This window comes from Chiloscyllium punctatum, chromosome 27 (genome assembly GCF_047496795.1).
Source record: "Chiloscyllium punctatum isolate Juve2018m chromosome 27, sChiPun1.3, whole genome shotgun sequence".
In the NCBI taxonomy this organism is placed as follows: domain Eukaryota; kingdom Metazoa; phylum Chordata; class Chondrichthyes; order Orectolobiformes; family Hemiscylliidae; genus Chiloscyllium; species Chiloscyllium punctatum.
In genome coordinates this window covers 15,556,717-15,660,885 of record NC_092765.1, presented here as the reverse complement: position 1 = coordinate 15,660,885, position 104,169 = coordinate 15,556,717, and the positions used below count along the sequence as shown (strand labels likewise).

General features: G+C 40.2%; 3 protein-coding genes across 13 annotated transcripts in view; 2 read left to right on the top strand and 1 right to left on the bottom strand.

The window, feature by feature from the left end:
* The first annotated feature begins 4,869 nt into the window (after positions 1-4,869).
* Positions 4,870-20,341, top strand: ppie (peptidylprolyl isomerase E (cyclophilin E)). 2 transcript variants are annotated; one of them, XM_072548157.1, is made up of 10 exons: positions 4,870-4,956; positions 9,196-9,294; positions 9,627-9,670; positions 10,773-10,799; positions 11,025-11,106; positions 13,418-13,521; positions 15,066-15,189; positions 16,334-16,519; positions 18,073-18,215; positions 20,128-20,341. In XM_072548157.1, exons 1-10 carry the CDS (start codon positions 4,926-4,928, stop codon positions 20,194-20,196), a joined length of 909 nt encoding a protein of 302 aa, XP_072404258.1. In that variant the 5' UTR covers positions 4,870-4,925; the 3' UTR covers positions 20,197-20,341. The 2 variants fall into 2 exon arrangements, with proteins under 2 accessions (XP_072404258.1, XP_072404259.1); XM_072548158.1 differs by lacking the exons at positions 4,870-4,956; positions 9,627-9,670.
* Positions 20,342-20,906: 565 nt separating this feature from the next.
* On the bottom strand, positions 20,907-82,646 carry LOC140453456 (homeobox-containing protein 1-like). 9 transcript variants are annotated; one of them, XM_072548150.1, is made up of 11 exons: positions 82,523-82,646; positions 65,661-65,741; positions 63,594-64,050; positions 63,121-63,206; positions 59,843-59,953; positions 54,943-55,090; positions 50,095-50,177; positions 48,049-48,144; positions 46,118-46,212; positions 38,189-38,331; positions 20,907-23,000 (listed from the first exon to the last, which is right to left on the bottom strand). In XM_072548150.1, the coding sequence occupies exons 3-10, from the start codon at positions 64,040-64,042 to the stop codon at positions 38,191-38,193; spliced, it is 1,209 nt and encodes a 402-aa protein (XP_072404251.1). In that variant the 5' UTR covers positions 64,043-64,050; positions 65,661-65,741; positions 82,523-82,646; the 3' UTR covers positions 20,907-23,000; positions 38,189-38,190. The 9 variants fall into 9 exon arrangements, with proteins under 9 accessions (XP_072404251.1, XP_072404250.1, XP_072404249.1 ...); XM_072548149.1 differs by having other exon boundaries at positions 20,907-38,331; positions 65,661-65,744; XM_072548148.1 differs by having other exon boundaries at positions 20,907-38,331.
* A 9,628-nt stretch (positions 82,647-92,274) lies between these two features.
* LOC140453455 (zinc finger protein 706) overlaps positions 92,275-104,169 on the top strand; it is an 18,150-nt gene continuing 6,255 nt past the window's right edge. The window contains exons 1-3 of one of the 2 annotated variants that reach the window (XM_072548146.1): positions 92,275-92,403; positions 100,985-101,133; positions 102,124-102,243. In XM_072548146.1, coding sequence (XP_072404247.1) covers positions 101,002-101,133; positions 102,124-102,219 — 228 coding nt within the window. In that variant the 5' untranslated portion in view covers positions 92,275-92,403; positions 100,985-101,001 and the 3' untranslated portion in view covers positions 102,220-102,243. Of the gene's footprint in view, positions 92,404-93,069; positions 93,093-100,984; positions 101,134-102,123; positions 102,244-104,169 lie in introns of those variants that run through there. The other variant, XM_072548145.1, reaches the window with a different exon arrangement.

Sequence of the window (104,169 nt, the reverse complement as noted above, 5' to 3'; positions counted from 1 at the left end):
CATCAATCATACAGATCAGCCCATTCCTTTGACATTAGAATTTAAACATTTTTACAGTATGAATAATTGTGCCAAACAAATGACTGGAAACATACATAATTTGCTCGTTCTAGCTTAAAACGTCCATTTTTCTGTAGTAGTCAAATCAACAATCCTATCTTCTAAGCCTTTACAGATAGCTAGTAAAATAAGGTTAAATTTCAAGGCAATTTTTTGCATTGTGGAGCAAATTTCCCTTGGTGACATAGAAGACAGTTTTCAGAGCAAATTGCTCAAGAAATTCTAAAGTGATAAAACTCAATCAATAAAAGCTTGTCTTGAAAATGTATCATTTTAGGCTTAACAAAATGCTTCTTGACTTAAGGAACACAAAGTTAATTCTGTCTTCTCTGGATGTCTCACTGTTCCAATATCAGGATGCAACCTGGTTTCATGATCCATGAGTGTAAAAAGTGCATTTCATGTGGTGGTGTCAGGCGTTTTTTTAATGCAATTTAGGTACTATAACCAAGGATTGATTTTATTTTCTGATTACGTGCCATAACCTGCAAAGTTAACATAGGATTACAGGCCTTGTGTATAAATGACATGGGGAAATTGTGAAATGGGGAAATAAATAATGGAGTCCGGATGGGTCAGAACTGTGACCTACTGAACAAATCTGGAAATTCAAAGTGTGTGAGAAGATTTGTAGCTCGGGTGCTCATTGTTGTGGTTCTGTTTGCCGATCTGGGAATTTGTGTTGACGTTTCGTCCCCCGTCTAGGTGACATCCTCAGTGCTTGGGAGTCTCCTGGGAAGTGCTTCTGTGATGTTTCCTCTGGCATTTATAGTGGTTTGAATCTGCCGCTTCCGGTTGTCAGTTCCAGCTGTCCGTTGCAGAGGTCGGTATATTGGGTCCAGGTCGATGTGCTTATTGATTGAATCTGTGGATGAGTGCCAGGCCTCTAGGAATTCCCTGGCTGTTCTGTTTGGTTTGTCCTATAATAGTAGTGTCCCAGTCGAATTCATGTTGCTTGTCATCTGCGTGTGTGGCTACTAAGGATAGCTGGTCGTGTCGTTTCGTGGCTAGTTGGTGTTAATGGATGCGGATCGTTAGCTGTCTTCCTGTTTGTCCTATGTAGTGTTTTGTGCAGTCCTTGCATGGGATTTTGTACACTACATTGGTTTTGCTCATGCTGGGTATTAGTCCTTCATTCTGGTGAGTTGTTGTCTGAGAGTGGCTGTTGGTTTGTGTGCTGTTATGAGTCCTAGTGGTCACAGTAGTCTGGCTGTCAGTTTGGAAATGCTCTTGATGTATGGTAGTGTGGCTAGTCCTTTGGGTTGCGGCATGTCCTCGTTCTATTGTCTTTCCCTTAGGCATCTGTTGATGAAATTGCGGGGTATCCATTTTTGGCTAACACATCGTATAGGTGTTCTTCCTCTTTTTGCGGTTCTGGTGTACTGCAGTGTGTTGTGGGCCTTTTGAATAGTGTCTTGATGGAACTTCTTTTGTGTGTGTTGGGGTGGTTGCCTTCGTAGTTCAGGACTTGGTCTGAGTGTGTGGCTTTCCTGTATACCTTTGTGGTGAATTATCTGTTCGGTGTTCTCTGTACCATCACGTCTAGGAATGGGAGTTGGTTGTCCTTTTCTTCCTCTCTAGTGAATCGGATTCCTGTGAGTGTGGCGTTGATGATCCGGTGTGTGTTCTCTATTTCTGTGTTTTTAATGATTACAAAGTGTCATCCACATATCTGACCGAGTTTGGGTTGAATTTGCGTTAAGACTGCTTGTTCTAATCTTTGCATTACCGCTTCTGTTATGAGTCCAGAGATGGGTGAGCCTATGGGTGTGCCTATGTTGATTAGCACCTAAAGTGCACAAACCAGACATCCCACTCAGACCCATAGTATCACTACCAGGGACACCATCACACAAACTGGCTAAAGAACTACAGCAGAAACTGAAACACCTGATCAGCGAATCCAGACACACTATACAATCAACACAGGAATTCTTGGACATCATCAGAAATATACATATAGACAAGGAAGAAACCATGGTCTCATTTGATGTAACGGCACTGTTCACCTCTATCGACAAAACCCTAGCCAGAGAAACAATAGCCAACCTGCTGGACATACAGAACAGACAACAGGACGTTGAACCTATCACCAAAGATGGCATACTCAAACTTCTGGACCTGTGCCTCACAACACACTTCACATTCAACAACAAATCAACAGCACACCCATGGGCTCACCCATCTCTGTGGACTCATAGCAGAAGCGGTAATGCAAAGATTAGAACAAGCAGTCTTACTGCAAATTCAACCCAAACTCTGGGTCAGATATGTGGGTGACACCTTTGTAATAATTAAAAACACAGAAATAGAGAACACACACCGGATCATCAACGCCACACTCACAGGAATCCGATTCACTAGAGCGGAAGAAAAGGACAACCAACTCCCATTCCTAGACGTGATGGTACAGAGAACACCGAACAGATAATTCACCACAAAGGTATACAGGAAATGGATAATTCCAGTATATGAAACTGAATTTGTTTTTCATTTAATAAACTGTTATATATAGCCCACATCTATAAATAGAAGAGTTTCCAGCATTGGGGAAATGCTGGGAGAATATATTAATCAAATCATAAAGATTGATCACAAATCCATTCAAACAAATTTAGGTTTGAGATCCATAAGAATAAATTTGATATTTCTTCCTACTTTTTAATCCCATTCCTGAAGAGGTTCTCTTTGGAATATTGTTTCAAAGCAATTGGATGCCAACGGGTGTTTTGTCCAAGTGTCTCTATTGAGCATTCAATATATTAGCTATTCAACATCATATGGAGGCCCAGTGCTGTCCATGCCCACTTTCATGTATGCACACTTTGCAGATGTCACTGGGTACCTCTCCCTTCTCTGACTGAAAGTTTGTGATCCTGATTATAGTTCCTAATACAATCCACTCAGTGTAGGTTAGCGATTGAACCTGAGACCCTCATTGTCTATTTGGTTCAACCTTAACTTCCGAATGATGTTGATAATTTTTTTTGAGTAATATGAATATAGAAGGTAATGCACATTGGGAATTGGGGAATAAAAGTAGGCCATTCAACATTTTCAGCTTGTTTTGCTTTTCAATTAGATTTGCGGATGGTAACAAACTGATTGGGGCAATTGAAGGAAGTAGCCAGAGGATACAACTGCTGTAATTGCAATCTCTATAAATATGTTGATAATTGCAAGATTCCACATATTGAAAGGAAACTGGAACACCATGCCTCCCCTATGAAAGGTGTAAAAATAGCTAAAGGTTGAGGAAATTGAAAATAAACTTGAGCTAATTACCAATTTACAGTGAAGCAAAATTAAATATATTGCTGTATTTTATTGCAAAATCAAATTATAAATCCAAGGCTGTCACTAATGTCCTGCATTAAGTTTGGTTCATGTACAAGTTCCAATCATGGAACACTGCAGAAAAGAGGTCAGAAGCTTGATTTTCAGTGTCGAAGGTTTTATGGAATACCCAGTTGAGAAAGGAACTGAATGAGAAGGAACCTGATAAAAGATATTTTATAGTGAAACCAGTACACAACGCTGACAGAAACAGATATAAGGTAAAGTAACCATAGTTCTATTGTCTCATTCAAAAATGATGTGGAGGTGCTGGTGTTGGACTGGTGAGTACAAAGTTAACAATCACACAACACCAGGTTATAGTCCAACAGGTTTATTTGGTTGTCACCTGATGAAGAGGCAGTGCCTTGAAAGTTAGTGCTTCCAAATAAACCTGTTGGACTATAACCTGGTGTTGTGTGATTTTTAACCTCATCAGAGAAAGAAGACTGGTGATGGTTTAACCTTAGGGTCATCACACCTCAGGTGAGGGCAGAAATTGAACACAAACTGTTAGCCTAAGGCTGCATTGCAAACTAGCCATCCAGCCAACTCGCTAGCCTTCCCTCGCAAGTAATTTTAGTATAAAGTTTGAAAGTGTAGAATTGTTACGATGCAGAAATAAAACTCATTAAAGATTTAATTGAATAATGCTTGGGGAAATTTATAAAATCTTGAATGGATTAACTCCGGTGACTGGAGTACAACTTTGTGGAAGAATCTAGAACTACGGCTCAGATTTTAAAAATAGGAGGGTGCCAATTTAAGCTGAAAATGTGTTGCTGGAAAAGCGCAGCAGGTCAGGCAGCATCCAAGGAGCAGGAGAATTGACTTTTCGGGCATGAGCCCTTCTTCTGATGCCAATTTAAGACAGAGATGAGGAAAATAAATCCTTCAGACGATTGTAAGTCTTTGGAATTCCCTTCCTCAAAAGGCAATGGATGCAGGATCTATTTTAAAACAGGTAGATAGATGGATATGCAGGAATGTAGAGTTGAGGTTGAACTCAGATCAGCTATGATATTGAATAATGGAGCAGGCTACTCTTCTTCCTTGATTGCCTGTAACTCTTACCGACTTAGTTAGTGAGAAATTTATTAAGTCCCATTTATTTTGAGGCTCTTTGTGAGACTGAAGTCTGAATTGGAGTCAACAGCAATTTTCCTTTATATCCCGTAGAGAGAGGACTGTGGAATATTACAGAACATAAAGAGCTTATTTTCAAGCCGCACCTCCCCCAGGCATGTTTTGGTTAGAAGTGTCTGTAGGGGGCCATATGATTAATGTCTGGCTCTGCTCTTGATGTTTCAGCATCTACTTCATCCCACTCTGACTATTGCTTCAAAATGGTTTTCATTTCCCTGTCTAGTTCACTTTAGAAAGTTGTTATTTTTTTTTCTCTATTCATTGACACGGTTATTTTCAAGTTCGTATAATTCATGTTTGAAAAGCAACTGGTTAAAGAAACCAAGCATTGAGCAAGTGTCTGGGTCAAAGGTTGGAGTTGAGAGGGTAAAGTTCAAGAGAAGATGGCGTCGACCAAGCGGGTGCTGTACGTGGGTGAGTAAGGAAGGGCCACGGCTGCTGTTTTATCACCTTTTAGAGTCCTTTCGCAGTGAAATAACATTCTCCATGGGGTATTTGTTATGTTTAATAGTCTGGTGGGCAAGTTCCAAAGCCCTGAACAATGAACAAAGCTCATCTTTGTGAGCAAGATCGTCTGAATGTGACTTCTCGTTTGTTTCTTTTAAACATTACTATCTTCTAAACAATTTTTCAGTTTATAATTTATCATTTCTCAGTCTGAGAATGTATTCATTTAACAATCAGGTAGAATTGCACAAAACAACGAGCCGTTTTAATTAATGCGGTCCTTTTAAGATATTGATAAAGCCAAAATGTAATTCGGCCAGAATTATACATAATTTGCTGTTATTATTACAATGGAAGAACATAGCAAGCCAGGCAGCATCAGGAGGTGGAGAGGTTATACCCGAAACATTGACTTCGCCTCCTGATGCTGCCTGGCTTGCTGTGTTCTTCCAGCCTCCTGCCTGTCCCTCCTGATGCTGCCTGACTCACTGTGTTCTTCCAGCCTCCTGCCTGTCCCTCCTGATGCTGCCTGTCTTGCTGTGTTCCTCCAACCTCCTGCCTGTCCCTCCTGATGCTGCCTGGCTTGCTGTGTCCTTCCAAGCCTCCTGCTTGTCTACTCTGGATTACAACATCAGTTTTATCCCCCTCTAACCAAGTTACTATTATAATGCCTATTTAACAAACGATTGTCCAGCCAATGAGAATATTTTTAACCTGAGATAAATTCCCGCTACAGAGTTTACTCCTTGGGTCAGTGGTTTCAAAATTCTTTTCCACTGTGACTATTTTGAGGTTTGAAATTTGTCACCATTCTTCGGTGAGACCTTTTGAGAGTTGGTGGGGAGGAGTTAAGTGCCTGAAGTGTTGTCACTTGTTAGATCTGGAGCACAGTTGCTTGGGACTTCACAGCAGCAATTAAAGCTTTGGAACTCTCAACTCACGTGTAGACTAACCTCCTTTGGGAAGTCTGCCTTTACGTGGTGGTCTTTTGACAGATAAAATTACTATTTATACTGCACTGTCATGTACTGACTTGATAAACCCACTGTAAAATCAAGTAACTCAAACTGATTATCATTTGGAGGCAGTTGGATGTTGTTTGATTTGTGGGTAGATTCCTTAGTTCTTAGTGTAATAAATGTCAGTAAAAACACACTTGGAAATAAAATCTAAAATGGATTGTGTTTTTAAAAAAAACCTCTCAGATCTTTAAATGGTTATATCTCCCAATAGCTCAGCCCATGTGTGTTAACACATTTTGTTACAGAATGGTGGAATGCAGGTTTGTGCCTCAAGTTGAATATTTAATCTCGGCTGTGTCATGTGAGAAGAAGTGTAATGGAAAAATAAGGTATTTCCATGAAGAGAGGAACAATTGGAAACTGACTTTCCTTAATGGTCATTCATCATTGCAGCTTAGATAGATATTTCACAGTTAGCGAATGGAGCAGAAACGGGAAATATTTGAATATCAAAGGATTAAATAATAAATGTGCAGAATAGTTTAAGGGCAACAGATGTAAAGAGAATGTGACAAAGAACTTTACTTTTGTAGTGATTGATTTGCCATTAATTTACTGCCTAGGATGGTGGTTAAACTGAGATGATCAATGGTTTTGAAAGGAAGTTGATCAACTGGAAGGAAATGAACTTGCAGGGCTGCCAGGGAGTGTGGTTGAATGTTTTGCTCCAAGGAGAGCTGGCAAAAACTTGAAGGACAGGATAGCTGCCTTCTATGTCAAAAATGACTGTGGCTTTGGGGCGTGTCTAGATGTAAGACATTCTGCAACTACATCTGGACAAGAGCTAATGAGGTCTCCATTCATGAGTGTTAGAATAGTACGCAGCTTACTTTAAACTAAAGCTGTGGTGTACCCTAATACAGAGGAACCTCGATTATCCGAATATCAATTATCTGAATATCGGATTATCTGAAGGGGATCTCAAGGTCCCAATAGAAACATTACGTCAAAGAGCTGCTTCAACCCTGATCGTGTCTTTTGTTTACAGGTACAATGATTAAAAACGAACTTGGCTTACTGAAATGCTGCCGAAAACGGTCCTGGACAGGCCAGACACTGTCTCTAAATGACTGACCTCCTGTCCTCTCTCTCTCCCCACACACTTTCCCTGGAGTTCTACACGGGTGAACCCTAAACCCCCCTTTCCCAGATAATCTCTCCAACATTGTTCTGTACAGGGCAGAGGTGGTATCTGTCAAAAACTTGTGTGCGCTACTTGGAGACTTGCCCCACAAAGACAGCAGCCGTCTTACTGTTGGTGTACAGTCTGCCCCCCCCCCCCAGCCATGGGGTTGGGGAGAGTGGTGGGGTGGGAGCAGATGTGGTTGAGGGGACAGGGCTTGTGCGTGGTGTGCTGCTGCCTAGTCTCCTCAACGGGGAGTAGACTTCACAGAAAACTCCGAGCTCCAGAGGAAATCAGTTAACCGAATAATCAATTTTCCAAATGAAAATGTGCCCGCCTATCTCGTTCAGATAATCAAGGTTCCTCTGTATGTCTAATCTTACCTTGGTGTTCCCTGGCATATTTTGTAGATGAAATATTTTCTTCCAAAAAGTTGGGTAGTGAATTGCACTTAGTCTCTTCAAACCTGATCTCTAAAATCGCTGCAAATTTGAAGTAAGATTTATTTATAAAATGGTACTACAATAAACCTTCTTTATATTTCAATATGAAGGGAACTCCATATGCAGCTTATTTCTTAAACAGTTTGTTAAACAGTTGCTGAGCTCTTTGATAGACAAGTAGATGTGCTTTGGAAGATGTGCAATTATTCAGAGTGTGCTATGTGCCATGCACCTTTTCCAATTGCATTGCTTGTTGTTCAGTTTTGTTTTTCCACATGAAGTGATTCATTTTGAGGAATTGAATGTAACAGGCACCATATTGTTTTAAAGCTTAACAGAATTCAGTTCTTTATCAATTACAATGAAACTGAAAATTTAAAAAAGCGAAATTATCCTTTGACCACATTGTTTAAAGAATATAGCATTTAAAGTTCTCGTTGACTGAATGTTGAGCACTCAAATTCATTTGAAAGCACCATCATAAGACATATTTGTATTATTGTTACAATATGTGATAAGGTATCAAGCAATCACTCACTTCTGTACCAGTGGAGAGTTTGATACTGTTTCCTGTGTCAGGCAAGATTATTGAAAATAGACAATTGTGTGTTTCCAAGAAACACAGGAAATAGCTGGGCATCTCCATTTTTTTGGATGCTGTATGCTGCAATTAGGTAAAATTTTCTTAATACTGGATAACATATTTCACATACTGTATATATAGTTTCACTTTATTAGTCTTGCCCTACTCAAGATCAAGTACTTTCTGTTCTAAAATTAATAAAATATTGGGGAATAAAGCTGAGTTCTATAAAAAGGAATTTCTGTGGAAAGAGTGATTGAGAGAAATCACAGGCAGTCAGAGAAGCATTGATAAGGTGAGTTTGGATAGAGATTAAAGTTACTGAGAATGAAGAATCACTCAATGCAAATAGACAATAGACAATAGATGCAGGAGTAGGCCATTCTGCCCTTCGAGCCTGCACCGCCATTCAATATGATCATGGCTGATCATTCCTAATCAGTATCCTAATCAGTATCCGTATCCTAAATAAAAGAAATGCAAAGACTGAGGGTAAAAGGGAAGTGAGTTTGATCGAGAGAGTGTGGGTCCTATTATATTCTGCAGTCAAAGTAATCTTAGTTCAAGGAAAACATCTACAAAACCAGAAGATGTTTGTCATCAATTGAATGCTGCCAGACTTAGTGATTGAAGTGAATAGGTTTTCCATTGCTTGAGTTGTTTTAATTCTATCGTGCCATCTGATGTTGTTGCCAAGGCCAGCATTTATTACCCATCCCTAATTGCCGTTCTGAATATTGTGGTGAGTTACCGTCTTGAGTTGCTGCTGCCCATGGGGTGTAAGTACACCCACAGTATCTAGGAGAAAGTGAGGATTGCAGATGCTGAAGATCAGATGAAGGGCTCTTGCCCGAAACATCGATTCTCCTGCTCCTCGGATACTGTCTGACCTGCTGTGCTTTTCCAGTGAACCACTCTCCACCCACAGTATCTGTTAAGAAGGGAGTTACAAATTTTTGACTCTTAATCAAAGTGGTGATGTTTTCCCAGAAAATCCTGTTATATTTAATGTACGTTTTGTGTTATCACCTGTAGGAGGTCTTGCTGAAGAGGTAGATGAGAAAGTGCTTCATGCAGCTTTCATTCCATTTGGAGATATCATGGACATTCAAATTCCACTGGATTATGAAACCGGTAAATACTTCACTTAATATTCCTCCAACTGATTGAACAGATTCAGAATACATGCAAACTGAGTAAATACTGAGTTTTTTACGAAATAAAAATCTCTTTCTTAAAATTCTTATACTGAAAATTGTCTGTAAATATGTTTTATTGAAAAGGAAAGGTTTAAATTTAACACTTGTTAAGAGCTGGTAACAAACCAGTCAGTGTGACGTTCCGAATACAGTGAGAGCTACTTCCATGTGATGACTATTGAGGCTTAATGCTTTTGTGTGAGTAACACCACAGTGGTGATTATGAAATAGCTAAAAATATAAATTCTTTATTGTATCTTTAAACAGAAAAACACAGAGGTTTTGCATTCATTGAATTTGAAAATGCTGAGGTGAGCTGATTGTTTTTTTCCAAAGCTGAGAAGAAAACCAGCCTTTTGTTCACAGTGGGAGTGTAATGAAATACCACTTGGGCATTAGAAAGAGTTCATAAAGGGCTGGGGCCAGGAGGATATACCAGGGCCCAATAACTGGTTGTAGAGGGTCTATTGTGTTCAGGTTGGAAGGCAGGGACCACTAGGTTCTGTCATTTTTGTCCCTGCCCCTGGGTACAGGGCCCCAATTAAATAATGTTTTAATCAGAGGTGATTGAATGAAAATATTAAGATATATCCTGTGGTTGAAAGATCTGTCAGCTGACAAATATTGTATTGCTCTTTGACGAAGTGACGGCATTCATTAGCCTGTCTTAATCTATATTCACTGTTCATGTAAAATGTGTAGAAAGGCCAGCATGGTATTCAGTTATCCTAATTCTTTTTACCAATCATTCTGTTGAATACTTTGGACTATTTATATGAAATGGAATCTTGAATAACAATGAGCCAACAATATGTTTTTAGTTTCACATTCTGAGGAGCAGAGACATTAGTCAGGGCCTCTGCTGGTAATTGTTGTTCAGGGACAACATTTGGAAGGTGTGGATTTTGAATGAGGCACGCACCTCACAAATGAACACACATTGTCTCTCTCCACAGGAAGCAAAAAGCTTTATTTTTTAATATATAAAAGCTGTATACAGCACTATGGAGATTTGTTTTAGTGGTGGTATCTAAGATAGCTATTGTATCCCCAGGGTAAAAACAATGACTGCAGATGCTGAAAACCAAATACTGGATTAGTGGGTGCTGGAAGAGCACAGCAGTTCAGGCAGCATCCAACGAGCAGCGAAATCGACGTTTCGGGCAAAAGCCCTTCAGGAATAAAAGCTTTTATTCCTGATGAAGGGCTTTTGCCCGAAACGTCGATTTCGCTGCTCGTTGGATGCTGCCTGAACTGCTGTGCTCTTCCAGCACCACTAATCCAGTATTGTATCCCCAGTATGATTCTCAGATATTTCCTTTAGATGTATGAAGGTGTCTGGATGATAATGGAGTAAAATGTATTCTGCTGCTTATTGACAATTTATAGCCTTTTTAATTTTTTTTCTTTCAGGATGCTGCAGCTGCCATTGATAACATGGTAGGTGGCAAATGATCGAAAACAAATAGGCAACCTGGCAGCTCTGAACCTTTTTATAATAAAAACTGGCAGACTTCTGTAACAAATAAATAGTTGCTTTCTTGAAAACACATTTAAAATGTCATAAATACAAAATAGTCTGGATTGTCATTGCCAAGAACCATTGTATAAAATGTGTGTGTTCTATGAAGAATAATGGCTGATCTCTTTTTTTCCATTTATTAGAATGAATCTGAACTTTTTGGAAGGACAATCCGAGTAAATCTGGCAAAACCCATGCGGATTAAAGAGGGATCCTCAAGAGCAGGTGAGAAATAAAAGGAGTTGGGTTTTGGCGCATCGGCTCAGGGAGGCTTAAGTTGTATGTAACTCAGCTAGATCAGGAAGCTCCCAGAACCGATCTTCGGCCTTAATGTGGAGAATAGGTGAGGAACAGACTACGTAGAACTGACGTCCTAACAGCTGAATAGAAATCAATAATGTGATGGACGTGTGCAAATAATGGCCACTTGAGTCGTGTGCTGACTGAGTAAATGCTTGGCAGCGTTTAAGGAATTGCATGAGGAATTACTCCCTTCAGGAGGGAAGGACAAGTTTGATCAGGAGCATAAAGACAAAACTGATGTGATTAAACAAAGAAGAATTGGGCATTGTCTTCTTACTGTTTACTTGAACTGATTGTGAATAAAAGTGGATCTGAATTAAAGCTAAAAATTTTAATAGATGTTGAATATTTTGGGAAGTAAGCTGTTGCTGATTTACAGGCTCCCGTTCTTTACAGGGTACCACAGAATAAAGGCAATTAACTTCTCACATCATGTTGATACACTGAGTGATTATTCCTTTAATCAGTGTTTGTGTTACCAAGGACCAAGTTTGCAGAGACAGGTCCATTCCTACATAACAATTACTTCTGCTCAGAGGATATGGACATGAATCCCACCACAGCAGCTAGTCAGGATTTAAATTGGGTTCATAAATTTGGAGTGTAAAGCTAGAATCCACAACAGCTATCATTTGATTGTTGTAAAAATTTATCTGGTTCACTAATGTCCTTTAGGGAAGCAAATCTACTGTCCTTACCCAGTCTGGCCTACATATGACCCCAGACCCACAGCAATGGATTGAATTTTAATTGCCCTCTTTACAGACCTTGCAATTTGAGGGCATTTAGGGAGGGCCAACAAATTTTTGCCTTGGTGAACGATGCACACATCTCACGAAAGAATAAAGACTCTTTTGCGGCTTTAGCAGAATTCATTTCTGAAAAATTATTGGCTAGTTACAGAGGCAAACCTTCACAAGATTGCCTTTGCTACTGTACTGAGGTAAAAGGTCAAGTTGTCATCGTCCCAGAGGAACGTAGGGTTGCTCTCTTATTAGAGAGAGACTGTTGATGATGGTTTAACCTGAGAGCTGCTTTATCGCAAGTGAGGAGAGAGAGGTCTACAAGGTAGGATCTTCCTGGTATCTGTGTGGGAACTGAACCCACGCTGTTGGTGACAAACCAGCCATCTGAGCTAACCAACCCCAACCAATGTGCTGGGAATTAATGTTTCATAATGGTTTACAAGCAAAAACAGCTAGCATTTACATAGAACCCTTTATGTAGGAAAACAAAGTGCTTCAAGGTTATAAATAAAAGTGTTTGTCAGGGAAGGAGAGTCATGTTTGCCAATAGTGGGCTGAAAGGAGAGGACACAAAAGGATTTGTTGAAAAAACAGCAAAAGGTTCAGGCATTTGAAAATGATGATGGCAGTTTTATATCTGAGGTGCAAAATGGATGTCAGACATACTATCTAAAGTGGAGACAGTGGCAGTCATTATGTGGGATTATCATGGAAGCTGACTGTTTCCTCATTGAAATTTGGATGGGAACTGAGGATTTACAGGGGGTGGTATGATTAATGGAGGGAAGCCATTGCTAGAGATGCTGTGGCTATGATTGGATATGTCAGAGTGGGACCAAGCAAGAGCAGTCCCACTCAGTTAGAAAATGGAAGAGCTACGTCTTGAGAAGAATGCTGGGGCTGAATGTGTCCTGATGAAGGGCTTATGCCCGAAACATCGATTCTCCTGCTCCTTGGATGCTGCCTGACCTGCTGCGCTTTTCCAGCAACACATTTTTCAGCTCTGAATGTGTCCCGGGCTGCACAGAGATCTGGAATAGATAATGCATTGCAGCCACCGAAAACCTTGTTTGGGTCATCTTGATGTTGTGGGTAGTCCTATAAACTGGTGGGAGAATCAAGCATGGAGTTGTGAATGAGATGGGGATAAATTTCCGCGTTGACAGTTCAGAATTCTTTCCAAAGAAAGGAAAGACAAAGGTGACCTGTTTGTTTGTAAAAGTAGAGGACCTGTCTGTATTTTATTCTTGGCTGAAAGCAGAAGTTTTGCTGGTGAGCAGCCTGCTACAGTGCCATCAACAGGTGCAGCTGGTGTTGTGGATAAATGAGAACAAACATGTAAAATGCAATTCCCTGTTGAGAAAAGGAGATTTATTTCAGTGCGCTTTAAAACAGAATATTGTGACCGACCTAGTAATTTTAGTATGTAATATGTATCTCAAATGTTCCGTTTGAGTGAAACATAAATAGTGTCCCTCTTTTTCTAGTGTGGTCAGATGACGACTGGTTGAAAAAGTTTGCTGGTAAAACTCTAGAAGAGAATGAAAATGAAGAGCAGGGAGGAAATGATGGAAGTACACAAACACAGGAGGTAAGATTTTGTCACCATGTGCTCTGTTTAACCCCTTGGAGAATTCCTTGTTTTGAGGTTCCATATGAATCTAACCTGTTGTTGAGAAATTGAACAGAATTCTATTGAGCTATAGAGCTTATTTTGATGCCTGAATGTCCCAGTTTAATATGTAGTGAATTACTAGGAAAGAAAACAAAAGGGATCTGGTCGTCATGGACGGTTTGGACTGAAGGGTCTGTTTCCATGCTGTACGTCTCTATGACTGAACATAGGTTCAGATGCCAATTAGTTCTGGACAGTCATAGATTCACAGTATTGAACTGCACATGTTTGGTTATCTTGGATAGAGATGTGTAGGAGATTAAAACGCTAACCTGGTGGAGGATTGTTTTGAAGGTTAGAGCTGGGAACACTGCTATTAGAGAAAACAGGGGAAGCTTGGTCTGATGTCTGCCCATGCAATGGTGTTCATACCTTATGCCTGAAGTTAAAAGTGCATACTTTCTCCACAGTAGTTGTTCACTTTGATAGGAAAATATTTGTAAAAGCAGTTAAGAGTATTAAACTGATCAATGGTTTGGAATGCTGAGGAAATTTTTATTAGTTAAAGGTTTATAAAAAATCTATTATGATAAGCTGGAATCAGAGGAAAAGTACATTTTTAAAAAAACGTTCTCATGGATGTAGGCATTGTGCTGGCTTTGTTACCAATCTCTAATGGCCCTTGAGAAGAAGGTGTTGAGCTGTTTGTTGTGCCACTGCAGTCCATCAGATGCAGATACAAACACAGTGCTGTTAGAAAGGGAGTCCAGGATTTTAATTCCATCAACAGTGAAGAAACAGTGATAAAGTTCCACGTCAGGGTGGTGTGTGGCATGGAGGAGAATTTGCAGGTGATAGTGTTCCCAGTACTTCTGTCCTTTTGCTTTTAGTTGGTTGAGGTCACAGGTTTGGAAAATGCTAATGAAGGAGGCTTGGCAAGTTACTGTAGTGTGTCATGTAAACACTTTTTCTTTTGGATTTTAGAAAAGTTTCCTTTTACTCACAAGGATGTTGTTAAACTAGAAAGGGTGTAGGAAAGATTTACAAAGATGTTACTTGGACTGAAGGGTTTGGGTTATAAGGAGAGGCTGGATAGGCTGGGACATTTATTTCCTGGTGTGTCCGAGGCTGAGGAGTGACTTTATAGAAGTTTACAAAATTATGAGAGATATAGATGAGGTGAATAGCCTGAATCTTTTCCCCCGGATAGGGGAGTCCAAGACTAGAGGGCTTAGGTTTAAGGTGAGAGGGCATATATTTAAAAAGGACCTGAGAGGCAACATTTTCCACATAGAGGGTGCATGTATGGAATGAGATGCCAGAAGAAGTGGTAGGTGCAGGTACAGTTACAACGTCTAGATACATGAAGAGGAAAGGTTTAGAGCAATATGTACCAAACACAGGCAAATGGGGTGGTTAAGCTTGGGATACCAGGTCTGCATGAACAAGTTGGGCTAATGGGTCTGTTTCTGTGCTGTATGATTCTATGACTCTACTAAAAGAGATTTATTTCTTTTTAGGGTGAACCACCAGCCAAAAAAGCAAGAACCAATCCTCAAGTTTACATGGATATTAAAATTGGCAACAAACCTGTTGGCAGGTTACGCTTTTTATTACGAGTTGATATCGTTCCAATGACTGCAGGTAAAGATTAACTTTGTATATACAGCTGTGACCTTTCTAGCATCAAGACCAAAGACATAGAACTTGTATTAATGACTAGTATTTTGCCCCTTTATTTACACTGTCTTCTTTATAAAGTGTCTCTCTGCATCTTACATCTGAGTATACCATCTGTTGCTTACGTTTGGGTAGGCATACTGAGGTGCATCAGTTATTTGTGGTAACTCATATGTGCACTTATTTTCCTATTTGCTGATTCGTCCCTTCTGAATTTTTGAGTCTGGAGATTTACAACTTCACTGGAAAAACAATCCTAAGTCAAAACACAAAGATGTGTGGGTTTGCGTGGCTTGAGATGTAGTAAACATAAACTTCAACTGAAAATGTGGTTTATTGTGGTAAGCACCAAGCTGGCCTGCAGAGATGGAAGGCTTGGACATTCTTAAACAAGGGCAGAAATTTCACTCTCTTCCAAACATTCTTCCCTTTTCCTGTGACTTGATCAGAAAGATCATGTTTTAAAAAACCAATTGGAACGACTTTAATAAAAAGGTACTATTTCACCTGGAGGCCCTCTGAAGATGTTACCGAGTAGGGTGACGAAACATCTGGAAATAAACCTTCCAGCTCAGTGAGCAAACCTACATCCAAAAAATTTAGATAGGGAAAAGGGGCAAGGCCGCATTTATAGCCCATTCATGATTACTCTCGAATACACAGTGAGTCGCCACCTTGAATCCAATTGAGTAGCTTGCTAAACCACTTCAGAAAGTAGGCACATTGCAATAGATCTGGAGTTACCTGTAGGCCAGGTAAGGACAGCGGATTTCTTGCCCGAAAGGATATTGTGAACCAGATGTGTTTTTAATGACAAGCCCCTGTATTTCCAACATTTTCTGTGACAAAGATCTGGATGTGAGTTAAAATGCTACAACTCTCCCCATGAAGCCACATGTGAATCAGTGATTTCCATAATAACTGAAGCAGTCATAGTCAACTCAAAACTCTGGCTCCCTCTCCACAAAAGCTGCAAGGATTGCTGAATGCATATGTTTTCATTTCAGATCTCTGGTGTTTTGCTTTTATTTCTTCATTAGCTGATAGAGTTTGCTAAGATTCTGCAAATCGTTTTTTTTTGTGTGGATATTGAAAATATTTCTTTCAGAGAACTTCCGTTGCCTCTGTACACACGAGAAAGGATTTGGCTTCAAAGGCAGTAGTTTCCATCGCATCATCCCACAGTTCATGTGTCAGGGTGGTGACTTCACCAACCATAATGGAACCGGAGGGAAATCCATCTACAGCAGAAAGTTTGATGATGAAAACTTTATCCTAAAACACTCAGCACCAGGTACAGTATTTCCAAATTTTTGATATACATTGATATGTAAACTTGGTGTATAAATGCAGCTTCCCATCTTTCAGCTATCCGCTGTTATACTATTGAAGTATGTGGTGCTGATCTTGATTGGGCCAGTGTTCCCATGCAACAACTGAAGGTTTTGGTGTAAGCTGAGCACAAATGAGGGTCTTCAAATTTTGCGCAAAAATCTTTAAAGAACCTGCTTATTAAAAGAATAGACTGCATCTACAATAAGACAGAAAGGATTGGTCCTTCCCCTAGCTACAAAGTCCTCTGTCGTGCCATCGGTCGGTTTACTTGCAAAATGAGAGGCCTGTGTATTCGCAACTTAATAATAAAGGAAATGTTTTATATATTTATAGATAAAAGTTAAGTTTGCTATACATTTTTAAGTTTTTGTCCTATAAAAATAATCTTTGTGTGTATAAACAGCTGGAGTAAATAGGTAAAATAGCTGAGAATTTTATTGCAGTAGTTCCTCAGTTGCTATTTTCTCCAGTTTTCTTTCCTCTCATTGAACTGCAGCAGTCTTTTACTGATGCTGGAAGTCCTTCAATGCTGTTTCCACATGCCTTGTACTCTTGGTAATCCTAGGTGGTCACCATTAGCAGGCTGTTTCATTGTGGCGGGTATCATGTTTCCCAGGGTCTTTTCAAATTTGATCAGGAGCAGGAACCTTGTTTTACCTCTTCCAAAGCCCAGTAGGTCACTGCAGGCATAGGGAGTACTGTCCCCACTGCCCCAGCTGAGATTAGTGAACTCCAACACAGCCCAGAAATTGAACCAGTGAACCTTTTGGATAATTTGGCTGAAATTTACCAGTTGAAATGTTGGAGAAACTAAAAAGTTAGTGCTTTTCGTTTATTTTTAAAGTCCTTTCCATGTAGTTTGTTTCACTTCAGTTTGTAAAGTGATTGTTTTCTTCAATTCTTGATATATTCTTAGAACTTGGAATGTAATAATTCCAGCTGCTGATATCTTCCGATTGAAACTTTACAAACTAAGGAGCTAATCATAAAAAGAGCATGGGTGGAGCTTTGCTCACTGAGCTGTAAGGTTTGTTTTCAGATGTTTTGTCACTATACCAAGTAAGATCTTCAATGAGCCTCTGAATGAAGCACTGGTGGTGTAGCCTGCTTTCTATTTATATGTTTGAGTCCCCTGAGAAAAAGAACAGGAAATGACATCACCATAAGAAACAATGTCACCACAGGGAAATGACATCATTTCCTACAGTGATGTTATTTGCTGTTCTTTTTCTCCAGGAACCCAAGGGAAACTAAACATATAAATAGAAAGCGGGCTACACCACAAGTGCTTCATTCGGAGGCTCACTGAAGATGTTACCTAGTACAGTGACGAAACGTCTGAAAACAAACCAAGCTCAGCGAGCAAACCTACATCCAGAACCTCAACCTTAGCTACAAATCTTCTCCAAACTCGCTAATAAAAAGAGCATATTTTGACATGGGAAATTATGCATTGAATTTTGGACTCATTAACATTGAACAGTGTCATTGACTTTTTTTTGTTTTGCTTAGGTTTACTATCGATGGCAAACTCTGGAACAAACACAAATGGATCTCAGTTTTTCATTACCCTTGACAAAACAGACTGGTTGGATGGAAAACATGTAGTATTTGGGGAAGTAGTGGAGGGAATGGATGTAGTCAAACAGATCGAAGTGAGTATAAAACTTGAGTCTAAGAAGTTATTTAATTTTTCTGCTTTTCACATGATTCCTTACAGTGTAGGATGGTGGGGTAAGCAATGTTAATGGTGGTCTCCTCTAAATATAAATTTACTTGGTGATTTAGGCAGCATATCCAGGTGGAGGAGATGTATCAGTGATCTTTAATACTTTTGCGTATTGGAACTTGGGCTGAAAACTGATGGGTGTTGGTTGTCAACAGAATTCCAAATCAGTGACCAAATAAATGCAAAATGATAGTCTTTCATTTGCGAAGGGAAATTCCTGTGGCTTTCTTTTCTTTAATAGTGAGGTGTTTCTTTATATAATGTACTTTTCTTTGATCTGCTGCATTCTTCATGGTGAGTCAGGATGAGTTATTTTTAAAATTATAAATGTTATACTGTGTAACAGTATTACATTGTAGTATTGAATAATGGTTACAGAAATATTTATATTTAAAATAAAACATTATAATATTTTTCATTGTGAAGTACTTCTAGAATCATAGAATTATACATTTCAGAAACAGACCCTTTAGTCCAATCTAGACTCAGTTGCCAGCATTTGGTCCATATCCTTCGAAACCCCTCCTATTATGTACTCATCTGGATGCCTTTTAAATGTTGTAATTGAACCAGCCTCCACCACTTCCTGTGGCAGCTCATTCCATACACATACCACCCTCTGTGTGAAAATGTTGCCCCTCAGGTCCCTTTTAAATCTTGCCCCCCTCACCTTAAACCAATGCCCTCTCAACTTGGATTCCCCTACCCTGGGAAAAAGAGCCTGGCTATGGACCCTACCCATATCCCTCATGATTTTATAGTCCTCTCTAAAATCACCCTTCAGCCTCCAAAGCTCCAGAGAAAACAGCTCCAGTCTATTCAGCCTCTCCCTATAGCTCAAACCTGGCAACATCCTTGTAAATCTTTTCTGAACCTGATATTAATATGTAATTGAACCTGTTGGGTATTTTCTAAAATCCTTTTCGAAGTCGTTACGTAGTGCAACAGACAGGATAAACAAGTGTAGAAGTTGAGGAGGAAAAGGGTGGCACTTAGAAGCAGCACTGGGTCAGCAAAGGTACTTGGATGAGGTAACCAATGTACACTCCTAACAGTGTGGAACACTCTGCAGAAATTATAAAGATACAGCAGGCATCAAGAGGAGGGAAGGATAGCGAACTTTGTTGTGATATGTTAAAGGATGTGACCCAGGACCCAGCTGAAGGATGGAAGTTTGGAAATTAAACAGAAGCTAAACACATAGTCTGAAAATGGGAAATCCTTTGTGTGTGACGTGTTTATTATTTCTTGAAATGTAAATACTGCTGGCAGCAGACTTCCTTCCCTAACATACATTCTTGAATCAAATGGTTTTGAAAAGGTGATCATATCATGGTATACCTGTTGTTAGCTTTCAATTCTCGATGTATTATTAATTGAACTTAACTTCCACCAGCTACCATCATGGGATTTGAACCCATGTTAACAGACATTTAGTCTGGATTACTAATCCAGTGGTATTCCTACGCCACTGTCTTCTTCTGTATTGGAGCAATTCTGGAATGTGAGGTTATAGGAACATGCCAACAGTCAAAATAGGTTGAGTTTCTAATACAACTTAGGTGCGTTGAAAACCAAAACAGTCAATTTTTTTTTAGAAAATAACGCTACAATTGTTTTATTCTTTAAGAAAATTATATTTTGTTTTGGATAGTTATTTCAGTGATTATGGTTAGCATTCTTTGTTTTAGAGAGTAGTAAATGCCTTTAATTTTTCAGTTTCTGGCTTACAAATGATCAAGACCAAAACAAATCATCAAAAATTGCATTTTTAGTCTCTGTTTAATTGAGGTTAATTTTTCTCTAACTATACATAACCATTTTAAAAAATATTTCAGGCTCAAGGTTCTAAAGATGGAAAACCAAAGCAGAAAGTGATCATCTCAGACTGTGGAGAATACGTGTGATTCCAGTCCCTGCAAAGCATGGTTTTGGGAGATTCCAATCTTTTTATTATATTCAGTGTTATCTGTCAAGATTTGTAACTGATGTGAACACTTGTAAATACCTTGTAAACAACGTAAAATAAAATATTTGTTTTCTAAAATGAAAGTTAGCCACTTTTTCTCTTACAGATTAATACACTTATAAACAAATTTTAATTACAAGTTTGCTGTGTAAAAGCTAATAAAATATCTAGACCAATTTTCATAATAATTCGGCACTTAAAATATAATTTTGCACAACAGAAAGGCAGTCTAGTGAATAAACGTGGAAACACAGGCAATATGTATCACAGAAGGATGTACTTTAGCCCCCACTGTACCTGTACTTAAGAACTTAGGCTCTTGCATTCATATTCAGAATATTCTCAATTAAGTTTCTAGAGATCCCAGTAACATGGCTCTATAATCTATGATACTCCATCAGACTCAAATATTCTAAAGATATTTCTGCTTCTATTTGTTTTAAAGGAATGTCACAATTGATTCTGAAGTCTGCAGTCTGCAGAGCATGTTATTTCGACTGACCACATGATTTACAATCTAACCCAAAACGTAATTTAACCACATTTTTGATTTGAGGGAGTTTTATAAGAAGTTAGGAAGAACAACTTTACAGAGATAAAATCATTTCTGTTATGTCTATTCAACAACAATGAAAACCAACAAGCCCATTTGAGTATGTTTATTGCTTTATTGGGGTAAATAAAATTTGAACTAACCAAAAAATTCAATTAATGAAAATATACAAAAACTATAAATTGGGTTCTATAACAGTCTACTGTCAAAAGGCACTAATCCAGACCATTAACTACAAATTATATACATATGGAAGCATATGTATGGACATGGAACAAAGGACAGTATACACAAGCACAGAACACAAATAAACCAAATTCTTACAATTCTCATTTCCTTTTATTTCCAGTCTTTTTCTGGGACAGAGTATATGAAAGAGCTTTTTCCCCCGCACTAATGTGTTATCATGCATTGCATGATAAACCAGATCCCCATCCCCATAATGTAGTGTCTGAGATGCTTGGTTTACAATGCTGTGGTTTTGAGCACAAGTCCTAGATCTGGTATGTATGTCCAACATTTTCTGTTTATACTCCAGTGTTTGGTTTGATGCTCAAATTAACCAACCAAGCTCCTGATGAACTCTATCAGTTCTTGCCTCAATCACTGGATTCGCTATTATGCAGTCAGGTTTTGCAGAGAAAAACTGATACAGACCATCATTCTTCACCCAATCATGTCCCCACCCCAAACCCCCAAAAGGTCCTTGTCCTTACAAAGTGCACCTGTTGGCTTGAACACAGTGACATATAGGCATCAGTTACTGAACCCAGGGCTGGTTCACCTACACTTTTTCAATTAAAGGAGGTGAAAGGCCTTGTGGAGGGAAAGTATAATTTAAAAAGATATTGATAAATTGATGATGGCTAATATAAATTCCACAACATTATAGACACATCAATAGTTGATAGTTCAGTAGATCAATTTTCTCTTGCATATTTTGTACATATTGAGATACAGTTAACCTCTGGAGATAGACACTAAACCAGTGTCCTTAAGTGGAAAATAACCCAAACATGAACTATAATGGCAGTAGATTTGTCAACAAATTAGTGAATACACATTCATAGTTGCCTTGCTGAATTTTAGTACAAGCTTAACTGAAAACTGTTTTCAAGCATATGTTGCTACAATAGTTTAACAGACACTGTTCAATCTATAATTAGACTTTTTGTACAATCTGAGTTTGTTAAACAGATAGATGTTCTGTATATCCTTGGAACTAAATAAAAGTACATGTTAGAAGTTACTTAAATACAGTGCATAAAAAATTAAGAGTAATTTTAATAACAGTGACAATTTTACAGTGTATAGTATTTCAATAGTTACTTTAAAAAAAAATCACAGCAAAATTACATAAATGCTTGTAATTTGTACAGAAAAAAAAAACCAGATGCTCCCCTTACACACCATATTCAAAACTACATTTCTTTTTATTCTGAAAGCTACAAATGGAAGCTGGTCTAATCCAGTCAATGAAGAGGTCAAAATGGGCACTGCTGATACCGTTGTTCTGTGGGCAGTGTAATTGTGCACCTGATAATTTTCTGAAGTATGCAACTGATCTGCTACTTTCATACGCTAAAACATACTAGAGTACAAAAAGTAATTTATTTTAAAAAGTGCTTAAAAAATATTTACAATAATTGGATGCAACTGGATGATGTTTGAAGACCTTACAAGTATGACATTTACACTGGCTAGACTCTGTTACCCTTTAGATCTCAAAATAGGGATTGGAAAGATGAGGGTAGCATTAATATTTTATGTACATATATATCTTGCAAAACTATAGACTTAAAACCTGTCTTTGTTATACATATAACTCAACAGTCTTTCACAGAAATTACTAGCTGGGAGAAGCCCATGTTTGTCTTTTAAATAACCAGACAATTAAATAGGATACAAATTTAAGTGCAATACACTGCCCACAGTATAGTGGGTACCCTTTAAATCTGGCAGAATGAATAGTGTAATACTGTACCTTTGCTTTAATCAATAGTGCAATTTTTTTTTAAGTTCAAGGTTCATGACTCCAGGTCAGATTGCTCTTTTTTTTGAATGTCAATTCTCCAGGTTGATCTAACAATTCGCCAAATTTCCACGTAGGTGCTACTGTAATCTCTTACACTGTCATCCATCTCAATTAGATGGGGCATACAAATGGTGATTATGTGTACAAACCTCGCCTAAAATAAATGAAACCACAGGAAGTCATACAATTAGGCATGCCACAGTATCATGACGTTGTTTAAAAATTATTTGAAGATAGCATCTGATAAAAGTTTTTGAGATTAACACAGGCAGTTTTCCAAAAAGAAAATCTATATTATTTGTGTAAGTTTTACTCTGAGGTGCATAGAATTTATAGTAAACTTGTAGTTTATTACTATCATACATTATATGAAATTACTTCAGGGAGAAACACAATGGTCACAATTTCTAATCCAGAAAATTGAATATTTTTGTTAAAAAAAACAGCAAATCTGTGACCATATTAACTTTAGATTAATTATCCAAGACATTGTATCATATTTTATAGGTTGCAGACAGAATTTGTAAAAAGAATTCTGGAAGATTATTTAAATTATGAACATCAATAAGTTAAGCATTTAACAAATGTCAACTATAAAATTAGTGATACCAAAAATCAAGAAATTAATAGCACAAATATCAATTTTAACTTCAATAATACTACATGTTGTTAAAAACTTTAACCTCAATTTTAGAATTCAGCTTCTGAAAAATGCAAACTCCATTTTCTAAGTTTTTTGTGTTCTCTACACAGAGAGAAAAAAATGATCTGCATTTATATTGTATCTTTAGACGTGTCTCAAAGTGCTTTATAGCCATGAGTGAAAGAGAATTGGGTAGTGAAGCTGGCCCAAAACTTCCTCCACTGCCACACTGAACTAGATGTTGGGAGTCAGGTATGGCCACTGGCAAGATGCAGAATAAAGTAGCTGCTCCCTCTCACCTTATTGCAAAAATGTACCTCAGGCCATACTAGTTTAATTGTCACTACCCTCATGACTTAAGGAGAAAGTGCTCATTGTGTTAGAATTATAGGCCTACGTCCACTGAGAACCTGGTTAATAATATCCATTTTTACTTTACATAGGTCCCTTGCACTTTTTCCAATGGAGAATGGATTTGACTTCACATCCCAGAAGGGAAAGTGGATTATGCTAATCCACTGCAGTCCCCTGCAGACAAATGCTTTGAAAGTAAAGGGTTGTAGGTAGTATTGCTTGGCCATCTAATGGCTAGGTCAGCAAATGTACATCTGTCTTTCTCATCAAATACATTGTTTAGAAAATGCAAACCGTCAAATAAATGTTGATTAAATTTCATCTCAAGTTAAAGCAGAAACCAGACTACAGTGTCATAGGAAAACATGAGATAGAGGGAAAGACTGCCCATATAATCAAACCATCCTCAAGGGCATTGAAGGAGAAACAACAATTAGTGGCAAACTCAGTGACACCCACGTCCTGTGAGTGAATAAAAAGATCTGTAAGCTAATTTTTTGTGTAGGCAAGGACATCATTAGAATAATATTTATTTACTGCTTTATTTCAATAATAAGAAATTCTGGTTTTACACAACCATAAGTTCCATATCACCATCTTCCAGATAATCCTCAGTACTAACAAGATGTGACATTCGTTTAAATAAAAAAACTGGAAGGAGGAGCCCCAGATAATTTGACTGGAGTGTATGCATGCAGCATCTATCCTGCAGCAGCTTTTGAAAAGATAGATCAGCTTTAATCTAACAGTGTCAACAGACTATTAGTAAATGATATTATTTTGATAAGATCTTGTCTTCTCTCGAAATGTGGGTTAACTGTAGAGTTGCTTTAAATTAAGATTGGAGATGAGGTTTGTGAGAGGGAAAGTGTAGGCTTTCAAAGCAAAAGAATATTACAGCATTCCTGGGAGTTATTTGAATGATGAAACCCAAAATGGGATAAGAAGGGTCAGAGTGTACAAAGAAACAGCAACAAATAAGGTCAAAGGGGGAGAAATGGAAAAAAGGTGTTAATTTACAGTTCTTCACTTATATGCACATAGTGTTTTGACCAAAGGAAAAGAATTAATGGCACAAATAAAGCTAATGAATATTATCTTATGACCATTATAGAGACATTGTAGCAAAGAGTCAAACCTGGGAACTAAGCATTTAGTAAGACACAAATTCTTTCAAGGACAGACAGGAAGGAAAAGGAAGTTGAATAGCATTGTTAGTGCAAGATGGAATAAGTAGCAAGAAATGATATTGGATCAGAAGGTACAGAATCCATATGGGTGAAGGTAGGAAATAAGAGGAAAATGATGACACTAGTCTATTGGTCACCCAACAGCAGCTGTTCTGTTGGACAGAGAGCAAATAGAAGATAATGACAGCATATAAACATGACAGTACATTAATCATGGGTGACTTTAATCTGTGTGTCAATTGGGAAAATTAAATAGAGAAATAATTTATAATGTGAATTAGGATAGTCTCCTAGAATAATACATTGTGGATCCAACCAGGAGTCAGACTATTTTGGATTCGGTAGTGTGTAATGAGGCAGGTTTAATAAATGAAACAGTGACTAGAAAGGGGCTGCATTTAACTCTCAGTTCAAGAGTAAGAAATTTGGATAAAACCTGTGCTAAAGGTAATTTCAAAGGAGTGAAGATAGAGTGGACTGGGAAAGAAAGCAGAACAGACTGCTCAGCTACAATGGCAGACATTTAGAACAAAAATAGCTCATGACTCTCAAAAAAAAGATTAACTCCAGTGAGGAAGGAGGATCTTAGGAAGGGATAAACCAATCATGGTTAAACAGGAAGGTAAGGATAGCAGCAAATTGAAAAAAAACAATACAATGTAGAAAAGTTTAACGCTAAACCACAGGATTGGGAAACTAAACAAAGACACCAAAAAAAGAGGCAGCAAATAAATTTTGATACTACTAGCAAGTAATATTTCCTGAAATGACATCACCACAAACCCCAGGAACCCCATCCAGGAGAAAGATATAAATAGAAAGCAGGAGACAACAGCTTCGCTTCACTTGGAGGTCACCACTGATGATGTTACCTAGCCAGGTAATGAAATGTCTGGATATCAAACCTACAGCTCAGCGAGCAAACCTACACCCTAAACCTCAACCTACAAACCTTCACAAACCTTGCAGGTAGATTAATGTCTAGTACTAGCAAAATGTTAGAATTTCAATCATTTAGAAATGCATGATATGATCAAGCAGAGTCAACATGACTTCATGAAGGAGAAATCATGCCTGACATATTTATTAGAATTCTTTGAGGAGGCAAAAAGCTGGATAGATAAAAGAATAAGTAAATGTTATGCATTTGAATTTCCAAAAAGTAGTTAGTAAGGAACCACACATTAGACTATTTAGAAGATATGAGACCATGGTGTTGGGGGTAGTATATTGGCATGGATATGGGATTGGCTAACTAATAGAAAACAGAGATATGGGATAAAGGGAGTTATTTCACAATGGCAACCTGTAACTAGTGCCACAGGGATGAGTGCTGGAGCTACAATTACTTACTGTATATATTAATGACTTGTATCAGGAAAGTGAATGTACTATCACCAAGTTTGTGAATGACATAAAAATGGTAGGAAGACAAGTGGTGAAGTTAACACAAGAGTATATACAGAGGTATAGAGATATGGGCAAATGTTTGGCAGAGGGAAAAAAGTATGCAAATTTGAGGTTATGCACTTAGGCAGGAAGAAGAAGAGTTGAATATTATTTTAATGGAGGAAGACTGCAGCAAATGGCAAGGTCACAAAGAGCTAGCATACAAATTCTGCAGTTAATAAGGAAGGCAAATGGAATGTCAGCCTTTATTTCAAAAGGAATGAAGTCTAAAAATGTGGAAGTCTTGCTAAAACTATACAAGGCCAGAACTAGACCACACCCAGAATATGGCCAACAGTTTTGGTCTTCTTATCAAAGAAAATACATACAGGAATTGGAGACAGTTCAGAGAAGGTTTACGAGGTTGATCCCCGGTATGAAGGGATTATCTTATGAAGACAGGTTGAATAGACTGGGCCTGTACTCAAGAGAATTTAGAAGAATGACAGGTGACTTTACTGAAACATAAGATTCTTAAGGGGTTTAACAGGGCAGATGCTGAGAGATTGTTTTCCCAAGTGGGAGGGGAGAGGACAACAGGGCATTATCTCAGAGACGGTGATCGCCTGGTTAGGACAGAGATGAGATGGAATTTCTGCTCTCATCATAGCGGTGAAGTTGTGGAATTCTTTATCTCAGGATTCAGAAGCTGGGTCATTAAGTAAATTAAAAGCTGAGACAGATTTTTAATTAGCAAGGGAATAAAGGACCATGGGAAAAAGACAGCAAAGTGTAGTTGAGGATGATCAGATCAGCTACAATCTCATTGAAGGACGGAGCAGACTTGACCTACCTATGCTCCTTTGGTCTTACTGGCATCTAACTAACCAGAGCGCTTGTGAGTTCTATTAGTTGGATTTCGAGGTTGCAAGCTGACTTATATGTAGAAAGAAAATGTTTTCCTCTGCACCTGAAGGAAGGATTCCTTCAATGGGATATTGTTCTACAGGTGAAACTCACACTCTGAAACTAGCTGCCACTCACGTACCAATCTCAGCTGTGAGTGAGGTATACAGGCCATACCACTCTGGAGGTCAACACAGTTGAATCTGATCTCCTTCTCATTGGAAACACACACATCTCCACCTAAGAATTCTGTACATTGAGCATGACCCAAAATAAGATCTTTACAACCAACTGAACAACTGCACTACTCCCTGGCAACTATTGGCAAAGACACTACAGAAATGGAAGCAAAATTGTTTTAGCTGCCCCAAACTAATGGCAATAGATAATAATGAAAAGTTTAACTTCTTGGAATCCATATTTATATGGATAATTATTAACCTTCCTCTTTGAGAAGAACAAAGGAAGGAAGTGGGGCTGAATCTTCAACATGTATATTGGATTTAAATAATGTAACTGAGACTCAGTCTAGAACGTCAACCTGCACAGGGAGCTGAACTTGGATCCAGATGCTAGGCTAGATGAAGAGTTTAACACTGAATTTCCTTATAGGCAAGAAATGCTCCTATTGTGCTTCATGTAGAAGCCTTACATTTCACTCCTATGAACATTGTCTCTAGGGGAGGTGTTTTAATATAACAAGGGTGTGAAATTTGGTAGGGCAGATCTTATCAAATTTGTTGACAGGTCTCACCTGGACTTTGAAATGTTAATTCCATTTTTCTCTGCACAGATACTATTATTTCCAGATTTTATTTTATCCCACTTTTATTTCAGACTTCTTCCAACTGCAGTATATTGTTTTTGTGCTGACCTACAATTTAATAATCATTATTGCACACACTAATAGGCCAAAACATTATAATGTACAGTAATTAAGTTGTTGAGCCATATGTGATCCAAAGGGAACACAAACAAGTTGGCATAATGGAAGTACTTTCAAGTGAAATTGTAGAAGTATAAACCTCAGCCCACAGTGAAATATGCTAGTCAAACTGATCTGCTTACTTGTCAAAAATCAATGAACAACTTAGTTTAGAATTTATTTATGAAGATGGTAGCCCTGTAAAAATCAGCCTGATGTGAAAGCCATACTGAATTAAGATTTAAACAGCATTTGTAACCAATGTGCTTTTGTAACTGTAAGTATTTAACATTGTGAAGAAGGAATTCCTTTCTCTGTTTTGCAGCAGAACCATAGTCCTAACAGGAAAGAATGAGGTCACAATTGCACCTTTACTTTTAGAGAATACAGATCTTTCCTAATCTATTGCCAAACGACAAGTAGAAACCCTTCCTCCAACTAGGAGAGGTAATCCTGCCGTGATAATAGATTTAAAACAAAACACATTGGCCAAGGTGAAGCTTGGTCTGGAGACAAATGTTCAAAAGTAGGATTTTTAAAAAAAATTAACTTCATTCTTGGGGCTATGAGTGGTAAAATACTCTTGTACCCACCTGATGCTGATATAGACAGTGTCATCGGCCAATTGCACATGTAACAACTGAAGCCTGTAACGATGTTGAAAATGTAAAATTACTACTTTTGAATGATTATTTATGGCATTGGTGTTATTTTGAGGCAAATGTTGAATGGAAGTTCATGTGTCACAGCAATTAAATGCCAAAAGATCCAAAAGAAATTTGAGGTTAGGGTCTGGGGTGGGGGAAGAATAAAATCAACTGTCCTCCAGCAGCTTGCAAACTCTTTAGTAATGGGGCATTGCACAGGAGGCTGCAGAAATATCCAAAATTTAACTTGTAATACCACCTCAGATAGTTGGAAGGTGCATCTTTGACAGGAAAGGCAACTTTGATTTATTTTTGGAAAAAAGGATACAGCGTAATTATTTAAAAAATGATTTTACACAATTAACACCATCTTTCAACATCATGCAGTGTAAATGTTTGAGTTATTTACCAAGTAAATATAAATAACCAGGCATAAAGTTAAAGTTTTAAATGGTTAGTTGTGACATTTGAAAGGCAGCAGTGTTTCGATTGTTGCTCATTTTGGTATCTTTTTAAAAAAAGGCCACATTAGAATTTGTTTGGCAATGCATTTAAGAGCCACTTTTCAAGAAATGTTATTGAAGATAGAACATTACATACTGTTAACTATTTTACTTAACTGAAATTATGCATAAGCTACATTTTACATTGTAATTCAAGGAATCCAATTGGTTTTTCATTCTATTAGAGCTTTGCTATTTTTCATACAGTTGTCTTCTAACTCACCATATTACAAATACATATCTATTTGATATGGTTAACTGGACAACAATTGGAAGGATGAACCCTCATTTAATCCTGCCCTCTTTGGCCTTAGGCCATTTAGACTAATTATACCATCCCAAGTCATTTGAAATCAATTAACTCTGCACAAACCAATTTGTTTCAGCTTTAATAACATAATGATTAAGTCTTCATTTCACTTTTCAAATATTATTTGTAATTCACCAGTGAACACCCCAACAGCAAACACTGCTTGTCAGTTATAATGTACAAGACATGAGAGATGTGCAATGGAGCTTTACAGTCCAGGCAACATAACTCAAGCAAAAAAGCTTCTATATCTGTCAAACTGAAATCAGTAAATGCAAATTGTACATTCAAATACTGTAAATACTGATTATCAGGTATGTCATTCTACAAAAGTGACTGCCACTTCCTACATGTAATGGGGACTTTGCATTGTAATCCTAGTTCTGCATATGCACAGCATGGTTAGATCACTGTTAGATTACTATATGTAGTTTTGGGCACTCCATCACAAAAAGATATTAAAGCCATCTAGATCATAGAATGTAAATTCACCATGATAACACCAGAAGTGTGAAACCATAGTTATGATGAGCAATCTAAGCTACTGAAACTATTTCTACCAGAGCAGAAAGAGAGGGGATTTCATGGATATTCTTTTAAAATATAAAATGTTTTTGTGGAGTGAATAATGAAAGACCGTTTCTTTAGTTAGGGAATCATTCATGTGCAGACTGCTCCTGGCTACACCAGCACCCCATTAACACTGACAATATGCCTACTGCTGTTTGGAAAAAGGTCTACGGCTGTTAGTCAAGGGCACAGCCTAGTTTTGGGTGATTAGACTTTCTTAAATATGGAAAATATGGTCCTTACAATACGATCGCCAATTATGCACCTCACCATTTACCTTCCTGTCAGTTATTACAATGATGACGCTGATAAGATTAGATATTTTTCACTGTGCCCTTAAGCTTAGGTTAAAATAAAGTGGGTGACAAAATTCTGCCTGATAACAAGTTCAACTTATTCAAGCGAAACCTGGGAACAAAGGGTAAGGGCAGATATGCTCCAAGTAAATAGACTAGTCAGTTTAAGATTTTAGGGCAGAAGAGGAAAAGAACAGGGATTGGTATGGTCAGCAGAGAAGAAGGTCGTTTGGTAGCTAACAAAGCAAGATGTAGGGAGAGACAGCTGCTTGTCAAAGAGGCACATGCTGCAGCCATCTAAGGAATGTAGAGAGATTCATCCACGACAAATTAAAAAAAGAGGCATCGGAGCAGGATACATTTCTGGCCAAACTTTCTGAAATCCAAGTGATAGTCCCTCAAGGTTACTAGTTGGTGAAATGGAAAACCAGGGATCGTGGCACACAGACAGATACCGGACATTGAGGTCTCAAACTGTAGTTTCCTCCAATTCTTTGATTAAAATATTTGCTAAGAATGAGAAGTTAGGATTTTTTTTAAGTGAAAGAATGTTATTTTTGAACATGGTGTGCTGTGCTTCAGGGATTGCCAGAAGCAGAAATTACCACAGGTTTTATGAGAAAATTAGAGAACAACAGTTACTTTTCTTACAGTGCCCTTAATGTAGTAAAATATCCTAAAGGTGCCTCGCAGGAACAATATCAAGCAAAAGTTAACTCGAGTCACATAAGGAGTCATCAACAGAGATGAACAGAAAGAAACCTCATCAGTGAGAAAATAGCTGGAGAGTGGGGGGTGGTGATTGTAGAGATTGAGGCTTTGGTAGCGGTAAGCATGCTCATTATTGGTAAAGATATCAAAATAGGGATGCTCAAGAGGCTAGAATCGGAGGACACTGGTGTCTGAGAGGATTATGGAACTGAAGCAAATGCTGAAATCGGTAGAGGCAAGGCCACGGAGAGATACGAAAGCAGGAATGAAAAGATTAAAATCAAAGGTTTGTCAACTGGGAAACAATGTAGGTCAATGAGTACAGTGGGAGATAAGGGAAGGAACTTAGAAGGGTTAGGTCAAGGGCAGTGAAGGTTTAAACACCCTCAGATTTCTTGCAGGTAGAACAGTAATTAGTTGGATAAATTTCTGCTAATTCAGTACTTTATGTTTGACAACCAGTCTGACAATTTAGAGAAGGGTTAGGTGATATGGGAATGTGGTAGAGATGGGTGAATGACTGGACAAAGTAGATACAGGGCTCAGAGGGCACAGTGGGAGAGTTAAGGAAAAGAGCTAAGGAAGACTCAATGATTTAACTGGTCTCTATTGACATAAAATGTAAAGAAAAGTGCATACTATTGATTGGCCTTATATGATAATATGATAATAGTCTAATCTGGTGCTGGAAAAGCACAGCAGTTCAGGCAGCATCCAAGGAGCAGGAAAATCGACATTTTGGGCAAAAGCCCTTCATCAGGAATGCCCTTCATCACCTCATTCCTGATGAAGGGCTTTTGCCCAAAACGTCGATATCCTGCTCCTCGGATGCTGCCTGACCTGCTGTGCTTTTCCAGCACCATTCTAATCTTGACTCTAATCTCCAGCATCTGCAGAACCCACTTCCACCTGCTTATACAATAACAGATTACTTGTCAACAGGAATGGCACTCCATGTGAAAAATGCTGTCACATTTCCATGATATAAGAATTTATATGAAAAGGAGCACAGTATAGCAAGGTGGTCAAAGTAAATTTTATATACTGTAATTCTGCCTGCAAAATGGAAACAAAGCACCAGAGGGTGCTCTTGTTTCAATATACTCCTTTGTACTTTAGAAAGAACCTTTAATAATAGTTTCCAGGTGTAATTGCTGGGCATTACGACCTGACAGCATCAGCGCTAGATCTTCACTGCAGTGCAAACTGGAGTGCTATGACATACTTATCTTTATCAGTGCAAATAAGTTTGATTACTTGCTTGGCTCAGCAGTAACTCTCTTACCTCTGAGTCACAAAGTTAGGGGTTCAAGCTCCACTCGAAGACTTGAATACATAACCTAACCTGTCACTTCAGTGCATTCTCAAGAGTACTGTTACTTATTGAGGAACTGCCTGCCAGCTCAAATAAAAGATCACAAGAGACTATTTAAAAGAGGGCATAGGGTATCCTGGTCAACAGTCTTTCTTCGATCAATATTACAAAAAGCAGATCAACTACTCATTTAATCTTATTTTTGCTTGGGTGCGATATGTTTGTGCAAATTTCATGTTTTTTTTAGTCCAGAGGACAATCATAATTGTATTTCAGAAGTAAGTAATGGACTGTGAAGCATGTTTGGGTGCCTTAGGACATGAAGGAAACTATATACAATGCAAATTCTTTCCTTAGTCATCCTGTAGTTTTTAGTTTTGATGATGGATTAGCAATTGACATTTACACATTCCTGTCTTGCTCAGTAAACTGACTATTCTAGATGTGAGTTATTCTTTAATAAACTGCCTCAACCCTACTCTTTGTGACTTGTTTATTTTCTCATTGACCCCTATCCTGAAGACACTAACTTCAAACGGTACCTTTGTTATTGCACTCAGGTAATTATTCATGCAGTTGGGGTTGTCACAATCACTTCATCCTATTAACAAATATGCATGAAACAGAATATTTGTTTTGTGTTTTGAAGATTATCAACAAGCTGAATACAATTGCTAGATTTTGTGAACCTACATGATTTCAGAGACCAGTGTAAATCTATTGTCATTGTGCGTAAATCACGTGTTATTATAAATGGTAGATTTTTGAAAATTTAAGGCTCAGCACTCTAAATAACCCATCCAACTCCCCCATCAATTCTATTCTTTACTATGCAGCCAGACATCCCCACCTCTAACAGTAACCTTTACAGAAAAACTGCAGTTTTGTTTTGTCAATCACCTGCATATTTTCTTTCTTTTAGTTCCAAAGCAAGCTCTTTGAAAACAATTGTTGAAACTATGCCGGAGCATCCTAATATCCTATGCACCCACCGGCTATTGGAAAAATAAGGGGACCTTTGCCTGTGACTTTTTTTTGTCCATTAATCATGCAGCTTGGGAACTTCAAAACTCTCATTCTTTAATCTGTTATTAATTATTTGGGGAGCAGGACAGGGAGGGAAGAATATTTTGAAGAGGGGTTATATTCAACTTGAAATGTTAAACTCTGTTACCTTTTACGACATGAGCTCAGTATTTCCATCACTTTCTGGTTTCAATTTATATTAAAGAATTCTGTCAGTCCATCTACAATAATTATAACAGTCTGGATCATGATCAGAAATTAGTGGCAGCCAAACAGCTCTTAGCAGCTCAGGCATTCAGAATGCTGCTCCTCGTAAAACTATTCATTCCACATGATGCAATTCTTCTTTTCTCACAGCCATTGCATTAAATGGGAAATATTTACACTTTTTTTTTTATAAACAGAGCAATTAATACTTTTACCTTGTGTGCCTTCTGGAAATGTAGATATTTTAAAGGCAACAAGGGTGATCAATCCAGAAGACTTTTATATACTTTGATAATGAAACAAAATTTTAACCGTTTTGAATTTTGCTTCATGGGCCAATATATCTGTAAATTACATAATGCCTGGGGGAAATTAAGGGACAACGGAGATGACAGAAAATACAAATTACACACATGCAGAATGGAAGCCAATGGTAAACAACCCTGTACAGTAGCCAGTGCACTATTACCGTGATACATTGTATAACTGTGTCATGCGTTAGGTTTCAAACGGTTAATCTGAATCTCTGCAAAGCTAACTATTTATTCACCATGGGTTGAATAAACCTCATGATGTTCATATGTTGTGAACACTCCTCAGAAACCATAATTGATACATAAAATTCTTTGGCAGTGCTTTCTTATTAGTTGCATGTTCTTGGAGTCGTATCCTTTTTCATTAATGAGTACCATGGAACATTACAATGCTTACTAACTAGTAGTTTGGGTCCAGCCAACGTAGTCTTGTATTTTGAGAATGCTATATCTTTCCAAAATAAAAAAGTCCTGCCTTTCTCAGTCTACTACTATATCCCATCAGTGAATTCAATCTGGCGCCTGTACATGGCATAATGTGTCATTTTGGTTAGGTGCTGAGAAACTTCACACTGACTGACCTGCCACATTGATCCGGTGATCATCTTTCCAGGGTTTACACCTTGGAGGCTCCCTTCCACCGGCAAACCTCAATCTCTAACAGTTTGTCTTGTGAAGTGGAACTAGCTAACATGCCTACAGTGTGCTTTACAGTTAAGATGCTCTTCACAATGCCCCGATGCTTCTCTGCTGGATCCCTCCTGATTCTCGCTCAAAAATCACATCTTTAAAGCACAAGTGAATGGAAAGCAAAATAACTATATTTGCCTGTTAATTGGTTTAAGCAGGCAGAAGAAGGTGAATACTGAATTTGTGCATTGAAATAGTTCATTTCCCATTAGAATTCATGAATAAAAATTAGCAATTGGTGCGTAACCTTGTTAACATGCAAAATTGCTACATATAAACGTACACAAAGCATCTTGTGGTAGCCCTCTTGTTGTTACAATCGTTCAAAACACCATCTCCCTTTTCCTTCAGACTATATAACTTCACGTCTTTCCAGTATAGATTCCTCATTTTTCAAATTTTAAAAAGTACAGGGTTGAAATCCTGTTTTGTAAAATACTTTTTTACTTCCTTATTATTTCTATGGCAGGTTGCCTGACAGTAAATAGTATCTTTCAGATAGTAACGTTCTAAGAAGTTTTCCTCCGTGGATAAAATGTGATGTCAAAATTACACACTATAAATATTAATACTTGTATGCCTTTTTTTCCCCACTGCTTTGGGGAAGACCTGAAGCCATTTGAAATAAATAAGTGAGTTAGTATGTCCTTTAAAACAGCATACAAGAGATTTCCACACGAGGACATTGTGTTCTACAGCAACAGTGGCACAGTAGAATGTTAAAGTTTGTTTCAACAGTAAAGCATCCATTGTCTCATAATAAAGGGCAATGTCCTACACTGAAAGACAACCAGAATATCTTAGAGAAAAGAAAATACCTTTGTCCCAAATAAAAAAAAACGAAAGAATTACAGATGCTGTAAATCAGAAACAAAAGCAGAAACTGCTGAAAAGTTCAGCAGCTCTGACAGCATCTATGAAGTGATGCCAGAGGGTGTGAAACACTAAGTCTGATTTCTCTTGAAAGATGTTGCCAGATCTGCTGAGCTTTTCCATCAATTTATGTTTTTGATACTTTTGTCCCAGTTCACCTTCCATTGAAAGTCAGAAGCTTACAATGCTTCTAACACTATACACCTGGATACAGGAAAATAGCCGAAACCTTAGATCAAGACTGCATAAAACAAAGGTCTGAACGTACAGAATACTGACTATGGTAATAATCAAAATAACACTTAGCAAGTTTTATCACTGAATTACACTTTTTCCTGTGTTACTGGCATGATAACCAAGCAAATTAATATATGCAACTTTTTTGTCATTCCTAGCAGCAGTGTCCATGGACAGTATTAGAGCATTGTTAGCTTGGAAACCAGCATCATTATAGACTGGGACTAGACCAGCTTGGTTCTAGGTTCTCTGCCACGTTGCTAAACTCAAGGTTTTTATTGAACTACTTCACAGGAAGCAGGAATGATTGTGAATCTGGATTATTAATTACAATCTAGAATTAATCCATAGCTATGAGCGTTAAAATAAAAGATACTGCTAGGATTTATTCATTCTTTTGAAGCTTTTGTCAACCACAGTAGCTTCAAGGGGAACAACTCTGATCCTTTTCAGTGACATAAATCAGAGTCTCAGACTTTGGGTAAAGAAACATTTACAGAAAAATCAATGACACATAAAAGTTTCTCCAACTTTGGGCAACTTGGAACCACTGCAAAAGGTAACTCTTGACTGAGAAAGTTTTACAACATTGAAAAGTCATTTGAGTTTCCCATTCTGCAGACACCCAGATTACAAATGAGCACAAAATTTTGCATCTGACAATCTTGAATACTGCCATTGTTCATTTACATATCCAATTTATGTACACTTAAGATAACCTCTGTAAACTAGTGTCCTCCTAGGAACGTAGGACAGTACAGCTGAATGTCTCTAACAATAAGATGTCATTTCTCAGTCAATACAAGAGAAGACAAGTTTCAATAGCAAATTCAACTGTTCTGTTATGGCGTCTTTAACAACTGTGTTGTTACCCACCAATTTCCAAATAACCAGAAGTGTAATTTTTGACACATCAGTGCTGTTTTACAAATGATTGTTACATTATGTTATTCTGCTCCTACATCTTATGGTCTTGGGATGCAAAAACACCAGATGTATCAAAATCTACATAATACTGAAAATATTTCTCTAGCAGTGGATCTTACTTATTCATTTAATTCCTGTGCTAAATCTCTCCCCATAGTATACAGCTAACAAGTTAATTGCTCCAATATCAAATTTAACACAGAATGAGATTTCTTTATGCAGTATAAAATTCATAAAAAAACTAACCTTGCTGACAGATACAGGGAACGTTTGATGACAGCATTACAAAAATTGAAGGGTTTTTTTTCCCCAATTAAGCATAATCTTGCTTCTGGGAAGGTGGAAATTGGCAGAATGCAACTAGAGACTGTCACATATCAAGAATATTTGTCAGATCCAAAAATTTTGTTCTTCCTTAACCTGAGACGCAAATTCTAGTAAGTATGTTATAGTTGTTGTAAATTTCAGCATTTAATTGCACATACTTAAACAGACGTGAAAACAGGGTTTGCAGCTCGTACAGAGAGTGGATTAGTGGTGCTGGAAGAGCACAGCAGTTCAGGCTGCCTAACCCGTCCAAAGAATGCTAGGAGGCTGGTGTACAACCAAAGCTTCTACAAGTAAATCACAAAAAGAAATTTTAAAAATAAAATTCAGAGGGAAATTATTTTATCAGGGAATGACCACAACAGGACTGACTGGAGAACGTCGACCCTTTCCCTGATTTATACACACGCTAAAAAGTAGGAGCAAGCGAACAAATCCCATTCTGAACCACCCAATGTAAAATATGGTATGGGGTGTGTACGGAACCACCAGTCCCTTAGTATCCAGAAGTTGGAACCAGGAAGATACTGTAGAGTGAGAGTTCTGCGCCCATACAACGTCCAACTTTGGGTCAGTTTGGTCTGATGTGACCTTTTTTTTTGTTCGTACCTCCCTAATAAAAAACTAGCTATGTAGAAAATAGAAAATGTTTTTATTTTTCCTTCAGCTAATAATTTCAAACTGTACTGGGTAATGTGCAGTAATACATTAAAAACATGATTGTTGAGTTCACAGTCAGCTGTCAGCAAACCTTAGCACAAGTCACACCTGACAACTTCTATTCACTGATATGTTAAGATGAGATGATCACATAGGCAGCTATAAAAATGATATGAGAACTTCTCTTTCAATTTAAACGCACAGCGAACAAACAAATGATAAATATACATCTAAATAGTCTGTTGCAGAACAGTACATATAATAGGGAAGAAGGTGGCTATAGTCTATAACAATATATAATCCTGATTGCCTTCAGCCTTACGTTCAATCATCGTCGATTGCTTCTGTCTTGATCTCACTTCCACCCTGGCTGGCCAAAGCTAGGACCGAATGATTGACAGCTGCCATTTCAACAGCCAATGAGATGGGGTCTTGCTGATGGTCACTATGGGAAGTATTTTCATCCTATGGAGGGGTGGAGGGGAGAAACACAAACTGCCATATAAGTAGCACTGGATTTAACAAAAATTAAATAATCTTACAGTTCAGCATTAACGTGTTCATTTGTTTTCTTCCTCCAATGTCTGCTCTGTTTAAAACGAAACTGTTATTTCAGGTAAACCCACATTTCCCAAACTTCAATTGGTTTTCCATTCGCCAAGAAATGTCTGAGCTTTCGATCAGCTCGATCACAGCACAACCTCCACTTCATTCCCTTTAGAAGCAGTACTCTTGTATCCCTGCTTCAGCCCTCACTTCTGTTCCTCTTAATTCAAGGAGACCAGGTCTATATAATCACGGTATGATTAAAGTAGAGGAGGCTAGTCAGGCCATGCCATCTCTCTATTTGGGCAATTTGGCGATCCCCATTTTCCTGTCCTTTTGCAATAGTGCTGCAAATGTTCTCTTTTCAGTCATCTATCCACCTCCCTTTTGAAAGCCATGAATGAACCTGTCTCTACCAGAATTTCAGGTAATGCATCCTAGCTTGTAATCACTTCCTACTTAAAATAAATAAATGCAACAGTACAGAAGACAACTGGTTTAGGCGTTCAGTGCTAGATCTGGCTGAATCACAATCAGCACTGTCAAGTGCTATTCTTATCTGTCAAAATTGCTCAGTATCTATGATTATCCTGGTACACGAAGATAATGTTTGGGTTTTTTTCTCTAGTGTAAACCATGTCCTTTAATCACCTCAACTCCTACAATTGTGAAGAACTCTTTGACAGTCATGAAGATTGAGATCAATTCATCAACCTCCCTCCCTTCAACTAGCCACCCAGCCAAACATTTTCTCTCAGATTTCCCACTACTTTAGCCCTGAATTTGCATTCATTCACTGAGCTAAACTTGTCCGTGAGATCCACTTCATGTTCCCTCAATCTTGGTGACTGCCTCACTTCCCTACCTCATTCACCTGCCAGCTACTGGTCCTCTTTCCTTCTCATCTCCTGTAATCAGATCTCTTCACAACAAAACACAACCTCACCAGCTTTGTAAACTACCATCCATCTCCAAGATTCCCTATCTCTTCAAAGTCCTTAAAATATATTATTATCTCCCAAATATGAACTCATCTTTCCCAGAACTCCACGTCTGTATCCTTCCAATCAGGTTCTCTCCACCAGCCACCGCACTGAAATGCCTCTTATCATGTTGCAAGTGACATCTTACAGATTGTCACCATGGTAAACTATCCCTCCTGGCCCTTCCCTGTTAAACATTTTGTGGTAATGCGTCAATGAAATACATTAAAATGTATTAATATGTCAAAATATAAATGCAACCTATTGTCTCCACAAAGAAAATAGGCTTTCGTGCCCGATCTAGAGTCTTCTGCTTATCCAGAGCTCCACAGGGCAAGATAAAACAGAAAGATGGGGACTTTAGAAAGGTTAGAGGAGTGTAGGAAGTACAGGCATGAAGTGAAAAAGAAAATTAGGAAAGCAAAGTGAGGAATGGAAAAACATTGGCTGATAAAATTCAGAGAAGTCCAAAGATATTTTATCAGTACATTAAGAGCAAGAGGAATACTAAGGAAAGGATGGGCCTACTGGAGACGTACATAGGTACATGTGCATGGCTGCAGAAGATGTGGCAGGGATCTCAATGAGTGTTTTGTCTATGTCTCCAGAAAGAAGAGGGAAGTTGCAGATATTCATGTTAAAGAGGACGATTAGATAAAATCAGTGTAATAAGAAGGGAAGTACTGGAGGGCTGACCTCTTTGAAGGTGGATAAATCACCAGAGCTGGGTGAGGTGTACCTTAGGCTGTTAAAGGATGTCAAGAAGGAAACAGAGGATGTTCTGAGGTTCATTTCCCAATTTTCACCAAATATAAGCAAGGTACCAGAGGACTAGAAGTCTGCTAACATTGTACCATTATGCAAAAGGGAGCAAGGGATAGGCCACATTAATTAGACACTGGTCAGTCTGATCTCAGTGGTGAGCAAATTACTGGAAGCAATGTTAAGAGCTTGGATTAATTGTTACGTGGACAGATTAATTATTGACAGATGATTCTGTGAATTAAAAGCATTTCCACTAACGTTCTACTGGAATCAGTTTTGGATCCATTGCTATATATTAATGATTTTGGCTTGAATATGGGTTCCATGATTGGAAAATTTGAGGAAGTCACAGAAACTGGCTGAGTAATCGAGGGTGAAACTGTGAACCTCAGGAAAATATCACTGGTTTAGTTCAGAGAATGATAAAGTGGTAAATGGAATCCAATCCTGAGAAGATCAAGGTTACATATGTGGAGAAGACAAGTAAAGCAAGTAAATAGACAATAAATGGAAGGATAATGAGGGGGCTAAAGGAAGAGATAAGACTTTGGTGTGCATGTCCACAATCCCTGAAGTGACTGGACAGGTGGAGATGGTGATAAAGAAGGCACACAGGATTCTTTCCGTCTTTGGATGAGATAAAGCAGAGATGTAATCTGGAACTATAGAAGACACTAGTTAGACATTTTTGGTTAGAGTTATTTTGTACAGTTCAGGTCATGGCATTACAAGAAGGACATGATGGCTGTAGGAGAGCATACAGAGGGGATTTAAAAGAATGTTGCCAGGACTTGACAATGAGGCAAGATTGGATAGATTAGTGCTGGTTTCCTTAGAATGGAGAAGGCTGAGGGATGACTTTATCAAGGTGTGCAAAATAATGAGGGACTTGGACATGTAAAAACCTGTTTCCTGTAGTAGAGAGGTCAATTACCGGGTGGTGGCACAGTTTTAAGGTGCTTAGTAGAAGAATAAGAGGAAACATGAGGAGAAACATTTTCACCCAGAGGGTGGTGGATGTTTGGAATTCGCTGCCCAGTTTGGTGAAAACCCTCAACTTAAAAGAAACCTGGATCTGTACCAGAAGCTCTGTACCCTGAAAGGCTATGACCCAGGTACTGGTGAGTACTATTAGAACAGGCAGCTAGTTTATACAACTGGTGTAGACATAATGGGCTGAACGACCTTGTTCTGTACTGTGACTTTTCTGTACTGGTTCTCCCTACAGAGATACAGGTATATACACATCACCAACAATATAATTTGCCCAGTCATTCACTTATACAAAACTTATCCAAAAAACGCAGAGAAGATGAAGTCTCGTCTAAATATAAAGGTTTCAATAATTTCACATTATTTTTCATCTCATTGAGATGTGAATACATGTGGACATATATGTGAACATTCTTTCAAAATTCTTTAACTTCCCAATCCCAATATAACAACATTGCACCTGCTGTAGTGGGGTGCTAGAATTTCCAATGCTAAGGATCTATGATCACAAAAAAAATCCCCTGCGTGTTTAAATAAAGTTGATGATTTGAATATTGTATTTGTTTTTTTCAAAAAGGAACAGAAAATGTGTCAGCTGCTATTTCCAGCCAGTGTTTTTTTCTAAACCTCATCTTGGCACCCTCTCAAGGACAGGCCTGAATGCTACTATGAGGGTGTTTTTCTATGATAATGGAAAATTGCTGTGGAAGGCGAAGGCTGCTTTATTTTAAATATGACAATCAAACAACTAACACACTTTTCTTAAAAAGAAACAAAGAATGAGGCTTTAGGGCATCATCACTGCAAATATTGTCTATCATTCACAGAGAACTGTATTCACCAAGGCATTGGAAGACAAACATCAATTGGTAATGAGTATCTGGGAGTGAGTGATAAGATTCAGGAGATCCGGACAGTACAAGTGAGAAAGCCTAGTTTCTCCTCTCCTGTCTCAACCTCAGCAACAAACAGTGTGCCTGATGCCTCAACTTCAATAAGTTGCTCATTGAAATCTGCAACCTAATCCAAGCCCCTAAGCAGGGTGAGCATTAGCATTAGCTATAGAGGTAACCATGACTTGAAACATTTTATGTCAAGCTCTTTCCAAGCTGGATCAGAAGAAATCTCCAACATCCTGTGGCCACTGTTGTACAATTGAGGTCACTGGTATTTTGTATGTAAACAGAGGTGCAGCAAGCGTGCTCCGAATGCTGCAGATTGGAATTGACAGTACACAGGTCACTGTGCAGGATTGCTAGCGGCACACAAACGGGGAGGTCAGTCAGCTCAGATGGTAATGCAGTGCGATGCCAACAGTGTGGGTTTAATTCCCACACCAGCTGAGGTTACCATGAAGGACCCTCCCTTTGCAAGCTCTCCCATTGCCTGAGGTGTGGTGAGGATAGCAAATCATGCTACGTAGAGTCACTGCCATTCTTCCTGTTGAACACCTCAGCAAATGAACCAGTGTGTCGGAAGATAGATTGCTGTGAGACGCAAGGAATCCCTTTGAGCACTTGTATCTGCAGCCAGGTCAGAAGTCTGATGGTAGGTAGCTGGCTAAATGACTCAATCGAAGGTACCACGGCAACATCCACAAATTTAGGAGCCTTCTGCACGCACTGCAATGGAAGCTGATCCAGCAGCCACCATCGTATAGAGTACATTGATCGTGACTGAGTACACAAGGCCAGTAATGAAACTGGCTGCAATTTCCATCCAGGAGATCGAGCTCCATGCAAATCCAGTGCTGGACCCCTCCACACTCCTTGACTGTGACTCTCGGTTGTCTGGCAGATCACCAAACGCACCAAGCATTTAATTTTGGACAACTTCAGACTTTTTTTGTGTGTCACCTTAACAAAGTACTCATCTGAGTTCATGCAGCAGAACTTGAGTGACCTCACCTACATGCATCTCTGCTCCCATTCTATGTAATGTTCTATGTTCGGCACTGTCTTGGCATCTGGTCTCTCACAATCTCCAAACTCCTGCCTTTTTAACTACACCCAAAGGTAAGCACACAATCTCAGTATCGAAGTTCATGGCTCCGAGTGTGAGATTGAGCAACAGTGTTTCTTCACGGTCTCTTTTTCTTCAAGTTCTAGCTGCTGAATCACTCCCTGGCCAGGGTTCACTCCTTGACTCTGAAAGGAGAAAGGCAAAGGGATGGAGTTGTGTGAGAGCCTAGTAGGACAGCAAAAGGTGCCCGCTTAGACCATCTGCAGCTTGTAAATCAGAAGGGATTGTAGGATCAGTGGAAAGGGTATGAATATACCATTATCCTTTGTACATTCAGCCTTGTTAATGGTCACGGCTGCTGCAATAATGCTGAATACCACCTCGTCCAACAGGATGAAGACATGATGCCATGCTTGGTCCTGCTTGTCACTGGCCTGTAGTTGTGTGCTCCCACTTCCTGCAGGGGGAAAAGTGCAACAGCATGTAGCGCAGTGTGTGTGCATGATAATTCTATCCTGGCTGGCTAATTAGACAGTGTCTATGAGTTGTGCGATTTGGGTGCAAGGTTGTAGCAATTCTGATTGTGATTGTGATTGAGATTTGAACCTTAGTAGGCAGATATTATTGATGAATGAAGAGGAAATTGTGAATTGAGCAATGAGTGAAACCAGTGGTTCGTTTGTAAACTTTTTTCTAAAGTCAACCTGTTTAGACATGCTATGACACATCTCCACGCAGGTAGGACTTGAACCCAGATGTTTTGGCCCTGTGTTGGGGACACTATTACTGTGCCAGAAGAGTACCTTAGTGCTTCATTGTTAGCAGATGGCATCTGAAGATCCGTTCATCAATTTCCAGTGAGTCACTGAGCTTCTTAGGTCACTACATGGAGGGTTACACTGCTAACATGCTCCCATTGCCTTTGCTGTCAGGACGACTGCTAGGTAAGCTGAAGATATGCTACGTTCTGCTAATGTTCATCTTCTACCCCGAAGCCTCCAGTGCTGCTTCGGTGAACCTTAGAGCACACTCTCCGTCCCGCTATGCCATTTCTCAAAGTTCTCGCTGCTTGGATATTCTTCCTCAGGCACTTGCAGCATCTCTTTGTAATTTGTTCTGACAAGCTTCAACCTGCATCCACTGCTCAGGAACGGAATACTATGCAGCAGAGTGAACACTTGTTTGCATTGAAAGTTATGGATTCAGGTTATTCACTCACTGTGATCTGCATGCCTGTTTTTGGACCATACCAAATTTTGCAGCAACAGTATTATGGTGTCTGCTAAATTAAGTCAAACATTGTGCAATCAGAGCAAAAACGCAGCCAAAAAAAAGCAATTTTAAACACAGTGGAGAGAATTGCTGAGAAGGTGTGAATTGGATGCAATTTGCAGCCTATTGTTAATCAACAGATTTGTGGACATATTAACCAGCAGCTAGTGGGTTCAAACATAGGTCCTAAATACTTCAATTAGAAATCTGTTGTTTCATGAAACAATGGCTGGTAACTGAAAACTAACCAGGTTGGGGTTTAATGTAGTTTTTATATGCTAGTGAATTTCAAGAATGTATAGTCCCAGGCAAAACCTAGGCTCATTCTGCTTTGGGAAAATGACAACATTGAACAAAAAAAATGGCATTTTCAAATTAAATCAATATGAAGTCACTAAAATACTAATTCGGCGAGTCTTTTCTCCTGTTTCGTGCATCCAAGGGTCATGAAATTGTATTGGGTTGGTCCAAGTTAATATGTGAAGTAGGCAATGGTTTGCCATTGCCTTCTGCAGGATGTCTGACTATAAAACTCTCTCACCTTACTGTCCTCCACCAGGGGCACTGGAAAGATTTTTAGATTAGATTCCCTACAGTATGGAAACAGGCCCTTCGGCCTAACAAATCCACACTGACCCTCCGAAGAGTAACCCACCCAGACCCATTCTCCTATTTTATATTTACCCCTGCACCTAACACTATGGGAAATTTAGCATGGCCAATTCACCTGACCTGCACATCTTTGGATTGTGGGAGGAAACCAGAGCACCCGGAGGAAACCCACGCAGGCACCAGGAGAATGTGCAAACTCCACAGACAGTCATCCAAGGCGGGAATTATTTACAGGCCAATAATCTGTTTGGCCATATTATGAATGTCATTTCCATGGCCAACAAGTTCTGATGTGGGACTTGAACCCAGAACTTCTGGCCTAGAGATATGGACACTACCAACATTCCCTCCTGGCTGCTCAGAGGATCCATGCCATTCCCAACACTGATGCAGCACTGGTCACACGACAATTGGCAAATCTAAATAGTTAGACCCATGTGCCATCTAATTAGTGAAGATTTCAAGAATGCAAGAACTAATGTTTCTCACATTCTTCTTCTTTCCAAAAGGTTCATCAAAGTCAGTGTTCTTCGCAACATGAAAATTTCTTAAAGTGCTTTTAAAAAAATAAGTCGTTTCACAAAACTCATTTATTATTCAAATTCTGCTTTAATTAACCCTCAAGAACACGTATCTGCAGAACATACCCACCCACCAACAAATGAATGATTTATAATTCACTTTAAATGATCTTGAGACCTTTAGTCTGTCATCCAGCAAATAGTTTTTAGATGACATTGAATTTATTGCCAACTCCTAGTGTGGGTTCAGACATTTTGTGATCAGCCTGTTTAGAGATGTTATTACACACCTCTGGAGCAGGTGGGACTTGAACCTGGGCCTCATAGCTCAGAGCTAAGGACATTACTACTGCACCATAAGAGCCCACTTAAATTCTGAGTCCAGTTATTTTTAATCAACCAGCTCAGACATGTTATGACACACATCTAGAGCTGGTAAGACTTGAAGCTGACCCCCTGATCCACACACAGTGACACGACAACAGCCCAATTAAATTCGGAGATCATAACATATACATTTATTCAATATACCTGTTACAGAAAAGAGATTCAAAGAAGGAACTTTTGTAGTTCTAACCTCTAATAGTCGTGACTCACTTGCTCACAGTAGTCGTTGCCCTCAATATCATCACTATTGGAATGTCCACCAGGACTCTGAACATCAATCCCATGACTCTCCAGGATTGCTGCTTCTTTGAAAAGAAGATTAATCAGAAACTAACTAACCTTAAAAGAAAACACGATGTAAATTTTAAAAGCAAGCCCAAATCTGTACTCTCAAGTCTGATTTCCAGCATAGGTCAAATATGAGTAAAATTTCTGGATTGTATTCTCTTCTACAGTCCAAGGTCATCATTACCAATCATTGTACTTTACCTCACCTTAAATGAAAACATGTAAGTCAGGGCACACCGAAGATGGAACTTGGAGTCTTCCAATCAGTATGACCTTACCAATTTTGCATTGGGGACCTCAGTTCTATTTGCAATATTCCACTTAACCTAAGTACTTCATTAATTATTTACTTGTTTAAAATGTTTGCAAAATTTAAGAGAATCACCAAGCACAATTACTTTTTGCCATGTGGTCACTTTTAGAATGGACAGAACAACATCCAACCTAACCCACATTTGGTTCATGCAGCTGCGGTACAAATTGAGAGAGCTGAACCTCTTGCTTTGCTACAGTGTGGGGTTTAACTTAGCATTTGCAGGAGAGCTGCTTGAAAAGACTGACTAGAAGACCTCTTAATTTTGAAGAATGAGAGGTGAACTCGTTGAAAGCTACAAAACACTTAAAGGGATCGACAGGGTTGATGCAGATGCAAGACATTTCCCTGGTTGGAGAGATTAAATTCAGGAGACACAGTTTTAAAATAAGGGAAAGCTACTTCGGATCGAGATGAAGAGAACTTTATTTTACTCAGGGAGGAGATATTGTTAGGTTAAATAAATAGGCAAAAAGTTGGCAAATCGAGTATAGTGTGGGATGAACTGTTGTTCATTTTGGAAGGAGGAACAAAGGACAGAGAATTAGGTAAACTGGAAAAAAAAACACAGAAAACTGCAACACAAAGGGACTTGGGCATACTTGTGCATGAAACACAGAAAGCTAGTACAAAGATGCAGCAGGTAATCAGGAAGGCTAATGGAATATTGGTTCTTATTTCAAGAGGATTGGAGTATAAGAATAGGAAAGTCTTACTTCATCCGTACAAAGTGCTGGCAAGACCACATCTGGAGTACTGTGAGCAGTTTTAATCTCATTATTTAAGGGAAGATACCATTTCATTGGAGGCAGATCAGAGAAGATTCACTAGAATGATCATATGGGAGGGGGGACTGTCTTATTAGCAAAGACTAAACATGTTGAGCCTCCACTCACCAGAGATTAGAAGAATAAGAGGAGATCCCAATGAATCATATAGGATTCTGAAGGGGTTGACAAGGTAAATGTTAAGAGGATGGTTCCTCTCATGGAAGAGCTTTGGACCAGAGGTCTTAGTCTCAGCTCAAAGGGGTATCAATTTCGGATTGAGGTGAAGAGGAATTTCTTCTCTCAGAGGGTTGTGAATCTTTGGAACTCCTTGCCCCATGGAGCTGTGGGGGGAGACAGTGTCCATGTGTATTTTTAAGGTTGACATAGACAGATTCTTCATCAGTCGGGGAATACACGGTTATAAGGAAAGGACAAGAAAGTGGACATGAGACATATTGGATCAGCCATGATCTTATTGAGTGTTGAAGCAGTCTTGAGGGGCTGAATGTCTACTGCTCCTCCTATTTCTTACGTTTTAAGGTTGTAAATCTTTGGAATTGTTTACCACAGAGGACATTTGACAGATTTCTAATTACCAATGACTTAAAAGGATATGGGGACAATGTGACATTGAAGTGAATAATTAATCATGATTGCACTGAATGGAGGAGCAGGCTTGAATGGTCTAGTCCTGCTCCTTTGTTCACAACCTTCTAATTATGAAACAAGTATTCTATGAGCTGTAAGTAAACATAAAGCCATAGCCTTACCTATATTTGCTCTTCTCTTCATCTCCTTCCGACGATTGGCAAACCAGTTATACACTTTCAGAGGGGTAACTCGTTCAAACTCTGATAACTTTTTACCTGTATGAGTGAACAAAATGCAGGCAAACCTATTATATTAAAGGTACTTCATCACACACATAGGAAATTGTAGTATGGTTATCTGGTATTATCATTTTCAGTATTTACAAAACTTTCCAGTTAATAATGACTTCTCTCTTAACATATCACTGAGCTAAAAGGTTCTCAAATATTTGAGCTGAACGAGAATTCAGGCAGAGTATTAGTTGTTTAAAAAAGGTAAAGTAAAGATTGATCAATTTGAGAGACTAACCTGTAATGTATTCTATTGGGAATAGAGAATAAAGCGACTTGATTGACCATTTTTGATAAGTTTTCCTTCTGTTCTCAGTTAGCAGCCACTTAAAATCTATTGTATTTGGGAATTGAAGGTGGCAGCTTGATTCAAAGTGTTGGCCAGGCCTTCCCTATTCTTGATTCCCAAATAAGTAGATTTTAAAAGACTGATCACTTTTAATTTCCATAATCATTGCACTCATGTATTCTTGAGAGTACACTTTTTTTGGGAGTAAGATAATTTTTATAAAATTTCAAAAGGATACTTAATTGCAGCTTTTCTGTTGGGAGTTAATTGCTGTTTATGTAAAGGTTTCTTAGTTTAAAATTCTGACCACTTAGGTATTATGTAGCTCTAACAATATTTTCCCCAAGGTATTAATTTCATACATGTCTTTCAACAAGCACTTTGCTTACTTCCATTTTAAAATATGCAGACTTTCTAACTTAAGTACAGTAACTGCTTGCTTAAAGTTATAGTTGCATTCCTGAAATTTGTGACATTAAGTGAAACAACTTTAAGTTAATCATTGATTCCCACAGGAACCTATCCTAAAGCAACAGTTAACTTCCTTTGGACATTTCTTGCCCAATTGAAAAAAAAATCCAGGTTGAAATACTGTACTATACATGTGCAACACAATACATTCTTAGCTAAATTACTTGCAAAATAAACACAGCGAATATAAAAGGGATGCATATACAAGAAAAATATACTCAATATACAATACTGTATATTTAGATTGACGGGCTCCCACCTAGCGGCAGATAATGGTCATTGCACGTACCAGATGAAATCCCATACTCTAAACATTGAACAGATTCTGCCAGTAGATGGAGTCACAACATCACTGAGAGCTCAGAAGTGGAGCCAGCAGCAGAGCTGGGGGTGAACCAAGCACTCAGGGAAGAATCTTAGGTAAGAATTGCCTCAGGTAAGAACGTGGGGTGGCACAGTGGCTCGCACTGCTGCCTCACAGCGCCAGGGGCCCAGCTTCAATTCCAGCCTTGGGCTACTGTCTGTGTGGAGTTTGCACGTTCTCTCCATGTCTGCATGGGTTTACTCAGGGCGCTCCAGTTTCCTCCCCAGTCCAAAGATGTGCAGGTTATGCATGTTAAATTGCCCATAGTGTTCAGGGATGTGTAGGTTCGGTGCATTAGTCAGTGGCAAATGTCGAGGGTTACTTTTCAGAGGGTCGGTGTGGACTTGTTGGGCCAAATGGCCTGTTCCCACACTGTAGGGATTCTATGAAATTGGCAGAGAATGGGAGGCACCGCTAAGGGGCAAGGCCCAGGGGAGAGCTCAGGCTTGGACAAAGGTCAGGCTGGAGTGAAGCATCAGGAATCAGGCCATTTGTAGCAAATGATGCCAAAGTGAAACTGCCAGTATTAAATGGATGTATTATCACTAGTTTAAAAACGAGTGTTAAAAAAAAGTGTTGAGTATGACAACTTTCAGTAAAGACTTAGTGTGCTCTACAAGAAACTTGCAAAGTCTTCAGTACAAGTGATGCTACATACACATAATTTTCACAAATAGCAAACACAATTCTGTATTTTGACAGTGTTTCAATCATATAGTGCCAGAAACCAGGTACTTTGACGTTTTGTGATTGATTTCTTCTGTTTACATTATTTTACACCGATCCAAACCCGAATCCAGGCACTGCTCACCTGGTTTCTGTATGACCGTGTTGCAGGCATTTGCAATTTCCTCACGCTTTGCCTCATCTGGATATTGATTTTCACCGAAATAGCTGTCAGGCAGTGAAATCAAACAAAAGACAATTATGAGCTTATTTAAGTTGTTATGTACTGTCGTTAGTATTGAAACATTGCAATAAGCAGATTAATGTAGAAATGTTTTAATTCATTCTTATGTAACATAGGAATTCCCTTTAAAGGTTAATGATGATTTGGGTATGAGGTTATGGGTTAAGCCTCAACCTATACCCAGTACTGTCACCAACAGAGAAGTAAACTGACCTCGCACCTGGTAAATAAAAATTCTGAGGTACGAATAATGTAGAATAGACAATTATTGTGCATTTCTGATCAGCATTTATCTTTCAGTCTTCAGAGAAAAAAATAGATTGGTAATTCATAGAAATGCTTTGATTATTTATAAAAATATGATAGAATCTCATTAAAATGATCATTTTTTGACAAGCCAAAAAGGACTGCTACTATCAAACAGTCATGAAAACAAGGATGTCAGAAAGACATATGGTGCATTATCATTTTCACCTTAAATATACTAGTCAGTTCTAGTAGCTTACAACCTTCCCTCTTAGTTCTCCTTTCTTGGTGATAAGTAACACACATTGTTGCATGATTCCATGGGTAGTTGCAGCCCTGCAGATGCTGGAGATAAGAGTTGCAAATGTGGTGTTGGAAAAGCACAGTAGGTCAGGCAGCATCCGAGGAGCAGGTGAATCGACATTTCGGGCATAAGCCCTTCATCAGGAATGAGGCTTGTGAGCCGGGGGGCTGAGAGATAAATGGGAGGGGGGGTAAGGTAGCTGAGAGGACAATATGTAGATGAAGCTGGGGAGAAGGTGATAGGTCAAAGAGGAGGGTGGAGTGAATAGGTGGGAAAGACGACGGACAGGTCAAGAGGGCAGGGGCGAGTTAGAGGCTTGGGACTGGGATCCAGTGTGGTTGCAAGGTCCCAAGGTGGATGATGAGGTGTTCTTCCTCCTGACGTTGGGTGGTAAGGGTCTGGCGATGGAGGAGGCCCAGCACCTGCATGTCCTTGGTGGACTGAGACAGGGAGTTGAAGTGTTCAGCCATGGGGCTGCACTAAGGGGGACAGGATGGTGTCGAGGAATGCAGAGATGAGTTTAATTGGACTGGAGCAAGCTGAGACTATGGGTCAACCAGGGAAGGCAGGTTTGTGAAGGAGGTTGAATCGGGCAGTGCGGGCTTCCAGGACAATGAGGTTGGAGGCTGTAGACAGGACAGCCCCAGAGGTGATGAGGTTGTGGATAGTCTGGGAGATGATGGTTTGGTGATGGGAGGTGAGGTCATGGTTGAGGGGCAGTAGGTGGAGTATCTGCAGGTTGACGCCTGGCTTCAGCGGTGTAGAGATCAGTGCGCCAAACTACAACAGTGTAACAGAAGAATGATGGATCATAGACATTTTTCTAGCAGCAATACAAAAGAATTTCAGATGGAAAAAGAGTCCGATTATGCTGTGTTAAGGAGCCTGATGGCTGGAGGAAGAAATTGTTACACAGTCTGGCCAGGAGAGACTGCGTGCTCTGGTATCTTCTGCCAGATGGCAGGAGGGAGAAGAGTTCAAGTGAGAGTTGTGTGAGATCTTCCACAATGCTCTTAGCCTTTCAGATGCAGCGTGTGAAGTAAATGTCTGTAATGGAGGGAAGAGAGGTCCTGATGATCTTCTCAGCTGTCCTCATTATCCGTTGTAGGGTCTTATGATCCAGGACGGTGCAATTCCCGAACCAGGCAGTGATGCGGCAGCTCAGGATATTCACAATGAATCCTCTGTAGAATGTGGTGAGGATGGTGGGGGTGGGAAGTGGTCTTTCCTCAGCGTGCGCAAAAAGCAGAGACGCTGCTGGGCTTTCTTGGCTGATGGAGTTGGTGTTGAGGGACTGGGTGAGATTCTCCAGCAGGTGTATGCCAAGAAATTTGGTCATCTTCACGATCTCCATGGGGGAGCCGATGTCTACTGGAGAGTGGTCACTTTGTGCCCTCCTGAAGTCATCAACTGTCTCTTTCATCTTGTCGGAGACAGGTTGTTGGTTCTGCACCAGTCCTTTAGCCATTGCACCTCCTCTCTGTATGCTGAGATGTCGTTCCTGCTGATGATGTGATTCGAGCTGTGTATTGCTGCACAGTCGTGTGTCAGCAGGGTGAACAGCAGTGGACTGAGCACACAGCCCTGGGGGGCCCCCGTGCTCAGTGTGATGGTGTTGGAGATGCTATTCCCAAACCGGACTAACCGAGGTCTCCCAGTCAGGAAGTCCAGGATCCAGTTACAGAGGAAGGTATTCAGGCCCAGCAGACTCAGCTTTCCAATCAGGTGCTGAGGAATCTTAGTGTAAATGCAGAAGTGAAGTCTATGAACAGTAGTCTGATGTAGGTGTCCTTCTCCAGGTGGGTGAGGGTTAGATGGAGGGTGGTGGAAATCTGTTGAGCAGTTGAGTTGATACATGAACTGCAGGGTATCCAGTGAGGGGGCCAGCAGGGTCTTCATAAGCCTCATCATAAGCCTTTCAAAACACTTCATGATGATGCATGTAAGCCCCATAGGGAGGTACTAGTTGAGATAGGACGCTGAATACTTCTTCGGCATGGGGACAATGGTAGCAGCCTTGAAGCACGTTGGAACTACGGCACAGCTCAGGGAGATGTTGAAGATGTCCGTGAGAACATCGCCAGTATGTCAGAGCATCCTCTGACCATTCTGCCAGAGGTGTTGTCTGGTCCAGAGCCTTATGTGGGTTGACTCTGCATAGGGTTTTCCTCATGTTGGCCATAGTAAGACACAGCACCTGGGGAACTTCCTCGCTGCCGAGTCCTTTCGTAACTCGAACCCGTGCATAAATGTTGATCAACTCATCCGATAGGTTGGCATCACCAGCACAAGCAGGCGATGCTGTTCTGTGGTTGGTGATGGCCTGAACACCTTTCCACATGCTCTGTGTATTGCCACTGTCCTGAAAGAGGCTGTGTATTCTCTGCACGTGTGCACACTTTGCCTCTTTGATGGCCCAGGTTGTTGTTAGGTCTGCCTTGTCATCTGCTCTGAAGGCAGAATCACGGATCCTCACCAGCGCACACACCTTTGCGGTCATCCAGGGCTTCTGGTTGTGACGAGAAGTGACGGTCTTGGACATAGTGACATCATCAATACACTTGCTAATGCAGCAAATCACTGACATCATGTACTCCTCGAAGTTGACGGAATCACCGTCGGTTGCCAACTCCCTGAACACGGGCCCAGTCAGTGCGCTCGAAGCTGTCTTGAAGAGCAAAAATCGCTCCTGCCGGCCTGGTTTTCACCTGCTTCAGAACCTGCTTCTAATCTTCAGTTGAAGATTAGATCACCTAAGAGCACATCTGTTCTTAGCACATTTGGTGTGTACAGCCAAAGTATCCCTTTGGAGAGGTAGGGTGCCCCTCTGTAGGTGGTCCTACAACACATGGGGGGTAGGGGTTATGTATCCTGTGAAGATTCAGTTTCAAGTGTACCTAGAGGGCAAAGGCCAGAAACCCTTTGATGGGGCTGCAGGTACCCTTTGGGATTGTTAACCACTGAGAAGACAGTCCATATTACCTTTGCAGTGACCAAATTTTTAAAAAGACCTATCAAACCCATTGAAACATTGCAAGATCTGATGAGAACTATCAAAGCAGTTAAGACCTTTGCTTAATAGAGTAACATCTATAATATGGAACTTTAAGTTGTGCTGTACAGGACATTGGTTAGGCCACTGTTGGAATATTGTGTGCAATTCTGGTCTCCTTCCTATCGGAAAGATGTTGTGAAACTTGAAAGGGTTCAGAAAAGATTTACAAGGATGTTGCCAGGGTTGGCGGATTTGAGCTATAGGGAGAGGTTGAATAAACTGGGGCTGTTTTCCCTGGAGTGTCGGAGGCTGAGGGGTGACCTTATAGGGGTTTACAAAATTATGAAGGGCATGGATAGGATAAATATGCAAAGTCTTTTCCCTGGGGCGGGGGAGTCCAGATCTAGAGGGCATAGGTTTAGGGTGAGAGGGGATAGATATAAAAGAGACCTAAGGGGCAACGTTTTCACACAGAGGGTGGTACACGTATGGAATGAGCTGCCAGAGGATGTGGTGGAGGCTGGTACAATTGCAACATTTAAGAGGCATCTGGATGAGTATATGAATAGGAAGGGTTTGGAGGGATATGGGCCGGGTGCTGGCAGGTGGGACTAGATTGGGTTGGGATATCTGTTGGCATGGACAGATTGGACTGAAGGGTCTGTTTCCATGCTGTACATCTCTATGACTATAAGTAAAACCACTGTATCTTTTCTCCTGTATAAATGAATACCATAGACACTAGGTGAGTTGGCAATGGTAGGTTAAGGGTGAACAAGTGAGTGGAAATAGGAACTAGATTTGTGTAGATGTAATGGGGTATTTGAGGGGTAATAGAGTATGGACAGAGGAGTGCAGGTTGGTGTGGGTGTGTGGCAGAATGAGAGGGTGAGGGCTGGAGTAAATTTTTATGCTTTATTCTTTTATTTTACCTTTTGGACACAAAGCTGGAGCCCTGAGGTAGGCTTTCTGCCCAGCTCAGCTCAGCTGGTCATTTTTAAAATACTTCTGCTCACCTGACCTGGGAACAAAGTCACTGGCCTAAGGCAAAGTCTTTACTCACTCTAGTTCTAAATGTGCAATATTTACCCTGGGCTTGCTGTTTGAGAGTCAAAAGTTTATTTACCTTCATCTCCAGCTCAGCCTAATTTGAGACCACAAGACTGATGTTTAAAAATGAAGAGTACCCCTCCCTTCTACCAACCTTTCCATGACAGAGAGGCATTCTTTTCGCCAGGTAAATCTACTTCCCCTTCTGAGACGGAAGTTTCCTGTCACTGGGCTGACGTTTGACCGCCACTCAGGGTCCTCTGTTGTTGTGGTTGAAACTGGTCTCATACTTAAAGTAGCACCTAAATGGATAAAAACAAAACAGGTATAGATGGAGGATAACGTTCACACTGATTTTATTGAAAAAAATATTAATTTTTCATTTAGCTTTGCATTCAAGTCAAATTCTTATGCCACATATTATTCCAAATATTGTCCTTATGTTTTGTAGAGGATAATTGTAGAGCTGTAGAATGAATGCAAACTATAATGTAAACAAAACATGTAAATAAAATTATCGATTCAAGTGGAAAGCACCTACTTTGTTTTCTTTCAAATATTAACAAGATGCTTATTACACATTCTGAGACAGGATGTTGTCTTATTTACACAACTGCAGTAATGCAATTGATTTATGTTTTTATATGAAGCTACAGTCTTGATGTGGATGTGTCTGTTTTCAGTTTCTCTCTCTCTCTCTCTGCTACCTTCAGAATAGTCCAAGATAACATTGGTTGACTAAAGAAGGTCTTTGCAATTTCTGTAGGACATGTAAAGATTAATTCCAAACTCCTACAATCAGGATAGAGAAACTGTGTTAAAGAAACAAAGGTCAAAGATAACCATAATTCTTTGGTCACAGAGAGCATGGATACACAAGCCATAGAATTAATCCTTTAGTACACAACTTACATATATATTTTTATTCCTATAAATTAGAATTACATATCTTGGTAGCAGAAGAGGACTCCTGAACTGGACTTCTCTGCTCCATCCATTTCTTTTCTTTTCCAGCTTTTTCCTCTTTTCATGTTTCTTCTTCTTTCAGCTTACCCCCGTCCTCAGGTAGCATTGGCAACATCCAATATGAAGCCTGGCATGGACCCCCGGCCTCAAGGCAAAGCCCCGGAGCAGAGTGGAGGTGAGGGCCCGGAGCGGAGTGGAGGTGAGGGCCCGGAGTGGAGTGGAGGTGAGGGCCCGGAGCGGAGTGGAGGTGAGGGCCCCGGAGCGGAGTGGAGGTGAGGCCCCGGAGTGGAGTGGAGGTGAGGCCCCGGAGAGTATAGGAGGTGAGGGCCCGGAGCGGAGTGGAGGTGAGGGCCCGGAGTGGAGTGGAGGTGAGGCCCCGGAGCGGAGTGGAGGTGAGGCCCCGGAGCGGAGTGGAGGTGAGGGCCCCGGAGCGGAGTGGAGGTGAGGGCCCCGGAGCGGAGTGGAGGTGAGGGCCCGGAGAGTATAGGAGGTGAGGGCCCGGAGCGGAGTGGAGGTGAGGGCCCAGAGTGGAGTGGAGGTGAGGGCCCGGACCGGAGTGGAGGTGAGGGCCCGGAGCGGAGTGGAGGTGAGGGCCCGGAGCGGAGTGGAGGTGAGGGGCCCGGAGCGGAGTGGAGGTGAGGGCCCGGAGCGGAGTGGAGGTGAGGCCCTGGACCGGAGTGGAGGTGAGGCCCTGGACCGGAGTGGAGGTGAGGGCCCGGAGTGGAGTGGAGGTGAGGGCCCAGACCGGAGTGGAGGCGAGGGCCCAGACCGGAGTGGAGGTGAGGGCCCGGAGCAGAGTGGAGGTGCGGGCCCAGACCGGAGTGGAGGTGAGGGCCCGGACCGGAGTGGAGGTGAGGGCCCAGACCGGAGTGGAGGTGAGGGCCCAGACCGGAGTGGAGGTGAGGGCCCAGACCGGAGTGGAGGTGAGGGCCCAGACCGGAGTGGAGGTGAGGGCCCAGACCGGAGTGGAGGTGAGGGCCCAGACCGGAGTGGAGGTGAGGGCCCGGAGCAGAGTGGAGGTGCGGGCCCAGACCGGAGTGGAGGTGAGGGCCCGGACCGGAGTGGAGGTGAGGGCCCAGACCGGAGTGGAGGTGAGGGCCCAGACCGGAGTGGAGGTGAGGGCCCAGACCGGAGTGGAGGTGAGGGCCCAGACCGGAGTGGAGGTGAGGGCCCAGACCGGAGTGGAGGTGAGGGCCCGGAGCGGAGTGGAGGTGAGGGCCCGGAGCGGGGTGGAGGTGAGGGCCCGGACCGGGGTGGAGGTGAGGGCCCGGACCGGGGTGGAGGTGAGGGCCCGGACCGGGGTGGAGGTGAGGGCCCGGACCGGGGTGGAGGTGAGGCCCTGGAGCGGGGTGGAGGTGAGGCCCTGGAGCGGAGTGGAGGTGAGGGCCCGGAGCGGAGTGGAGGTGAGGGCCCGGACCGGAGTGGAGGTGAGGCCCCGGACCGGAGTGGAGGTGAGGGCCCAGACCGGAGTGGAGGTGAGGGCCCAGACCGGAGTGGAGGTGAGGCCCCGGACCGGAGTGGAGGTGAGGCCCCGGACCGGAGTGGAGGTGAGGCCCCGGACCGGAGTGGAGGTAAGGGCCCAGACCGGAGTGGAGGTGAGGGCCCGGAGCAGAGTGGAGGTGAGGGCCCAGACCGGAGTGGAGGTGAGGGCCCAGACCGGAGTGGAGGTGAGGGCCCAGACCGGAGTGGAGGTGAGGGCCCGGAGTGGAGTGGAGGTGAGGGCCCGGAGTGGAGTGGAGGTGGGGCCCGGAGCGGAGTGGAGGTGAGGGCCCGGACCGGAGTGGAGGTGAGGGCCCGGACCGGAGTGGAGGTGAGGGCCCGGACCGGAGTGGAGGTGAGGGCCCGGACCGGAGTGGAGGTGAGGGCCCGGAGCGGAGTGGAGGTGAGGGCCCAGACCGGAGTGGAGGTGAGGCCTTGGAGCGGAGTGGAGGTGAGGCCTTGGAGCGGAGTGGAGGTGAGGCCTTGGAGCGGAGTGGAGGCGAGGCCTTGGAGCGGAGTGGAGGCGAGGGTCTAGACAGGATTCGTCTGCTCTGTCTTTTCTGCTTGTAATTCTGAACTTCTAACGTTTTCCTAAGAATCTGTACCCAGTGGACCTTTAGTATCTAAGATGGTGCGAAGGTCTGTAATGCTGACTTTTTATTTCTTTATTTTTCTAAGAATCTGTATCTAGGTACTTTTATATCTAAGATAGCATCATAAGAGGCAACTTTGTAAACTTTTCACTGTACTCATGTGAGTACGCATGACAATAAACCTAAATTAATACAGGTATTTTCCTAATCAATGGTGATACAGAGGAGCAGGATTCAGCTACTAGACTAAGCTTCATCTGTCCTCCTTATGTAACAGGATGAACTCCCCGCATAATATGCATCTTCCATTAGGAGTCCAGCAGGGATTATGTTGTATAGTTCTAAGATTTCCTTACTGTAGGTGCTCAGAGAAGGGAAACTGAGAAAACTCAGTAAAACATCGTTTTGTTTCAAATAATAGTAATTGGAAGAATTGAAAAGAGAAAGGTAGCACCAGAAAAATGCAACAGGAGCAGGCCATGTCACCTCACTGTTTGTGCTGTTATTCTGTTGGAGCATCCCTGATATGTCTCACATCTCAATTTCCTCACCTTTGCTCCATATCCTTTATCAGTCTTGAAAATTTCAAATGACCGAGCATCCTTTTACGGAAACCTTTGTGTGATTCCTAATTTTATTTCTAAATGGTTCAACTCTGAATTTCAGATTCTGGCCTTTGTTCTGAATATCCTTACCAGAAAGATAGAACAGTATATACTGTACCTGTATCTACGTTATGAATTAATCATTTTAAAGACCACACCATTTTAAAGATCACACATCAACTATCCAAACTCTGGCAAGTACAAACCAAGTTTGTAAACACAATCCTGTGTTTACAAATGAATCTTTTAAGTTTTAGTGTCATTCTGGTGGATCAATGCTGCACTACATTTAAACTAAATAAAGTTCTCATAAGGTGTCTAATAAGTTGCTTATTGTACTTGTTTAGTAGCTTTCAGTGACCTGTACATAGTCAGTGAAATGTATTTGCTCCTCCTCTCTTGCTCTTAATAAAGTTCTGATTTTGTCTTTCTTGAATCTTAAATGAATGTTCGCATACTAGCTAATAGTGGACTTCCATCTGCCAGAGTTTTGTCCACTCACGTAGTGTGCCTTGGCCATTCCATCTGCACAACTTTTTGTGCTTCCTAATGCAATGTAATCTGGTGAACTGGATACATGAATCCATTCTCTACTGCATTCTGTTTGATTTTTAAAAATTAATATTTAAATAATAAACATGCACGACCTCAGAAATAATTGTTGAGTTACTGAGGAGCCTAGTTGACACATGTTATGTAACAGCCAGACTGGTTGAAATATTCTGTTTTTAGAACAGTTGAATGTTGGCTTTAAATATATTTTCAAACAATGACAAACACATTTGTTCTGAGAGGCTAAGAATTATTTGCTCTGAGTTCATGATTTTTATTGGAATATCATCAAGAAAAATAGAAAACCCTGAACGTTTTAGTTAGGTTGCGTTTCTGGCCAATGTCACAGCTGGTGGAGTGCCACATGCACAATATTGGAGTGTTTCACTTAAACTCAGTCCTGGTAAAACATTGCCGATTAACTACCAGGTGAGAGGTCAATGGTCAGGGACCTACCTGTCAGCACATACACACATATTCAATTCAATACTGCAGGGTAGTTCGACATAGCCTATACTTTCCCATTTAACCTTTTCAGCTAGATAGGCAACGTTTTGGCTGCTCTTAGCCCAATTGGTTTAGAGATAAAACAATTAGATTTACTGTTCTGTGTTATAAGGCACTTGAAGAGGTTTCCATAGCCAATGACAGAACAGTGTAGAAGTAAATCAAGACCTGCTTTTCACGAATAGGGTGATGTGACAATGGGTGTCATTGCACAGATGCAACTAGATCACAGTGACCACTTAGAGTGACAGCACCCTATCTCCTGCATTGAGAACAAATTCTTCATTTTTTTCTAACATTGTTTTGACTCCTTTTTTTAAATGTACAGAAACCAAATCATAATGTTGCTCACCTGGACTATTCTTTTCTAAAAGATACCATCTATAAAACGCCCTCTTCTTAGGTTCACTCATGTCAAGACCCTGCTGCAACAGCCACTGGGATATGTAGCTTTGACTAATACCTGTATTAAATAAAGCACAGAAGTTATTCAAAATTTTATAATAAAGAAATGATGCCATCCAGGTTAATATTTCAACTTCGTTCCTCATAAAACATACATAAAACATTCCTCCAAAGTCCTGAAACCTTTCGCAACCCACATCTTGATACAGCTTCCAAAGCTTAAATCTCAGAAACAAGCCTTAAACCCATGGTACCTGTGCCAGCTTTTTTTTTACCACAGCATTGCAAAATATTCATGGTACCTGCTCTCTTATCCATGAATATCTGCTCCCTCTCTCTCTCTCTCCCCTCCCATAGCTCAATATTTATTCAATTTCCCAATAAAGGTGCAGTAGTGTCCATTCGTCAAATCCTAAGGGAAAACATCCATTACATCAACAACCCACTTCATAAAGACTTCCTGTACTGCAAGGTTAATTTTACCTTAACTCTGTCGGGCCAATTACATTTCTGCAAGTATTTCCCCTGCTTGACAGAAAGTTAAGACAGAATAGAACCCCTACAGTATGGAAACAGGCCATTCAGCCCAACAAATCCACACCGGCTCTCTGAAGAACATCCCACCCAGACTCACCACCCCCGCCCCACCCTATTCCTGTAATGCTGCATTTCCCATGGCTAATCCATCTAACCTCCATATCCCTGGACACTATGGGCAATTTAGCATGGCTAGTCCACTTAAACTGCACATCTTTGGACTGTGGGAGGAAACCAGACCACTCAGAGGAAACCCATGCAGACATGGGGAGAATGTGCGAACTTTACACAGAGAGTCACCCAAGGCTGGAATTGACCCTGGGTCCCTGACGCTGTGAGGCAGCAGTGCTAATCACTGAGCCACCATGCTTTTCTTGGACCATTATTTCCTATGAATGAGCCACAAAACTGGGAGATTTTTAAAAATTTATTCTCGGGATGAGGAAGTCACTGGCTAGGTCAGCATTTAATGTCCATTCCAAAGGGCAGTTTAGAATCGACCAAACATTGCTGTGGGTCTGGATGGCATTATCTGGATGGCAACCAAATGGGTCTTTTTTAACAATCAGCAATGGATTAGACTCATAATTTCAGATTTGTTTTTTATTGAATTCAATATTCCACCATCTGACGTGGCAGGAATCGAACCAGGGTTCCCAGAATGTTATTTGTGTTTTTGGATTAACAGTCCAGCGATCATACCACTAGGCCATCGCCACCTGTTGTTGAGGAAACATAGTTGGCAAGATTCGAACCTGGGCGGGGAAACACCAATGGATTTCTAATCCATTGCCTTAAACACTCGGCCACGACTACAGACAAGTCTCAACCCATCAACCACTTCATGCAAGAGTTCAATGACAGGCCTCTGTGGTTAAAAAAAAGACTTCCATCCCATTATCCCTCTCAATTGTTGCAAAACCCATTCATTAAACACAGTGATCATAAAAATATACCAAGAGTACAAGTAAGGGTTAAAAAGCACAGCATTTCAATAGGAATCAATTCAGGTCTGAGTGCAAGGGTAGAACAAGCAATACTGTTTAATGCACAGGGTAATGGAATGAGACGACTGGAGACAAATCAACAGCAGATCTTGGGACTGTATTCATTGGAGTTTAGAAGATTAAGGGGAGACTTAATAGAGACGTACAAGATAATACATGGCTTGGAAAGGGTGGATGCTAGGAAATTGTTTCCGTTAGGTGAGGAGACTAGGACCCGTGGACACAGCTTTAGAATTAGAGGGGGTAAATTCAGAACAGAAATGCGGAAACATTTCTTCAGCCAGAGAGTGGTGGGCCTGTGGAATTCATTGCCGCAGAGTGCAGTGGAGGCTGGGACGCTAAATGTCTTCAAGGCAGAGATTGATAGATTCTTGTTGTCTCGGGGAATTAAGGGCTACGGGGAGAATGCCGGTAAGTGGAGTTGAAGTGCCCAGCAGCCATGATTGAATGGTGGAGTGGACTCGATGGGCCGAATGGCCTTACTTCCACTCCTCTGTCTTATGGTCTTATAACATGCTACAGGGAAGAATGAGGAAGGGGAGGTGGATTGATAGGAAATAGAGCAAGTTAAAGTTTTAGCATTTGGAAATTTGAAACATTTTCAGTGTTTGAACCAATCTTATGAATGCAATTAAAGCGTGAAATTGTCTCTAATTTCCCTCAATATTATAAACTTACTGCTCAAACCTGTTATATGATTTGCGTTGCTTTTTTTCACAGAATGTCTTAAATTCCAGAATTCAAGTCACTATCATCTAAAGATACAATCAACTGAGCTGGAAAACTAATAATTTATTTTCTAAACAGCACTATAAATAGATCAGATGACATACGTGTGGAGGTGGTATAAAGGAATGTGGATAATGGGAAAGCAAAAGAAGAAAGGAGGCAAGGAGAGTGAAGGAAGGGAACAAAATAGACAGGGCGTGAATGGAAATAGAGCAGCAAGGATTGCAGGTTGCATTTTCCTTGCATTCGTCACAGGAAAGAATAATTTGAAACGCTGAGCAGTCCTGTCTCACCATAGCATCATCCACCAGAAAGGAACAAACAAAGAGCCATGAAGACTGCAAGCTCTAGCTTATCAATAACATAAAATGAGATGAATACATCTCCCATCTATTTTATTCCCTAGAAAACCTCCTCAGCTCTCACTTCTAAATCCTCATTCTTTTTTAAAAAATACAAAAGGTTTATTTTGTGTTGCTTTCTTCTGACCTGAAGCCAGGAATTTACAAATACCTGTCAAAATACAAACTACAGGAGATCTAATAACAAATAAAACTGTATAAAAATTCCACTGATAATATTTGAGCTAAATGTTCTAGTTCCTGGAGGCACCTTATGGATTGCATCAATTGGGAAAAATTAACATAGACAACCTTGTGCAACACCATGTAGACCCTTTTGTTGCTTCAGGATGAAAGAGCAGAGTACCTTAAAGTTGTGCTAATGCTGTTGCCCTGTTTAGAAACTTGCTGAAGAACAAGAAAAACCAAAAAAGTCACATCAAGGTGGTCCTAATAGAAATTAGCAACAGCTTATCTTACATTCAATACAGGCAATTATTTTCTTGTAACTGAGTTTTATGCCCAATTATGGAGAGACTATGAAGCACAGATAATACGATATTTCAAAGAAAAACTAACCTCACAAGCAATTTCCACCCTTTATATCTCACCTGTGACTTGTCCCACTACAGCTTGAGAAATCCTCCGATTGGCTAAAAATGCTTTGATTTCCTCTTTTACTGCATTGCTGTCCCTTCTGGAAAAGAAAGAATGTTCTCATCGACTTTTTTTTAGTTTATTTTATTATTTCTTTTCATTCCACGTGCCGCCTCTCCATGTGTTCAGACTGTGCATCCAGAAACTATCTTGATTTTGTCCATGAATTCCATTTAATATTCAGGCACAATCAATACTACCTTGGCTAACAAGAGACGCCATTCAGATGTGACTTTATTTCTTTTCTCTCTGTCCCGAAAATAGTATCAACTCAATGAATTGCAGTCCCCCTAAGTATGCTCACCAAGCAAAATGACAAAACTCAAGCTGGTTGAATGTAATTTAATCTGTTATTTAACAGCCAGAAAGAACAAAATCCTGTAACTATCCTGAATACTCACATAACTACATGGACTTTTCACATTACCTCATGTACTCTTCCACTTTCTCCTCCAAATCTGCATCATCATCTCCTGTGTCAAAACTATATGATCTCTGACTCCCACTGTTCTGGTACCGCGGAGACAGTGTTCCACTGGCAACAAGTCTCTCATTTGCAGTGCTTTCTCGCCCTGTGTGGCTTGCATTGTAGGGTGGAGGTGATGTGTCGTAGCTGTTACTAGGTGACGGTGATTGCGCTAGACTTTGAGTCTGTGTAGCAGCAGAAGCTGTGGAAGAGGATGCCGAAACGTTGTTGCCATAGTTACTGCTGTAATTAGGCCGCCTAACAAACTTTTCATTTTGCTCCTGGTCGAGCCGTTCCATTGTTTCAAGTGCATGAATGATTTCGTGTTTAGTCATTCCCGATCGGCGGAGGCGCTGAAGAAGATCAATTTGTTCAATAGTGTATCGAGGCTCATCGTTATAGTAAGACATGATGTTATCTGCAAAGAATTAGTGCTAAGTTAGAAATGCTGAGCCAGGGGATGACCGACAGTAATATTATTTTCACTCTTCTAAATCAAACATCAATAACTATTTCTGATGAAAGATTACTGAACTGAAATGTTCACTGTTTCTCTCTACGTATAAGCTCAAACCTATTGCGTATTTCTGACATTTTCACATTTTATTTCAGGTTTTCAGCATCTGCAGCATTTTGCTCTGGTGCTTAAATTATCCAATTTTCTTTCTCTTCCTTCCCTTCTTAAAATTTTGACTTTCGCTTGATTTTATCACCCCAAGGGTCCAGCTACCTCAGCATTGTGAATATTGCCCATATTGGAGTCCAGACAATGAGTGTTGGCAAGCTCTTTGTAAGATATTACAGTCAAACCTACTCCAATCCTCAACTGATATGTACACAATTTAAGTTTCTAGCATGGGTGAGTTACTGAATATTAATCAGGAGATGTGCATCAACTAATTTTCCTTTCCTAACCTTTGAGCACAGAGCTAGCTGTTAGTGACCCAGCTGAAACAGCTAACTCAGCATAAAACAGGGATTAAAGCTAGGACCTTTTAACCTGTATGATTTAGAGCTACATCCGAGAGAGCCTGGTAATGTCAGTGGACTAGTAATCCAGACATGAGCCTCAATCCCACCATGACATCATCATGAAGGAATTTAAATTCACTAAATTAAATCTGAAATGAAAGATTGGTCTCAGTAATGGTGACCATGGAACTATCAGCAATTGTTGTAAACTCCCATGTGGTTCACTAATGTCCATTCAGTAAAGAAAGCAATGTGAAACTATAGCAATGCATTTGACATTATTGGACCTTTGAAAAGGCTGAGCAACCACTCAGTTCAAGGGCAATTAGGGATGGGCAACATATGCTGGCCCTGCCAGTAATACCCACCTCTGGTGAAAGACAAACAAATACTTTTAGCAAAACTTTGCCTTTACAAACTGACCTTACACGAAGTTTATAGAATCCCTACAGGACAGATAAAGGCTATTCGGCACATTAAGTCTGCACTGACCATCTGAAGAGCATCCAACCCTGACCCAGATTCCCCCCACAATTAACGCTGTGACCCCACATTTACATGGCTAAGCCACTTAGCCTGCACATCTCTACACATTACAGGGCCATGCCACCTCACCTGTACACTTTGGACTGTAGGAGGAAACCGGAGTACCTGGTGGAAACCAAGTCAGATATGGGGAGAATGTGCAAACTCCATACAGACAGTCACCCAAGGTTGAAATCGAACACAGATCCTTAGAGCTGTGAGGCAGCAGTGCTGTCCGTTACATTATACATCAATCTCAAATACAATCAACTTCGCATCCATGAATGAAGTGCACAATAATGAGTAAAGTTAAACAGATTCCATTCTAGCAAAAGGTGCAAGTCAGTGTTCTTTCAAGATACAGTTTCATACTAGCTCAACTGCACAATACTAAACCTGTGCAAAATCTGAAGCTTTAATTGCGATTTAAATTTTTATATTTTGGTAAAGAGCCATCTGTCCTGTCAGCTCTTCAAGAAGGCTAATGGCTCAATTAAAAATAAATATTTCAAAGAAGATTGGGTGACTAACCTGAAGTGGAGGGACTCCAGTTACTTCAGCTCTCCACATCTGGGCCTCTTCGGATTATAATCTGCTCCTGTCCTCTAGGCCCTTCTTGTGCAGCACATGGAAATCCACAATGCAGGAAAACAAAATAAATCTTTCTTAAATTTTGAGACCATTACATACAAGAACCATTTGGTTCGAAGCCATAAACCCACTGCATTCTCTCTTTACCAATGGAGATTTCATACAAACCTGACCAATTTAAATCAGTGGGTGAATATAAACTGTGTCAATTTCATGAGATTTCGCAGCTGGAAATTATTGGAATGTCTCTGTGGGAGAAACTACAATCCAAGGAATAAACATTTGATAAACGTGGTTCGAAATCATTAGTAGTAACATGATGATAGAAAAAAAACTGGCATTCCACTCTGAAGTTAAATCACTTTGAAGTAACCTTCTTGCAATTCACTTGTCTGCATGAACACTGAATTGCTACAATAACCTGCTGTGTGACAACGATAGCATACATGTTAACTGGCTGAATTTCGCTTCAGCCTCAGGTTTTATCTCATGCCACATTCACTTTATTCACTTTTGATGATAATTTCCTTATACTTAATAAATCAAGAATTGATTTTATGTAACAGAGATGCAGAGATCTTATTATTAATTGTATTCTCTAAACAAGCCACCAAGTTGTAAATTTGTTGTAGAAAGTTTGCTCCCAGCTGTTCAAGCATTTCACAACTTTTGGCCTGCGGTTTTCATTAGAATCTGTGAAAGACTGCCCAGAAGGGCTGAAGGTCATCACTCCCAGATGCATTGAGGTGGACTGTGTCAAGAAGCAGTGGTCAAGGAAGGCAGCAAATAAAAACCATGCCTCAACTCAACCATCTGACACTGTACCGAAAGGCAGTAGGGGGAATCATGAAGGCAGTGTGGATTTTGAGAAATGTTTGACATTCTCTCCACATTTCAGATAGGCTATTGTCTCTGTAGATGTATTTCCATGGTTTGCATCACACTGCTAGACCTTTACAGAAGAGATGCTCCAGACACACTGGAACATACTCTCTCTTTATAATCCTGTTGTTCAGATAGAATTTAGATCTTTGAACCACGGCTGCCAAACATTGATGAAATGTAAAATAACATGACAATAGACCTGTTCCTTGAAGTTTTGAGAGTTGTCAAATTACTGCATTTTTGACATCTTCATCAACAGTATGGTGCTAATTTTAACTGGAATTCCTTTATTACGGTGTTAATTCTACTAAACATTAAACAAGCACAAAGCAGCAGTGCTGAATTATTTTTTGTTTATTTAAATAGCAATAGAAATAACAATTTCACGACAAGAGGATGCCAGGTTTCCTGTCATATAATACATGCTATTGTATGCCTTTGTAAATTTTAGGTTAAGCAATCCACAAGACAGCAATGTTTGTAGGCAGTTCTCTGCAGATAAAACGCTACAAGCAACTGCAGTTCCCCATCACTGTACCTCCTGACCTCAGACTTCCCTAGTTTATGTGGCTTAGCTGTTCATGGAATAAACTCACTGAGCCACTGAGGGAGACCATCTGGCAGTTTCTCAATGAAAACAAAAATTACGCTTCTGATGGAATAGTCATTTGAAATATTATAAGTGACTTAGAATTGCATATAGCCAGGACAAGATTTACTGCTTACTTTCAGAGCTCTAGAACCTAGAGATGATACAGCCTGACACTAGAAGCCAAATCAGGGGATCCCTAATAAACCAAAAACCGGGAATGCAAACAAGTGTGTGGGTACCAGACTCCCAGGTGATCACAGAGCCTTCATAATGAAATGTCAGTCACATGGTGTTCAGCTATTCTCTATCACATAATGATATCTTTATTACAATCTTTTTAAAGCCAACAACATACATTCATCAACGTGGAGTGCTGTAGTGTTGATTAAAAAATAAAATGATTAATTATGGTAAAATTAAACTTATGTTCCAGAATTTGCCAATTTGTAAATATTAAAACACATCTTCAATTATAGAAATACACAGCACAGAAACAGCTATTTGACCCAAAAAAATGTGATTCTTCACTCCTACGCCTATTCCATCAACCTTTCATAAGTTTAAATATCACACTTCACCTTTCTCTATTCAAGAGAAAGAGGATCCAGCCCATTCACTCCTTCCTAATAGCAGAAGTGCAAGCTTATACCTACCAGGTTTCTAAGTTTTTTTCCCTCTCCAGTGCCCATTCATCCTTTTTATAATACCAGAATGAGCCACAGTACATCACTGTTGTTTAATCAAGCAACATCATATGCTTAGCACAACTTCTCTACTTTTCAACCCAAACCTTCGAGAAGCAAATTCAAGTATTTGGTTTGCTTTTCTTAGTGCAAGGGTGATGTAATGAAATAGATTATTCTAGTAAACAGAAAATTAATCTTTAATATAAAGTAAGCTGTAAAATGGAGACATGAATCCTAAAGACAGTAACCTGACCTCAATCTGACCAATTTAACTACCACTGAATTACAATAGAAAAAGCTTATCGGACAAATTTTAATCTGTGTGACCCCACAATATTGTGGTATCGAAGTCTGCTATATTCAACAAAATGTAGCAAAAAAGGAAAAAAAATGTTTTCAAAGAAAGAAAATACTCAAGGAACGCAACTGTAAAATTGCAAGTTTGACTGTAACAATCTACCTGCCCTTTTTATAGACTTTTAATGTGCAATGCAAGATAAAGAAAAACACTTACCCTAAATATAGGATAAATGTTGTTGAAGTGTTGTATTGTATAGAAAGGCCTCAAAGGGATTTAGGATTGCAGGAAACAAGCAACTTTTACAAAACTGCAACCTTTTGTAATTCTAAAGAACTCTTAATGTCCTTCTTTAAATATTACGTATTTATTACATAACAGAATAAATATAAAAATCACAACACTAGATTATAGTCCAACAGGTTTATTTGCAAGTAACAGTTTTCAGAACGCTGCTCCTTCATCAGGTAGCTATGGAGCTGGATCATAAGGCACAGAATTTATAGCAAAAGACCAGTGTCATGCAACTGAAACAATATATTGAACAAACCTAAATTGCTGTTAAGTCTTTCATCTTTTAGAATGGGTTGCAGGTTTCAGTTCATTAATATGTAAATCCCAGAACTTCTTTAAAATCACATTCTCAAGATAATTTAAGGTTTTATACCAAAAGGTGACATCTCAGCTCAGACAATGCATTAAAGGTGTGAGGTTAGAGTCTGTCTGTATCTCAATCTTGAGTCAGACTGGTTCTGTTTCCAAAGTAGGAATTTATAAAATGTTACATGGATTGACTGCCTGCAGACTGTGTGCTTTTTGAACCAAATAGAATGTATCTGCAATTGCAATTCTGAAAATGCAAATTCACCCAATATGTGTGTGGCATGCATGTGAGAGAGAGAGAGAGAGAATGATTGTGTGCATGTCGGTGTGAGAGCACATGAGAGTGTGTGTTTACGTGTGCCCACTTGGTAGAGTGTGTGTGACTGTGTGAGTGTGACAGGGTACCAGCTTGTGAGAGGGTGTGTACATAGGTGAGCATGTATGTGTGTGTGAGAGAGAAAGAAAGCATATGTATCAGAGAGGGTCTGCGTGAGTGTGAGTAGGTAAGAGTGTGTAGGTATGTGAGAGTGTAGAGTGTAGTGTAATCACACCTGCTGTGTGACATGAACCCCAGGTCCCGGTTGAGGACATCCTCATGTGTGCTGAACTTGGATAACAACCTTTGCTCGGCCACTCTGAGTTGTTGCGTATCCTGAAGTCCGCTTGGAGGATGGTTACCTGAAGATCTGATGCCGAATGTCCCTGACCACTGAAGTGTTCTCCTCCCAGTCAGGAAGGGAACTACACTTTACACTCTCACATATACACACACTCTTACATACTTCCTCTTACACTCTTACAGACCCTTCCTCATACACAGGCTCTCTCTCAGACACACACACACACACACACAACCCCCACACCCTCTCACAGGGTTATACTCCATCACACATGCACACACTCTACCAGGCACACACACACACACTCATACTCATATGCAAACACTCACACTTTCTCTCACACACACACACACACACTCTCTCTGTCTCTCTCTTTCTCACATGCATGCACACACATATATAAGTCTATGGGGTAAATATGCATTTGCAGAATTCTAATTGCAGATTAGACAGTAATTCTAACTCATTCTACAAACTGAAAGACTTAACAACAATCCAGATTTGTTCAATACATTGTTTCAGATGCATGACACTGTGGTCTTGTGCTATAGATTCTGTGTTTTATGATCCTGTTCCATAACCACCTGATGAAGGAGCAGCGCTCCGAAAGCTAGTACTTCGAAATAAACCTGTTGGACTATAACCTGATGTTGTGTGATTTTTAACTTTGTCCATCCCCAATCCAACACTGGCATCTCCACATCGTAACAGAATAAGGCTGTGTAATGATTAAAGATTAAAGATACTTTCTGCATAATTAACTCACTGAGAAAAAGAACTCAAAAATCTCATTTTATGAATAGCTTGTTTTATTATTAAGCAAATGTTCTGTTTCCTGGGATTAGTTGATATTGGTGACCATAGGTGTTAATTCTCAACTGTGTAAATGAGCCTAATTTACTGAAATGTGACATAAACTATCTCAAAATCTTCTTAAACGGATACTTATGTATTGTATAAAGCAATGGATGCTGGGGACAGCAAAGTTTATGACGAGGTAGGTCACTAAATTTCACCAAGGGCATGTAGTTTACTCCAAGGTAACCATCTGGTATGTTCAAATAATTTATATTCAGAAATATTGAGGAGTTAAAGATCTATGCCCACAATTCATTGTGTTGTGATCCTGATTTCAATTGTGCAGTAAAGTTACTAGATGAACTTTTGCTTATGTTGTTTATACAGGGTCTAACCATTCATAGCAGCATTCCTTGTTTATTTTTCTCACTGGAACACGTGGATAGGGAATAACACAGAATCTTGGAAACATAGGAATAGGAGGAGGTCACTTTTTCTTCAAGCCTATTGCACCATTCACATTTAAATCATAGTTGACCTGTACCTCAACTTCATTTATTAGACATTGCTCCATATCCCTTGATGGCCTCATCAAGGGGGAGTTTTATGGAGGCAATGGGGATCTTGGCCACCAGCTGAGAAAGTCAGCGAGACACTAATGCTCCCTCCTCTGGGAACCCTGTTGGTATTTACTGCCAATCAGGCTGGTAAGGGAACCCGAGCAGGTTTTCACAGGATCATGACTTCAGAACAGGAGATCTTGCCCAGTGAGAGCCGCTGACCAGTCAGAGGCTGGTAGCTCTTTGCTCAGCCAACCAACTGATGAGGTAGTGTCTGCTGCTGGAATGAGACCTATCAGAGACTCAGGATAGCGCAATAATCTCGGCCAGAGGTAAACAATGGCAGAAAAGGTGGTTACAGGGGTGTAGGGGAACTGTCAGCAGCTAGGCTAGCAGGCAGCAGTCAGTAGGCCTTTCTCTTCCCAAGTCAGAACATTAGTCAGGCCCTCCAGATTACTTCAATAAAAGCAAAATATTGCAGGTGCTGTGAATCTAAATTAAAGAAAACTGAAAGTACTAGAAAAACACTGTAGGTTTTCCAGCATCTGTTGAGAGAGGTATAGAGTTAACAGTGAGTTTGTTATCATTCTTCCTCAGAAATGAAAGGGATTAGAAAATGGTGGGTTTTATGCTGTTACTATTCTAGTAACACTTACCATTGCATCATGCATCTCCCTTTATTCATGCACTTTATTTATTAAGCATGGGCTTACATTATGAAACCAAGTCAAATCCAAGGTCATCCTCTGGATTTAGTAAATGAAGATTTATTATTATTCAGTTTCCTTGTTTGTAAAGTTTGGGAGGGTGTTGTCCTTGTTGTCAAATGGAGATAATCAAGTTGGGGAGGCGGTGGTGTGGTAGTAAAGGTCACTGGATTAGTAATCCAGAACCAAAGGCTAATGCTATGGGGACATGGGTGAGATTCTCATTATGGCAGATGGGGACATTCAACAACTAAAATTAGCAATTGTGTAACCATTGTAAATTGTCATAAAACTCACCTGGCTCACCAATTCCCCATACGGAAGAAAATCTGCTATCCTTACCTGGTCTGGCCGACATGACTCAAGGTCCACAGCAAGTCGTCAACTCTGAACTGCCCTCTGAGCAATAAGTGCTGGCCGAATCAGCAATGCCCAAATCCCATGAATGAAGATTTAAAAAGTCAGCATAAATGCTTACCATCAAAAATTTAAATAAAAATCCTTGCTGAACAGTTAAAAAGGAAAAATTGGCATTCTATGGTACTAAGGATGCTATCCAGAGACATTTAGTGCACGCTGGTGAGGATATCCTCCATGAATTAATAGCTTGTGTCCTCACATTTGAACCCTGGCTACTTGGCCAGATTGTCAGATGGCTACACATGCCCATGCAGAACTATCTCACATACAATAAGCATCATATTGAATATGTTTTTAGCATCCTTATTTTATAACTGCTTTGCAGGATGAACCATGAAAAATAATCCTTAAATGAATTAGTGTTAGTTTTGCATACCTGTTAGCCTCGTGAAGTGAACTGCAATTATGGCACCTAATTGCAATAGATGCTCACAAATGGACTACTTGCTGAAAGTGTTTTGTTTTAAAGTGTGTTACATGCTACAGGTGATGTTTGCAGATTATGGTCAGGCAACAGCAATATTTTGGGCAATATTTTATTAGAACATAGAACATAGAAAAATACAGCGCAGTACAGGCCCTTCGGCCCTCGATGTTGCGCCGATCGAAGCCTACCTAACCTATACTAGCCCAATAACCTCCATATGCTTATCCAATGCCCGCTTGAATGACCATAAAGAGGGAGAGTCCACCACTGCTACTGACAGGGCATACCATGAACTCTCAACACGCTGAGTAAAGAACCTACCCCTAACATCTGTCCTATACCAACCTCCCCTTAATTTAAAGCTGTGTCCCCTAGAAACAGCTGACTCCATACGCGGAAAAAGGTTCTCACCCCCCTTGGCTATTTTCACAAATATACACATAAAGGAACGTTCACCAAGAAACCATGAAAAAGAGTAAAACTGTCTTTTGCTAAATAATTATTGTACAATTTAGTAACAGTCTCCCAGTGAAGCATGGCTTTGACTAAAGGCTTCCACAGCAAACTGTGATCTCAGTTGTATCCAAATTTATTCAGCACAATGTTGTAACAAGTAACTGGTAGATTTCCTATTTTTCTTGTGACATTGCAACATTGCTGGAGGTGTAAGTTTAATGATTCTATTTTTGCATATTTTTAAAGTTCCATTATGAATACTGGTGCAGTTACTTAAAAATCAGAAAACCTCAAATACCTTCAGCTTGTTGCTTCATCAGTATCTAGATTCTATCGCCAATTCTTAATTTCTATCAATCAGTTTTCAGTTTTATGAGAGACAGAAGTTTTTTTTAAAGAGGTTTTATTTCCATTGCAATCTAATAGCGCAGAAATTTCCTGTAGGAGTTAATATTAGGAATTAGGATTTGGACTGCATTCAAGACAGTAATCTTATGAACAAAACTGGATTCCTTATGTGCCTAGTAAAATACATGTAACATTACCAGAATTTAGTTTCTAAAAATTGATCAGTTTATAAGCAAGAGTCTATATACAGTAATTAGGTTAGCTTGTTGTATGATCCTGCTCACAACCTTGGCATCATATTCAACTCTGATCTGATTTGACACAGTGTTATCTTCATCACCAAGCCATTCTACTTTTACTCCATAATATGGCTCATCTCTTCCCCTACCTCAACTCATCTGCTGTTGAGAAAGTCTTGGTTTCATTACCTCTAGAATAAACTATTCCAAAGTTTTTCTGGACAACCTCCTATCTTTCAGTTTCCAAAATGTTGCACTCACCCAAACCTCTGCAGTCCATATCTAGACTTGCCCTAAGTCCATCATTGCTGTGTTGCTCAATTTTGAAAATGACTCTGCTTCCCAAGATCATCCTTGTTATGTTCGATAATGAAATACAAGGATATTGAGAAAGACTTACTTTTTACCATGGGAAAGTCCTTTCGCCACAGCTGAAAGCATTAGGCAGGAAGCTATGGGATTCACTGGATATTCTTGTCCATTGATGCAAACCCCTTTTATTTTTTAGCCATTTCCTTTAGTTAATTTTGCTGTCCAGAATAGGTTCTCAGGAAAATTGAGTGGGCATCAGTACAAGTAACCAAACTTTTCTTTCCTCTCATGCTCCATTGGTTAAAGTAGGTTTTTATGTTGGTTAGTTCCTTAAATTATTTAGTTGTCGTTCCACATATGTATGTTTAAAATTCACGTTAAAGAGACTAAAGACTATTTTCAAACTGACATAAATTTGAAGGATAACATTTTTAATATTTTAAAAAGACCAAATTGCATCTGCACTTTAAAGACTACAGTAACAAAATGGAACAAAGCAAGTACGCTATGTGCTTAATAATTTGGCATTCACACATACCAAAACACACAAACTTCCTAATAATACATTAAAAGATCAGGTTTCAGTTTGTAATTGGATTCCATATAATAAGGCTAGCCTGAAATATGGTTGGTACACATAGGTTTACTTGCACTATCGGCTAAATTCTATTTTGCACAATTTGTACTTTGTGAAATGGCACTCAGGCACTTTGAAAATCATTACAGGGATACTCAAATTACAAGTTATGCACAATGTAATGACAAGCTTGTTTTGTCATAGAAAATCTTCCACCTTTGCACAAGCTGGCCTTATGTGCTACTTTCCTAATTTGCTTTGTATTATTCACTATCACAATCACAGTTCCACTTTCTTTGTTTTGTAAACCATACCGGAAGATACAAATCTGAACCATTAAATTTAGCTATAGAGGCGGATGGAAACAGAAACATACACTGCAAGTTTGAAAGATGCAAATGTATGGCATGACCTACATCGGAAAATCTGAGTATAAATCGAAAAATTGTGCATGTGATATGAAACGAGAATTGTTTTAAAAAAATGGATATTTGATTTTGGAACTTCAGTGACTTCAAAATTGAGAGGAGTAAATGGGAGGCTGTTACAATTACAACATTTAAAAGGCATCTGGATTGATATATGAATAGGAAGGGTTTAGTGGGATATGACCCAAGTGCTGGCAAATGGGGCTTGATTAGGTTAGGATATTTGGTCGGCATGGACGAGTTGGACTGAAGGGTCTTTCCATGCTGTACATCTCTATGACTCTATGACCAGTTGGTCCATCAAGCCTACCCAACAATTAAGATGGCTGGAGCATCACATCTAAATACTTCCTAACTTCTCTCCATTCATCCACCTCTGCCTCCTCCACCTCCACTCTGATACCATGCATTCTTATAATCACCTGAGGGAGGTCAGAAAAAAGTTACAATGTTTCAACCAGAGGCACCTAAGCTGCTTCTGCCCTGAGAAAAACATCAACACTTACAAATGTGAAAATAAATAAGAAAAATACCCATGAGGAGAAAGTGAGGACTGCAGATGCTGGAGATTAGAGTCAAAAAGTGTGGCACTGGAAAAGCACAGCAGGTCAGGCAGCATCCGAGGAGCAGGGGAGTCAACTTTTTGGGCATAAACTCTTCATCAGCTTGACCTGATGCACTTTTCCAGCGCCACACTTTTTGACAGAAAAAGCCATGACAAGCAAAATATATAAAGCCACCGACTGAATTCTGGATTTTAATTGTTAATGATACACAAGAGGTCCCAAGAAGTAATAACATTTAGGGAACATTTGATTGTCATTTACCAAATCATAGAAAGATAACATGAACATTGACTTAGGAGCAGGTTTAAGGTCATGCAGCCTGTTGAGCCTGTTCCTCTGTTGAGTAAGATCACAGCTGATCCAATTATGATCTCAACTCCACCTTCCCATCTTCTCCTGCCAAACAAAGTCTCTCTCATCAGTCAATAATCTATCTTTGTGTCAAAAATATTCAATGGCTCCAAGTCTATCACTTACTGGGGAACAACATTCCAAGATCTCAAAAGATTCTCTGCAACGCTATTTTAAACAGAGTGTCAATTTCTTGCGAACTGTCAGTAATTTCAATTGTTAAGGTAACGAATCAGAAAAAGGGGCAAAGTTATCCTGGACCTTTGACACATTTCCAGTCATGTATTTTACTGAAGTTTCATGTCAGTAATGATGAAGGTCCCCTTAATTCTATCATTTAACTGTCCAAGCATTCAGAAAGATATGTCTGACACCCATAGACCATGAGGTATAGGAGCAGAAGTAGTATAATCGGCTCAGTGAGTTCACTCCTCCATTCAATGATCCCATGGCTGTTCTAATAATCCTCAACTCCAATTTGCTATTATCCCCATAAACCTTGATTCCGTTACTTAATGACCCATACTCGATAGCCCTCTGGAGTAAAGAAGCCCACAGATTGACCACTTTCAGAGAAAAATAAACCTCTTCATTTTTATTTTAAATGAGGGACCCCTTATTGAAATTACAACATCTGGTCTTAGAATCTCCTACAAAGGGAAGCAAACATCTTTGCATTTACTCTGTTAATATATATTTTATTAAGGTCTCCTCTCATTCTTCTAAACTTCAGTGGTGTAAGTTCAACCCATCAAATTCTTTTCATAAGAAAGTCCCTGCACACCTGGGATCAACTTAATGAACTTCTTCTGGACTGTCTCCAATGTCAGTATAAATTTCCTTAGATAAGGGGACCAGAAATGTTTTCTCCCCCATATCTGATGGTGCATGAAGCAGACAAAGCAATGTTTACATCTTTCCCATGTTTAGTTTTCCTGGAAAAGGTCACTGACCCTTTGTGAATGACCATGTACTTGTGCAATTTGTAGGAAGAAGAGAAAGGCTAAAGGAAAGCAACCAGGTAGGTCAGGCTGTATTAATGTTATTCTGCACTCACCAATCAGGACCCTGACACCTGAGTTTACAGAGGTGAAAATACATAACTCTCTGATAAAGGAAAGTGTATCCAAAGAGAGGGTACAACAGTCAAACTATTGTCACAAACACAACATATAAAACTTTAATTAAACCGAATGTTACGGGTTCTGTAAAAGCTTCTGAATCATGACGTATCATACTTTCACTTGATAATGAAAGCTACTGGATAATGAAAGCATGCTTGGGAGATCAAAAGCCAGTAGTGTTTGTAGTTCATACATGGCATAATATCTCAAGCCACATCAACAGATCTAGGCACATCCACTTCAAACAATCATAGGGAACTCTCTTCACAGACTCATGTAGGACACTGGTACTGTGCCACAAGACCCTTTCAATTGAATCTGAATTCCATCAGCTATCATGGTGGGACTTGAACCTGTGTCCTCAATGCATGAGTCTGACCCTCTACATTACTACTCCAGTGAGTCTACCACTCTGCCATCAACCCCCCTCCCCCCCCATGACTTTAGAAGATTCCAATTGTTTTATAACCAATTAAGCACTTTTGCAATGTGGTAATCGTAGGAAATGAAACAGCCAGTTTGCATACCACAAGATTCCACAACAGCAATAGCATAATGATCAGAAAGTCTGTTTTAGCAATACAGCTTAAAGGAAGAATGCTGGCTAGGCCACTGGGAAAACTCCATGCTCTTCCTTGCAGATTCCAGGTCAGTAGGAAACCAGATGAGCTAACAAACATCACTACTCGTTGCAGTAATATTCAACAGCAAGCATAACTCTGAATACAACTCCTCACATATAACTCAGTGCTGCACATCTTAAAATGGAAATGAGGCCAGCTTTCTGTCCACAATCACATTCAGTACCAATTTTACTTGACCAGCCACCAGAATATGAAACTGCTGTCTCGTTTACCTGTAAACTTTATATTGGCTGCTCATAATTGTTTATTTTCAGTTTGTTTTTTCTTGCCCCTCCCCCATTCAGTTTTGATAAAGGCTGCTAACAACTGAAATGCCTCTTTCACCTTTCCGAAGGCTTGTAAGAATATTTTGCCCAATGCAGCTATTTAGTATTCAATCCATTCAAATATTACTAGACCAGAAATCCTATGTTCTCTATACTGCAATTAAAAAAAGGCTTCCATTTATACAGCATTTTTTGTGCTTAATAGAGGTGACAAAGTACTATTGTAATGTACAAACCGGGTCAACCAAATTGTGCACAGCAAACTCCCAAAAACTGCAATGTATTAATGACCCAGTAATCTGTTTTTCTTGTCATGTTATTTGAATGATAATATTGACCAGAACACCAGGAATAATTCCCCTGCTTTTCCTCAAAATTGTGCCACAGAATGCTTTACACCCCCTGCAAGCAGACAGAACCATGCTTTAATGTGTCATCTAAAAGACAGTACCTCTGACAGTGCAGCAGGCTCTCAGTCCTGCACTGGAGTGGCAATCTTTATTTTGAACTTGGAACTTTGTAATACTAAGGTCAAACTGCTGTAAAATGAGTCACAGTTGGAATAAAATCAAATCAGATAGACTTCTCTCCATCACATGAAAATATATAGAATTGCTAATGCTTTATTGCCAATATTATTCACAACAGCAGGCGCTCTTCCGCAATAGGTGTTGTAAACCAAGCCTTTGAATATTTTTTAAGGTAGATTCTTGAATACTAAGAGGGTAAAAGGTATCAAGGGTGGGTGGGAATATGGAGTAAAAAGATCAGCCATGATCTTACTCAATGGCAGAAGAAGCTCAAGAAGCCAAATAACCTACTCCTGCTCCTTATCCATATATTCATGGGTTTGTATGTAAAATATTCCTTGGTACTTCATTGGAATGATGATCAAGTAAAATTAAATACTGAGCAGAACAGGGAGATGTTCGGGCAGGTTATGAAAGTTTGGTCAAAGAGGTAAAAGAAGAAAGGTAGAGAAGTGGAAAGGTTTGGAGAATTAATTCCAGAGATTTTCCAGTTTTTCTACCAACTGACAATAACAATTTGTCCCAAAACATAGATTTCATTTGATTTTTGTTGTTGTTTCCAGTAGAATTTAGACCAGTTCCTTTCAAGTTTTTTTCTTCCCTGATATAACAATAAAACATCACCCTAGATCTCCCTCACCCTTTTCCTTAATCTCTGCTTGATGCTATCTCTGAAAAGAAGGTATGTACCAAGAATTTCCTGCTGGTAGTAATTCTAGCCCTAAGTCTGCTGTCAACTGTGGCTTAATTTGTAGCATTTTCACTTCTCAACCTTGGTCTGCAAATAAGTACTAAACATACAATTGAGGGTGCAGAGCATTAGATCATACAATCACCTCACGTTTCCATATTCTAAATCAACATACCCAAAGAACCTACTTATTTTCAGTACCAAATTGTACCTACCCTTGGGCAATCAAATATACTGTTTCCCCTTCACAACAATAACTTATATGTTGCCTTACTCCAGAAGATATTTGATAAGGTGCCAAAGGTTATTGGGGAAAACTAAAGCTCCATGGTGTAAGGCGTAACATACTGACAGAAGATTAAATAGTCAACAGGAGACAGCAAGAATAAATCAGTCAGTTTCTGGGTGGCAAGACAAAATGAGCAGTATGCCAGAGTCAGTGTTGGGGTATTCACTTTTTAGAATTTATATAGAAGTGACTTGGTTGAAGGGTCTGAAGACATGTTTGCTAAATTTGCTAATGACACAAAAATAGGTAGCAAAGTAAGTTATGAAAAGGTATAAAGACTATAAAGGGACATAGATAGGCTAACTATATGTGGGCATAGATCTGGCAAATGGAATATGAAGAGGAAAATGTGAATTTGTAAATTTTGACAGGAAGGATAAAAAAAAGCATATTATCACCACGGTGAGAGATTGAAGAGCTCTGACATTGATAGGGACCAGGGTATCCTACAGCATTAATTGTAAAAGTATAAAAGGTACAGTAAGCAATTTAAAAACATTGAGAATGTTACTGTTTATTGTGTGGGGAATTGAATAAAAAATTGGGGGGCGGGGGGGGTTATGCTTCATTTATACAGAACATTGGAGAGACCACCTCTGGAATGCTGCATACATTATTGACCTCCTTATTTAAGGAAGGATGCAAGTCTGTTGGAAGCAGTTCAAGAAGGTTTACAAGATAATAGTTGTGATGGATGTGTTATTTATCAACTGATAGTGATAATTCATCCCAAACATATACTTCATTTCATTTTTGTTGTGTTTCCATTAGAATTTAGATCAGTTCCTTTCAAGCTTTTTTTTCCCGATATAACTATAAGCATCATTCTGGAAAATGACACCCATGATGTGGAGGTACCAGTGTGGACTGGGGTGGACAAAGTCAGGAGTCACACGATACCAGGTTATAGACCAACAAGTTTATTTAAACTCTCAAGCTTTTGGAGCTTCACCTGATGAAGTTGGAGTGCTCCAAAAGCTTCAGATTTCAAATAAAATTTTGTTGGACTATAACCTGGTGTCATGTCATCCTAAAAATGACAACAGCACAGGTTGTTGTTTCCAGTATTCTGCACCAACTAAAGTACTGCATTGAAAATCAAAAGTTAAAACTTTTTTAAACAGAAGTCACAAAAAGTTAAGGCACAACTTTTAAGTTGTTAATCAATGATCATTTTATCGTCATCTTTTACTCAACATCTCCCTCTCCATGACACAAATAATTTTCCTGAGGATAGGATCTGATTCAATCTTCTGTGTGACTCTGTAATGTGATACAGGAAATGAAAGACTTAAAGGAAAAGTTCCAACTTCAATTTTCCATTTTTGGGTATAAGAAAGTGCAGCACACCAGTGGCTTTCAGAGCAGTTCGTTCCTCTTTGTCAGTTAGTTTACGATCAAAAAGAGGCTTATCATGGAAGATAAGGGACCTAGCCAACATTCCCAGATTGTCATCCGTCATTCTGACATGCAGCACAAAGCTTGACCAGCTCAACACCAGCATCCTCCATCCAACTAGAAAGCACACTGCCAACTCTAGGTCAACCAATGCATGGCCAAGTTTCACTTCCGACACCAGCTTTTCCAATTATTTTTGGACTTCTCACTAAAATTGAATTCCTGGTCAAATATAAACAGTTTGAAGAAGGGTTTTTATATGCTTCACTGTTTTGCAATTCTAGCTTCATTTTGGTACTCGAGAAGGCTCTGATTTAGATAAGAGTTTGGTCAGCTCACAGGAACGCCAACATATTCTTGCCAAATCTCTGCTCAAATTTCACCCTGTTTAAGAATGAAAGAGTTTTACCAGCTGTACAAATCTAAACAGAAAAAAAACTGAATAATCGACCTTTTTCATAAAGTTTATTGAAGCTCTTAAATGTCACTGTAAAATTAGAATCAGTACCTAATATGTCATGAATTTCCATTGTTCACTGTTTTAATACAGGTGCTAAACTTTTTTTAAAATCATTCTTAGGATGTCAGCATTGCTCACAACTGTACTTGTTGTCCACCCAAAATTGCCCTAGAAGAGGTGATGGTGGAGCCACCGTTTTTAATACAACTGAGTTGATCGTTATTACACTTCCGAGATCTGTTAAGTGTCAACTTTATTGACCGTAGGTTTGTAGTAACATATATGTCAGACCAGGTGAGGATGCCAGATTCCTTTCTTGAAGGACAACAATGAACTGGATGCATTTTACATTGAAAACCAGTAATCTCAGGGCTACCGTAACTGATAAAATCTTATTCCTTTCAGATTTTGATTAATTAGACAAATTTTCAAGCTGCCAAATGGAATTTGAACTCATAACTTGGGATCATTAGGCTAGGCCTCTGGATGGTTATCTCAGTGACAAAGTAACATTGATGAATCTTGTGTAAATTCATAGTATTAAATTTCAAATTGTTTAAAGATGTTTTGACTGTACTTGGGAGCCAGGTTTAATGGACATTCCTGATAAATTTTAGAAAGTGGCAGCAATTGTTTATGTAATATACAACATAATCACAAAAAAACTAAACCAAACTAGGCAACTCAAATATTGACTAAGAATTTCGTTTTTCAGGCAACTATTTGTTGGGGCGGGGAGGTTATTTTATCAGCCATTTAACCATTTTGCATTAGAGTCAAGTCTCATTTCAAACACCCATTTTTGCTCTAAACCTGTTACCTCTTGAGTCAGAGACAAACGCAATTAAAAATGAAACAGGACATTTGGCAGAACTTGAAGTGCTTAAATTATTTTGTGATCTGCGCAGGTTTTTTTTTAATCTTAGCTATCGCACATCGCGGAAAAATTGATGACCGTAGAATAAATTCAAGACGAGAAGAATCCCCAAGCCTCAAACAAGAGCAAGACATTTAACTTTGCACTGACTCGTCCTTGACGGCGAACATTGTTTTTTTTTTGAGAAACAATCTCCAAGAGACAGATCTTTTTTTAAAAAAACAGGATTTTTAAGAAATGTAAACAATGCACGCTTAAAATCTCCAGGCTACCGGCTGCTGCTGATCCGCACTGTTTTATTACAGTTCAGTTCACAAACAATTGTGTAGATGGGGGGTGGGGGGAATCTGAGAAGGTGGGGGGGGGGGGGGGGTGGTCCGAACACTAAAATAAAAGGTCGATTTAAATTTGAACTATGGATAAACTCCGCACCGATGAAAAGCCCCCTCCTCCCCTTCCCTTTGGATTAAATAAGGAGTATTGTTGTCTTTGAGAACTAGCGACCAAAACACTGCAAACAATGTGGATCTCATCAATAATAACCTCCCATCTCCGGCGGATCCCCGGTGAGGAAACAGAAGCCGAAATATCCCCGGCCGCCGGGATCCCGCCGCTCGGTTGGTGGGGGGGGGGGGGGGTCACAAACTCACCGGGGTCCGGGCTGGAGCACGGCGATCCCGGTCGGTTAGAGCCAGAGCTCCGAGTTACACTGAAGCCAAAGTCTCCGCTCCATCCTTCGCCATGACAGATTGTGAGGAGCTCTCACCCCTGACCTCTCACCTCTCACCTCTCACCCTCCTCCCTCCTCCCTCCCCCTCCCCCTCCCCCTCCGGAACTGGAGCTAGGGCAAGCCTGCAGCCCCAGGGACCTGTGTTAGTGCCATTGCACCCAGTGCTCAGGGAATCACACACACAGAGCCACAAAAAGAAAGTGCTTAGAAACATTGGTGCTTGGGGGATTTTTATTTCCTTTTGTGCGTGTGTGCAAAAATCCTCACAGTTGGAGTGTTGACAGCCGCTTATCTAAGTGCCAAGTCTCACCCACAGAGTGAAGCTCTCTCACTTTGGATTAAATATGACCTATTTTACATAGCTATTAATATATTAGAAATCCTACGCATTTTCTGCCAATTATGCGTTTCAGTGGCTCAACGTCATAAGAGAAACTGCTAATGCCAGCTAGCTGTGTTGTAGTTGCACCCCATCCCTCCCATTGGAGACACTGCAGCCCTGCCACTGGCTGCAAGGTATGATTGTGACATGTTTACATTGATTATTTTCATTCTATATTTGGATATACAGGAGAAGCCTGTCAAAATGTGCCTCACCTCCATCCACACAACTTGCACTCTTGTGTTCTCTACATTCCATTTGAAGCGTACACATGGTCTTAGTTCAATATTTATTTTTACACGTGGGCTGATGAATATATTGGCTTGAATTTTGTATTGAGCATAATAGATGAACAGCACTCCAGCACTCGTCGTCATCATATTAAACAGTAACTTGCAGAATGCATGGAAAGTAAGTATGACAATCTAGAAACTGCAGATATTGCACTGTGATAGACTTCACTAAATGGTATCTTGTTGATAGACTCAGCATTGAAATCATTGGGGACGAAGTTATTGTGCTTACCCATCATTTAGGAAATGTTAGGTCCAGTGAATTTTTAATGCCTTGATTAGTCATAGCTACTCACAAGCAGCCTCTCTGGCCCTGAAGAAAATGCATTTTACAAGTATGAAATCCTGTTCCTTCAGAGTATAATTACAATTGAAGCTTTAAAACAAAATACATTTGTTTTAGTTTTTTCATGTCTTTTTATCTTTCCATCTTTATTTGATTTTTCTTTGCCAATCTATATTTTTCATCCTATTATATAATTCAAATCAATTTATAATTGGTGGCTTACATTTTTAGACAGTGTGGCAGCGTGAATGAATGAAGAATTTCACTGTCTCTTGCGCTGCTCACATGTTACAGCTTGTCTCATACATTTCACAAAAAATATCAATACAAATAGTTCAATAAGATGGCTAACAATAAACAAGAATTAAAAGATAAAAACTCAGAAGTGAGAAAACTAGTTATTTTATCATTTCTTTCTGAAGCTGACCGTTCCTAAAAGGTAGGAAATCAACATTTAATATTCATCTGCTAACCTAGAGATAATTTTCCTGCAGCAACAGCAATAAGGGCAGATGGAAATTTAAAGTTGATAAGCCAAATTAAACATAGATTCATAGAGATGTGCAGCACAGAAACAGACCCTTTGGTCCAACTCCTCCAGGCCGACCAGATATCCTGAATTAACTTAATCCCATTTGCTAGCATTTGGCCTGTATCAATCTAAACCCTTCCTATTAAATATTGTAATTGTACCAGCCTCCACCATCTCCTCTGGCAGCTCATTCGATATATGCATCACCCTCTGCGTGAAAAAGTTGCCCTTTAGGTCCCTTTTAAATCTTTCCCCTCTCACCTTAAACCTATGTCCTCTGGTTTCAGACTCCCCTACCCTGGGGAAAAGACCGTATCTATTTACCATGCTCCACATGATTTTATAAACTTCGGCAAGGTCACCCTTCAGCCTCCAATGCTCCTGTGAAAATAACCCCAGCCAATTCAGTTTCTCCCTATAGTTCAAACCCACCAACCCTGGCAACATCCTTGTAAATCTTTCCTAAACCCTTTCAAGTTTCACAACATCTTTCCTATGGCAAGAGACTACAAATAAACGAAGTATTCCAAAAGTGGCGTAACCAATGTCCTGTACAACTGCAACATGATCCCCCAACGCCTTTACTCAATGCACTGACCAATAAAGGCAAGTATACTAAATGCTTTCTTAACCACCCTGCCTTCCTTCAGCTCCACTTTCAAGGAACTATGAATTGGTACCCCAAGATCTCTTTGTTCATCAATACTCCCCAGGACCTTACCATTAAGTGTATAGATCCTGCTCTGATTTGCCCTACCAAAATGCAGCACCTCACATTTAGCTAAATTAATCTCCATCTGCTAGTCCTGGGCCCATTTGCCATCTGATCAAGATTCCATTGTACTCTAATGTAACCTTCCTCACTGTCCACTATATCACCAATTTTGGTGTCATCTGCAAATTTACTACCCATACCTCCTATATTCACATCCAAATCATTTATATAAATGACAAAAAGCAGTGGACCTAGCACCAATCCTTGTGACACACTGCTGGTCACAGGCCTCCAGTCTGAAAACTAACCCTTCACCACCACCCTCTGTCTTCTACCTTTGAGTGAATTTTGTGTTCAAATGGCTAGCTCTCCTTGTATTCCATGTGATCTAACCTTGCTAGCCAGTCTCCCATGCGGAATCTTGTCGAACGACTTACTGAAGTACATATAGACAATGTCCAGTTCCGCAAGAAATGCAAAACTTGCGCCCACACCTCCCCCCTCACTTCCCTCCAAGGGCCCAAGGGATCCTTCCATATCCGTCACAAATTCACCTGCACTTCCACACACGTCATTTACTGCATCCGCTGCACCCAATGTGGCCTCCTCTACATTGGGGAGACAGGCCGCCTACTTGCGGAACATTTCAAAGAACGCCTCTGGGATACCCGCACCAACCAACCCAACCGCCCTGTGGCTGAACACTTTAACTCCCCCTCCCACTCCGGCAAGGACATGCAGGTCCTTGGCCTCCTCCATCGCCAAACCATGGCAACACGACGCCTGGAGGAAGAGCGCCTCATCTTCCGCCTAGGAACCCTCTAACCACAAGAGATGAATGCAGATTTCTCCAGCTTCCTCATTTTCCCTCCCCCCATCTTATCTCAGTCCCAACCCTTGGACTCAGCACCACCTTCTTGATCTGCAATCATCTTCCCGACCTCTTCGCCCCCACCCCCTCTCCGGCCCATCACCCTCACCTTAACCTTCTTCCACCTAACGCATTCCCAATGCCCCTCCCCCAAGTCCCTCCTCCCTACCTTTTATCTTAGCCTGCTTGGCACACCTTCCTCATTCCTGAAGAAGGGCTTATGCCCGAAATATCGATTCTCCTGCTCCTTGGATGCTGCCTGACCTGCTGCGCTTTTCCAGCAACACATATTTTAGCTCTGATCTCCAACATCTGCAGTCCTCATTTTCTCCTAATGTCCAGTAGTCTGCCTTCATCAATCTTCATCACTTCTTCAAAAAACTCAATCAGGTTAGTGATTTCCTATATTGAGTCACCTTAGCAGAATACTAATTGTGTCATAGGAACAGTCCAGAGGAGCACTGGGAAGGCAAGAAGGTTAGTGACCCTCTCTTCTTTGTATTGGTAAGTGGCATCATCTTCCCTCTTCTATTCCAGACTCTCTGCTGTCTCAATACTTCCCCTACTTCCCATCTAGGCTCATAGTCTACCACTTTATCATATGCAACATCTTCCTTCACTTGCTGTTGCCCACCCATTTGCCCCCACGCTACAAACACTGCCTGACCTCTGCACTATCCACTCACTCACCTGAAAACTCACCCTTCCCTCACCTGCACCAAGACTAACAGCTGTGCTGCCAACTTTCATCTCTCTCAATCGTTGCACTTTGTCTCATTCTAGGAGAAAAAGGCTCACAGTATGAACACTCAAAGTATGAGAGTAGGCCATTCAGCCCTTTGAGCCCGCTCTCCCTTTCAATAAGATCATGGATGAACTGATCTTTAGACTCAACTCTACATTCCTGCATATCCCTGACAATCCTTCGCCTCCTAAGAGCCAATATGTTGTGGTGAGCCTGACATTCAGTTCCTTATCCTTTCTTAAAGTTCCTGACCCTGACAACCCAAGCAACTGACTGACAATACCCAAATTCCTGGACTTATATCGGAGCCTGCTTTTAACCTACTATGTTGGGACCCACTCACTGAAGGAGTTTTCCCTTTAGATGTTGAGACTTGGCCATTTGGTCAATGTACATGCAGTGTATTTGCCATGAATGCTGTTGATAGATGGTACATGTGCGAGATTGGTGTTGCATGGTGACATATAGCAATAGAGCAAGTGAAGAGCCTAGAGATGCACATGAATCCAATCCATGAGTTAGATGTCTGTCCCGGCACACAAGGTGTGCTGTAATGTAAGGTGTTGATGCACTCCAAAATGCTAGTTTGTATTATTGTGCAAAAATCTGTAATCCTCTGAGCAGCAGATGACTGAAATTTCAGCAACAGTCAATAGATTGAGCAGCTTTCAATGTTTCAATTATATGTTCCAGCTAAAGTTAGTTCAGACAACAGGCCTGTCTTGTTGTGCTCTTGTGGTGCAGCGCTGTCCAGGAGGCCCCAGTTCAAGTCCCATCTGTCCCAGAGGTTTATAATAATATGGGTGAACAGGTTGTTTATAAAAAAGTCAAATATCAAAAAGTCAAGTATTCCTGATGAAGGGCTTTTGCCCAAAATGTCGATTTTCCTGCTCCTTGGATGCTGCCTCACCTGCTGTGCTTTTCCAGCACCACTGTAATTGAGACTCTGTTATGTTGTACTGCCCCTAGTGGGAAGTAGATGTGAGTTGTTCATTTGAATTGATTATATGGGTAATTTGGTAGAGGTTTTACAAGAAAAAAATCTGTTGTTAGTGAGAGTGTTATAGTAGTTGTGTATCACTAGATTACATGCCTTGAATTCAAGTCCTGCCTGCCTGTAAGGAGTGTCATATCATGTCTCGGTAGGTTGTTTTAAAAATATTATTGGACTCCGTTAAGTTCCTTACATCTGAGGAGAGTTCAGTACATTAAGGGATCATCTCAAAACATCACCGATGTGTCTTCATTAATAGATTGTTTCTACCAAGAAGTTTTTAAAATTAAAAATGAGGTACTTTGCAAAATTCTTTCAGTGTTGTTCCTATTTCACAATTTTTTTAAAAAGCAGAAATGATCCATGTATGAATGCAATATACTCTGAAAAGCATTTGTATTCTGTGGTACATGAATAGAACCGAGTCTCTGAATCCAAGTTTACACATTCCTGTTTGACCAGTCTTAGGTACAGATAGAGTTCATTCTTATTTAGATAAATATTCACAAAGCCTGATTGAAACGTCCTGCTTGACAATTCATTTCTACCCCCTGATGTCAACAAAAATTATATTCATTAAGATCAGCAATTTAACTGGCATGTTACATCTTCAAACTAGCTAATGTGGAATAAATTCTGTTTACTGTCTCATTGATCTATTAATATTATTGAAATCATCAAACAGCTCACCTCAACATTGAATCTCTTCCGGAGAAACTAATCCCAACCTCCTCAAACATTCTTCATTACAAAACATAGCCTATACAAATAAAATATTTTGATCCAATGACAGAATGGGGAAAGAAGCAAAACAGAACATGAGATAATTATGGAGGATGTAATATTTTGCAACAGAAACATTTGAAGATTTAATACTTTAACATTGCTGAAAACTAAAATCATTTATGTACTGGGTCCAATGGAGTATAAATAGAATTTAACTAATCTATGAACCATCAACATTTATTGAAATTTCAAAACTTTCTGCTATACTTTACAGTTTCAAGAAAAGCATAAAAGCAAAATGTATTTAACATGTTCCAGGCCAAAGATTGATTGTCCAGAATGTTTGATGTTTATTATGGTATTAAAATTAACAAACAATAATTATTGATTTCCCTATGCACAGCCAGATTAGAGAACAGCTTGAAGTCACACACAAAACAAGCAACACACGGAAATCCAGACATACAGAGTAATTCACATGCAAATACATAAAACAACAAATGAATCTCTGGGATAAGAATGAGCTCAGAGATGGCATGACAAGAGATCAGAAAAAAGAAGAGGACACGAGCAAGGGGTTGGGGAGACAGGGCAATTCGCGCATGAGCAAAAGTACAGTATGCAGTAAAAACATTCTGAGTATTGCCTTGAAATGTGAATGTCAACAACAGCATATTTTATTCACAAAATAAAGGCCTAAAATTGAAAAATGGTGCAGATAAATAATGTATGAGTTTGAAATGTTTTTACAAAACTATTCATTTTGATCTGTTACCTTCTAGATTATGGAAAATCACTTCCATTTGTTTATTTGTGAGTTATGGTTGCAATAATGTCAGTTTCTGGGTTTGAAACCTTAACATAGAGTTGAATAGAATACTGAGTTTGCTCCTTGGATGCTGCCTGACCTGCTGTGCCTTTTCAGCACCAGTCTGAACTAAACTCTGGTTTCCAGCATTTGCAGTCCTCAGTTTTGCCTAGTTGAGTTTGCAATAAGTCTAGTTTGGCCTGAAACAGTGAACTGAGGGAAAGGCATAGAATTTGTTGCAAGGGCTTTCATGGAGAGACAATGAGTTCAGCCTTCCTATATTTAATTTGAAATTGTAGTTTATCCAAGAAGGGATACTGGAGAAGTGGTGTTACAATCGAGTTAATAGAGACTGCGAGGAGTTGCAAATATACAGCCAACTCCATGTTTGCAGATGGACAGTGCAGAGAAAAGGATAAAAAGAGATAATGATGGTTTCAGAGAGGCCCCTTGGATATAACAGTATGAAGGCAGGAAGAGAAACAATGTCTTGAGATGTCCTGCCTATAAGAGATTTGGTGGTGTAGTACTATCTTGGCAACTGATGGGATTTGAATTCAAATAATAAAATCTGGCATTTGAATTCAAATAATAAAATCTGAAATTGAAACTATTTGAAATAACGGTGATCACAAAACTATAATTGATTGTCATAGAGCTCCATCAGGTACACTAATGTAATTTAGAAATGGAAGTCAGCCATGCTTAGATGGTCTGGCCGATATATGACTGCAGATCCTCAGTAATGTGATTGACTCTCCACTATCCTCTGAACTGGCTGTGGGAAGCCTCATGGTCCAAGGGCAACAAATTCATGGGTCACATCCCATGAAAGAATATTTAAAAAGTGAGGTCTGGTATCATGCAGTTGGACAAATGGAAGAAAGGATGGATTTAGAGGATGATGACTTTGGATGAGCCCAGAGATGGCATGACAGCAGATTGGAAAGAAGAAGAGGACATGAGTGAGGCCTGGGGGAGACTGGGACAATTTTTTCTTGGGCAAAATGAGGAAGTTCAGCAACAGAGGAAAGTAGATAGATGGTCTCAACCTTAATGACAAAGAGGGCCATGACATTCTTGCACATGCTGAGGATCAGGAGGGAAGAGGTACTCTCAGCTGCTTCATTAATGACCTTCATCATGGTGGGTGATAGGCTACTAGTCTGATGTTAAAACAAATAATCCCAGGCCAAAGCAGCACCTGGACAATACCTGGGTTTGAGTTGGCTTATACGTGAAACATTAAATAATGGCCATTTCAACAGGGAGAAAACTTAAACACCTCTCCAACTATCACAGCTAAGTTTTTCATTGTAAACAATTTAGAAATCATTCCTCAGTAGAAGCTTAATTTCATCAGCTATATTATTGCTATTAGAACAGGAGAAAAGCTAGGTACTCTCATGGATATAGTTTTTTGGATCAGAGCATTGTATTTTTCCATAATCTTCAAAACATAACTTAGCAGTGTGATGGAATACTCACTGGCTGTTGATAGCCACAGCTGCAGCTATCTCCACCTTACATAGAATTTGATCTTGTCAATGCCAATGCTGTCATCAGGTAACTATGGTTGCATAACAAATTATCTCCATGTTGCAGTTCTTCCTTTCACAGCACCATAGCCTCATAGCCCTCTTGGTGCCAAATCTTGAGAACTTGAACACCTTCTTTTCTCTTTCTTTGAAAATATTCTTCAGACATATTTTTCAACTTACTTTTAGCTGTTTTTATCAGCTTATTATCCATTCCCTTCATCCATTTTCACGCATGTTCACTTCTCTGTAAAATGTCAAAATACTACCTAAATTCAAGTTTACTTTAGTTGTGACTTGGAAAAATACTGTTTGAGTGACAATGCAAGCAGTGATTAGGATCTGGGATGCCAGCATGAAAGTGCCAGCTTTTAATTCAGGCATTGAAAAGGGAATTGGATAGTTAATGATAATCTGACCAGGAAACATAAACCAGGCTACATGAAAGAAGGTAAAAACAATGACTGCAGATGCTGAAAACCAAATACTGGATTAGTGGTGCTGGAAGAGCACAGCAGTTCAGGCAGCATCCATGCTGCCTGAACTGCTGTGCTCTTCCAGCACCACTAATCCAGTACATGAAAGAAGGTGCCAGGTGAATTGCTCCTTTGCAGAGCCAACTTCCTTCTGTACTGTAGATATTTTCCTATTCAATTTCCTCAGAGTTGTTATTACATCTCTAGAGCATGTGGGATCTGAAGCCAGGTCACCCGGCTCAGAGATAGGCACTCTACCACTGCACCACTTGAAATATTAGCCTAGAGCTCCAGATTACTAGGTCTAGTGGCATTCCCATTATACCACCCCTTCTGCGCTGTAACCATTCTGACCCAAACATTTGATTGAATCTGAAACATAAACAGAAAGTGCTGGAGAAACACAGCATGTCTGGCAACATCTGTGCAGAGTTAGTAGTTCTAAAGAATGGTCACTGGAGTTGTAATGTTAATTATGCTTTCTCTTTTAGCTGTATTCTTTGTCAACTCAAAACCTCTGAGGAGGTAGTTGCATTATCATAGTGAGCGCAATAACATTGAAAAGCACTAAAATCAACTAGGAGAAAGTGAGGACTGTAGATGCTGGAGATCAGAGCTGAAAAAGGGCTTATGCCCGAAACGTCGATTCTCCTGTTCCTTTGATGCTGCCTGACCTGCTGCGCTTTTCCAGCAACACATTTTTAAGCACTAAAATCAGCCATGATGTGGAGGTGCTGGTGGACAAAGTTAAAAATCAGCAACATCAGGTTATAGTCCAACAGGTTTATTTGAAGTCACAAGCTTTTGGAGCGCTGCTCTTCAGCTAGCGATTGGGGCAGGATCATAATACACTGAATTATAGTAAAAGATCAACGTTTCATACAACTATGTGATGTATTGAACAAACCTAGATTGCTGTTAATTTTGACTCATTAAAGACTTAATAGCAGTCTAGGTTTGTTCAATACATTGCATCAGTTGCATGACACTTTGATATTTTACTATAAATTGTGTCTTATGATCCTGTTCCGCTAGCTCTCTGACGGAAGAGCAGCGCTCGGAAAGCTTCTACTTTCAACTAAACCTGCTGGTCTTATAACCTAGTGTTGTGTGATTTTTAATTTAGCATTAGGATGCAAATTAACATGTAAATCCCAGAACTTTTTTCAAGTCACAGTCCGGACATGATTTAGGTTCAATCACTGTAAAAACAAGTGACAATGAAAACAACCAAAGCTGCAAACCCAAGTTGCAACGTGTTTGTTACTGCAGGGGTCACGGGTCACGTGATTCCCTCGGCTCCAGGCCCCACCCCGATTCAGCGCAACGTCACTTCCGCCGACGTAACACAGCCGCCGACGAGGAGGAGGAGGCCGTCGCCGCCGCCATCGCAGATCGCGCTCGTTATTCCGCTTCCTCGGTCCGGGCGCGCCGGGTGAGCTCCTCGAGCCATTTCCGAGTCTTTCTCCGGAGTCTTCTTCGGGAATGGGACGGTTCTGCCGTTCGCCGCCTTCCCCTCCCTCAGCTCCTGACCTCGTTCCAATCTCCTCTGTTGCGCAGCTTCTGACCGCCGGAGAGGTGCCTGTAGGCCGCACGACCCCCAACCCCCCCCTCCTTTCCCCGGGGGTTTCCTTTTTAACGGCGGCTGGCGGGCACCGGGAAGGTCTTCACTTCATGTTGAGGCCCTCCACGGCTAGGGGTAGAATTTATTCCCCTCCCGTTGGGATCCTTGGTGTCTGGACCATGTAGTGAGGTGTTGCAGAAGGGTTTATCTTTTGTTCGGTTTCTGTACAAGCTTGAAAGCTGGCGAGCGGTGGGGCTAGGGGGGCAAGCAGGCAACTAACCCAGATTGTTCAGCGTTGATGTCAGCGGCTCCGTTACAATATTCGCCGCAGCGCTATGTGCCCTCTGAATCCGCTCACAACCTCTGTAGTGAGTGCGAGATGAAGCTTCATGTAGTTTGAACTCGTCACTTAAATGAGTGAAGACTGTTCAGCCCGTCAAGCTTTTGTACACCACTGAGGTCACGGTCAACCTGTATTTCAGCTTCATTGTTATATGTCGTATTTATGTCCTTTACCTCTGCCTGCTTCATCTATTTTGACACTTTCGATCGGCTGAAAGGTCAGCATTTCTAACACAATTTCTCTAGTTAAGTGTTTACTTAGGCTTACTATTATTAGCCTAATACTTATTAGCAATTGACTGTTATGGGCTGTCTCAATGTTTCTTGCCTACCCTATCAACTTATTGATGTAAACATCTAAATGGGATTGCCTCTTGTTTTCTAGATAAAGGGAATGCAAGCCTAGTTTGTATGGTTTGTTTGTAATTTAATCCCCTTTATCCCAGTTTGAATCAGCTCTGCATCACCTATGAGAGAATGTAACCGTTGCAATATCGTGCTTGGAAGTGAATATTGTCTTTCAGATATCTCAGCCAAACTCTCTCCTGCTGTAATTTTATTACTATTAACATTTCATATTCCTGTTTCAAATTAGATGAATTGCCTGATCAGCAGTGAAGAATGTGATTGAGTGACTGCTTTTCATGAGCTTAAGTCCTAAAGGAGTTTTAAAATCACTTGTAATATGTCTATTCAGGTCAGAAAGCTTACATTGAGCAGTGAAATGACTGAGCAGGTTACTTAACTAGATGTTGACTCAGGGTAAATAGTTGGCTGGGGCACTGTAAGGGTTTGCTTCATGTGGTGCTGAGGGATCATAAATTTTAACACTGGTGACATCTTAGGTTATGTTCTCATCTTTGGAATGAGATGTGAGCCCTTAGATTTGAAAGTGAGTGTACCACCACTGAATTGCATTTAATGTCTTGTCAGAATTTCTTTGCCCATATCTGTGCTTTATATGCTATTCCTTTCAACTGAAGATGACCTTGCCCCTTATAAATTTTATCAAGGATATTGCTAGATAAAGAAATGTGCTACAGCCAGCTGGAAATTACAAAATAGTATCATAATATTTGAAATAGTGATGTTTCTTTGAGTGGTCATAAAAATATTAAAACGTTCATGGTGCTTAAAGTCAAGCATGTTCCAGGTTGTAAATAGGTCCATCTTGTCTGCTTTTTTTCTCTAAATGAGCATGTATTTTAATTCTTTTTACTATTTCAACATATGATTCTAATAATACTATTGTCATTAAGTTTATGTAAATTTTATTATGTCTGTAATTTGATATGGCATCCCAAAGTACTTCATAGGAGTGTTATGCAAGTTTTATAAAGAAACAGTTTAGGACAGTTGACCAGAAGCATGGTTAAAGAGCTTGATCTTAAGAGCTGCCTTCGAGGAGAAGAGAGAAAAAGTTGAAGGCAATTCCAGACCTTGGGAGCAAGGCAGCTGAAAGTACAGCTGGCACTTGTGAATAAATTCTGGTATATTCAAGAGACTTGAATTGGGGGACAGGTCTCTGGTGTTTGAAGGGAATTGAGCAGGGCTGTGAAAGGAATTTGGAAATTAAGATGAGAATTGTAACCTGAGTTGTTTTTAACATGCAGGTGAACAAGACAAAAATGAGTGTTAGGACAATGTCTGCAGTGTTTGGGAAGTTTTTTAGCAGGTAGAATATGGAAGGCAGAGCAGGTGTGTTTGTGGAATAGTCATGGTTATTGACTTGGGGTTTCAACAGCAAATGATCCCAGACAGGAATTGAACTGAATGAATTATGAATTAGAAGTTGGCAGTCTGGATGATATAAATAAAAATAGTCACCTCCCACACCTGAGAACTGGCCTCAGAGAGGACTGATGGCGGTTTAATCTGAGGGGTACCATGCCTTAGTGGTTGAGAAAGAGTGCTTCTTGATACACGCAACCACCGCAGGAATTGAATCCACAGCTGTTGACATTGCCCTGCATTGCGAGCTGGTCATCCACTTTATGGTGTGAATATGTAGTTGGAAGCTCAAGTCAGTGAATTCTGAGGCTCAGTTTTCACATTTCTCGAGGAGAGGAATTGAGCTGGTGTTGAGTTTTGTTTGTAATATTCCCATAGTGTGAATGTATGGAATCCCAATATTTGCTCAAAAAACTTATGCTTATGAGACAAGTAGAGGTGATAATGAAGCAGAGCTGAATGGACTTAGAAAATGTAAATAATTCCATTTTGGATGATGTGGGTGAGGGGCAGTATGGAGGTGACCAAGAGTAGATCCTTGAGAGGCAAGAGTAGTAGGGAAGCTCTTAAGAGTTGATTCTCTAGAGACAGATTGATAAGAATGAAACCAGATGAGTATAGTCACATTCAGCCAGGTGCTTGTTCTTGGAGATGGATGATGTGGTCAACTATGACTTGTAAGGTGGGGTGAAAAGGTATAGTCTTCTATTAGAGGAAAATGGATGATACAGCAATAGTGTGCAAGACTGGAAGGAGTCTGGGTTTGGTGTTTAAGAGTAAAATTATATATTTGAAGGATTGGGCAATTAGCATTGATGGTTAGTATTTTAGTGGCAAATAAAATTATACAAGAGGCTCTTTGTATGTGTTCTCAGTGGGCCAAAACTATTCTAAAGATATGCTATTCCACTTTCCAACACTCAGCCATGAATCTTCTGACAGTTCAAGTGCTTTTCCAAGTACTTTTTAAAGGTTGGGGCTTCCAAACTCAGCTACCTGCATTCCAGATTCCCACTACCCTCAGTGAAAAGAATTTTTCTCTAATTCCCTCAACTTGCTGCCTTTCCTTCTTAAAATTATGCTCGCTGTTCTCAACCCTTTAACTAAGGGGAGCACCTGCTTTCTATCATCTGATGCCCCTCCATCTTGAGCACCACAATCAGGTCCCCCCTCAGCCTTTGCTCTAAAGAAAACAAATCACACCCATCCAGCTTCTCTTTGTAGCTAAACTGTTCCATTCCAGGCAATGTCCTGGTGAATCCCCTCTGCACCCCCTTTTTCTTTTAACCACAGTGACCAGAATTGCACACAGTACTCCACTTGTGACCAGTCCTGTACAACTCCAGCATTAGCTCCCAGCTCTTATAATCTGTGCCATGACTGATAAAAGCAAGTGTCATGCATGTCTTTTTAACCACCCTATCAACATGTCTTGCTACCTTCAGTGATCTGTGGACAAGTCTGTCAAGGTTCTTGTTTCTCTGCACTTTCCACTGACCTCATTTGAGTAGTCTCTTGAATTGATACTATTAAAATGAATTACTTCTCACTTCAGGATTTAAGTTCCATCTGACCAGTTCAACTATATCCTCTGTAACAAGACTGCCTTCCTCACTGTAATCTCCAAACTTTCTCTCTCAAGCACATGCAACCATCCATTCCCAGCCCCGACGTGTAAGATGTTTTCTTCTACATCACTTACATCTATCATGAACAACAAAGGGCACAACACTGACACTGGCTTCCAGTCATGCAAGCATCACCCTCTGTCTCCGACCGGTAAACCAGTTTTGGATCCAAGTTTTTTGCCCTGGATTTACCACCTTAATTAAAAGAGGGACCTTTTTAAAGGCTTTGTTGAATTTTACATAAACTACATGAATTGTACTACCCTCGCCTACAAACTTGCTCACCTCACAAAATTCAATTCAGTTTGTTAGACACAACCTTCCTCTGACAAAACCATGTTGGCTATCCCCTGACCAAACCCTGTCTGTCCAAACTGGAGGATAATTCTCTGCTGCAAAATGTTTCCCAACCACTTATGTCACTGATCTGTAAATCCCTTGTTTATCTCTACTTTTATTGAAGTGGAACCGCATTAGCTGTCTTCCAGTCTTCTGGCCCTTCCCCTGTGGCTGGAGGGGAATTAAAAATTTGGATCAGAGCCCCTGTAACTCCCTCCCTCATCTCCCAAAGCAGCCTGAGATACAAATCATCCAGACTTGGCGGGTTGTCTATTTTTGAGCCTGTCCATATTTCAATACCTTTTCTCTCCCTATGTCAAACTGCTCAAGCGCCTCTTTCTGAACCTACATCCTTCAATGGGAAGGCAGACATGAAGTACTCGTTTAGCAACCTACCAATGTCCTCTGTCTCCATGCAGAGATTTTCCCCTTGGTCCCCAATTGCCATGATTCCTTCCCTGAGTAACTTCTTCTGCTAGACATACTTGCGTAATATTTTGGGGTTCCCTTAATCTTTGGCAAAGCTCTTTCATGGTCGCTCTTTGATCTCCTAATTTCTTTCTTGTGTTTTCCCCTGCACCTCTGATATCCACTCAAGCCTTTTGTGTTTGAGGAGCAGGAGGTTGGTTTCAAGCAATCTTAATTTGAAAATGGCGTGATTGGAGATGCCGAAAGATGTTTAGTGGGGGATGGGCCTTTGCAAGAAGGGCAACATTGTGTGTTATTGTCACTGAATTTGAGACCAGCCAAAGTCCATAAGGTTTGACAAATGTTTGAATTCCTACTGTAAACGGCCAGTCCAGTTGTGCTCCACTTCCATTTAAGTCTGTCTTATGAACTTGATGCACATGTTAATGTACACCTAATCAGGAGCACATTCAGGATGAGTGAGTAAAGGTTTTGATAGATGACGTCAAAGATGAAGCTGAGGGCGTGATTGAGAAAATCAGTAGCTTGATTTTTCTCAACAGAATTAATGGATTTTGAATCAGTAGGTTGTCAGTGAAATCCATTTTCCAATGGGTTTGGTACAATAATTTTGTGATCTTTTGTAGGGTTTTGTGACTACTTTTATATCTTCCTGTTCACTGAGTTTGAGTAATCAATCACTATCACTCATTTGTAATGAATGCTTTATCAAATTGTTGACATGAGAAAGACTTAACTACTTGTATCCACTTGTTTTTGACATCTTGAGCCTGGTCCCTTCTGAACAGCCCCTTTTCCGATTTTGTGTAATAAGATGTCGGAAAGTGTGCACGTAAACCTGCTGTGGATTTGTGTGCACAAAACTAAGGGAAATATTTTTTGGCCTCAGTGTTTTAAAGTTGGAAGTTAAAAATAGATATGTATCATCACACCAAGGTTACTGCTAACTTACTTAAAACCTCAGTATATTAAGGATTATTTTGGAATGAAAGGTGTATTATAAACCTAGGCCACTTATCACTTAAGTGGTGTTTCATTGAACAGTGAAATAGACTTGAGTTTGAATATTCTTGATTCTGTTTTCCTTGTCATGTTTAATTGTTCTTGCTGCAATTTAACACTACCCCAGTTTTAAAAATTGATATTCTATCTCAATATTAGCTCTGAATATTTCTGCAAAAACAGCTACTGCTGTCTGTCTTTCCAATTTGTGAAATCCCTTTTTACTTGCAATCTGCCAAAACGTTTTATCATAGTCATAGAAATGGACAGCATGAAACAGACCCTTCGGTCCAACCCGTCCATGCCAACCAGCTATCCTAATCTCGTCCCATTTGCCAGCACTTGGCCCATACCCCTCAACACTTCCTAATCATAGACCCATCCAGATGCCTTTTAAATGCTGTAAATGTACTAGCCTCCTCCACTTCCTCTGGCAGCTTATTCTATGCATGCACCTCCCTCTGTGTGGAAAAGGTTGCCCCTTAGGTCCCTTTGTCCCCTCACCCTAAACCTATGCCCTCTAGTTCTGGACTCTTTCCGCCCCCCCCCCCCCCCAACCCCAGGGAAAAGACCTTGTCTATTTATCCTATTCATGCTTCTCATGATTTTATCAACCTCTATAAGGTCACCCTTCAGCCTCTGACACTCCAGGGAAAGCAGCTCCAGCCTATTCAGCCACTTCCTATAGCTCAAATCCTCCAACCCTGGCAACATCCTTTGTAAATCTTTTCTGAACCCTTTCAAGTTTCACAACATCCTTCCGATAGGAAGGAGACCAGAACCGCATGCAATATTCCAAAAGTGATCTAACCAATGTCCTCTACAGCTAAAACATGACCTCCCAACTCCTATATTGTGGTCTGACCAATAAAGGAAAGGGGGCTCGGTGGTTAACACTGCTGCCTCTCAGCACCCGGGACCCAGGTTCAATTCCAACCATGGGTGACTGTGTGGAGTTTGCCCCTGTGTCTGCATGGGTTTCCTCCCACAATCCAAATGTGCAGATTGTGAATTGGCATGCTAAATTGCCCATGATGTTTGGAGATGTACAGGTTGGGTGCATTAGTCAGGTAAATACAGGGTCAGGGAATAGGTCTGGGTGGGTTGCTCTTTGGAGAGTCAGTGTGGACTTGTTGGGCCAAAGGGCCTGTTTCTGTAGGGTTTCTAATCTCATAGGGATTCTAATCATACCAAACACCTTCATTATCCCATCTGCCTATGTCTCTACTTTCAAGAAATTATGAGCCTGCACTCCAAGATCTTTGTTCAGTAACTCTCCCCAGGGGCTTACCATTAAGGGTATAAATCCTGTTCTGATTTGATTTTTCAAAATGCAGCACCTGCTTTTATCTAAATTAAACTCCATTTATCTATCACTCCTTAGCCTGTTGGCCCATCTAATCAACATCCCATTGTACTGAGGTAACTTTCTTCGCTGTCTACTACACCTTCAAATGACATCTAATATGACTGAAGCAAACTATCCCTTAATATTTTTGATTTGCAAGGTTGACTGTTATAACTCAGGAGGAAAATGCTAATAATTAACCCTACCACACTGGAATGTACCAAATGTAAATGTTCTATGATCAAAATGTTAAGCTTGTTGTGCCTTATTACGGTTATCCAAAATAAAGCAGACATTAATCTGGTTACTTCAGTAAATCCAGTCTTCTAATCAAAGTTTATTTTAATTCCTTTCGTCTCAAACACAATCACACAGGTGAGACAATATCTCTGTAGAGTTGTAATGTGGAATTTATTTTAAGGCAAATTTTGCAGCTCTTTTATTTATTCACTTTTCAAGGTGACTCTATCAAAACAACAGGTGGCTAAAGATGCACATAAACTTTAACTTCAGTAATTATTGGTGAGCACAGCTAGCATAAGCTACATCTCTTCAAAAACCTTTTCAATCCACTGTGCCCAAACAGCTCCCTGTTGCTGATCCTCATAGACATTTTCTTTAAAGTCTAGGAAGCCCAGACCAGGGATCACAGTTTGAGGTTGAGACAGGCCATTTAGGGCTGAGATGAGAAGTTTCTTCACCTGAGAATGTCAAATCTATGGAGTTCTGTGCATAAAGCAGTTGAGGCCAGAACATTGAATGTTTTCAGGAAAGTTAGATATTGTTCTTAGAATCAAAGGGTATGGGGGGGAGAAAGCAGGAACAGGTTTGAGTTGGGTGGTTAGTCATCATTGTATTGAATGGCAGAGCAGGCTTGAATAGCCTCTTAAAATTAAGTTTCTAAAGTGTCTTCCCAACACACAATCGTTCATTGCCTCTCCAATGTTGCATAATTGAGTGGTGCATAATTTTCCGATTCATATTTGTATAATAACCAGAGAATTGCTTATTCCACACTTCCTGCAGTTACCTCTGGTATCCCTTAATTTATCTTTGAACCTCTTTGTTTCTTATCTACATGCCTCCTGAAAATAAGTTAGCTTTCACATGCACACTGACACTCGCGTGAATGGTATAATAGCAAGCTGATTATCAGGCAGCAAGGTGGCTCACTGGTTAGCACTGCTGCATTGCAGCACCAGGGAGATGGGTTTGACTGTGCTACCCTCCCAGGTGATCTGGCTTCTTCCCACAGTCCAGTATTGGTATGGACTCAATCACTGAATGGCCTGTTTGTGCTGTAGGGATTCTATTGTTTGAAAATTTAGTAAAAGTCAATGCCTCTCCACGCAACTTTTGATGATTGGCAATGCCATAGTTAATTTACTAGTTATTTATATACATGACTTTAATTGTTATGCAGTATGCACTATATTTTTTAATTGGCACTCTAGCTGGGACTGCATTGTTTTAAATTTTGATAGGATATCCAAAGGTCATTTTGGTTAATATCATAAATTTATTAGACTGTCTTCATTTGGATTGTTTGCTTTAGTATGACAACTTAGTTTTGTATCACTTGTGACTCCTCTCCATCAAGGAGAGTAACTAAAACTTGCCTTTTTTTTGCTAGTTTTCCTTACTGTTATCATGGCTCGTGGGCAGCAGAAGATACAAGCTCAGCAGAAGAATGCCAAGAGGCAAGCTGAAAAGAAAAAGGGGGGATCTGATCAAAAAGCAGCAGCAAAAGCAGCACTTGTGCACACCTGCCCTGTCTGCAAGGTAAAGGAATAGTCTTCAGAGCAATATGGTCACAACATAATGTTAGAATACCTGTCATGTTTAGATCAAATTCTGAGTTGTTGAATTCAAATTGTTCTAAATCATGGTTTTAAAAATTTGCAAAAATTCCAGATCAATTTTTCAGATTATTTTCTTAATTTGCACCAACCTAGGTTGTTTCATGAGTTGCCAATTTGCTGGCATTTTTATTAATGTTAACACTAGATTTTTACCAATGAGATGCTAATTAAAATTTGACTCCTACAATCATATAAGTTAAGCAATCACTTAAGATATATGGATTCAGTCAGGCTTTGCACGTTGTTTATGCCATGGCTGCTTCAGAGGGAGAGCAGCCAAACATTTTGTTCCTGAAAGCTGATAGTATGAATGTCATTGAAGGGCAGATTTGTACTTGTGCTTCTTGAGGTTATGTAACCAGCCAGACAGTTTGATTTCTTGCATAAAACACAGACTGGTCATGCTTACACGTGGGAAGAGAGACTTGATTGACCGCAACTATGAAATTGTTCCTTTTTTGAGTACGTGACTTGAAAAGTTTGTGGATAAAATGAGAGGACCTATAGGTGAAAGTCTTGTGACTTCAACACTGGGTGTTTAGTTTAACTCCAGCACTTATTTGGGTTCCATCTATGCTTCAACCTTGACGCAGATCAGATAACTTTGAAACAGGCTAGGGATTCAATCCAGACTGCTCAATGTTTTAATTTATATTTGAGTAATGCTGACAGCCATTCTGAAATTCTTACCACCTAGCTTTTCCTTTTTGATTTGAAGCCACTAGGTACTGAATTTTAGCATTGGTTAGCGAGTTTTGACAATATTTGTACCTTTAGGTTGAGGTTCTGGATGTCTGTTTGTTTGCTGAGTTGGAAGGTTCCTTCCAGCTTGGTGAGCAAACCTACATTTAGTATTGGTTATTTACTTATTTATCACATACTTATCCCTACTGTTTTCTTTTCTTTTTAGACACAGATGCCAGATCCTAAAACTTTCAAACAACATTTTGAGAGTAAACACCCGAAATCTCCTTTGCCTCCTGAATTAGTTGATGTACAGGCTTAAAAAGAAAACAAGACTTGGATTTGGGTGAGAAACTTTGTTTATTGCTAAGTAACCAGAAAGTAGAGAAAATATCTGTATGCAGCTTTTAAATTCAGAACGGCTGAGCTAATATTGCCTCTTCAGATGAGACATTTTTTCAATAACTGTGCAGACAATTGTTTGTGGATTTATTGCAAGCACTTGAGAATTGTGACTGTCAGTTTTGGCTGCTTAATTTGATGCTTGAAATTTTAATTTTAAGTTAGAAACGAGTTAAATATAAACAAAGGACTAAGCTTCAGTAGCTAAAATGTTTTGTAACTTTTCAATCTACTTTTTATTGTCTTAATAGAACAATACAGCACAGAACAGGCCCTTTGGCCCACGATGTTGTGCTGAACATTTGTCCTAGCTTCAGCACCTATCCATGTACCTATCCAATTGGTCACCAATGATTCTGACTCTGCCACTCCCACAGGCAGCGCATTCCATGCCCCCACCACTCTCTGGGTAAAGAACCTACCCCTGACATCCTTCCCCCCCCCCCCCCAATACCTTTCACCCTTCACCTTACATTTATGTACCCTTGTAACACTCTGTACCTGGGGAAAAAGTCTCTGACTGTCTAATCTATCTATTCCCCTGATCATCTTATAAACCTCTATCAAGTCACCCCTCATTCTTCGCCGTTCCAATGAGAAAACGTCTAGCACACTCAACCTATTCTCCATTCCAAGCAACATCCTGGTAAATCTCCTCTGCACCCTCTCCAAAGCTTCTACATCTTTTCTAAAATGAGGCAACCAGAACTGCACACAGTACTCCAAATATGGCCTTACCAAGGTCCTATACAGCTGCAACATCACCTCACGACTCTTGAATTCAATCCCTCTGCTAATGAACGCTAATACACCATAGGCCTTCTTACAAGCTCTAGCCACCTGAGTGGCAACTTTCAAAGATCTGTGAACATAGACCCCAAGATTCCTCTGCTCCTCCACCTTGCTAAGAACCCTACCGTTAACCCTGTATTCCGTATTCTTATTTGTCCTTCCAAAATGGGCAACCTCACACTTGACAGGGTTGAACTCCATCTGCCCCTCCTCAGCCCAGCTCTGCATCATATCTAAGTCCCTTTGCAGCCGACAACAGCCCTCCTCACTATCCACAATTCCTCCAATCTTAGTATCGTCTGCAAATTTACTGACCCACCCTTCAACTCCCTCTTCCAAGTGATTAATAAAAATTACAAACGGCAGAGGACCCAGGTCTGATCCCTGCAGGACTCCACTTGTAACTGGGCTCCAGGCTGAGTATTTACCATCTACCACTACACTGACTTCGACTGGTTAGCCAGTTCTCTATCCAACTGGCCAAACCTCACACTATCCCATGCCTCCTGACTTTCCGCATAAGCCTACCATGGGAACCTTATCAAATGTCTTACTAAAATCCATGTACACTACATCCACTGCTCTACCTTCATCCACATGCTTGGTCACCTCCTCAAATAATTCAATAAGACTTGTAAGGCAAGACCTATCCCTCAGAAATCTGTGCTGGCTGTCCCTAATCAAACGGTGTCTTTCCAGGTACTCATAAATCCTATCCCTCAGTACCCTTTCCTATCCCTCAGTACCCTTTCCATTACTCTGCCTACCACCGAAGTAAGACTAACTGGCCTGTAATTCCCGGGGTTATCCCTATTCTCTTTTTTTTGAACAGGGGCACAACATCTGCCACTCTCCAGTCCCCTGGCACCACCCCCATTGACAGTGAAGACGAAAAGATCATTGCCAATGGTTCTGCAATTTCTTCTCTTCCCACATAATCCTAGGATATATCCCGTCAGGCCCGGGGGACTTGTCTATCCTCAAGTTTTTCAAAATGCCCAACACATCCTTCCTAACAAGTATCTCCTCTAGCTTATCAGTACGTTTCATACTCTCCTCTTCAACAATACGGTCCCTT

Bases quoted from the DNA above. Each gene is read 5' to 3' on its own strand.
- LOC140453456 (XM_072548149.1), bottom strand. From the start codon at position 64,042: ATGTCTTACTATAACGATGAGCCTCGATACACTATTGAACAAATTGAT. The intron at 63,207-63,593 runs GTAATGTGAAAA...TTTCTTTTCCAG, and splicing joins AAAGTGGAAGAGTACATGAG to AAGGGACAGCAATGCAGTAA. The intron at 48,145-50,094 runs GTGAGCAGTGCC...TCACTCATACAG, and splicing joins CACGGTCATACAGAAACCAG to GTAAAAAGTTATCAGAGTTT.
- ppie (XM_072548157.1), top strand. From the start codon at position 4,926: ATGGCGTCGACCAAGCGGGTGCTGTACGTGG. The intron at 13,522-15,065 runs GTAAGATTTTGT...ATTTCTTTTTAG, and splicing joins GAAGTACACAAACACAGGAG to GGTGAACCACCAGCCAAAAA. The intron at 16,520-18,072 runs GTACAGTATTTC...TGTTTTGCTTAG, and splicing joins CCTAAAACACTCAGCACCAG to GTTTACTATCGATGGCAAAC.